We start from the raw sequence: 138,176 nt of genomic DNA on the forward strand, positions 1-138,176 counted from the left end.
CTAACCCGTAATGTCCCCCTCTATGGCTTTATTTGGGTATCCTTTTGAACATAAAGGATCTGCCATTTATTTTTGTTTTTACCCTGCTCATCCTTTTTTTTTTTTTTTTTTTGTGTGATGCATTGGAAGAGGTCATAAATCATTAAATATCAAGAAAAACGATGAAAGGGCTAATCTTAGCATGTCAACTCCTAACAGTTCTCTTAGCTCTCATTAACAATTTGCAACCCTCTCGTACCATGAATACTTTGTTTGGCAGTGGAGGAGTTTGGATGCAAACGAGTCGAGTTTACTCAAGTAAACTTGATCAGTCAAAGTTTGAATTCAAATTCGCATTGTTAGAATTCGACTTCGAGTTCAAACAGTTCACACAATTCGAACTCGAATTTAATATATAAAACTTAAAAGTGTGTTGAATTTAATTGCACGTGTGCGCACGCACACACACATCTATCAATTTTTTTTATTTATTAGTGTGAAATATCTATTTTATCCCTTGTTTAAAATTATATAAAATATAAATTTATATTTCTTAAACTTGATTAGGTTCGAATAATATTTTCTTAAATAATATTTTGCTTGTTTCATAAACATGTCTTTCAATCAACTTTTTCATTTTTATACTAAAATCACTTTTTTTCTCGTATGTATCGTCATATCACAAAAATTACTATAATAACTATTTTAAATAATATATCGAATAATCACCTATCCAAACACACTAAACATGCTCCCTCATCATGTTCCAAGTTCTAAAATAGGTCAATTAGAAACAGGACGAATTCAATTACGGAAAATATGCATGGCTTCATGTATGATAAATACATATGACAAATTTTTAGTACTTAGGAAGTGCACATAATCCGAAATTAATAATTGACAGTTCAATAGCTAGGCGACATATAATTGAATATAATTTATGCGTTAGCTACTACCACATTGCAAATATTTGTAGTTGGGAACAAAAACCGACCTGAATCTAGTTTTATATGTACTTCCTGACATTTTCTTACGAAAGTAAGAATTACGGCAAATAAACCTAGATCCCCGAGCAATTTTCAAAAGCCGACAACTTTTGAAGACTACCCTCACAAACCTGAGCTAGACGACCCCAGTGGTATGTTTCTTCCTGACATTTTCTTACGAAAGTAAGAATTATGGCAAATAAACCTAGATCCCCGAGTAATCTTCAAAAGCCGGCAACTTTTGAAGACGCCCAGGGGACTTATCTACCCATACCCTTTCCCTCTCAAGACCGATGTGGGATTGAAACCCCGACAAGGGCCATAGTTTTATATGTACTTCCCTTCGAGTTCTATGTATAGCTTAGGTGACCACACAATCAATTGGTTCCATTGATCATACTTCCGAGTTCTGTTCGATCGGGACCATCATCCATGTTCGAATAATTTGCTTTTACATTTTTTATTTATTATTTGGGCGGTTTGCATTGAGCCTCACTGCCCCGGCAACAGTTTGTTCTGTTCAAATTTATTTTCACAAATAATTTGTAGGATATTTGTTTTTATATATTTATTTTAATTCTACCGTAAATAAAACCTACCAGAGGCAATTTTATATGTTTATTTTTTTATATTGACAATTTTCCTTTTTTTAAGGGTGAATGTGAAATACATGAACCTTGTCATTGAAGTCGTGATATTTGCCATCTCATTTCTAGTATCATTTTTGCTCCCATTCTCAAAATCCCAAAATGAAATTTGGATTGTGATTTTTTTTATAAACAAATTTTAATATTTTTAGTGAACATATTTTTCAATTATTTTTTTATCTCGCATACATCATATTATTATCATATATATATAATATTTTTTATAAAAACTCCTAAAAATAGTAATCCTGTTATCAATCCAAACTGGATAAAAAGGAGAATAACAATTCATAAGCAGTCCCCATAAGATCTCGTCCTCTCACAAGGACATGATGCTGAAGATAAAATAGAACGCAGAATTTGAATTTCCCACACCAACGACGTCGTGCCTTGTTCCTATAGGAACTATGCCCCACAAGTGAGAGAAAGAAAGAAAGTAAACGTCAAAAAGGTAAACAGTAGTATAATGGAGGGGACAGTGGGACACGACACCGACCTGACTCCCCAGTCTCTTTCCTCTGCAGTCTCCACTCCTCCTGATGCCTTTCGAAGACAAAGTACAACCCAGAAAAAATCAAATGCTAGTAGTAGTAGCGTGTTAAACCACTGGGCCAACGGCTCAGTGGCCACAGGGAGGGCTTAAGTAACTTTTTGGTCTGGGTAAGGGTTCAAATCTTATTTGGAGCGTAAAAAATTTAAGGGTTGTGCCAGAGCACTTCTTTGATCTAGTTGGGTCTGTATATTCACTAGTCCCTACCACAGCTTCCTTAGATTTCCCCTCCCCCTAGATTAGAATATAGTAGGTTATACAAATGTATTTTTGCTGACAAAAAAAAAAGTAGTAACGTGTTAACTCCAAAAAGAAAAAAGAAAAAAAAAGAAAGAAAGAAGCAATTTCTTTGTGGTGTAGTATTTTCTTTTCCAAAATAAAAAAAAACTCGCAAACCAATTTTATTAGCATCTCACTGACGTCATCACTCAGCAGTCTCTCACTTGAACTAAAAGACCTCCATTTGGACCCTGCCTGAGTAGAACCCCAAAAAATATCTATAAACAAATAAATCAAGAATTCAAACCCACAGGAGAAATTTCCAAACTTTAAAAAGAAGACCCATAAAAAGACTGATCTATCTGCAGACTACTGTTGGTCGGAGCTCAAGAGAAGCAGGGAAAGAAGGGGGGATACATTTATCCTTCTGTAATTACTACTTTCTAACTGGAAAAAAAAAAAAGAAAAGAACTTGGCGCTGGCAGAAATGGAGGCAGCAGTACTGGATAAGATAATAGAGAGATTAATAGAAGTCCGATCCTCAAAGCCAGGGAAGTTGGTGCAGCTCTCCGAGTCGGAAATCAAGCAGCTTTGTACTGTCTCCCGTGATATTTTCAAGGAACAGCCTAATCTTCTTGAACTTGAAGCCCCCATCAAGATTTGCGGTAATGAATAAATTTCATCTTTCTCTCTCTTCTTTGCCATACATCTGTTGCTGTATTGATTTGATCTTATGTGATAAATGCATTCCTCACGAATGTGCATGTTAATGTGGGATTATACAACACTGAACTTCGCCCCACCGCGCCCCCCCCCCCCCCCCCAAAAAAAAGAAAAAAAAAGAGGTTCGTGTCTTTGGTGGTTTCCATTTCTAATCTGTTTTATGGTGTCTTTCTTTGGCCTATTATTTATCAGTTTTACTCTTTTCTCGTGGAATATAAGTGATTCTTTTCATTTTTGGTTATTCATTTTAAATTCTAGTTTTTGCTCTCTATCTTGTTTTAAATGTTGGTTTGTGCTTTTATGAGGGTTAATCGTCTGATTGGCTCTCAGGGGTGAGCTATTCGCCTACTTTTTAATCCTTCTTTTTATTTCTTAGAAATTGTAGTTTCCTCAAATTTTTGGCATTATTCATTTTTCTGAAACTGCTTGCAAGTATTTGTCTTCCTGGGGTTCTGGAATCTTTGCATTTGATGTCTTGCTTGTCATAGATAAATGAAAGCTGCTGTGAAAGGCTACTATAAGCTTACAATCATGGAATTTGAAGATAAGTTTTAGCTTTTAAAAAGCATGTGCAAATGTATGTGTATCCGGGATGGAGCAAATAATCAACCAATAGGCTAAAAGATTAGTACTTTTTTTTTTGCAGTAAAAAAAATTAACATGTAAGAATAATGAGAGATGATCTCCTTATGAAAAAAGTTACGACCAAAGTAATACAGATAGTGTTCTTTATCTAGCAAGAGTGGGACAACCCCTCAACTTTTGGTAGAGAAATCTTTTGCAATCAATTACTTTACACATACATTGAACAGCATATCATATATACCTCAGATATCTGTTGTCCCCTTCTTGTTGAGAAAACTTATGGGATGTGAGAAATGCCAGAATCATCATATCCGAGTACATGCCTCACAAAAAAAACAGCTATTATGTCTTCTATCTGTAGACAGCTTAAAGACTCTAGAATGTGTAAATGTGGTAGTAAGCGTCTGACAGTAACATGCTTTGTTTTGGTTGGGTTCATTTCAATCTTGTCATCTGGTTGGCGTCCTACATGTTCCTAACAATGTGTAAAAATACATATGCGCACTGGTGAGGCATGACTGAATGGCAAATCTTCCACGTATAATGAGGATCAGATAGTTAACTTGCTGCTGGATATACTTTGTCCTTGTTTATTTGCTGTTGGCTGGCTGGAATTATTATGGTGAAGTTATCGCCTTTATCCTTTGAGATTTGAGGTCTCCATGTTTTGATTAATGGGGTACACATGCTTAAGAATGGTTTGCTTGCATTGGCTCATTAGCTATTGGTTGTATAAGATTCTTTGAAATTCAGTGTATTGCGTGAGTCAATGTAGAACCATTTTGACCATGCTTGTTCCAGTGGATGTTGCAATATGAAATGCATCTCTATTTGTTTTTAGTATATTAACTCCATTGCATGTCAGCATATCAAATTGACTCATAAACAATTAAAAAAAACTATTATTTTTACCAATTCTGACACTATTAGAGATTAAGTTGGATACCACTTTTGGTATTTCTGAAACTACTCACTGGGAATCTTCCTTCCACTGCGACATGATGGTCTATTGCCTAATCTGTACATTTTTCCTTTCTGGTTTCAGGTGACATTCATGGACAGTACAGCGATCTGTTAAGGCTATTTGAATATGGGGGCTTTCCTCCTAAGGCTAATTATCTATTTTTAGGCGACTATGTAGATCGTGGCAAGCAAAGCTTGGAAACAATATGCCTTTTGTTGGCCTACAAAATCAAATATCCAGAAAATTTTTTCCTTCTAAGAGGAAATCATGAATGTGCTTCTATTAATAGGATATATGGGTTTTATGATGAATGTAAGCGTCGGTTCAATGTAAGACTGTGGAAAGCCTTTACAGAGTGTTTTAATTGGCTGCCTGTTGCCGCACTAATTGATGACAAAATATTGTGCATGCATGGGGGACTCTCTCCTGATCTTACGAATCTGGACCAGATTAGGAACTTACCACGGCCAACTCCAATCCCAGATACTGGTTTGCTTTGTGATTTACTTTGGTCGGATCCTGGTAAAGATGTCAAGGGATGGGGAATGAATGATAGAGGAGTCTCATACACCTTTGGGCCGGATAAGGTGTCAGAGTTTTTGACAAAGCATGATTTGGATCTTGTTTGTCGTGCCCATCAGGTAAAAGATTTCTTCTGCGTTTTTTTCATAATCAACTTGGTTGATAGTTACCGGAGCCCGTTTACTGTTGCAGGTTGTGGAGGATGGTTATGAATTTTTTGCTGACAGGCAGCTCGTTACCATTTTTTCAGCCCCCAACTATTGTGGGGAATTTGATAATGCTGGTGCGATGATGAGCGTTGATGAGAACTTGATGTGCTCATTCCAAATCCTTAAGCCAGCAGAGAAAAAGAATAAATTTATGACGTCTACAAAAATGTGATTGGTTGACTACTTCTCCTAAAATCCAAGGTGACATGAAGCTATTTCTGTTTTTCTTGGAAATCATATTGCATTAGCTTCCATTTTGGTTGAATTGGTGACTTGAATATTTTGCCTCAGTTTTATTTAGTCCCCTTGCCTCTGCATTTGGTGTTGTGATGGTTTTGGGGTGTTTTAGGATCAGTGTTTGGTTATTTTGTCCACAAAGTTTGTCCTTTGATGCCTTAAAATGTATCATGAAATTAGGTTTTACAATTTCAGCCAAGCTATGCTGTAAAATTTTGTTAGGAAGTAATGATCTAATATCAGCAGGTTTACTGCCCTTTTCTTGAGTAATATTTTTGTGGTAAACAATTAAGTTAACTGATTTTGTCAGACTCTGTGTTACTCCGTTTTACTATAAATCCCAAGATTAATGCAATTATCTTGGGTTCGATCTCTTTTCCACACACACAATCTGCTCGAGTAAAGGGTCACTGGTTAGTTAAAATTATGATGAGCGACAGTCAGCCGCTGAACAAGGCTACTTTGGGGAAAAAATAGTTCATCTTCCTGTATATTAGCATCTTATTTTAGGACTGATTTCATTGCCTTCCCCCCCCCCCCCCACCCCACCAAAACCCAAAGGGCACTTTCACCTGACGTCAATTCCCACGCCTCATCCACAACCCAAAAATGGAAAAGAGAAATTTTCCTTAGTGGCCTTATAATGTGTGATACTGTAATCTGTTGCAATATGCTGAAAAGAACACTCCCTGGGCCTGTCACAGAATGCAATTAGTTTTTTTTTCCCCCAGACAGTAAAATACTGATCTCCCAAAGAAACAGTTTAAAAGAAGGGCAATATTGGTATTACAACTATTTTAACATTGTTATTTTACTTTCACTTTTTAATTTTCTGGCTAAATTAACTCATACTGGCTGGTGTAGAGGCTGATTACAACCAATTGATAGTATCATGATTACACAATATAACATAGATAGAATCTCTTAATATTTTTAAAAAGCCCACGTGATGGCCTATCTCAAAATGGGTGAAAACTGAAAACTGTCAAGTTCATAAGCTTGTAATTGGACTTCCCAGAAAAGGAAACTTTTCATATTGTCTCAACAATTTCCTGGTACTCTGGTTTACATAAAGTTACCTGTCAAGTAGAGCTGTTTGTGTATGATTGACAAACTATTCTCCTATTAAACCATACAAACTAGAAGTTGAATGGTGGAACCAATAGTCATACAAAGTCCTAAAAGCGATCCCTATAGAGGTCTTAAATGCCGATACATTTCCATGAAATCTTCATTTCGTTGAACTTCTGCAGCTCAACCTTGGGAGCAAGGATATCATTTTATGCTATGAGAATGCCTCAATAACCCTTTATGTCTGTATTTCATGAAAGTTTACTTCTTCAAAATGGATAACTGGTGGGATAATACATATATATCGAGCAGGATGAAGTGGAATGAAGAATGATTACTGGTCATCGTGAAACGATTTACGGATAATGAAGAGGTTTAGGCATGATGAATGATGGAAATCAGTAGTGTTTTTATGTTGAACCTGTAATAGATGAAAGGTTGATCTGCTGCTATTCTTCGCTGGCGAGTTATGCCCATAAATAGATTTATATTTTGGTTGATTACCTCAGAGGATATGAAGATATGCTTTGCTTTAGAGGAGAACTGATCCCATATGAAGCTCTTCAACTTCTTGGTTTAGAACTACTCTAGGATACGGTAGAAGTTCATATTGAGCTCAAATATGGACTAGATGTGTTGCCACTTAATGCAACCAACAAGGTGTCAAATGGCCACTAGAGGTTGATAAACATGCCACACTTAATGAGCATCAACCGAGTTTTAACACATTATCTGCACTTTCAGTTACAGGTATTCATTTTAGTTCTCTTCCAAGCTGTACATGCATCACAACTGTAGATGTGACGCCAAGATTGTCGGTTGAAGAAATGATGCTGGTCTAGCATCTAAAGTTATGGTCTTGCCTCGGCGGTTACGCAGTAGGGTAATTCTGGGTTATCTCTGAATAATACTAATAAGAGATTGCCAAGTTTGCGCTGAGGATATGTTTGTTGGCATCCTTGTGAAATATGTAGAATATATCATGTGGATACCTGAAAAAAAAAAAACCAGGCTGATAATAAGATGACAAATTTGGGCTTTCTGTCTAGTCTCTTATATATAATATATGCGTGTGCACGTGCGCGTGCGCGCGCGTGTGTGGTTTTTCTACTGATTTGCTTAACTTTGGAGCCTAGAACATGGTGATACATGGTCTGAAAATGTGATGGTAGCCGATGAATGTCGTTAAATCTCATGATGAAATAGCTGTCTCTACTCATTTAACCTATCATCCTTTCTGAATCTTTGTCTGGCTTTTCTTCTGAATCAATCTCAGAACCTAATTTATTCAAAACTGCAAGCATCAAATGGTTCATCACCAAAACTGCCGAATTTGTGCAATTGACAACTTTCTATCTTGAAGGTATTCAACGTTTAGAGTCGAAGAGTTCTAGGCATGGCTTTGGAGACCTCTTACCAAGAGCCAGAAACTGTACGCCATGGCCTCTTTCCTCCAAGTTGTTTAGCGTGTGCTTAAATTAAATGTTGGCTGAAGATTCACAACTTCGGTTGCGGGGAGGAATGCGGTTTGAAGTGGCATAGTTGCATAGCTTCTCTCATAGTAGCTTTCACCTTTTCACCTGAGAGTATGGTTCATGTATATATAGTTCACTTCTGAATTACTATGTTCTTGAATTCAAATCATTGGAATTGAATGTGAAAGCTGGCATCTTGTGCCAGAATCCAACCAGGCTGGGATTTTCTGACAGTTGATTCGTGTGTAATCTATCAAGTGGTACCTTGTTCTGGTTTGTAACCGGGCAAACTTTAATATTCGAAGTTGTTGGCCTCTGAGATGCCAAGATTCTTGTGGGGGCGGTCCGGTTGCCTGTTAATTGGGTCAACTTCTGATAATGGGCAGCTGACATTTAAGAGGTTAAGTGTAGTTTTGCAAAGAGAAAATACTAGGCAGTCGGAAGTCGGAACAAAGTTTCAAAATTCATTTTAGTCTGGGAAACACAGAGTTTAACCACCAATGCTGGTGATTGATGTTTTAATTCTTACGAACCCGTAGGTTACTCTCCTATAATGTTAAAGTATTTAGTTGGACTTGGAAGAAAGCATGCTAGGTCTAAATATCTATTTGTCTAAGGTAACAAGACTTTGACCCTATGACGTGAATTATGTAAAGGGATAATTTTAGAAACCTCAGGACAGGTTTCTAATGATTTCACTGGCCTTCCTCTAATTTTGAAAATTATACTAATTGAGATTTATTACCTTATAACATTTAGGTCCAATAAATAATTAAAAAATGATATTAGGAGAAAGAAAATAATATGATTCCATCAGTATCTGTCATCTACCATATTATTTAAGTAATCTAATACTAGGATAAACATTGAAGAAATTACTAAAATGTGTTATTTATTATTAAGGATCAAATCACATATAGTATCAAAAAATAATATATCATTTTATATATTTTACTTAATATAAGATTCAAATTACTCTTTTCAATTACGAATTCATTATCAAACATGATCAACAGCAGATAATTAAAAAAATCTATAACCCAAACATTACAAAAAGCTAACTTTAATACCATAAAAATTTTAGTAACTAATTTTAATATGTTGACAAGAATATTTATGATGTTAAAGTTTGTTTTCTGTAATATTTTTGTTGCAAAATTTTCATTATTTATTGTTGATCATGTTTGATATTTGATATGTAACTGAAAATAATAATTTGGATCTTGCATTGAGTGAAAAATATAAAATGATATACTATGTTTTAATGTTATATGTGATTTGATCCCTAGTGATAAACAACAAGTTTTATTATTTTTCTTTAATGTGTAGATTGGTATTAAAATAACTAAATAATGTAAGCAGATGAAGGGCAATGATGAAATCATATTATTTTTTCTCTTCTAATATCACTTTTTAATTACTGATTGGAGCTAAATGTTATAAGATAATTAATCTCAAAAAATGCTAGTGTAATTTTTGAATCTTAAAGAGAGACTAGCGAAATAGTCAGAAATCTCAGGGGAAGTTTCTAAAATTATCCCTTATGTAAAAGGTTAAAAAAAAAAATCTTCTAATCTTGATTGAATTTACATCAATGCCTTTTTTAATGGAGTTGTCACTAAGGCGAATGAGTAAAAAAGTTATAAGGAGTGACACATGTGTCCTTGTTTGAATTGTTATTTTTTAGAGTTGTTATAAAAAAAAATTTTGTATTATATCAATTTAATATATGTGAAATGAAAAAATGACTAAAAAATGTATTTACAAAAAATGTATAAATCTTTTGAAAAAAAAAAAGTATTCCAACTAGCATAATGATTGGATTAGCATTTAAAGCGTAAGGCTTAGTTTGGGAGTTTAGGATAGAAAAAAAGAGAAGGAAAAACTTAAGTTATGAGAGAAGAAAAGAAAATAAAAGGAATAGTTATGTTATTTGAGAGTTTGAGAATTAGTGGAATGATTTTAGATGTGAAAGTCATTAAATATTTGTTCAAAATCATTTTAAGGACAAAATAGGCATTTTGAAAAAATTTTAACAAGTTTCCTCAAAATTTCTTTCCATTTCCGTCCAATTTGGGAGGAAAAGTTTTAACTATTATTCATTCTGTTAAAGCCTTCCATTTTTTTTTCTTTTCTTTCTTACTAAAATCTAGCAAACAAAGGAAAACTAAAACTTTCTCTTCTTTCCCTTTCTTTTCTGTCCAAATCCTCAACTCCCAGACGAAGCCTAAAGCTGCCAGCTGCCACTTTTCTATGCATTTGTTTTTCCAATTCTTCTTCTCTTTCTTGAGTGAGTAGAGACCCCGCCCCTTTCCTTTAATGCACGAGCAATACTGAAGAAATGCAAAAGTAAAAAGTGGCAATAAGAAACTCACATCAACTATGCGATTTGAGTGACCAACTCCCATTTTGGCTGCTGGTCATCACTAAAAATTTTAAGTCTTGATGGAATGGGAGGCGAAAGAGATTCAAACCTTTCCTCCCATTATATGTCACAATATATTCTTTAAATTCATATCCTTGTCTTCTATTATTTGTCACAATAGATTTTTTAAATCTACATAAGTGCATAATGTTAATTGCCGTCGAGAGTAAAGTAAATAAGTAACAAATGATGAAGAAAAAACTATGCCGTATGAGCTCTTAAAATAGGAGTACCCCATAAATATATATAAATATAAATGTCTAAGGCATGGATAGAGTAGATATGTTTAAAGTACTAGTACTATTAAAATTTTGGGATGTCAAATGCTTAAAAGGGTAAGAGTTGAATATGACCGACGCTCAGATAACGAAGGTGGGACTTAATTCCTTCGTTGGGCCGTAGCAAATAGGTAGGGGTTCAAATTTTATCTACAGTAAAAAAAATTTAAGTGTGGTGTCAAAATACCCTTTTAATTTAGTATGATCTGTGTGTCTGCTAGCCCCTAACACAAATCGTTTTAGACTCCCCATCTTTTATAGTCTAGAATGGAATAGGTTATATAACAATTATTGTCTAAAAAAAAAAAGACTGACACCTTTCCTTCTTGTTCAGGATAGAATAGGTTATCGTCTCGAAAGAATAAAATAAAAAAGGACCGACGCTCAGATATCTAGGAAGAGACAAGAAGATGGCTATGTTTGGATAGCAAATTTTTTCAAATAAATTTTTCGTTTACATCATAAACACATTTTTCAATACAATTTTTTATCTCAGATACATCACATCATAAAAAGTGTTACAGTAATTATTTCAAAAAATTATTTAGAATAATGCTCTCACATACCGATTTCTTCTTCGTCTGTTAATTTTCTTTACCATTTGGCATTTAAATTTTAAACGACTTTACTTACGAGAGCGCCCACTTTGTTGCCCCAAACTTTTTTGAATTTCCATCTCTCTCTCTCTCTCTTCTCAGTAGGGTTTCAAAATCAAATTGCCAAAAGCAGCAAACTGAAATGATCATCCCCACCCACCCTCCACCCTTCCCACCACCACTTCCTCCTCTTTTTTCCCTTCTCAAATAAATTTTCTAAATTTCCATTTTTCGAATTATCCGCCCCATGAAGTAAGTAAGAAATTTGCTTTTATCTGTCTGAACCACCAGAAGAGGACAAGCGCTAAACGCCTCATGAATCCGACGGATTCAATAAAAATTCTCTTGGCCGCCAGCGGCGGAGACACCGTCAAGCTCTTTGACGTCTCGGTGGAGCCTCGAGATCCCTGCATTCTCAGCTATGCTCCTTCTCCAGGCTTCCAGGTCAACTCTATCAAGTGGAACCACACCAGTGAGTAGTACTAGTACTGGACTCGTTACTTTTCGCACATTTTTCCTGGGATTTCATTATTGTGAGCTTTTTTTCACCATTTAAAATGACGGGACTGTTTGAAATTGGATATCTCTTGGTAGATTTGGTGGTGGCCAGTGCTGGAGATGATAAGAAAATTTCTTTGTATAGAAAAAATGGGCAGAACTTGGGGACTATTCCACTGGCAGGTACCGATAGTGGCGACAATATTGAGGTACATTTTAATTCTCTCTGCTCCTTTTTTTTTTCCAGTTTCCCTTGGGGTTAGATTTAGCGGTTAAGGGAAAAGCTTTCTGGGTTTAGTAGCTCTTTGGTGGTAAATTTCAATGGAATTTCCCCTTCAATGATTCTGCCCCTTTTTCGTTCTATCTGGAGAGGGGCAGCCATCTGTAATTGGATATCACTTTCATTTCTAAAATCTGAGATTCAGTTTGTTGAATTTATTAAATTATCATTCTGAGGATCTTGTTCTAGAAACCTGTGCCGTGCCCTTTTGAAGATTAAAGTTACGTTTCCAATCAAAATATATGAGACTGATGAATGTAATGGTAAAGAGTTCTACTGTAGTTCACTAAAAGCTAACTATTGTTCCCTGTAACTCTAAGCTCTGGCAAGATATTCGTAGCAATGGAAGCTCCCTGGTGTTTCGAAATTTTGTGGTAGTGCAGGATTGGCAGTACTGTGTTGTATGAGAAATTTTCCCTTTCTGTTGATCATAGTAGTGATGGATGAATTATACTATATACTGGACAAGTGATGCTGCCTCTCTTAGTTAACAAAAATGCAGAGGATACTCTGGCTTGAGATTATTTCTATTTGTTATTCCAATGGTTTTTGAAAATTTTCAATTTGTCATTCTATGTCGCAGGAGAGCATATCCACCATAAATTTTAGCAATAAAGCTTCTAGATATATTTGTTCTGGAGGCAGTGGTCAAGTTGTTAGAATATGGGATTTGCAGTGCAAACGTTGCATCAAATGGTTGAAAGGTCATTCTGATACCATAACTGGTGTAATCTACAACTGTAAAGATGAGCACTTAGCTTCTATAAGTCTTAATGGTGATCTTATGCTTCACAATCTTGCTTCTGGTGCAAAGGCTGCTGAACTAAAGGATCCAAATGAACAGGTTATTCTCTGATTCAAGTCGTAATTTACTATGAAGCTGGTGAAAGTTAAATATACACTTTGGATCCTTGCATGCATGTACTTTTATTTTCTAATTTTGTAGATTCTCTTTGATAATTTCAAAACCAGGTTCTGAGAGTGCTTGATTATTCTAGGATAAGCAGGCACCTTTTGGTTACAGCTGGTGATGATGGGTCTATCCACCTCTGGGATACCACTGGTCGCAGTCCCAAGGTGTGTTGTATAAACAATTAAATGATGAACTTTTATGGTTGCTTTTATGCTAATGTTCTGGTTCTGTTTTATATTGTATTCAAAGAAAATGAATAATCTGCTTTTGTTCTTGGCTGGTTTGATACTTTCATTGTCACTAGCCAATGTCTAATAGCATGAAAGAATTCTGCAAATTGCAATGCTCATATTTTAGCCTTTTCCCAGATATTACTCTCTCTCCCCCCCCCCCCCCCCCCCCCGCCCCCAATCCCCCAAAAAAAAAAAACCGATGTGGACTTCTCGACACACACACACATATAAAATATTTACCTTTATCTGACACGAGCTCTTTGTTGGTTATCACAGGTCTCCTGGTTAAAGCAACATTCTGCACCTACTTCTGGTGTCAGTTTCTCACCATCAAATGATAAGGTACCTTCTCATGATGCTTGTTTGTATATGTCATAGCTAGATATAGCTCTAATCTTTTCTGTGCTTAAGATATTCTGATTTATCTTGACAGATAATTGCTACTGTTGGTTTGGATAAGAAGCTGTATTTATTTGACTCGGGTTCTAGGAGACCTTCATTTTGCATTCCCTACGAGGCACCTTATTCTTCCCTGTCATTCACTGATGATGGATTAACACTGGCAGCTGGAACAAGCAATGGCAGGGTAGTCTTTTATGACGTTCGTGGAAAACCACAACCTTTGACAGTTCTTCGTGCTTATGGCAATTCAGAGGTAATTTCTTTTTGAACTTTTTCTTTTGGATGTCCAATCTACTAGTTCAGAGAGTCTGTTTAATGTGTGGTTTAATTTGCATTCGGTCACCAAAGATACTTTGCATCTTTCTTGTTTTGCTTGAGGTGGTCTTTTTCCACAATACAAGGTCTGGCTTACGCAATCATTATTCCTCTTTGGGCTCATTGCCCCACCAATGCAGCCTTATCCTACGCCTCAAAAGAGAAATTTTGAAGAAAAAGAGAATTGGGTTTTGCTTCTTACCGCTGAATGACAACTGAATGTTGGATAATCAAATCTGTGTAGACATGTATCACTAGCAATATATTCTACCAAATTGGAGGCATTTTAGTTTATCAACATTGAGGTTTGTTTGTAGGTCTGTAGTTCTTCTCAAGATGGTTCTGCTGATCCTGCTTTAGTTATCAAATGCCCCCTAAGAATGAATGCCAGACCAACTTTTAAGATCCTGATGATATTGCAGATAGGGATATTGCTAAAAGTAGTTAAAATAGGAATTGAATAAAGAATTAGAATGCAATGGAACTATGGGACTGTATGAGGATCAGCCTGTGCCTCATCTTTGCAAGTAGTATTGGCAGAGAGAATCTTGACCAAAGCATTTATTAGTTTTGTTATCCAAAGAAAATCCAATGATCCATCTTAGACTAATGTTTTAACACTACTTCACTTCATTTGGGATGTTAATGACGTGGTGAAACATTATAACCATAGCTAATCAGTGATTATTGTCTGGAAATACTAAGCTTAACTGGCACATGCAATTCACTAATGCATAATGGCAAGCTTATGTAGTGAACAAACATTAACTGGCACATTTACAGAAGTGTTGGGTGATTAGATCCGGGCATGTGGTTCAACTATATTATCATCATATACATGCATGCTGCTATAACTTTCCTATATGGTGTTTATCTAAGTTTTCATTGACAAGAGGTGATTTTTTCCCAGCAGGCTGTCACAAGTCTATGTTGGCAAAGATCAAAACCTGTAATTGTAAATGAAAGCAACTGCACTACTGAATCTGCACTTCTGGGGGGTGCTGTTGAGGACTCAATTCTTATGCCCGATCCACTTCCTTCTGCATCTACAGGAACTTCAGTCTCAACCACAGCTTCAGTGCCTCGAAATTCTGGTCGTTTGGGTACTTTAACAGACTCATTTTCCTTTCTGTCGGGCAGTGGTGCATCTACATCAAGTACACCTGATATATCCACAGCAGACGAAACACCGCTCAGAAGCAGCTTATGGACAGGGGGAAATTTGGCAAGATTACATGCACCTCGTAGTTATAATATCAAGGATGATATGGAGGTCTTTTCTCCGCTTGTGGAAGTACAGCCTATTACTCCTTCACTTGATAAATTCTGGGACGAAAATGAGGGTATGAAAAAGGATCGTGATAAGAAACCATCTTTGGTCTTTCCATCTTCGAAGAGATTCCCTTTTTGTGAGGATGGAGGTAGTGATATGCATCCAATATCTGACTGGAAATCTTCTTCAATTTCCAAGCAGGTTTGCCTTTGATACTAGAGACAATTTTTTTTCCCGCTTGATTTCAGTTCTGTGATCAGGAATTTTCAATAAACTGTGCTTTATGTTTGAGTTGTTATGTAAGACATCTGTTTCTCATAAGTTGTTCCAATGTAGTTGAAACTTGGAAGGATACTAAGATCCACAATCTAGTTCTCTCTCTCTCCCTCCCCCTCCCTCCTTGGTTCATCGGTTTAGGGTAAACTAAAAGTAAATCTCTGTACAAAAAATGCTGTTCGGCTACTGGTTGATAGTTGATGACCATCTATTACAGGTTTTTGTCATTATCTAAGCTGAGGTTAGAAACTTGGCATTACTATGAAGGTACCAATTGTATAAGCATCAGTTATCGTTGATTTACACTTTGTTGATGCACATTTACTCTTTAGGGTATAAAACAATTACATTCTGAAATAAAAGTTTTTTTAATGGGATGATTTACTACCTGACATTAAAGGAATCTAGTTTCCAACCTTGTTGATTGATTTGATTTATTTAGACATTGGAAACTTAAAGTCATAAATGATATTGGTCTTGATGCTGCTGAATTTGTTTTCTCTTGTACAGCATTGTTTTCAAAGTTCGAACCTATGAATTACCATATACACGAGCTCTGGGCATTTTTTATGTTTCTGAAAGCAAAATAGCAGTTTTTGTCATTCTCTCTTTGGGGCAGGGGGCTTGGGCTGTGTTGAAGTGGAGGATAAACTCCTCCTAAATCATGTTGCTTCATATGACTGCTAAAATCAGTAAATAGTTGTTCCAACATGTTTGACTAACAATTGGAATAAAATGCATCCCAATGCCTCCCAGATTTATGTATTTTGACTATCTGTTTTAAGCACATTTGATAACTGGGGAATTGAGCATGGCGATTTGATGTTCTTGCCATCTTGTAGGATGATGCCTATTCCACCTTCGCTCAGTTTGCGTCTACCCCTACTGCATCTTCCAGGAGTACTGATGCTTCATCAATTACTCCTCCAGAAGCTTGGGGTGGTGAGAAGATTTCAGATAAACTCAGTCAACTCCGTCAATCAGTTAATATGCCTTCACGTTTTGCAACACTGAATTCTAGCAATGTGACATCAGGATCAATGTTTTCTGGATTACAAGATGTTACTTTAACCACAAGCCAGACTATGGGCTCTTTAATAAGCTCGAGTCTAGGCTTGGCAAACTTGCGTGTTAGAGAAACCTCCACTCAAGAGGCTTCATTTGGATCTTCTGAACATGTTTCCTATACTTCATCGTCTCTTACTCAAGCTATGAGAAGCAGTATAAGTCAGGCTAGCCTTGATTCTCTTGGTCCTTCATTGTCCCTTCCACGAAGGTTTTCTAGTTATGCAGAAAGGATAAGCACTGCTCCATCATTTACAGATGGAACATCTCTTTCTGTGGGTTCTCCAAAAACCAAGAAAACAGGAGCTGAAACAAGGGAAGAGCTTGTGAATAGCTGGTTGGCCAGGTCTGACAAATTATCGACGTCAGAAGCTGGGGTTCTTCCGGCCATGAATGTATGAATGATTAGACTGATTTATGCTTTCTGATTTTAGTTTTGCTCCATGAATTGTGGGTTAAAGAATCATTATGTCATTCTCCCCAAATTGCTTTTCCAGAGAGTGACTGCTCCCTTCATTGCCCTTTAAATGGGTTACATCAGTAAAGTAGTTCCCAGTTTGAAATTTAAGCTGCTTGACTAGTTTTTAATTGACAAAACTTAGTACATCTTTCTATTCTATATTTCCTCTTCATATTTTCACAGTTAACCTTTAATCTTGCGGCAGGGTGGGGTTTTGCAATCATTGAGGCCGACAGTGCAGCCGGACTCACAGCAGGGAAGTTCATTTACGCTGCAGCTGTTTCAACGTACCCTTGAAGAGACTCTTTCTTCGTTTCAGAAATCCATTCATGAAGATATGAGAAATCTTCATATAGAAATTTTAAGACAATTTCATATGCAGGAGGTGGGTTTTAGTGCGAGTCTTGTTTATTGCGTTTTCTTGGCTGGCTGTTAACTAATTGTTGGGAATTTCCGGCAGGTGGAAACATCAAGTGTGATGAGGTTGATCCTGGAAAACCAGGCAGAGCTTATGAAAGAAGTTCAATCACTTAGGAAGGAAACACAGCAACTTCGGCAATTATTATGATCACCAGAAAACTTCTTTTTGGTCATTTCTGGTGAAAATATCTTGACTCGCTGCCGTTGTAAGTGACTTTATTCGGTTTTCACATGTGGCAATGTTGTCTTAATAGTAGGAATAGGATTTTTACGTAGACGGTCAGGTATTATTGTGGGTTTTTTCGTTGGGCCAAGGCCTTGTGAATTGTAATGGGGTTACGGGTTGTACGGTGGGATTTGTTGGGGAAAAGATTTACTTGGGAAGAGCTCCCAAGAGTAAATGGCAATTTACTCGCTTTCGACGTGTACAGTTGTGCTTCAACGATTTCACTTTTAACTTCCATCCGAAAAACGTTTGTACAGACAATGTGATCAATTAGCGTCGGATTTCATAGACGGTTGAGGTCTGCAAGGGGATGGATCGGTTTCCAGCATGATTTATTATGTAATGTATGATAATAGTTTCAGTTTGAACCTACATCTTCAGTCTCTGTCGTGCTTCTTTTAATACCAAACAAAGCGTAGTTCCGTATCACGAGTTTCTTTACATTGCACAGGGCCAAAATTCCATGTGTAGAACGCATGGTAGTTGAATTTTTGTATGCAAGGGTATTTTCTTGAAGGCAAGAAATTTGTAGCACTCCAAATCGTTACTCGAAATTATACATGCTACGGCAGGAAGTTATAGCCCTATTAATACCAGGGGTCTTAGTTGGGTTCTCGTTAGCTTGAGGCAAAATAGATTGTGGAAAATTATAAGTATTGAATTAGTTGTTGGGAAAGTTTTTACGAGTTGTACTAAAAAAATATGGGTGTTAAAAAGGGCTGGGTACCTAAACTCGTAGCTAACTTTGTGATCCGAACTGGTTCTATCAATTCGACACATTTGAATCGTAATCAGTCCACGATCAAAGGGAACTCCAATGTCTGGTTACCTTGCGAAGCAGTGTGAAGAGTACGCCGAGATCACAATCCGAACAAAGCACCTGCTGAGGTTTCGAACTGACCTGCAGTGAGCCAAATAGCGGGACTAGCTTTCCATTGTGATTCCAACGCTCTAGTCAGTTCAGGGATAAAAGAGAATAGATAAAGTAATAGTATTGTGAAGCGTGCCTTTTCTGATCCTTTCATTCATTATTTATAGAGTCATTTGGAATAGTTATGTGAGAGTCCGAAGTTATCCCTCTACCCTTAGTAGTTATCCCATTCTTAAATATGAGTCCTACTAGGTCACGAGAGGTGGAATTCCTCTTGAACTCTACCTTGGGCCTTATCCCGACGGATCAGGAGTCCTTAGTCAGTTCGGCCTCCAGAAGATTCGTGGTTGAAGGCCAAACAGACTCATCAGCAAGGCCGAACTGACATGTGTCCGTAGAGAATTGGCCCTCCTACACAGTGGGTACTCGATATGGTACCCAAGTTTTAAAAAAAAAATCACATTTTTCATCATTGAGAATTAAAAAAACACTTAAAAGTCTAAAAAAATTTATTTAAATTTAATTCATTAGTTGTTAAAAGGGATCACATAACCATCAATGCTCACATATTCATAGTAAATAAGTTTTTAACTAACACTTATCCTCAACAACAAAAAAATAAATATATTACATAATTAACAAATTAACAGTTGTCGAGGAAATCTTGATCTAGTAACTAAGGTCGAGCCTTTAGGACTTAGAGTTTTCATGTACTGATTCTTGAATATCCGCTATGGCCAAATATTCATGTGTGACTTTCTCAAATTTTACACATGTGATGCATGTTTCCTCTATTTCTCGAAACAAAACTTGTAGCATTGTAACGCTTGTTGTATTAGATTAATCTTTCATCAGTGGAGACAGAATAAATCACCCATAATAAATACATTTATAGTCTATTTTTAATTCAACACACTTTTACTCCGGGGAAGCGTGTTGGATTGGATGATAATATGAAAAGGATTGTAAGTAGGAGATTCTAAGTTAAAATTTTTTACTTACGAAAAAAAAATCTCTTGCTTATTAAAAAAAAAAAACACATCCACTCTAATGTTCCAATAGATACTATTGTTTTTTTCTCGGACCACAGTAATAATAGTTGATTGGAAAAAAAAAAAAAGCTAACAGCTCTTATATTGTTGAAATAGTAAATACATCATCTCAGATATAAAATTTGATGAAAGATAATTACATGTTCACCAATTAATTTTAGTTTTAATGGACAAAATTACAAGTATACCATTACATGTGAACCAAGCCGAGTACCTAGAGTTTTGGAAGTCTGCGAATCGCGACTCGATCCGCTAGCGTATTCTAAAACCGGTTCGGGTACCCTATTTTGCGATTGACATGAGATGGACTTTTGCGATTTTTCAATTTTTTGGGTCAAAATCAACAATCCTACTAAAAAAAATTTTAGTGCAGCTTCATAAAAACTTCATGGTTTAAAAAAGGCTAAAAGTCAAGAGAGAATTAAAACATTTGAGAAAATTTTTAGAATAATGTTAATGGTACTACATTTTCTTTAATTTGCTTTTGTAAAAAAATACAAAGAATAATAATTTGAAGTGTTGCTACCGATGCTCCTAGCTTTTCAATAAACAAAATCACCACATTTTAAACAGCCAAGAATAGGGCGAATTGTTTCTTCTAGCGGTTCCTAAGTTCTAAATGATCTAACTTAACTATTAGGGGCATTTGTTAGGTAATTTGAGATTCCCACTACTACACTTTAAGATCTCTCCTTTCTCATTGTCCCTTAAACATTTTTTTTTTTTTTAAAAAGGGAATTCGTTCTAATGCCATCACCGCCTAACAATCAATCTGCAGACCCCATCGTATAAAACTAGAAATGTCAGCGTCGTAAAGAACACATAAATAGATGGATGATGCTCAGTTTTATTTCATTGATTATCTTGATTTACAATATTTCAATATCTATTGGGTAATGTGTGCCCACCATTTCTTGTTTCTAAATTACAATTGAACCATCAATATTATGAATACGTAAAGCATGTAAGGAAAAAACTCCTAACAGCAGTTATTTTGTTTTTTTTTACAGACAAAAAAAAAAAATTAGAGGGCAAAATTAGAGAATTTTGGTGTTAAGAAGAGGGCTTTGACAGACCATCTGCGTAATTGCATACTCGGGAAGACTCATCGACCGACCATCTGCGTAGTTGCATACTCGGGAAGACTCATCAAATCTTATTGGCATTAACTTTGGTCGTTGGAGAGTAAATATGGTAAAACCCTTCACAAAATGCTTCCTGCCATAAATGCTTTCAACTGTATGTGCATCATATGGAAAGTAATAATTATATATTAATTGGATTTTCCAAATCCCATGAACAAAATAGTTATTGAACATTAATGGCAGCTACTTTTTCCTAGTATAAATAAGGGTTTGGGCTATGCGATCAGATGTCAAGCATTACTAAGAGAGAAACAAAATGGAGGCCAAGAAGCTGGGTGTTGCTCTGATGATGCTGTTATTTTTCACCGTGGCAATGGCGGCCTCAAACAATGGCGAAGATCCAATTACTGGGGTCTTTACCAACAACCTTTGTCGTCGCTTATGTGCCCTTTCTTGTGTGGATGAAGTTGGAATCACGAATTTTGACTGCGCCGGGAAATGTGATCAGGTTTGCGATTCAAGCCCCGCCCCTGCTGATGCACCGTCAATCGCAGAACCATCCGAGACGGAAATGATGTAGAGAATTGATCTCGATCTTTATTTCATGTATCAACTCCTCTAGTCTTATACTACTAAGAGAAAAGATAAATGGAGCAATACTATTTATAATTTATTTGATACATTCTTGATCTATTGCTTCAAAGTTTTTTTTTTTTTTTAAAAAAAAAAGCCCCAAAAAAAAGTGTCGATTATCGTAAAACATAAATTATTGTTCGTTGGGTCATTTGGTATCCTTCCCGATCTCCTGTCTCTGATACTTTTATGATGCTAGATATAAAGTGGGATGTCTTGAATCTAGTTTGGAGTTGCTAGCCGCTAGAACAATGAGAATGGGATGAACCAAATTGAAATTCGGAAACCGGGTGAATGTGAAAACAGCGGTGAGTAAACGATTTGCTGATTGATATAAGAATTCGGGGAAATCAACTTTTGGTTACACAACCAAATGGGCGTCTGACCGCAAAGCTAGTCCGAGAGTTAGATTAGAAGGTCAAATAGGAACCAACCATTTTGCATGACTTACACAAACATCCTCCCAATGTTTTGAGGCCTAATATCCTGGTACGGCTGGCCCCAAAACCCGTCAAATAAAAAGCAAGCCTTGACACCCTTTTTTTTTAGGTTTGAAATGCAAAATTTTTCACTTACACTTCTTCTCCATAGGCCTGTTAACAGTCTGGTTTTAGACTCGAACCCGACTCAAATCCGCTATTTTTTCTCAAGTACGAATATAAATATAATTTCATTTGTCTGACCCAAACTTGAATTCATTTTTCCTAATAAAAAAGCGGATTGTATTTGAATTTCAACTCCTATGCTACCCGTTTTTCCCCATAGGCCTATCAACGACTTGGGTTTAGACCCAAACCCTAATTGAATCCGCTATTTGTTTCCCTAGTACGGTTATAGATATAATTACATTTGTCCAATCCGGAATCAAATCCAAACCTGTTTTTTCTAATTAAAAAAAGCAGGTCGAATACGGAATATTAAATTTTGGGTATGGGAATACTCAGCCCGTATCTGAACCCAACCGGATTGGGATTTGGAAGATCAAATATAAGATCCGTCGAATATACGAGTCAAATCCGAAACAAGTATAAATAAATGGGTCCAAGTCCTGAATATTCAATTCTGAACCGAACCTGACATGTTGACAATGTTGACAGGTATACTCGGCCAACCCTGCCCCCGGGCGCCTTAACCTTCTTAACCTTATATACCAAAGGCACATTAAAGACTCGAGTGAAGGAAGAATTTTGACTAACAAAGGTAGCTAAAATATGAGAGCGGTTAGCAAAGCTGGAGAAGAGAATCACAACACAGCTTGGCTTTTTGCTTATATGCTCTGGAGGGATTTTACTTAATTCATACCTCTAAATTTAGTCAGTTTTTAGAGGGGGCATTGGTATTCTAAAATTTGAAAAGCTTTATTAGTCCTGCAATAATGACAAAGGCCGTACAAATTGTTGCTATGCAACTGAAACTGTTCCATCACCCCCCTGACAATCTGCAACAGTCACATTTCCTTTTATGATTTTGTAGGAATGCCTCCTAGCAAAGAAGAAATAGAGACATAGATTTAGACCAGCCATGGCTGTTAATAGCCAGTAAAACTTATCCAAACGACTGCCATTCAAGTCCTTGCTGAGCCAACTAACCCCAGACTTCTGTGTCACGTGCGCTACAATAGTTATCAGGAAGCTGCTGATGAATTGTGATACTCCCATCGCACTCAAAAAGAATGCCAGACCTAAACTCCTCATTGAGTCTGGAACTTGTTCATAAAAGTACTCCTGCAAACCAACAAGAGAGAAGGCGTCTCCACTGGCCAAAATCATGATCTGAGGAGCCAGCCAAAATACACTCATGGGGGCTGACTCCCCTGCTTTTCCTTGGAGTACAGCTTCTGTTTCGGCCATTCTTAGCCTCCTCCTTTCTACTAATGCTGCAATTGCCATTCCTAAGACTGGAAAGACCATCCCTACGCCTATTCTCTGAAGGATTTTTATGCCACGCTCGTTGCCTCTGGCTCTTCTTACAACCGGAACTAGGATCTTCTCGTAGGATGTAATTGTGAGTAACATGGTCAGTGCACCAAGAAATCCCACAGTAGCAGGTGGAATTTCAAATTTGCTGCCTATTTTTCTGTCCATTGCGCTGCTTTGCTTAACGAATAGTGTTACAGCCGGAGAATTACAAACGCCGAATATTAAGGAAGTGAACCATATTGGAAACATATTCATTATAAGCTTGGTCTCCTCAACCATAGTAACTGTAACTAATCTCCATGGATTATGCTTCCTCTGTTGCAACTGCATGTCATTATCTTCAAATATTGCAGCTTTGTCAAGAAATCTGAGGACCAGAGTACAGCAGAACGAAATTAAGGCTTGTCATTCGGCAAGCACTGGAATGCAAATAATCACTTTTAACTTCTCCTTACCTGAGACTACTCGTGTGACATAGTAACCTTCCTTTAATGTGTTCAGATCTCGGAACTTCATATAATAAATCAGGGTTTGAAGGATGCGGTAGATTTCTCTTGATTATTGCTGCGACCAGAACCTGATACATTGGCATCAACGGGCTGCCCTCTGGCACCCGATATCGATAAAATGGCTTGCCGAGATAGAAAACTATGAAGCCTATGGCCATACCAAGAGTCAAAACTAGACTTGCGACACCCCAGCCAACATGATCTTGCACATAAACAATGACTGTCAAACTTAGCAAGACCCCAGAACAAAGTACAAAATTCCACCAGTTAAAAAATGACATTTTCTGCTTTCTTTCCTCTAAGTGATTATCATCAAACTGATCCGCTCCAAAGCTTTCTAAACTAGGCTTGAATCCTCCGGTTCCTAAGGAGAGAGAGTATAGTGCGATGAAGAAGGCCATTTCATGAACTTTTCTGGGATGGCCACAGTTGTCAATATTGCATGGCTTTATGCTGGGGATGAGTTCAGACATTGTTAGGAGGCTCAAACCCTGTAATCCAAGTCAATTAACTTTGCAGCTAAGTTGGCAATCTGGATTCCATGTATGACTATATATGGCTTTATCAAACCAAAGTTGACCCAAATGAAAAAAAAAAAAATTTTACCAAGAGATAAATGATGGAAGAAAGCAGGATCATAAAGAATCGGCCAAGATATGCATCTGCCAGAAACGCTCCGAATAAAGGCATCAATGTTGTGGCTCCCGTCCAATAGTTGACATTTTTTACTGCAGTTTTGAGATCCTGATGTAGCACCTCTGTTAGGTAGATGACAAGGTTCATTGCTATTGCGAAGTATGCCAGTCTTTCACTGAACTCAATCGCTTTGCGATGCCAATGCGTGAGCAAGATTTTTTTTTGGCCAACGAGACAACCAAAATTAGTGATTTAACTAATAAAAGTAACAAGATAAAAAAGAGAGGTTACATTCAGTTGAAGAACCATTTTTGAATCATGGAATGAGTAATTTTTAATGTCGAAGCTTTACATCCTAATTCGAGTTACCAATTATTGCTACCGTACATCTTGTACCGTAGAGTTTCCAATTAGCCCAAATCACACCAACCACAGACTAGCGAAGACTATTTGATGCATATCAAGCCCCACTTTCATCTTAGGAGTAGCAAGTACATCAGTCCTTAGAATTCAAGAAAATGCATGCATGCACCTTTTATATTGTTGTCTACTTCTATTGAAATGTGAAAGGACATACTTAATATTTTAACCTGCAAAACGTCCAAAAATAAAAATTAGGGGCACGAATCAATTATATGTAAACATTGGGGGGTCAAAGTGGGATTAGTCCAAATGGAAGAGGAAAAGTAGGAGCTTCTGGGGAGAATTTATGGTTTTAAGCCAGGAAAAATGATTTTCAAAAACGACTAAATAACTGTTGTGCGGAGAATTCTTTATCTTTTGTTACTCAACAACCGAGAAAAAGGACCAATTTGAGGCCACGTAGAAGCAAGCAGCGACGAATTAAAACACTAAAAAAGCATACATTAGTGTCGTATATTTTATAAAAGAAGAAAAAGAAATGCCAATGAAGGCCTTACAAATGATGAAGATGGAAGCTTTCCATGCACCCGTTGAACTTCGTAATGGGACGTTTCCTTTATGATCTATGGATGAATCATGTACCCACTTGTAGTCTTGATCATCAGCTGGTTTTGTTTCACCGTTGCTCGCCTTCTGGATTTCTTGCTCCATATCCGCTTTGACTGAACTCATCACAATGGTCAAAGGCCACCAAACTTTAGAGTAGGAATTCTTGAATTAGGAATCCCGCTATTGGGCGTGGACATCTCAGCTTGTAGGAGTTTTTATATGTAGATGTGGTGCTCCATGAACTCTCTACGTTTCTACTTCACATGTTAGGGGGCTAGCTGTTTGGTTTTTTATTACTTGTCTAGGCAAAAGTTTGGAAACAGAAAAACAAAAAATTGAATATTTCAAGTCTACAACATCATAGTGGTTAGTAAATTAATGTGTTCAATTAGCTGCATATATTGCCATTTTTACGCAAAGTGATCAGCACTTGTATTAAACGAGCACCAACCTTACATATGGAATCAGCTTTGGCACGTATTGAATTGTTCAAATCGTTTCTAAGTATTTTTATCCTGAAAGCCATATATTCCTCTAAAGTATCACAAGATAAAATCCTACCAGGATTGTCTTGAAGAAGAAAGATACAAATACGACACCGCACAAAGGTATGCTACGGAAAAGCGCACACAACGTCGCAGCTCAACTTTGGATCTGATACTCCTTCAAAAGTCCAATGTCACTTACAGGCGTAGATGATAATTCCTGTTTATAATAACCAAAAGTTTTAGAGGAACAGATTCTTCAAAGTTTCAAACATGAGGGATTTCATAATCTATTGAACGAAACACTTTTAGAACCACTTGATTACCTAATGTGTTATCTGCAACTCACCAGTAGATTTAAACTTTTCAAGATGATACCTTTAGTCTACAAATAATTTGAGATTGAATATTTGTTACAGGCTAACGACGGTACGCAGGAAGCATTGAGCAATTAATTCTATGCTGGGTTCTGAATGGAAACAACAGATTGACGATACAATATACCAAAAGGTGAAAGAAAGGTCCGTGGTTTTCTAATACGGACGGGCCTCCATTGCCAAAAGATGAAAGGTCATGCATGCGCCATATGACTATTCAATCTCGGGAATTCAAAATATATACATAACAACGTAAATATATAAAGTGTCGTATTAAAGAGATTGAGTCTTGGAGGCCTGACTGATCACTTGCGTAATCTAAAACACTGGTGCAAATTTCGCAAGTTCTGCTCTGCTGACTATTCTACAAATAAATTCCTGTTTATATGCTTGTGGGGATGTCTCCGCGCATAAAACACATAGAAACATAGATTAAGGCCACTTACGATGGTCATCAACTAATCTAATTTATTCGACCGACTGCTGTTCAACTCTTCGCCGATCCAACTTGTCCCAAACATCTCGCTGATTAGCACTACCAGAGATGCGAGGAAGCAACTAATATGGCGTCCAACTTCAATCACACTCAGATAAAATGCCATCCCTAAACTTTGCATTGAATCAGGCATCTGCTCATACAAGTACTCTTGGAAACCCACGAGAGAAAATGTCTCTGCAATTCCCAGGATTATAGTCTGAGGAGCTAGCCCGAGCACACTCAGAGTCATTGATGGAGATAGCGCTGATTCAACCATTCTTAACCTCTTCTTTCTACTAATGCAGCAATTGCAAATGCCAGGACTGAAAATGCCAGACCTATACCTATCCTTTGAAGGATATTCAGGCCACGATTGTTGCCTGTAGCTCGTCTTAGACATGGGATGAGGTTATTCTCAAGAAACATATTCGCAAGAAACGGTGCTATTTGGATGCAAAAGTCCAGTTGCATGTATTTGGTGAAATTTATACATATCCAAAGAAGGCAGAACTGGTTTTAACATGTTCTGTAATTTCCACGAGGTGTTACTAACAAATTTATGTGAAAAGAACTGGAGTAACGATACGAGATTCCCAGATTCAATTGACGAAAAAAAAAGAAAAGACTGAATGTAATGCGACAAAAGCGAAGGGCCGGAAAAACCCACGGTGTCAACTTTTGTCTCATCTACTCTTCAGAAGATACAAAATGAAACAAGCGACATAACCAACTACAAAATGCAATCTGGCGCCAGTCTCTATTCCAACAACCAAAGCCATCTTGAAACCACAACTGTAGTGTATGCCGCCAAATAAATGTGATTTCATTGCTTGAATATTCAGCAAGGTCAAAAAACACTACTTGACCAACCTCAATACATCACCCACAAGATGTAAGGAGCCTGTTACCAAGACCTAATGAAGAAACAAAGGGAAAATTAATATGATGGGTGGCGAATGCAAAGCATAGCGTTAATTTCATAATACAAGTCTTAAGATCAATTATATATAGACTAAATTGCTCATAAATGTGTCTGCGCGCATGCACTCGTGTGAAGACATATGGCAGAATATGGAGCACTAGCCACACAGAAGATCAGTCATGGCTGTCCGAGTTTGTAATATCTACAACTAGAAAGAATGTCTTGTCCAACTAATGACTGGCTCAATGGTACTTCAAGCTGGGACCTTTTACGCCAAGACTTCAGCCTTCATCCTCATTTGTCAGTTTGATATCTATAGTAGACTATTAAAACCCATCCCACTTTAGAATTACCCGTGTTTCTAGATATTCTAAAGCTTAGTTGTGCTAGAAGTACTAAAAGAGTCCAATTTTAGATGTTGTTTATGTGATTCTGGAAGCCCTAATAGATGTATCATTATGAGCACCTGATGCAGTTCATAAATTGCAATTAAATGGGGCTTCCATCTGCCATCTTCATGACTGGAAATTGTTAACTTTGTCAGATTTATTTAGAGAGAGAGAGAGAGAGAGAGAGAGAGAGAGAGAGAGCAGGCTCAACTGGATTGACTGTAATCATGAAAAAAAAAGAAGCAGTATTTAATCCCTGACCCACCAAGGATGGAAGCTTGCTCACAGCTTAAAGCTGAATAGAAATTATTCATGATTAGTTTTTCATTTGTTTTCTGTGTGATAGCAACAAATTTCCTAGCCATGTAACGCCATGTAATGGCACTCCAAAATGGTTGCACACGGTACAAAATATTCTGTAACCAATATTGAATCTTATTTTCAAAAATCCCCATCACAAAAAGTTTTCTGTTGCAAAAATGGAATCTCAAAATCGTACCTAGCAATCTATGGGATAAGTATTCAGTCTACAATAACAGAGAATAAAATCCTATCATACAAACTAATACAAGATCATGTTAGGTCTTGATTTTGTTGTTGTTTAGTATATTTTAAGTCATGCTTAGTTGCTATGGATGCCAGTAAATTTAGAAATTACTTTCTAGATGGGGCAAATGTGCTAAGCATGTCCTTTATTAGGGGTGTTTTGTTCTTTTGACATTTTAGGGCAACAATGTGTTCGGAGACATATATGTATTCATCTGATATACTGCACCCAGCAGTTTTTCACATCAGTCACTATCTAACAGGTTTCCTGCTAGCTTTCTTCACCACAAACATATTATGGTCTCCTCAGATGCCATCATTCAGCAATATCAGCATGTGCTAGGCAGAGGGTCACATTACCTGAAATCGTACAGACTTTTTCCTTCTAATACATTCCCTCAGCCAATTAACTGCCAATGGAATTGAGGGAAACACAGAGCTGTGCTCACAAATTAGAGAATTGTCGCCATCTATTCCTTCTTCCAAACTCAAGTCCACATTCTTCATGTCTCTGCCTGTAAGAAATCATGCATCAGGTTAAAGTACGATGGAAAGTAATATTCCATGCAAGTGAATCCATGAAAAACAAGTGACATCAATACATCATTCACAAGAGGGAGAAATAGAAGCAGTATGCTCAAATACAATCTGTCTCCTGCACCATCACATAGAAATCTCTGCAACAGGTTCAGGTAAACTAATCCTGATATTTATGTTCTTCAAGAAAGAAAGTCTAGGATTAACCAATTTGGTAACCACTCCCTGGATTAACCAATTTGGTAACCACTCCCTGTTAGAAACTCTTCAGATGCAAAACATAGGGAGTCACGTAGTACATCTATAACACGTCAGACCAATACCTTTTAAATCACACATGAGGTTTTCCCATATTCTTTGAAGAGACAACTGCCATGAAAGGTTAACTTGAGTATCAGCTGGTGGTACAGAACTGGTGCCCACCTTGTAATACACTGATGTGTTTGGTACAAAAAGTGCCTTCTGAAAGTAAACTCCTGAGATGCAATAAGCAGTAAAGAGTCATAGATAACCAAAACTCCTGAAATATGATTGTATGGGTCATAAATATACCAAAACAACTCTTTTAGAGCAATGAATTCATTTTTGCCATGAATCAGCTATCTTAGAACTATAAAACTGCTCAAGCGCACTCATTTCCAGCAGTTCTGAAATCCACGCATAACAACTAAGAGCTAAATACTCCAATGCAAATTGGCAAACATCATCCAATTTCATATGTTCACTATGCTGAAGTACTTACCCTGATTAGCACACGCATTCATCAGGCGAGAAAGCAGTAATTGAGGATCCCTGACGGACATACAATTGAACAATAAAATCTGCATAGATTTACAACAACTCCAACTCAGTAGCATAAATCAGATATTATTTATCAGCCAAGTGTCAAAATAATTCCATGTGTGATTTAATGAAAGATATCAAATCCCATCAAAATAAAGCTATTAAAAGGCACCTATGAGCAAAATAAAATATAAAATGCAGATATCTGGAAAAAACTGAGACAGTCATCCAGATGAGAGATTATTTACAGGAAGGATTAAGCAAGCCACTAGGATATTATTTGTAGCATCAATTTGTCTTCAAAGATTCTCTCCAGGCAAAATACAGCTCCACAGGATGAGTATTAGGTACTGTAACAATCCAGAATACTTACCAGGTTGCATGTTATGCTATCAATTTCGCATTTTCAAAATCTACATAAATAAACTTTTTTAGAACTTTTATTACATCCGGGAGAAAGAACCATTGTTATTTGGATCATCCATATCTAGTTTAAACAAGCACTAAAGGGATTCTGAAAGAAATAACATTGGATATTACAAGGGGAAGTGGTCGAAGGAAGAAGTGAGAAGAAGAATGAGACCAGCAAGAAATGATCTCATCCTAAGACAACGAACAAAGACTGTTAACCACTGGCTATGCAAAATTCCCAAGAAAATCAATAAAGTTGAAGATATTTGAGGTATCCCTGAATTCCCCTTCCTCCCAAAACTCCCTTCAGATAATGCAGCAAAAAGCAAACCCAAACGTAGAAAAATATTTATCTCTATAAAAGAGAACTCCATAATATACAAATACTAGAAGTTTTGGTCTGAAGACAGAACTTTAACATAATTCAACAATTGCTCTGAAACTCCAGTAAATAATTCCATCTTGGCCCCCAAAACATTTCTAATCACCGTATAAGTCCATAGCCTAGCAATCTATACAACTTCTGCAGGTCACAAGAAGATAGAGTCTGCAGATCTTTAACAACTTTAAATGAATTCTTTTGAAACTACAGTAAAACTTTCCATCGTTGCCTTCATAACATTTCTAATCACTAGATTGCAACAGCAGCAGAACTCTGAGAATTAAATCTAATTAAATGGACTATAAGGTCTTCACACTTGTTGAGATTATCTAACACTCACCTGCATTGAATTCTTTCTGGAAATTATATGAAAGTCACTCTGGGCTGGTTGATGTGATTCATCATGTAAGGGCTTTTGCTGTCCATGACCTTGCCTGATTGCAAGAGAGAACCATTTTGCACATACATCCATGCTTTCAGGACTGTGTGCGCCATCAAAATAAAACACAAGATCCCCTGGGCTTTCACTCTCAACTAATCGATCGGGGACAATTTGAGCGCGCCCTTGCAATGCCGCTGTTGTCAGCCCTTTAATAAATTGTTCGGGCAAATTAGTCTATCTCCAGGAAAAGAAAAAAAATTGATATCAGTCCAGACAAACACAACCCCACTATGCATAAGCTAAAGTTTCCATTTGCTTAAGCATACAGTATCTTTTAGGTAATTGATTCCAACATTGCCAGTCCTATGGAGCCACGTAGAGCATAATGCAATTGCAAGACCAGCATTTACAAATTGATGCTCTCCCTCAAGCCCAAGAGAAAGGCCACTTAGCAAGTCGGGATCCAATGGAGATACTACTTGAAGAGGTACCTGTCAACAGAATGATTTTGTAAAATCCAAAAATATAGTCCCAACTGCTTTCAGCTTGTTTATCATAAAAACAGCAAAATGCACCTAACACAACTCACTTGCACGCAATACCTCCAGTACTAACTATTCACGGGTAAGGCTTGAACAACATAAGAAACTGTGCAATCATAAGCTTAAGGATATACAAAGAAAAAGCTTTTGTATCAACAACTGAGGAATAGCACTTTAACTTTTAGATACACTTTTTCCTGCAGCCTCAGAACCAGACAGCTACCGAAATTCAAGATAATGCTTTCCCTTCATGTTATGCTATAATACACTTTCTACAAGGCAACAATGTATAATTTCTTTATACCTACCAACACCTACTACATTTAAGTCACTCCTGCTTCTTTAGGCCAAGTACAACCACAAGTGATCAATCTAGCAAAGCCACCACCCTCTTCAAATCAAAAAAGGTATGCATTATAACTAGTTAAAGTAACTCATAAAAGAATTTTCAACTCACATCCAACTCAGAAGCCCTATCTTCAAGTACACACATGGCTTCATCAGGCTGTGGGACTGTGAAAGCTGGCACTCCACGCTGTGTGAGGGAAAGAGATAGATTCATCATGGGTGTAGGCAAAGTGGAGGAGCACAATAAAAGAAACAAGAACTAAACTTTGTATAGAAAAACAAGCGAACAACTATAAATGCCACCTTGAAGATCCCAGCCTTCTCGCCAGCAATTTGTCCAAGAGTATTTCCTGCAATACAGAAAAGGAAACAATGAGGCTTATGTATTGTGCTGCCTTAAACTCTCCCTAATAGAGGAAAACTGAATTGCTTGAATTAGATGTTAAAACTTTTAATATAAAAATTTTCTAAAAGTAGAGTTTCCAACAAGCATGCTTTCAAACATAAACCCTTTCACGCAGGTCAAGAATTGCTCAAAATACAAACTAACCAAAATAGTCTTCACATGTTCAAAAATGATTGTGAATGTGCCAAAAGCAAATGCAAAGCAAGAGAAATGCTCATGCTGGAAAACCATACTCCAAAGTAAAACATTAGGCATCTTCCAGTGATTTAACAAAATGCATGTGTTCAACTATTACTCCCCACTGGTGGACGTATATTTTTAGGATGTGCTCAATAATTGATTTCATATTTCTAAGCAATTTAGCCACATTCAAGTGGATGTCCTGATGAAGTTATCAGGCCCTTGCAGTTGGAAACATTTTTTGATACATCTCTAAACTAGATAGTCTTAGTGACCAAGCATTGATATGGCGTGGAGAGACACAGGAACAAGAACGTTTCAAGACCAATCAAGGCACATATCTGCAGGAAACAACCATAAGTTGATCATATACATCAACTTAAAACACCTAGACTACAGAAAAGTTGCATTTCTGATGTTCTGGATGCTGGGATCTGCACGAGAGAAACAGTAAATAAGTACTTCAACCTCCCCCCCCCCCCCAAAAATAAAAAACAAAGGCCTACTTCTCTTTCTGGTGGTTTTTTCTTTTTTGTTGTATACTGCTCAAAACAACACTGTGGAAAATGGGGTTTCGAAAAAAACACAACAAATATCAGACAGAAAGGAAAATGGGATTTAATGAAGCATATTGATGTTTTAAATGAATGTTAAAGTACATATTAACAATAACATGTGCTCCAAAAAAAACAGACACATGATAACTAACTCTGAGCAAGTTTAAGGAGTAAAACTTCACGAATCGAGCAATTATGCAGTTCCAGAATCTAAAAATCACGAAAACTTATGCAAATTACTATCTCCTAAGAACATTGTAAAAATATTGGAAACAAATGAGCTCAGAAATATCAGACTAGGACCAAAGAACAGAGATATGGACAAAAATACAAATAGGATTGAGATTGCAAAAGGCAAGCTAACACCTTTGTAAAATTGAAGCAAAATTCCTAAAACTCTGTTTCTTGAAACTAATTCTTTCTTTGCATCCTTATGCCAAATCATATTATGTAAGTTCACAAGTTGGAATCAGCACTCCACAACAGTTAAATGTACACAATAAACCCAGAAGAATCTCTAGGATTAACAACAGCCAACTGAGAGAAAGTTAGGCCATGATTTTAATTTCTCTCATTCATGGCATGCGTTTGATTTCCTCAATCAATCTCAAACCTTGTATGAGAAAGCTGAATTCCGTTCCTGCTACTTATAATTTATTTATGTGGTTGTACCCAAGCCAAGCTGAACCATAAACAACAGGTTTCTCAGCATGAATACTTGCCAGGGCAATGAAGAGATCCCAAAACACTAAAAGTAATATACACTACAAGTAATATATATTTCTGAGGCAGCAAGTAATAGCATGCTGCATGACAGAAGTAAGTCCCATTAGAGATCATTTAAGATGGAAAAACAACATTGGACAGTTACCCAGAGATCATGTAGAAAAAACTAACCAAGAATTTCCATGTGATCATATCCAAGGGAAGCTATACCACAAACAACGGGTGTTTCAACCTGTAATATAGTAGCACTTAAATATGTCAGAAACAAAGAACCTGAGTAGTTCAACCTACACTTATGACAGCTAAAATTCAGGCATATCACTAAATAGTCAGCTATCACCATGGACATTAATCCATGCTGAGACATCAAATGCATACCACATTTGTTGCATCAAACTTCCCACCTAAACCAACCTCCAAGATAGCAACATCTACCTGCATCAGTATATGATGATCATATTTCTACGAAGAACTAATAATACTAATTTATTTCAAAAAGTAATTAATCTACGGCACTGAGTGTTATCACCAACTCATGTTCTTTCAAATCAAAATTCCATAACAAAAACTTAATCAAACTAACCTGCTCTGCTGCAAATATCTTGAATGCAAGTAAGGCAAGGAACCGGAAATAGGTAGGCATTGGAACCTCCTCACTTGTATTTTCCTGTTTATATACCAGAGGAAGTTAAGGATTGTAAGAAATGAAGCATGTCTGGCAGTCCAATCACATAAGAATTTCTGTGAAGTCCTTCAATTAGAAGAGCATCCAGTCAGTATGGCTGGATGATTCTTACCGTCTAACAATCATAAGAACGATTATAATTTCCCACTCAGCTCAATTAAAAATTAGATCAAGCAGTAGCAGGTATACAACAATTTTAATCATTTTTTCCACAACTACAATGAGTTACAGTTTATTGCAATTAAAATCCAACTCAAATGTCCAACTTACTTCTTCCAAACAGGTAACAAAAGAACAGGAAAACAGAACAAAATATAAGAAGCCTTCACTACACAAAAAAAACACAAAGATTCAGGGGGACCCTTCGCATGCCTTCTGCAACTCATCGATCTTCTTGGGGTTAGGGGAAGGATTGGAGATGCTTTTCCAAGACCAAATCAAAGATCCTAGGTGATCCACTTGGCAGAAATGGGCGATTACTGGTAAGCCATATGCACACATTGCTCATGCGTGCACACAGAGTGCATGTGTGCATGCATCTGAACATATATGTATGTTCTTATATATATATATATATATATATATATGCAATTCTTAAAAAGAATCCTTATTCAAATTAGGAAAAATTCTGGAGATTATTTGTGTATCTAGTACTAACATCCCAAGCATAAGCCTGTAGATTGGTAGAAAATGACCGACTTTGATTGCATAGACATTCATATTGTTCCTTTTCTATTTTGCAAAAATATCATTTTTTTTTTTTTGCATAAATAGTTTGCTTAGGCATGCATTTGATGTGAATTTAACTCCAAACCGTTGAGTATATCAACCAAACATAATTAGAATAAGCACTTCCATTCGTATAATTACACCTAAGGAGCTACCGAACTTGATAACATCATACTTGCAACAGGCTTCAGTGAAAAGACAACTGAATGAAAGAAATGGCCAACTGGCAAGAAGAAGATATGCTTACATGCCTTCAATCTATCCCAACACCACCAGAAATAAGCCAAGAACCTCTCTTCACATATGTCCACACTGTTTAGAAAGCATGAGAGAGGGTTAATGTATTAAGCATATTTTGCAAGAAAGGCCTCAAGAGAATTATCAGACAGTGCTCCAGTGTTGCCTAAGGTTGTACATTTCTTGGAGGTTTTAGCATGAGTCTGCATGACACAATCATTTATTTATGGATTCGGCATCGATCTGAATCGCATGCAGGACTGATGAATGAAGCAGCAGCAGTGCCCAATTAGTTTTCAGTTAAGATAAGAAATGCTAGGAAAAGGTTTTTTTTTCAATTGGCAATCATGATAGTACAGGAACACATCTAACTTTTTCCCCTTGGACTCGAACTTTGCATAAGATGAGCACAGACCCATCCAGGCGAAAGAAAGAAATGATGGAAGAAGTTTTTCAAATTGGCAATCATTTTAAATAGAACGACCTCTAACTTCTTTTACATTGACATGTGCTTTGCATATGATACTTGTTCAAAAGATGAGTACTGACCCATCCAGACGAAATCTTTCTCGAATATCAATGAGATGGGGTGATGTGAAAAGGCCTGTATGGAAGCCACAGTTGCGCAGTATAGCCTCAGCGAAAGTGCAAGTGGATCCCTACAGAAAGTCAAGACAAAAGACAGAAAATTACAACCACGACCCAAAAGCAAAAAGTCTGTCTTGGCACATTTATCCAATACAATAATACATAAGGATAGTGTGGTTTAATCCAGTAAAGAAGAGATAAGGTTACACGTTTGATCGCACAGGGCATCTATTCCAGGTACAGAAGCAATGAAGGATGCTAGCTGCCACCCCAGAAGGTCAGAGGCAGGCTAGCCCAAGGATACATATGCCAAGGAAAAAGACCAGATTCTTAGATGGCAGTTTAGATGTTCTAAAAAACACTGAACCTGTGAAACAAAATGCAGGAACCACAACAAATTGATTTCCTGATTTGAAAATTTTTGATGGGGAAAGCAGACCGGATGCCTATTTTGTCCAGTCAGTTGGACCACGCAAAATGAATGGTCAGCAAGAAGACCAAAATTTTAACTGTATAATGCGAGTACATAGATGTTATAGAAACACAAAGGCATACATACTAGAGCACACATTTCGCATAGCTTTAAGAAATATTCAGCTAACCTTTCCTTTGGTTCCCGCTACATGTATAATCTTCATCTGCTTTACTGGCTCCTCTAATTCCAAAACCTAAAACACCCGGATATATGAATACAGGGTCAAATAAGTGCACATCAATTGTTTTAACCATACACCAAAACCAAAAAGTACGAGTAAAATTATAATTAAAGAACCTTAAGATATTCAAAGAGTAAATCAAACCGGTCTCCCTTGTTGCTCTTACAGGCACGACTGCGCTTAGTAATTAAAGATGATAATGCCGCCATCGCCTCATCGTATGGAGATACATCTGGTTTCCCCGATCCATTATCACCTTTTTCAACATCAAAAAATCAACAATCACTTCAACTATAATCCATTCCGCTTATGCGTAATTCTGAATTGATAGTCATATACTACGAGACTAATAAATCAAGCTAATTTGATTCGAGATATGAACACTGAAAAAAAAAATTATAGAAGACATTTCCTAATTGTAAAGTAACTTCAGGCTAAAGTAAGTGTCGCGGAATGCATTGAAGTGAGGTAATAAAGTACCTTGTGACATTTTGGCCGCGGGAAGAAGAACGAAACCTGTCAATTTAGAATATAAATCAACCAACCACGTATAGGAGCTACAGATGATATACGAACTGAACGCATAGGCAGAAAAAAATAATGCGACCATACCGATTGGGGTGCGGCGGCGACGGAGGATAACTGGAGCTTTGGTGCCCGAAGCAACGGTAGAAAGAGAGCGAGAAGAGAAAGGTAGGAGGATGACGGATTGGCTAGGAACTTGAGAGGCTGCTAATGAGAAAGAGTTTCGATTGTATTTTCCGGCAAATTGCATCCTCGCCACTCAACTTCTACATAATGTTGTCTTCGTCCTAAAAGTAAAACCTCGAATTACTTCCGTGACTACCTACTGTATAGTTGGAGATGTTTTTAGCGCCAAATGTAACTCCAGATTGACAACCCCCAAAAAAAAAAGGAAAGGAAAGGAAAGGGTAGAGTGCTAATATCTCAGGATTAACCGGTTGACGTACTGAAACTTCGGTACCAACAATTATTTTCTTGTTGTTCTTGGAACAAATCGTCAAATCCTAGTGTCTCTTATTTTTGCTTTTTCTTATTACTTCAATGAGGATTTTGGGATATCATGGACAGAATTGTTTTGAGTAAAGTTCAATTTATACATGTAGATTAGGGAGATTTTTTATTATTATTACTATTAGGGATCATCTACCATGTGGCGTACCACATTTGTGGTATCTCGTGATTTTTTTCTTTTTTTTTTTATCACGTTCTTATTTTTATAATATATAGTTTACCACGATGTAAAATATCACATAGTAGAATTTTTCTCACTATTATCTAGAGGTGGCAATTTGTCCAAAGTCCCAATGGGTTACCCATGCCCAAGGGGACTTTGGGCGGGATGGGTATTGGATTTTGATATTGGGTTTAAAATGGGACAAATCCCAATTGTACCCATTAATTGATGGGAATACTTGGGAAATACTTGGGTACCCATTGGGCTCAAATAACAAGGGCTCTGTTTGGTTTAGCTATTTTTAGGGGGTATTTTTGAAATATTTTATTATAGCAGTGTATATGAAAATTTTTTACTATAAAATTTTTTTGAAATATTTGATATACTAATATGGATGGGATGTTTTTTGAGTTATTGTATATTACTGTAACATTGTATTTGAAAAACTTATTTTTTGAAAAAATAGCCAATCCAAACGGAGTCTTAGATTAAAAAATTATCTTTAACAATTTTTATAGTCATACTAGAGAATATAATCTAGTAGTTTTTCTAGTCATTATCCACAAGAATTTTCAACATTTCAGTCAATTTAGACCTGTCATCTTTGGACAATGATGAGGATAAATATTCAACACCTTAAGTACCTTGGTCATCTTGATATATGTTGGAATATGACTGTATATCTATTTTTTCCTTTATTTGTTAATCCAATTTTTTATGGGAATCCTGAGTATAAAGCACTTGCATGTTTATTTAATAAAACTAAAAAAAATTTAATAAATCAAAAATATTAAAATTATATAAAAAATAAAAATGAATTAAAGGAAAAAAAATATGTAGAAAATAGATTTGGGTATTGGGCGGGATCAATCTAAACCCATCCCAAAGTGATCCCGCCCAAGTTAGTCCCAAAACACATATGGGTAAGGTTGGGCCAAAACCCATATGACTCGGTTCCATCACAAACCCAAGCAAATCCCGCCCATTTTGCCACCTCTACTATTATCTAAATTTGCTCGAATGCTTGCTTTTTGTTCGGTGGAAGGGCAAAGTAGGCATATTCGCATTCAAAAAAAATTCTAAATTCAGTGGAATTGAAAACAAAATATACAAAATGAGTTTATATTCGAGCTTATATTGTCAGACAAGATATTAAATAGTACAAGTAAATGGGTGACTTTACTTTCTCAAACTATTTAGTGACAGTTATAAAGTTCCAAGCTTGGATTTAGGACTAGGGTTTCATTACACCCCTATTTAGTTTCTTAGAATTATTTTCACTATACTCAATTGAAAGATGAAAGATGAAAGTTTATCTTCAGAAAATGGTGTAGAATGGAAAAATGTTGTTGTTAATTAACTCGTTGATATGATAATTCAAAGCTAATGGAGTATAATATTAGTTATATTCAAGCCCACATGTGTTTTAAAAAATTATAAGTTCAGTGGAATTAGAAATAAAATATGCAATGAGTTTATGATCGAGCTTAATATGTTAGAACAAGATATTTAATCATGTAAGTTAATGGGTGACTATACTTTCTCGAATTCTCTATAGTTATAAAGTTCAAAATATGCTTCTGGGACTTGTGGTTTCGTTACATCAATATTCTTTTTTTTTTTTGTCAAAAAAAAAAGGCTATTCAGTTTCTAATCGAATTATTTTCGCTGCCCTCAATTGAAGGACTTGTGCAGCTAAACTTACCAGGCAAATCAGCAGAAGGGACATGGTCCTTCATGTCAGTTGACATATATGAGATCTATATAATACAGAATAAAAGACTAAACTCGCTCTCTCTCTCTGTTTTTTTTTTTCAATAGAAAATGATGAATTCACTACCCTTCAACAAATTCAACCATTAATAATGGATAACAAAATTTGGAACAAAAGACTAAATGATGGGATTCAAAAAATTTAGAAAATAGATTGGTAGATTCTTGTTACAACTTACAACGCATCATAATAAGGGAATCGAACCTAATAACATCCATCGATAATATACATGGTGAAATTATTTTCTCTGATTCTCAGGTCTAGCCATATTTTTTAATTTTTTTCACTTATTTATATCTATATAAATTTGAAAAATGTTCTTAGTATGATTAAATCAGAATGGTTCCAACTCTTCGTTCTTTTTTATTTTTATTTTATTCAGTTACTCTATTGAAGGTATGAACATGCATGAATGAATCATTTCCATCATATACGCCAATAGCTTACGGATTATAGTGTAGCAACCTTCGCCTAGCCCTAGTCACCAACAAGGCACAATGTAAATATAAAGTATAATGCAAAACTCTAAAATAATTTATTAATTAATATTAATCTTTTTATTTTTAATGGTATGTAAACACAAATTAATTTATCAAATTTAAAATTTGCATATATTAACATCCATCTAACTATAACATAATACACATCGTCAATATATAAAAGATTAATCTTATTAATTACATGTCATTCTAAAAAGTTTAGGCTTTGTTTGAAAAGCAGTTACGTTTTCCGTAAACATATTTTCCAATCACTCTTTTACCTCACATATATCAAATCGCTACATTATTTTTTTTTTACAAAAAATCCAGAAAAATGCAATCCAAACAAAGTTAGTTACCATTTACCGGTACATGGCAAGTTTCAAATCCACCAAAAGTATTTTATCATTCAAAATGGACTCTTATTTTTTTTTTAATAACAAACGGACTCAAAGATGACAACGAAATTCAAATTTTTTTTTTCATTGAAAAGAAAATTCAAGTGGGTTCGCAAGGTAAAAGTTTAATTTTGTAGCAACTTGGGAAATGGTGCAGAACTGCACAGGGCAACTTGGGAAAGTGTTTGGATAGCAAATTTTTTAAAATAATATTTTACTTACATTGTAAACATATTTTTTAATTTATTTTTTTATATTTTTAATTTTATACATATCTTATGATAAAAAATATTATAATAATTATTTCAAATAATACTACTAATTTACTTTTTACTCTATCCAAACAATAATTATTACAATGCGGAACATTTGTGGCGTGCGAGGAACGAGGATTTGGCCCAAGTGTTTAGCCAAACAAAATTATGAGTGTAAGACCAGAACTTTATTTATTTATTTTTTTAAATTTCGTCTCTTGTGGAAGTGGAAATTGAAATGTATAGCCGGTATAATATTCCTCTGCGGTCTCCATCACCAAGTAAATGGCCCAACCACCCAGAGCTCCGGTGATGTGATGGTCTGCTACACTTCTGATACGACTATATGATCTCATCAGCTTAAAAAACTAGTACTACTATTAAGTACTGACAAACTTCCGCGCTCTCAACCGAGCTACCTTCCTTCTCCAATCGCCCATCAAGAACAAAAATGGCCGTTTCTTCCTCCTCCGTCCTCTTCCTCTGTCTCCTCAGCCTTGCCCAACCCCTCCACAGCCTTTCCGCCTCGCCATACCTCTTCCCCAGTACCCTTTTCGACAACTACGAAAAGATGCTCACCACTTTCAGAATTTACATGTACACCCCGCAGAAGCCCTTCACCTTTACAACATCGCCGCTGTCTCTCTTCCACACCTCTCTCCTCAACAGTCCATTTCTCACTCAAAACGCAGACGAAGCTCACCTCTTCTACATTCCCTTTCCTCCAGACCTCTCCACGCGCTCGCGTGCGCGTCTTGTTAGACACCTCAGAATCAGTTATCCTTACTGGAACCGTACTCTGGGTGCTGACCACTTTTTCATGGCGCCTAGCGGCGTTGACTCTTCGTCGGACAGAAACGCCGTCGAACTGAAGAAAAATTCTGTTCAGATTTCCATTTTCCCGACGGCCTCCGGTAACGTTATACCTCACAAGGACATTACTCTGCCGCCTGTCAATCCGTCGCCGCTCGCTCTAGTCCAGGGGCCAGGTAACGACACGGCGTCACACCTTGGCTTTATGGTCTGCGATGGGAAACTGCTAGAGTATAATTATTTGGTCAACGAGATGAAGAGAGATCCTGAGTTTAGGATTGAATCCGAGCCATCGGATCACGTTGACTTGGTCAAAGAAAGTAAGTTTTGTTTGTTTTTGTATGGAGGGGAGATGACGTGGATGGTGGAGGCAATGGCATTGGGTTGTGTGCCTGTGGTGCTTGTGGACCGGCCGGTTCAGGATTTCCCGTTGACGGACGTTTTGAGATGGTCTGATATGGGTTTGTTGGTGAGGACACGTGGAGGTCTTAAGAGGCTGAAGGCAGTCCTGAATGGCGTGGGCGGAGACAGGTACCAGCAAATGAGGGAATTGGGTGTGGCGGCGAGTCGGCATCTAGTGTGGAACTTGGAACCGCAGCCGTACGATGCGTTTCATATGGTGATGTATCAGCTGTGGCTTAGACGGCATACTATCAGATACGCCCGGAGGGAATGGGTTTAGCGTTTCTAGTTTATACTTTTACTTAACTAATAATCACTTTGGATTTCATCGATATTAGAAATTAATTTCCGACTGGGGAAAAGTTTATCTGTTTGGAGTTTTGTATGCTCTGTTGCTTGTATAAAATCTTCCATTCAGTATTGCATTGACCAATTATTCCAGAGAGAACAATTAACGCTGGACGCAATAATTCAAGTTTGTTTTACTAATTATATATATATATATATATGGGAGCGATTCCAGACATAATCAACTCACTTCAAAAGATATGACTGAGGTATATATTTTTCTCAAGAACCAAATATAACTTTTGAAATCAGGTGGGCTTGCTAGCGAAAAATTATAGAACATGTGCTAGAAATGAAACAACTGAAGGCCTAATTCTAAGAAAGAAAAAATAAAGTTAAGGGAAAAATTACTGAAGATCATGTTCAACGAAAAATGAATGCAGTCAGCAACGAAACTAACATGAAACCTAATAACATAAAAGCGACTGTTCAAATGAAAAAGATTTTTTTGGACAACAAAAATGAAAATTTCTTTTGGAGGATCAGTGAAACACTTCTCCTGCTTTCCTAAGGTGCTAAGAGTAGGACACTTGACAAATGGTCTGGGTGGTGTAGTTGGTTATCACGCTAGTCTCACACACTAGAGGTCCCCGGTTCGAACCCGGGCTCAGACATCTACTTTCATTTTCGACTGTGATCGAATCAAATGTTGAACTGAACGCCGAAGGCATTTCTTTTTTGGCTACGTTGAAGTTGTGGGGAAAAAAAAAAGAGAGAGTAGAATTTCGATACAACTTTCTTATGGCAAATTTCCCTGAACTTTGCTCTTTCAAATCGCCCGTTTAATCCTTGACAATGCTATGATCCAACCAAGGCTTCTCGCGTAACGTGTCGCTGGCCAAGCCAAACCACGTCGCATGCAAATCCTAGTCTGGCATTGTAATTACGCTATTAAGCGTTTCTGCAAATCAAATGGCAGAAAACCAACCTGGTATATCGCACTCATTAATTAAATCGGTGTACAAACTGACAAGGTGAATTCTGGATGACTGGACCGAGGCGAAGGGATTCATCTATCAAATCTGCACAAAGAGCACGGGCTTTGTCCCCTAATCCCATTCCAACGATCAAGTCAATTTGGGTAATCAATTGCAAAATTAAAATGCAAGGGTCTTAGTATCTTTAGTACTTGTATGATTGAGAGTGAGTGTGTCACTCCCTTTTCTACGGATGGAATGGTATTTATAGGAGATAATATGGTGAGAAAAATGATAGGCTTCAGTTCTCATGGGCCTTAGGCTGATAGTGTCAGGCTTAGGCCCAATGGAAGGGACATAGCACTGGTCATGTCACTGTCATGTCATTCCGTCATGCACAATTCAACTTTCCTAATAATACGTCAAATATCAGATAGAAGATCAAGTCGCGATGAAGTCATTTTGAAAGAGATTGAGGCCGGCCTCGGGGGGCGGGGCAATGAGCCGAGGTGGCACGGGACTCGCGGAGCTCACCTCGTCGAATCGCGAAACTGAGGAGGGGCCGGACGCCCTCACCGACCAAAATGGAAATCAAAAGCTTTCCTCGCCAAATTGTCAGATCATTCTGCAGCTGAAAATGGTTTTCCATTTTTCGCCGTCTTGTAACATCAATATTCTTTGGTTCATAACTTCGCATTTACATATTCTATACATAATCCTAGACTAGATTAGCAATTAATGCTACAAAAAATATAGGCAAACGCTTCATGTCTCACGGTATTCTACCTTCTGAATAACCAAACATACAAAAATTTGTTGCATTTTAGATGTATGTCAAACTAGTTACAAAAGTCATTTATTTTTTTTCGCAACATTGTACAGGGACTAGTAGATAATCAAATCTGACTAAATTAATGGGTGCTCTAACACCTCTTATTCGAATCAGAAGTTCTGATTTATAATCGAAAGAGAGATTTAATTCTTTTTTGGTGGTATTCACAGAAGTCACTTACCATTCAAGCCTTTTTGGACTCTTTCTTCATCCTTTGACCCCTTTTCTTTTGGAGAGAGAGAGAAAGAGAGTGGGGTGTGGAGGGCCTTACGGGAAAAAAGAAAAAAGAGAATAAAAAATGAGTTTGGGCTTCATACATTTTACATGTGGGCCTTGAGTCTGAAGGGAGCGGTGGACTAAGACCATCAGGCAACGCCAGTGCCAAATCACACCCAAACCCAAGAGGGAGGAGAGTAAAATAAAGCCGTGTTTGCATTATAATTTTTTAAAAACTTTTATAGAAAATAAATGTAATAATTGATGTATGTAAATTTTAAAAAGTGATTAAAAAATATGTTTATAAAAATATAAAAAATTTTTTAGTGGAAAATCTCTTTCCAAACAAAGCTTTGGACTGCCAATTGCGCGGTAAAGCTTAGACTAATACGCGTGGCCTCAACGTTGTACTGGCGAGAGGGAGTCCTGCTTTCATCACCCGAGAAAGCTTTCCAGCAAAGCAATTAGGATTCTAAAAGCTTAATTAGGGCTGCAGTTTACAATCTCTCCTTTTCTCGTACCCAGGAATCTTTTTTACTCAATCTATAAAATTAAGATAATAATGGTCGTCTCTTAGCTAGTCAATCCCCATAAAGCGAAGCTAGATCCTTCCCCTCCTTTTGTAGTATCCGGAAATGGCAACGGACGATTCTCTGACCAATCTCCCCACCAGCCACCTACTTGGCTCGGTCCCGGTAATGAGCTGTTCAATCTTTACATTTCCTCATATTGGTGTTTCAATTTTTTTCTTTTTTAATTAATGTTTGGGAAGTTTTAACTGTTGGAAGCTCGTCAGACATTTCGGTCGGTATTCTGCTGAAAACTTTTAGAAATTGAGAGTTGAAATTACTATGTGAAGGTACACATGTCGCGGTAATCTGGCAAAAGTATGCTAATTAGTTGTTTCGTAATCAAAGATCTAGTCTAACTAATCTGGGCATGTAGAGTAGTGATTATCTGCGCTTTCGGTCGCAAATTTAGGGTTTTGATTATTAGGAGAAATGGATAAGTATCTGGACTAAGGCGATTTTGTGCCTTTTCCCTGGAAAAAAAAGTAAGTTTTCTTTGTAAACCTTGCTTATTTGTTAGTTTATGTGATTATTTAAATTCCACGTGATTTCGTGTGGTGTTTACTTTAGTTTTTTTGTTATGATCGCGATTTACACTTGATAGTCGAGTTCGTAATTTCTTACACTTCCACATTAAGTATGAATTTAGTAGCTGTGGTCCCTGTATTTCCTTTTATTTCTATACCAATTAATGTTGTTTTAGAGAATTTATGGCACTATCGAAAATTATGTTTGGCTCTCTAACTGATGTTATACCAACAGGCTGTGGTAACTGAAGCAAAGAGCCCCAGTTCCCAGGGAGGTATGAAGCTCATATTTGGAAATGGTCTTCTATGCGTGTGAGTGTTTTCTATTGAGTAATAAAATTTTGTGCAGCTCCTGGAGCAAATTTGCAAATATTTCCTCCAAATAATGGTGGAAACAGCTGGCGTGGTTATCAAACTCTTGGAGGTCAAAGTGGTATGTGTTTAACTTGGAAATAGAAAAGTCTTATATTCTTTCACTTCGGAGAAATAACTTTCATTGTTAGAAAAGATTTATGCCTCCAGTCAGGCATATTTCTTGTGTTTGTTAGCATTGGATACTAATTGGATACTGCATGAGCATCGATTCTATGCTGTAGTAGAAGACCTCTGAGCAAGTTTCACATCCTTAAGAAATGTGATGCCAACTATGAAGTACATTCACATACATCTGTCCTGTAGTTGGAAGCTATTTAATATTTGACTAATAAATGCAGAAGCTGATGGAGAACAATCAGTAAACGAATCAGCAAACAACTGGAAAGGATTCTTTAGCATCTCCTCATATACACAGTATTTCAATGTAGATACAGACATTGTCTTGAACAGAATCCTGAGCTCATTTTATCCAAGCAGCGGGGATTTTTTTAGCAAGATCGATGCCAATCCAGATTTGTAAGTTGCATTGTCAGTTGAATTGTTTGGTTTTACTGGTTGCCATGTTGATCATATTCATCATTCTGGATCAAGTAATAGACATGCTAAGGATTTAGAAAGTTGACTCGTGTAAGAGTAGAGAACTACGAGTGTGGTAATTGTGCATAGTTTCAAATGAAGGATGAGGTTGTAAAGTTAAATGCATATCTATTTACTCTTTAGTCCCGGCTAATACCCTGTTACCTAGAGAATTTTCAATGTGCTTGGTGATGATTGCTTCACCTTTGTATACATGACTCTCTGTGCTGCTGTGTTTGATGGATCTTTACAAGAAAGTAAATAGATAAAGCAATTGGATTTCACCATAAGAGTGAAGCTATGAACTGAACCTTGTTCCAGATGGATGAATTTCAGAATATTTAATGGGAGAACAGACAACAAAAAGGAGAATACTGATGCAAGTCATCTGAATATTCTTCTATGAGAATTATCAATAACTTTCAGAATCAACATATAAACGTTACTGGCATCTCCTCTTATGAGTTTTCGAATTATGTAATACATTCTTTTTCACACGTAGTATAATAAGTCCTGTACGTGTTGCAACTCTCTTCACATGTTCCTTAGCTTATTCTGCCCTGATTTTGTCTAATAAGCCCTGATTTTGTCTATCTCCTAAACCTTTTCCTGAATACTCAGGTATGGCCTCATCTGGATCTCCACCACGTTGATTTTTGTCATTGCCTCCCTTGGTAATTGTGCCACTTATCTGATGCACAAGAGAACTGATAGCACTACAGCTTGGAGTTTTGATGTCAGCTATGTCAATGTGGCTACATTTGCCATCTATGGTTATGCACTCCTTGTGCCTCTGGGATTTTATTTTTTGCTTCAGTACATGGGTTCAAATGCCAGCCTAGTACGCTTTTGGTGCTTGTGGGGATATTCCCTTTTCATTTTCATTCTCAGCTCTGTAAGTATTCATTTATCTGTTGTTTCTTTAATTTTCTTTATGATACTGATATAAAAGATTCCTTAATTCTGGTGATGGAATGAGAAAAAGAGAAGTGTTCTGCAGCTCTGAGGATAAAATGATGTTTGGGAGGCTTACTTAAGTTCAGTTGTCTCTTTATGTCCACAAAAATGTCCATGCTTTAATAACCAATGAACTTGCTAGTCGTGAAACTAGGGGAATACCATATTATTTATGCTTATATTTTAGAATTTTGACAGTCAATTTGACTATCTCATGACCCGATGGATTCATCTATTAACAAGTGAACATCTATAAGTCAATTTGACCGAAAGTAGGCTTTATGGACCCATTTAGAGTGAGATCCAAGTTTTTACAGTTTAATGTTTCCAATAGATGCTCTATCTTGCCCATGCACTTGCCTTAGTTGTGTATATAAACTATAGGGTCAGTTCGGAAGCGCAGTTTTTTGTTAGTTTTTAGTAGACAAGTTTTTCTCCAACTTGTCTACACTGACCTCTAGAAACACTACAAAGCTTTTAAAATACACACACCAAAACACCAAAAAACACACACCCTTCTCTCTTCTGCCACCACCCTCCCACCTCAGCCCACCGCCACTGCTGCTGGCGCTGCCACCTAGGCTGATGCTGCCTCCCCCCCCCCTCTTTTTTTTCCTTCTTTCTCTCTCTCCCTCTTTCCCCTCCTCCTCCTTTCCCCGCCACCCCTTCTCCCTCAATTCTAAATGGAGTACCATATATCGATCTCTCAAATTGATTGGACACTTTTGAGTACCTATAGACCAGAACTACTTGATTTTCTACATACAATTTAGCAATATAACTCCTCCTAGAATTGAAGTGCATGCATTGATGTTTTGCTTGTTAGAATGAATACATGATAAGTACTTGAGATTCTCCGAATTGCACATCTTCTGACGCAAACTTTTCTTTGATTTTCCAGTTTTTGTTGATTATTCCAAATGAATTTCTTCGCTGGATTGTGATACTACTGAGTGGTGCGGCATCAGCTGGCTTTGTTGCCCTGAATCTCAAATCTTACATACCAACAAATGATATGACTTTTGTGTCAGTAGCTGCATTTGTTCTGCAAATAGGTCTTGCAATCTTCCTCAAGATGTGGTTCTTCCCTTGAGTAAACTTTGACGTGGGCAGTCTCCGCTCAGTTTGCTGCTCACGGTTGTTTTAGTTGCTGTACTTGGGCAAGTATTCCTCAGGGCGATGATTTTGTCGTTTAGAGATGTTGTATCTTCAGTTTGGCTGTAGTTTGGCCTGGAGAGGTGTTCGTTCAGATTGTTTAACTGGGGTGGATGTGCCGTTGTGAGCGAGATTAACAAGCACCATTAGAGTTGGGCATTTTGCTCCGTGGTCAGTACATTGAACATGTAGGAGAGTTGTAGGTGGTGGATGTATTAGAAGAACCGGACTTTTACTTACCTTTGTGTTTCTCCAACTTTTCTTGATTTGCCGCTAATATCTGTATATGTTCCTGTAAATGGACAATTCAAGTCACCTTGATCTACAAACTATTCGTGCTTTGGTCAAACTTCCTTGAGGTGCACTTCAAGGAATATTTTGGTTGGGCGAAATAATTAAATTCCAATTAGAAAGGACGAGGCAATTCCCAGTTAGGTGTGCGGTTGGCTCAGATATCAAAGCATAGGCTGGAGAGACATATGAGGTGAGTTGGAGGAACGGAAGATGCCAAAAAAAAAAAAAACCACATATGTGGTACATGTATTTCTTGTAGGTTGGCTCACTGGAGATGATCTGGAGTGTAAATGAGGTCATGATTTTGGACATATTAAAGTTGCGGTGGACAGAAGATGCAATCTTGTTATGTGGTGAAAATGAGCTTAAATGAGTTTTATAAGCTTCAAAAATGTGAAGACAAGTACGTGTACAGTGTATGGATAATGCTGATCACCTTGATCTACAAACCGTTCGTTGGTCCAACTTCCTTGAACCGCAAGATTGATTATAGTTGGGCCACCCGGAAAGGACGAGGCAATTACCAATTGGTCAAGATGCTATTTTGTGATGCGGTGAAAAAGAGGATGTTCCAAATCTTGGAAAGATCGTTTTCGTAAATTCGATGATTCAGACTGTGTCACATCATCTTAACATCATTTTCATAAATTCAATGATTCAGATTGTGTCACATCATTTGTTGAGATGATGTGATACAATTTGAATAATTGAATATTTGAAAATCGAGTTTATCTGAAAAAATGGGAAGACAAGTATGTCTATAGTGGACATATTTTATTAGTTGGTACCATTTACCTCCTCAAGAATTAGTTTGTTTAGATGGGTGATTATTTGGAAAATTGTTTTATTTTTGTAATAAAACCTCTTTGTATTTTATCATTACCTTTCTATCTTACATATATTACTTTACAAAAATTGCTAGATTGATAGTTATACGATTTTTTCCAAATAATATTTTTTTATTTACACACGGCCAGCTTTTTTGCTTCAGAATACCAAATAGGTAAACAAATGTCAATTATTAAAACAAATCAGAAAGGGCAAAAATGCGGTCCCAATCACCAATACAACTCGAAAAGCAAATGAAGAAAGAAATCTAAACCCGTTCATTCTTTCATCCTAATCGCTTCATGTACGTTACGAATTATTCCTTCATTACGTATACTAGCCGAAGGTATGAGAGAGAATGACCCCACTCCCATAGAAACCTCGCCAGTTTAGGACACGAAGAAGAAGAACGATGAGACGCGTCCTACAAGTACGGGGGGTGTCTACTTCTTGTTTGAGGCATCGCATGTGGAAGAGCTCAGTGCACCAAACTTGGCGGAGCGGGAGGTGAGGGGACTAAATCCTACCTCACATCATTGGCTATAAAATGTGACAAGCCACTTCAAATGACTTTCAGATAAGTGTATAGTGCATTTGTTTGAATCGATAGATAGATAGTTCAGTCCTTCCGATTTCTTTTCAATCTTTCATGTCTTCACCTCCTCGTAACATAGAAAAATTTAAATTTATCGGATTGAAAAAAAAAAAAAAGACATCGCATGTGGGGTGTTTTCCACCTTTTCCCTGGCCGCTGAGGGCTGGAAACCCTCCACCGATGAAACAAAGACACGTCGCCAACGACGACATGCGAACTGCGGAAGAGCAATTCAGCCCCGGCATTTTGTAGTTGTCCTGACTCATGATATAAAGCTTCCTTCAACCACCACCACTCGCTGGTCGCTCCACAGTCCTCTGTACTAGTGCCTAGTGCATGAGTGCCCAGCCCGCCTCGTGTTTAAATGAGCAGTAATTTCACCACCACAATCATCTGCATTCGGATTTTCTGCACCAACATGCCATGTCACTTACTTATCTCCACGTGGCATTATAGGGTTGCTCCGGCTTTAAGAAAATTCCAGTCACACAACATCACGAAAACCTCATGAATATTTCTCCTACTCCTATATCTGTCACCCCTCACATCCACCAAAAATCCCCGCCGTACTTGTTGACACTTGAATCTGCTAACAAGCTGCCAAACACAGCCGACCCAAACCCCCACCACACCACGGCCCCACTCCACGAGCTTCCCCTATTTATGCGCTAACCCAAACCCGAAAACCCTACACGCATCAGACCTCCTCATTTTCATTCAGTGGCCCCAGAAAAAAGAACAAAAGAACAAAGAACAAAAGAATTGTTGCAGAAACTTGAAACCGCCCTTTTCTTTACTGCTTGCGAGAAAAATGGGCAGTAATGCGGATTTAACTCGAGCTTTTATTAAAGACGTCAAACGTGTAATCGTTAAGGTACCATCCTTGTTCCATTTTTCATTTGCTGTTTTTCTTCAGTTTGCTCGCTGCACCCTCCATTGTTCAGCCCCGATTTCGTTTTTCAAAATTTTTATTCTTGATTTTGTGGATTTAAGCTGAAAATTGTGGCTCCTCAGGCGAATTGCAACTCTATTGAATTATAAATAGTTTCGTTCGATATGTTGATTCAAGTCAAGAATACGGTACTCTGGGATGAATAAATAATCACCTTTTGGGTGCCGTAGTTCAATAGCATCCACATTATCCTCATTCCAGATGCTTTTTACCGGTGACTCGTGCACCTTTCACGATGCTACCAGGTTCAGTAAAATTGTTGATATTAAAGTTAAATACTGCAACTTGACCACTGAGAACAAATTTACGTCATGCTGACTTTATCTTCTTCAATTCCTTGTGCTCCTACTCCCTGTAGAAGCTTTAAGTTTTTTTTTTTTTTTAAAAAAAAGACTAACTGGAATATGAAAAAATGATGTAAACTTTCCTTGATTGAAGTATAAATTTTGGTCATGGATAATTGTTAATAACCAGGCATGTACATCAAACTGGATTCCTAACTCTTTCTCTTGACTTTTTTGTAGACTCAATTGGCAAAGCCTAATCAATGTCAATTTTGTTCCACTTTCAGAACATACTACGTGAACACTACTACTTCATAAATCACAATGGCTAGCACAAACTTATTGGATACTACGATTTAATGCTATTGGCCATACATAATTGCTTGATGCAAGAATAGAACGTGAATGTTAATCCTGTTATCTGACTTTTAGCTACGCTTCTTGATCTGCAAAATGTAACTTTTGTGTTTTACTTATTCTCTAATTTCTTACTTCATTTGGTTCTTTTATCTTTAAGAAAAGTTAAATTTGGAATCTACAATCATCACTTTGTTTGAAGTAGAGGGTTTTGATTATGTTTGCTGCTAATTGCTGATTATTGAAAGGTTGGAACTGCTATTGTCACTCAAGCAGATGGCAGGTTGGCACTAGGAAGATTGGGAGCTCTGTGTGAGCAGGTGACTTTCACCATTAGGAATTTTGTCAAAGTGTTCTTTGATAGTGGTTCTCTCTCAATGTTTTTTTGAATAATCATTCTGAATTCTTTACATTGCAATGGCAAAATGCAGATCCAAGAACTGAATTCTGAAGGATATGAGGTTATTCTGGTCACTTCAGGTGCAGTTGGTGCTGGTCGACAACGGTTAAGATATAGAAGATTAGTTAATAGCAGGTTTCGCCCCATTTGCTTCTGTTTTCTATCACCTTCTTCTTATATTTCTTTTTAGGCTGAAAAGAATATTCTTGGATAAACTTAGTTAGTAGCAGATATTTGGTATGTGTAGACAGTTTTTCTAGATTTCATTATCTGAAGGGAAATAATTGGTAATGTTGCTGAAAGACACATGTCGGAGGGGATATTTAATCAATCTAGCAGTTGCAGTCTTCTTTAGCTGGAATTTGCAACACATAATGCCGAGATGTTCTTGAAATCCTAGTCTTCATGCTGTATTGTTTTCTGTCAAAGGCAGATCCGACCGATTTGAATTTGTGCAGCTTTGCTGATCTTCAAAAGCCACAACATGAGCTTGATGGGAAAGCTTGTGCAGCTGTTGGACAAAATGGTCTCATGGCTCTGTATGATTCATTGTTCAGTCAGGTGACTACCAAAACTTTCTCAACTTAAATGTCTAACAGAATAACAATGCAAAACTCGTCGTTTATTAGCTAATTCATCTGTCAATGCATTTCTATGTTATCCTGCTGTACAGTTGGATGTGACATCAGCTCAGCTTCTAGTGACGGATAATGATTTTAGGGATCCAGATTTCAGAAAACAACTCAGTGAGACAGTAAAATCATTGTTGTCCCTGAAGGTTATACCTATACTCAATGAAAATGATGCTGTCAGTACCAGGAAGGCTCCTTATGAGGTAATCTTCTACATTTTGTGTATATAACGTTATGCATAATGGATCTGGCTATAGTATTTTAAGCTACTGATAAGGCAGATGTAGCAGATGTTTCACAATGTTACTATCTTTCATATATGCTGATGGGTACATAAGAAGGAAAGGGATTTTTAGATGCATTTTTCTAAATGCATGTATAATTGCAATATTCACTATCCATGGACGTCTCTTGCATTCTATACACATGAATTTGCACCTGCTTTTGATTTGTGCTAATCAATCATCCTTTCACTGTTGTTTCCACATGCACACACACACACACACACACAGAGTCTTTACAAGACGATCTATTTTTATGTGTATTGTCCTAACTCATGAGCAATTTTGCACAGGACTCTTCTGGCATATTTTGGGATAATGACAGTTTAGCAGCTTTACTAGCTTTAGAGCTTAAAGCGGACCTTCTAGTTTTGTTGAGTGATGTTGAAGGTCTTTACAGTGGCCCTCCTAGCGATCCAAAGTCGAAGCTAATTCATACTTATGTAAAAGAGAGGCATGAGGGAGCTATTACCTTCGGAAACAAATCTAGGGTAGGACGAGGAGGCATGACTGCTAAAGTTAAAGCAGCTGTTTATGCAGCTTATGCTGGCATCCCTGTTGTGATTACCAGGTAAGATCCGATTAGAAGATATTCAAACAAATTTTGGATTCCGTGTCACTTTGCACTGACCCTAAGAATTTGATAATTTTGTACAGCAACACAAACATGTATGTACATTGGTTTCACAGAACTAGATTGATCTACTGTTGGCATTTAGTTTTGAGTCATTGAATGGATTAGTCTTCCTAGCATTAGTTTAAAAATTAAGTCATCGTCAGTAAAAGCTGCATCCTGGATTAAATGTTCTTATTTTTCTCGTAGTTGTGGAACATGTTAAAAGTTTTGCTCAAATATAGGCCATTAAGAGATTAATGCAAGAAAAGATAATAGAACTAATGACCATTCTACTTTTATAGCTTGTGGTACTGGGTAGAATTATCCTGTAGCTTTTTTTTTTTTTCGGTGCCATGGATTCACTGAGTTGTTCATATAGATGGTGTTTGCTGGAGTAGTTTCCTGCTCTGAGTCAGAGACTGGTATGCTATTAGGTAGTTAAGAATGTCAATGGTCAAGATAGTCCAAGCTCTCTAAGGCACCTACAAGTTGCTATGGCTTACACATGAAATAGTCACACTCGTCTTTGTTCCTAAATTAATAAACCTTTTTTTTTTTTTTTTTGAGAATGCCTGGGAACAACTTGACTTTGTTCCTCAAAAGTCATTGAACACAAATGTCTCTTACTTATACAAATATGTTTTGCCTTGAAAGATCATACTTTCAGTAGTATTATGCATAATTCTACCTACTTATGCTAGGCATTGGCATGCTAGTGAACTTCATTTACCTGATGACTCTCAATTTTCATGCTTTAATATTACCATTTCCATTTCTACTGTGATCACATTTTGGGGGGGAAATGAAACTATATGAGTACTTTATCGCACAATCTGAAGCTTAAGATGACCAGAAGAGTATGTCTCTGGACTTTTGATTGAACCATTAAGAACTTGTTGATCATTTGACATTCCTTAAGAATTCAGAGGTAGTAATTACTTTCAGCATTGTAAAATTGAGATCATTTGACATTTTCGTCTAATTTGAGCTGAAAATTAGGAATCTCACTTGGTATGATTAAGTGTTCCACTAAAGTCATGGAGAATTGATTGACAAGCAAATGCTACATGGATTTACTTTCCTTGATGATACTTAAAAGGAAGAAAAAGGTCCCTGGAGGAATTGTTTCAGGGGCATAGAAATAATATCCTTTCTTATATCATCTGGCTAGAGTTTTTCATGGAAGTTTATTACATCTAAAGCTTCTATTTGCCCAAAGAAATGTGCCTTTGATAGTTGAATGTCTATTCACAAGAGTGCTCAGCTGCTTCGACTTTTTGAAGAAACTTTAAACTTTCAAACAAGTAAGAGTCTTTTTTTAGACATCTTAGGGCTGCAAACAACTCCCATCAGACTGCGAAGCTCACAAGGCAGCTCGAGCATTGGCTTGACTTGATTTGATGTTGACCGAGCTTGAGTGGTTCTAATAAGCCCTTGAGCCAAGGTCGAGCACAAAAATGCTCAACTTGAATTCTTATCACCTTAATCTAACTGAAGAATAAGTACATTTAGTTATATTTTGCTATAAAATATTATTATGGTGAAATGTCTATTTTTATCCATTTCAACGTGTATTATACTTACTATTGACTTTTATTCGATCTCAATTAGGCTTGAACTTGAGCTTGAATCAAGCCTGATAAAATTAAGTTTTGAGGCTGGCTAAATTAAGCAAGAACTCAACTGAACTTAGCTTGTTTGAGCGCTAGTTTTATTAAAGCTAATATTGTTCTGGCTTTGACTTAGTTCCAAAGCTATACTGGTTCAAAATCTAATGTGAGACTCAAGAGGAAAATGAGAATGCATCTTGCATTCCTACAGAATAGTTTTGCTATTAATTCATTGTAGTACTCAGATGGCCATGTTAGAAAAGCACAATTGCATGTTCTGAGCTGACTTGTATGCTTAAATAAGGATTTGGTTTTTTTTTTTATTGCTTTCTCTTTTGCCTGATGCTCTCTCTCTCTCTCTCGTGTGAAGTGGCTTTGCTGGTGATAATATCATTAGAGTTCTAAATGGAGAATCTATTGGCACACTCTTTCATCGAGATGCTAATCAGTGGGCTCCAGCTGGAGAAATTGGAGCTCATGAGATGGCAGTTGCAGCAAGGGAGTGTTCTAGACGGCTTCAGGTATTATCACTTACTGGCTACTTGGAAAGAATTTTTCTCAGAGAGCAGTAGAGCTTTCACTAATTGCAGTATACTTCTTTTTGCAGGCTGTGTCTTCGAAAGACAGGAGTAAAATTTTGCTAGATATAGCTGATGCTTTGAAAGAAAATGAAAATCTGATCTTAGCTGAAAATGCTGCTGATGTAGCAGCTGCACAACAAGCTGGATATGAAAAATCTTTGATATCTCGATTGGCTTTAAAGCCTGGAAAGGTAAGAAACCACTCTATATGTGGCATCACTTCAGTTAATTATCTTTGTGAAGGATTGTCTTTTTTTCTAAAGCCCTAGCCTATGTTATATTATAGGTTTCTGGTCTTGCAAATTCTCTTCGCATGCTTGCAAATATGGAAGAACCTATTGGTCAGGTTCTAAAAAGAACAGAGGTATGTGGAGTGGGCATGAGGACTTAGTATGGAAATTTGCTTTCTATTAAATTAGATATATGATGATATTAGATTCAATTATAATTCAACTGGTTCTCTTCCCAAACACTTGAGCAAATTAAAGTAGTTTTTGAAATATTTTCAAAAGTTTGCCCCGTTTGGATTGCAATTTTTCTCAGAAAAATTGTTACGTTTTCCGTGAACACATTTCCCTATCACCTTTTTACCTCACATATATCAGATTGCTACAGTAATTTTTCTACAAAAAATTCAGAAAAATGCAATTCAAATGTTGCATTAATTTTTAGCATTTTGAACATATCAGAGTAGTATGTTACCTGGGGAAGAGCAATTTGTAGTATACATTATGCAATCTTTGATATCCCAAGGGCTATGTCTTTTCCAGCTTGCAGAGGGATTGATCTTGGAAAAGACAACATCTCCTTTAGGTGTTCTTTTGATTATTTTTGAGTCACGGCCAGAGGCACTTGTTCAGGTAAATGCAATTGGGAATTCATCAGTTTTTTCAAAAAGCTATAGTGGGCAATTTTTTCTCATTTAATTGTATATATGAGTATGATTTTGTTTGATAGCTATAAAATGAATCTACTATTATTTGCACTGTGGCAAGGCAACATTTTACTTTATCATGAAGGCAGAACTTTTAATGGAAGGATGGTGGTTAATGAAATAGCACAAATATGAGGTGCTCTGGGATTTGTGAAACTGTTTAGGGATAAATTTGGTTTTCTGATTTAGCCTTTTATGTTACTTGTGTTGTAATTGGAGTTGGCATGAAAGCAGTTAAATCTAATTGGAGTACCGATAGTGGTAGAAGAAAAGTGGTCAAATGCATCGAAAATCAACTTGAAGAGGTTGTGGATACATTAAGAACGGAAGGATGGTACTGGGAAAATATTTTCCTTATGATTCACTAGAATTTTGAAATATGGGGAAGAGGAAATTGAGCATAAAGCATTATTATGTAATCTAACCTCTTTTCACTGCTCTGCTATTGGCGAACTTAACTTTGTGGAGGGATAAAATAGCAATTAAGATATCAAAATTTTCTCTCCGCTATTTCCTTGTCTATCCTGCCAAAAGAATGTAAGGCAAAGCTGAATTCCTTCTAAAATGATTAGAAATTTCTGAATGGGCTTTGTTGGTCAAATAGTTTATTTTTAGCCACAATTGTATGTGAAGCTTTTTAAAATTTTATTTAAACTGCTTCCTTTCTCTTAATCAGTAATTCTACAATTTATATTCTTACCTTTGGTTGAATTTATTGAGTTTAAATATCGTTCTCTCCTTGGTCCCTTTTTCAAGTTTCCTTACCACATGTAAGATTTTTAGTATGAAAGTGCAATTTCATGAATGGTTGCAGAACTTAAATGCTTCATCTTTTCCGATATGCTGGTGATGCTATATGTTTGAGTTGTTACATTAAGTGTGCTGTATAAACTGATAAACTAGTGTCAACGAGCGTCACTGCAGAGTGAACGTGTATTACCAAGGTTTTCCAAATTTGGTTGTGAAATTTCTTTTAATTTGAGTTGTGGGATTTTAAAGGCACAACATTAAATTTGTCATTACTGATTCTTTAACATGAATCTTCTTTTAACTGAATTGTGGGGGTTCTAAACACATACTTCAAAGCAAAATTTGTGATTATTTGATATTAGTTTCATATGTTGTGCATTATTTCAAAATTGTCACTATTGTTCTATACAGAACACTTTATGTATGATTTGTTCTTTATATCTTTGACTATGACATTGGCTGGTGTCATGAACTACTTATACATCTGTACCTATTTGAGTATAGATAGCTTCATTGGCAATTAGAAGTGGAAATGGGCTCCTGTTGAAAGGAGGAAAGGAGGCCAAACGATCAAATGCAATCTTACACAAGGTCTGCTACTCTGCTCAGAAATATTTCGTTATTTATGCCATATGTTGCTATTAACACTCTTTTCAGAGCTTGTTACATTTCTCACTCTTTCAAATTTGTCTTTAGATTATTACTTCATCAATCCCAGAAAGCATTGGCAAGAAACTTATTGGACTAGTGACTTCGAGAGAAGACATCCCTGAATTGCTCAAGGTGGCTTGATCAGAAAATTTGTAGTTTTAACTTCAAAATTTTTTGGGGTTTAGAGTTTGGTTTTTTAAGCATCTAAGGGTAATAACACTGTCTTCGTCCTGAAACATTTCTTGTCCAGCTTGATGATGTGATTGATCTTGTGATACCAAGAGGCAGCAATAAACTCGTTTCTCAAATCAAGGCTTCAACAAAAATTCCTGTTCTTGGTCATGCTGGTACATCTTACTTTTCGTTTCAAAATTGCAATGTACCATCCCCAGGTTTTCTGTCAATTACTTTGTAATCCTGGAGAGCTGCTTTATGTCAGATGGTATCTGCCATGTTTATGTTGACAAGTCAGCTGATAAGGATATGGCAAAGCAAATTGTTTTGGATGCTAAAACAGATTATCCTGCTGCCTGCAATGCAATGGTACTTTGTTTCTCAATTCTTTTGCCTGATAAGCTCATGTATGATAAGACACATTCAAAACCTCAGTATGGTCATGTGATTGTCTTATTTCTTCTTGCTCTGTTTAACTATTTGCAGGAAACGCTACTTGTTCACAAGGACTTGGTGCAGACTGGTTTAGTTAATGAGCTAATTGTGGAACTTCAAATCAAAGGTGACTTTTCATTGCAGAGCACTTTTTTTTTGTATCTCTTGGAATCTCATTCCCCAAAGCAAAAGCAGAATTTTATCTTATCTTGTTTGATCTCTTTGGATTGGATAGGAATATGGTGGAGTTTGACGCCTTCCGAGAGTGATGTGGATTGCTTTTCAATAAATTATCATCTGAATTAAGCAATCTAAACATTTTACAACAATTTTTCTTTATCACTCTACCAAGATTGAAACTAGCCACTCTGTGGGCCTCTCTATGTAATTGATGTACTTTTTTTCAAGTTGATACTATTTCACACCATTCAATGGCACAACTGCATGTGCCTTGTTAATTGTGCTGTCTCAGTCCTGCTGTGTAATTTTGACATTTTATCTTCTCTCCTTGTATTCATCACTTTTATCTTGGTTTTTTTTGGTTATCAAATTCACTAATATCCTGGACACGCTCTCAGTTCCAGTGAAAGATATTGCCTATCTTACTCAGATGCTGATATCATTCTTCTTTATCTTTAGTATCCTGCCTGTTATAATCAGTCCTGAATATGAGTCGTTTGTCATTTAGTAATTTTTGTTATGATGTCAATGATTTTAGAAAATTAGTTAACATTCAAAGGACCAGATTGCTGAATGATACTATTCACATAATGCTAAAGCACTTTAAGATATTGATATGAACTCTAAACTGATCTTGTGTCTACATTTTTTATGGCATGGAGCTGAATGATAGCATCTGTTTCAGGTGTTACTCTGTATGGTGGACCAAGGGCAAGCTCCTTGTTAAATATTCCAGAGGCACGTTCATTTCATCATGAATATTGTTCACTTGCTTGCACTGTTGAAATTGTGGATGATGTGCATGCTGCAATTGATCATATACATCAACATGGAAGGCATGTGAGCTTAATTGTCTCAGTATTGTCTATGCTTTTGCCTAGTGTGTTAGACAAGAGAAAGCACTAGAGTCTCACTTTCATGTAATGATCCTCCTTTTGATTTTCTGTCCCTTATCATTTGCAGTGCACATACAGATAGCATCGTAACTGATGATCACGATGTTGCAGAACTGTTTTTACATCAACTTGACAGGTACCTGTTACTGTTCATTGCCCTTCTGTCTTGTACCATTCTATACTTCATTGTCTATACTTTGCATCTACCACATTTTGTGTTGTGGAAGCCCCAGAAGTTTACCCGGTCTTCCATATGCTTGATTAAATGTAAATAGCAGATTCTCATAGATTGGCTCAAATTCAATGGACTTTACTAACTGGTAACTTGCCTCCCAGTGCTGCTGTATTCCACAATGCAAGCACAAGATTCAGTGATGGCTACCGATTTGGGCTAGGTGCTGAGGTATATAATTAACCATACTCTCAGTGTGTCAGTTGGCATAAAGCAGTCTCTGATTTTTGTACTCGGTGGCTGAACAGGTTGGGATCAGTACCAGTAGAATCCATGCTCGTGGTCCTGTAGGAGTTGAAGGCTTATTAACGACAAGATGGTACGTCCTTTACTGATTTTTGCTTGTGCTAGCATTCCAATTCATCACAACATGTGTGCACTGCATTTATCTGTTTCCTGCAAATTCATGTTAAGGAAGAATGTTATCTGTTTAGAAAGTTTTCATATTTCGCAGCACATGATCATGATACGGTAAGAAGTTGCTTTTAAGTTGGATTTTCTGGCTTTTTCATCAGTTGCTTTTAAGTTAGATACTCGCATTTACATCAAAACAGAGAATCAGCAAAAGAATAAGGTCCTTTAGCATCCATGACTGAGGTAGCTGTATAGTTTTCTAAATACTTGCAATCTTAAAGAGTTTCCTCTGATGGATATTGAAATAATTGGTCGGCCCCAACCAACAGAAATATTTAGAAAGCTGGTCCACTTATGGCTACTTCTAATCATGGTTGGAATATAAAACAACGTAGGGATCCATGTTTAAAGATACTATTATTTGAATGTGGTCAAACAAGAAATGAATTTGGTAATAATTACATGTGCGATGGTCAATTCAGCTCCATAAGAATAATGCATCATTCCTTTAATCCTCAAGGCAAGAAGTTGACCACTTCCAGTAAATTTCTCAAGTCAGTGCAATGGAAGAGATGATATGCCTACTGCTACTATACATTTTCCATTCTTACTATTTGTACTTGGCCAAGAAAAATAAATATTTGTTTAATGCTACTCGATGTTATGGCTGTATAAAATCTAGAAGCTCTTTGATGAGACTCACTTGCAGCAGAGCTATGCATTGAGCTTGTCCATTTGATGTTATAGTCATCTAGATTCTAGTTCTTTTCTCAATTCATCAAAATGTTTTATGCAAATGTCTGCAGATTTTATGATAGTGGAGTTTGCAAATTGCAAAAAGTTGGATACAGCTTCTGGCAGTCGTGTGTTAAGTATTAGGAGGAGTCAAAGCAGATTATTATATTCCTGTGAATTCTGTGACACGTAAATGCAAATGTATTTCCCCTTGGTTTCATGTTGCAGGGGTAAACCATGTTTTATGTCATGATATTTTTCATGCAGGATTGCAAGAGGAAATGGCCAAGTAGTGAATGGCGACGCAGGAATTGTTTACACGCACAAGGATCTTACAGTTTGACCTTTCGAAGGAGAGACTAGATTTCCCCGAGCAAGCACGAATATGATGGTTCCTTTCGGAGACGAATGACAATGACACGATAAAGAGAGGCACAAATAAGCAGTAACCGGGGGTTTATGATTTAGTTCCTGATTATTAAGTGTTGTAGTATGTTGTACTGTAACCTATTGAATGAATAAACTGTCAAATGATCTGTTGTTTTTTAGTGGTAATAAAATCAATGCCTTCTCCACTAAAAATTTTTAGGAGATACTTGTTTGGAAGCCTAATTTTTTTGCCAAGTTTGTCTGTTACAAGTTTTTTAAAAACTTTAGATACAATAACTTCAAAAAAAATTTTAAAATTTTAAAATTATATATTTCAAAATATTCAAAAAAAAAACACATTTCAAAAATTTTTTAAAAAACTTCTACGATAAGTTACAGTAAAATTTTAAACAAAACACCCAAAAAAACTTACATTTCAAACGGATTGTATTCCAGGTTTTGGCTTTTATGTGTGGCACCATGGATATTATAAGCATGCCTAAAGCTTGTAAATCGGACTCAACATAATCCTGCTCAAGATCCCTCATTGACCAAAACTCGTGCGACTGGAAAATCGTTTCCCGAGGAATACGAGCAGGTAATCCGACCGAATTCCGTCATAATGCAATTTCTTAACTCAACCTGTGAATGTTCATCTGACAAGTGGGCATGCTGACTGTGTATTTACATACTAGCAAAATAAAGTTGCAACGTCAATTACTCTGATGGAACTTCCTCCTATCAACTCCTAAAGAAAAGGCGTATCTGAGTATTTTCAAGAACAAAATACTTCATCTAACTGACCCTGAGTTTGAGAGTAGAGGACACACACAGCACATATTAAACTCCACCACCATACAAAATCCAATTAATAGAAAAGCTCCATATTTTCTGACAGAAAAGAATTCCAACCAGTATTCAGAGATCTAATTCAATGCTCTACTGTGACCCGGGTACAAAAGAAATTCTTCCAGACGTTTAACAATTCCAAAATCCTCCCAGACGATTTCAATACCAGGACGTATGCTTTTAACGCCAATGAGAAGTCGCATTTAAATATGTGTATGGAAATAACTAACATAGCCACCTAGTTGCTCTAAGTTTTCGCCTAGTTCATGCTTCAACAAACTTCTTGAGATTCTTGAGCCACACCACGTATTCCTTGCTATCTTTGTTGATCATGTACTCATGCAAGAAGTTTGTTGTGCTGGGTTTGACTCCCCTAATCTCCAGATACTTGTGGAAAGCCTTCTGCAGATTCTCATCCAACTCCCTGAACGGTAAGAACAGTAAGAGCCGGTGAAGATAAAGCATGGCCAAATAAAAAAAAAGGAAAATATTTTAGCTGGTAGGTTAACCATCTGTGGCAATACTCACGTGAATTCAGGTCCTTCATATGCAATTTCATCCTCTGAAGCATCTGGATCCTTTACTGACAAGCTATCAATTACAATATCATCTGGATAAGCAGTGCAACCAAACTCCAAACATGGTCCATGGCTCTTGGAAACTCTGACTACCAAAGGAAGCTGAGACTGTGCTGCCTTCTCATCATCAGCATCACCATCATCATCATCATTTTCCTCGTAATTCCCAGTGACAGTGCTAGGCATCTCGACTTCTACAACGATGGTTTCACCTTGATACTCCCTTGTTAGAGTTACAGTCTGCAGTCCAGGATTATCTTCAAGTTTGAACGGAAAGTTAGATGGAAGCTCCTCAACCTACAAAGATAATGACAGCAATAGAGTTAAATTTACAAATCAACTATTACTACTAAACTGCGACAAATAACCAACACAATGTCCATAGGCTCCTTGATCCAAAATCCCCAAATATTCGAAAAGTTTGATGTCATAGTAAGATATCAATGACTAGCTACCACATTACGCTAAAGCGAGACATACTAGCCATTTACAAGACACAACTAAATCCTTAGGTGCTTTTTGTATATATTTGCAGGTGCTTTTTGCCTGCATTTCCAGGTGCATAAAATTACCAAGCCCAGCTGCAGAGGCTCACTACCCTGAATATTTTGCCCATATTTCTTCAAAAGAAACCACCGTTTTTCACTTTAATTCATTACCCTGTGGAAAAATCTTACAATCACAAACTCAAGTTAAACTCTCTTATTCCACTAATTTCCAACTCGCGGAGGCTTATGAATAAGTCCAATTAAATTTGATTTAGTAAAAAGTGGCCTTCGTGAATTACCCCAAAAAAATTAAAGAGACAAGTAGGATTCCAAAATTTAATTTCATTCCCCACCTATAGCCGTAACTTGTACACAATTTCCCATAAAGCAAAAAAAAATTAACAAACGGGAGGCAGAGACGGAGAAAAACCGAAAGACCTTGTCGATATTTTCATCAGCATCCACGGCACACTGAATCTCGTCCTGAATAACTTTGAGGAGTGACTCATCTGAAGCCGGCCGAGTTGAGAAATGATGGAAGGCCGACGGCAATGAGCTTTTCAAGACGGAGTGTGACAGATCGAAGCGGCGGTTGACGGCGGAGAAGAGAGCAGAGCCGCGGTGGCCGTACCGTGGGCTGGTTGCTTGGAAGACTCGGGAGGCGAAAGGTACAGCTCGCGAAGCAACCCTTCTAAGAGTGTTAGTCAGAGCCATTTGAGCTTAAGAAGAAGAGGTGGTGGGAACTTGGAAGGAGAGGGGGAAACTGGGAAGAAGTGAAAATGAGGGAAGGGGTACTGATTCTTCTTGTTTAGGGTTTTAGGAGGGTTTCTGTGGTTTTTGCATCTATTTATATATGAAGGTTCAGGCCCTCTTCTTGGGTTCCAATATTGCAGTCCTTAAAGGACCTTAACCATAAAAACTTGTACAACTTTCTATTCCCCCTTCTCTGCTTTTTCTTTTTCTTTTTCTTTTTCACTTTGAAAGATAGAACTGGCTTTTTTTTTAACCCCTTTTTTTGGGCTAGGGTATACTAGCAGAAGTTTTGTTCAATTGAAATTTTGAGTCACATTTTATTAATTTAGAAGCTTATATGTGATATAAATATAAACACATGATTGTGATTGAGATTTGTTGAAACAGCTAGTTCACAATTGATTTCGCAATTATCACATACATTGTATGTGTTGGTTGCATTAGGGTGTCAAAGTTTCAGTAAATTTCAAATAGTTTCCCTGGCCGTAGATATAATTAGAGTAAATCTTAGATACACTGACAGTGTATACATTATAAGGATTAGATGTACAACATATATGCAAAATTTTGTTTTTAAATTCAAATTCAGATTATGTGTCATACATTCAATGATAAAAGTGTATACATTGTCAGTGTATAGAAGATTAATACATTTAAAGTAAATATTATATACACTGACAATGTGTATATTGTCACGGTTAGATGTATAATACATATGCAATATTTGATTTTCAAATTCAAATTCAGATTATGTGTCATAGATCCAATAGTGAAAGCGTATACACTGTCAGTGTATAGAAGATTAATTCATCTAATTAACTTTTCTCTTTTTTATGGGTCTTGCAGTTAAATTAGCCTCTATGGCGGATGCAGGATCGGTCTAGTGAGCTTTGCGCGAAGTTTATGAATATAGATTTTCGAGATAAACTTCAAAAACTCGGTTTAAAAAAAATAAGAAAAAGCATACAAATGTCATTTGAGTTTCTAAAATATTAATTTTATGTCTCTAATAAATTCAAATTAGCAATATCTGATCTCTATTTAAGTTTTCAACCGTTTTTTAGTTCGAAATCATTATATGATTAAGATGTAGGTCTTTTTTATATACAAAAAAGTCAAGTTTTACTTTTTAAGTGATAAGTCAAATCCTACTTTTTCAAGGACAAAAATGAATATGAATTAGGTCATTTGTTTAACTGTAAATGGGATCTAATCTTTTCTTACCTTAAAAATGACTATGCGTAGGTCACGTGATAGATTTAAGATAAAAAAATAGTTGAAAACCTAAGTTGAGATTAAATTTTATTTACTTGATTTTGTAATGGACAAAATTTACTATTTTAAAAATGAAAGATAAAAAAATTTATTTGACCAAATGTGAGAAATAATTTGAAATTTTTTTTAAAAAAAAATAAGAAGAGTATTCCTTAGGGGAAGCTGCTCCTGCTGTGGAAAATGAAAATCTCCCAAAATCACCACGGTAACGAAAAAAAGATTACTTGGAAATGGAGTACACTCTTAAGGCAAACAAAATGACAGCTTCATTCTTCCCAAAGATCCCATCCGAAAATGAACCTTATTTTTGCGTGGTTAGAAAAGAACCAGCATCATGGTTTACACTTGTTGAAGCTCAATTGAGAATTACTGCTAATAAGCAACAAAGCTTTGACCTTTTCATTGGATGCATCATTCCTTTTCCATATCCGTAGACCATGAACATTCATTCGGATCTCTTTCTCATGGGACAGAATTTGAACAGCCTCTAATTCTATGGCTCTCTCACTCGAGTTGATTAATCCGAGCAGATAGCAAAACCCCTATTAACGCATTACTCCTAATTTATGCTAATTTCCAACGCTCCAAGTAACTGACCAAGTTACTAATAAAAAATACAATACTTGTTTCATAATAAAAAATAAAAAAAAAAAGATGACATCCAGTTTGCATTTGGCTCGATTTCGGCTGAATCGGAAGTTGTTTAGATTGGCTTCTTAAGTATACATACCAGAGTGCAAAAATTTACTTTTCTTTCTAACTTGCAAAACCTATTGTTAATTAATATTTTATTGTTTCTTAACTTTCAAAATTTATTGTATTGATTGAGCTCGACTTAGAAATGGAACAAGCCAAACCCAAGTTTTAATCTCCCCTCGAATCAAAGTAGGATAGTTGAACTTTTGCACATAATATTTCGCTTGTATTATAAGTACAATTTTTAATTCACATTTTTATTTGACATACATCATATCACAAAAAAAAATGCTACAGTCATTATTTCAACAACAAAAAAAATGCTACAATATTTGAGTTCGATCGGGCCAGTTTTCACCTATACCCAAAGGTTACAACCTACAAGCAAGTAAATGAGGTTGATGAAAAGATTGTGCGAAATACAAGCCATCTTTTATTGGTACTTCTTTTGATCCTTAATACTAGTAACTAGTGTGAATACCCGTGCTACGCATGTTGCTGACATTATTGAAAAAATGAAAATAAAAGGGTGAATTAAAAAAGGTTAAAAAATTGTACCAACACAATTAAAATATAATATCTGTCTAACAATATTTTGAAATATGATAGAATGTATATATTATTCAAAAATTACCTTTTTTCGGAAGATAGATCTTGAAAAAATAATAGAAATTTATATTAGAAAATGAATGATATATGAATAAAAATGAATGTAATTAAATGTTGTTAAAATAAAATACTTACAAATATTATGTATTCGATTTGATAATCTTGTATGAAAGTGCGAGCACTCTTCACACTGATCAACTTTTAGTACGAAAGCCAAAATTAGTGATTTAATTAATTCTGTTAAATTTTGTGAAATGCGTACTACAAATGAAAATGCATGATCTTTGCATGAATTGATTCCTTGGTTGAACAACCTATCACCATTGTCCTGAGAATTAAGTACATGCGAAATTTAAAATTAGTGTATTGTTTTTACATAGTTTATAAATAACATTATAAAAAATAAACATATATCAAGAAATTCTACCTTCCTTTGTAATTTTCAAAATAAGAAACATCACATCCAAATACAAATCGTGCATGTTTATCATGTAAATTAAGATGCATGTTACCACTGAAATCTTTGATTTGTATGTTAATATTGTATGTGTTTGACAAATAAAATATAATATACAATACAAAAAAATTTGTTGAAAGTAAAGGTACATGAAATTAATTACCTAACAACAGTGTCGACCACGTCATTACATTGTATACACACTGTTTTTGAAAAATAACCTTTGCATAGTTGTCCACAATTTTTGCATAACTCATAAAACATATTTTCTATGTTAATGCTCTAAATGTAAGCAAGTATTCGATAATATTTAATCTAGTAAAAATGAAAGAAGGTATATGTTATGATTATAAATTTAAAAAATTTGTGCAGTAATTAAATTAAATAAAGTAAGTTTACCATATGCATGATTGTATGTTCGGATATCCATATTCTCATTAAATTTGCTATCAACAATGCTTGTGATGTTGTAAAATTGCTTGACCTTAACCACGTAACTAATTTTCGAGCATATGTATTATTTTCAAACCTACAATTTTTTGAAATACATGTTGATAAAAGTATAAAACAACATTAAAAGTTTGATGTAGTGTTACTGATGGAACTCACCAACTGCACAGGTATCGAGCAAAATCTAAATTGTGATTGATATACAATTTGCTAGTTTCAATTGTACAGAGTGATAATCCTGCACAGTATGGTTATATTCGTTAAAAAACTATTCAAATTACATAGAGTATAAGTAAAAACATTTGATTTACCTCTGAAATTTCGTGCGCAAATACCACATGTTAGTAAAATATTATTTTTTGTAGCAGACTGATATTATAGGATTTGTAGTATATTCAATAACTTGATACTTAAATCATCGATGAGACAAAGTTTGCCTAAATAAGTTTTATAGTGTCTTAACTCCTTGCAAAAAAAAAAAATGCTAAATAGTCCTAATTGGCATTGCAAGTTACGGCAACGTGCTAGTGGCATCTAGGCTTAATTTATTTATTTTTTGTCAAAATCTAGTTCTAATTGGTTCTGCTATTTCTTGATCATGTTGTATGTTTCCGAATTAAAATTGTATTAAAATAGCATGTGAATGAGCATTTGTCTTTAATTAAAAAATAAAAAGGATTTAAAATATAAATAACAAACTATAAACGGTTTATGAAATAGATTATGGGAAAGTTTTAAATTTTAAAATTGTCCGATGATAGAGTTGATTATAATCCACTACTTTTTATGTATTAAAATAAATACAAAAATCTAGACAAAAATCTATAATCCACTACTTGTTCCGTTCTTGGGATTTTTTTTAGGGTTAAATATAGTAAACCCCTTAACTTTATATTTAACTGCACTTTATCCCCTCAACTTTACATTTAGTTGCACATTTGTGATTTTTTTGAAACGTGATTGTAATTTGCAAAGCTCATTTGTAGGGGTGGTTATAGGGTTAGTATGGTGATAAATATTTCTTAATTATAAAAATGTAACATTGTATTAAAATAGCATACAAATAAGCATTTGTCTTTAATTAAGAAATAAAAAGGATTTAAAGTATAAATAACAAACTATAAAAGGTTTATGAAGTAGATTATGGGAAAGTTTTAAATTTTAAAATTGACTGGTGATAGGATTGGTTATAATCCACTACTTTTTATGTATTAAAATAAATACAAAAATCTAGACAAAAATCTATAACTCACTGCTTGTTCCGTTCTTGGGATTTTTTTTAGGGTTAAATATAGTAAACTTCTTAACTTTATATTTAACTGCACTTTACCCCTTCAACTTTACATTTAGTTGCACATTTGTGATTTTTTTGAAACGTGATTGTAATTTGCAAAGCTCATTTGTAGGGGTAGTTATAGGGTTAGTGTGGTGATAAATATTTCTTAATTATAAAGATGTAACATTGTATTAAAATAGTATACGAATGAGCATTTGTCTTTAATTAAAGAGTAAAAAGGATTTAAAATATGAATAACAAACTATAAACGGTTTATGAAGTAGATAGTGGGAATGTTTAAAATTTTAAATTTGATTGGTGATAGGGTTGATTATAACCCACTACTTTTTATGTATTAAAATAAATACAAAAATTTAGAAAAAAGAATGAGAAGTTTGGAAGTCATTGAGAGGGTCTCTGCTAAAAACCCCTTCTGCAATACATATAGATACTAGTGGGAATACCCGTGCTATGCACGGTGCTGACATTATTAGAAAAAAAATAAAACGGTGAACAAATAAAGGTGAAAAAATTTTACCAATAAAATTAAAATATAATATCTGTTTAACAATAGTTTGAAATATAATAGAATGTATATATCATTCAAGAACCGTCTTTTTTCGGTTGTATGTGAATTTTTTTTATCATTGTATGAGAATTGTTAATAAAAAAATACAATAGTTAATATAGAATAGCATCAATAGAATTTAATACAATTGTGTTGTAATCAAATGAAAAATACGCACCAATTGAATTGTTATTAGCACCCATAGTTAATGAAGTAATCCCTATATAAATATATTTTGGTACATGTAGTAATTGGTAATCTATAAAATAAAATAAATTGCTAATCTATAAAATTGCTAAGTTGTCTATAAATAGCATCAATAGAATGTAATATAATTGTATTGTAATCGAACAATTGTAATACAATTGTATTGTATTGTATCTATAGTTGATTTAGCAAGATAGTGCAGCAAAAAAGTGTGTATGTAAGATGAGTATAACGATATAAGAAACTGTATATTTACCATGATCACGCAAAATCATTGGTGATGTGGATGCCTGGCGATCTTGAGGACAGTTAGATTTTTCATTTCTTTGATCTAGAAATAAAATATATATTAAATTAAAAATCAATAGTTTATGTATTTATTTTATGTGTAAATAGTGATACATTGTATGAGAACTGTTAACCAAAAAAATACAATAATTAATATAAAAATAGCATCAATAGAATTTAATAGAATTGCATTGTAATCAAATGAAAACAATTACAGAGAAGTGGTTACCTGAACTAAGGAATGCAGTTTTAAATGCTCAAAAGTGCCTTGACGATTGCACATATGTCAGGGGCTTGGTGAGTTTTTTGCTCCTCTTGAATCATTTTCTTTTTTCTAATTGTAATATATTATTTGCAGGTGTTAAGTAGGATTTGGCTCTAACCTTTCGTTTAAGTACTTTAAGCAATGAACTATTTATTCCATGAGTTGAATTGTGCTGTTGCTAGATAGATGAATCACGTAGTTGTAATTGTCATTGTTGATAAAGAAAAGAAAGGCTATAATGCAATTTTGCCAAAAGGATTTCTGACGAAATTAAAAATTAATCCAATTTTAATAATGGGCGTATAGTGCCTTAGTTATTAGTACTATCTGAATTGTTTTTATCCAATTATAAACCATTTTTAATTATTTTTTTTAATTATCAAAAAATCTTTTTTTATTTCATGCACGATCATTTTTGGAATAAAATTATGAAAATAACTATCATAACACCTATTTTATGTGATAAATGTGCAATAAGAAATAATTAAAAAATTTCAATAATATAAACAAATAAATTTTTATAATATACAATTTATGTTAGAAATAGTAGAAACCTCAATCATGAACATATACCATCCGCAATTATATAAGCAAGCAATACCTTTTTATCTTTGCTTTACAGTGTAACAATAAGCAAACAACCATTCATAGGATTTTGTAAAAAATTTTCAGAAATAATGGATGATCAGAAAATCAATGCAATATCATTCATGACAAAAAGCAAAGCAAAAGCAAAACATACTTAAAAGGTAGAGGGGACTGACCTGAAAAATTAAGTCGGCCGCAAGAAGGTTGATTTCTACTGGAATCTCTGCACATAATATCTTCCACTACTGCTCACAAAAGAAACAAAATCAATACATTTACAAAATCAATAGAGAACCCAAAACAAATAATAAACTGAGAGAGAGGGTGAGAGAATTAATTCGATAAGTTAATTAAGTTGATCAGTAAAAGAGTTGGAAAAAAATTATAGACATATTATATTATTGGAAATAATCGAAAATAAAAAAAATTACAATTTGGGGAATAATATTTAAAGAAAACACGGTATCGGAATTTTTAATTTGATGCGAACGACGTTTTAATCAGTGTAGCCTGGATTTTGTCCTTCGGATTTGATTTGAGATTTTTCTTTCGTCAACGCAAACTTGTTGAAACTTTTCCAACTGGTGTGTGAAATCGTTGCGGTATATGTTTCGTTTTCTAAGCAAATATTTCCTCCTTTGCAATCTTGCGAGTTTGAAATCTAGTTGTTGTTGAAATGCTTGTAGGCAGGCATATTCCATGGTGAGGAAACTTTAGATGGGTTCCCTACAAATTTTGAGTGAAAAATTTTAATATATTAAATAATAGGACAACTTGAATTTGGGATAGCAGATAAGTGGGGCAAAGGTGAAAAAACACAATAATACTAATCAATAGCTAAATGAGCAGGGTCACTTACTAAAAGGTAGTCACCGCCGGCTTCGTGACGTCTGCCGAAGGTTCTAGAAAAGAAGTATGATGCGTACTAAGAAGAGCACCGGAGTTCTGGTACCAGGATGGGATAGCTTTCCGGTATTTTCCTGTGTTATGTGAAGACGCAATTTTGAATTAAAAAAAAAAGGTCATTAAGAGATAGTTGGAGTGGACTCTTAATTGGAATGGGAAACGTGGGAGAATTTGTAAGAGTGATTGTATGATGAGTTAAGATAGTGGAATAGTAGGAGTGAGATAGTGGGAATATTGATTGGTGATAAGGTGATAGTGGGATAGTGGGAGTGAGATAGTGGGAATATTGATTGGTGATAAGGTGGGTTATAACCCACTACTTTTTTATGTATTAAAATAAATACAAAAATCTAGAAAAAAGCATGACAAGTTTAGAAGGTATTGAAAGGGTTTCTGCTAAAAATCCCTTCCTGAATACATATAGATATAGATTTTGCTTATACAAGTTCGGCAACTGATTCTAAAACAGTATGGCCACAAAAGATGGAAAAGAAAAACACATAGAAAGAGAACCTAACAAAAAGTGTTCTTGCATCTCTCATTTTGAGCTTAAGATAATTCAAAAGTGAATTATATTGGAGTTTTGAACTAACTCGATTCGGTTTACAAATTGGGCTTTTTTTATGAAAAAATTTGCCGAATAAAAATTTGTCTTAGACCCTATTTGATAATCCAATTTAACACTTAAATTTAATGGATTCAGATCTTAACATATTTAGACGGTTTGATAACAAAAAATTGAGCATTTAAATTAATTAAGTCGTACTAAATTTTCTAAGTAAAACTTGGTTCCAAGATTAAGTGATAAGTGATTCACTTATCACTGAATGTGATATACACTCAAATATATTAGATTTCATACTTAATAATTTAATAATTTAATGAATTCAAACTCATGTTTCAGAAGTCATTTAGTTTCAGATTTCAGTTTTATTAAACGCAACCTTAATTGAGTACATGTGTAGTTAATTGCTACTAGTAATACACTAGTATTCAGTCAGACCATCAGATCCTTGATATATCCGAAAAAATCCAAATAGAGCACAGTTAATGATTTATCATCAGCTAATTTCGTCAAAAAAGTTAAAAGATGAAACAAAAAAGAGCTGCTCCTTTGCATCTACGTAGTTACTGGTAGTTACTGATAGATGATTTGGAAAGTAAAAGAGGCAACCGCTCCATCAAAATGCTGAGGCCCCCAGCTCCCGACCTTTAGTAGTTTACTCTTTTCAACCTTTTAATACTAATTTATTCTTCATCATCAATAGATAAAGCACAATTAAATAAAACCCATTCTACTAAATCCATGTCCCATTTCTTCAGCAGTTTGACAGATCATTAGGGTTCTTTTTTTCTATTTTTCATTTTTCCTTCTGAGCAACATTTCATGTCTCAGCCCATGGGAATGTTCTGCAAATTTTAAAGCAATTTCCTTTTGTTATCTGCCTTGGGAATCCAACCATTTTGTTTTAAAGATCCAATCTTTCAGATAATAGACTGTTCGTCCTCTGCATATTATTGGAGAAGGATTGAGAAAGAAGGGTAGAGGAGGGATGAAGGATTTGTTTGGGAGCCCAGGAAAGGTGAGTGGGCTGGTGTTGAGGATGGGACAGTGTTTTTTTGCTGCTGCTTCTCTTGGGGTTATGGCCTCTGCTTCTGGTTTTTCAACTGCAACTGCCTTCTGGTATATATAACCAATTCAATATTGTCTGTTAGGAAGGGTTCATTACTTTTTTGGTGGGAAGAGTTCCTTCGTTTGGCTTCAAAGCATGTAAAGGCGTTCTGTTTTGATCCGTATTTAGGCAAAATAGACTGACTAGATATCGCGTTTTGTTTTATGCAAGTATGCTTTAATTGTTGCTCAGAAAAGGATGGGTTTGGTTTGTCAAGGGATTCCATCTATACTTTGAGGGCGTTTGCAGTGTTGAAATTGAGATTGAAGCTAAGTCCTATAATTGCTTGAATAGATGGTGAATCTTTCAATACTTAAAAACAAGTTGTTTACAGGAAATGAGGAGAAGCTTAGCCACATTTTGAGTATGGTAAATGGTCAAAATGGAGCCAACAATCTTCAGATATATATTTTCTTGCTTTCTGGATTTGCCTAAAACTTCTGGGACCGACGAGGTGGTTGTGGAGGAATTATGAGGATGTGGATGGATTGGCATTGTAAATTTTTTGCACGTGCCTGTGCTGATAGATCAATTTGTTTTCCTACAGTCCCATATAAAACCACTTTTGGTTATTCTATTTAACTAGTATATGTTTCTTTGATGCTAGAAATGAGTAAACTTTATGATGCTGAGCATTTAATTGATAGCATAGCAATTGTATTGACTATGTTGAGGTATTTGTGTGCATTTCAATTGCCGAGAAAAAGCTTTTACCAAGGCTGGAGTACTATGTTGAGTCATGCACAGTGAACTAGAGTTGCATTATATGGACTGGAGATCATTATGTTGGGTTTTTACTCAAATTCTTTGATTAGGTCAAAATTTTTGTCATAACAATTGAGTATACACAGGCATGGATATATCTGCTACGTCAAGTTTCAAGTGCTTAGCTGCAATTCTCATTCCATATCCAGAGTTTGAATGCAACTTGTAGTTATTTTTGATCAACAACATTGATTCTACAGAAGGAACATAGATTAAAATGCATGTTAAAATTCTTACGGATACTGGATTTAGAGTCAAGTAGGCTGTTGCTTGGAAGGTTTTGCAAAATGGCTCAAGCCTTTTTCTTTCTCTTGGACATCGTTTTTGAATAATATGTTTTTCCAGCTTTAGCTTATTCTTCTTCAGAATGCCTTTAAATGTCCGTTGCAGTTACTCAGTGACAATGCATTTGTTCTTGAATTGAATATGTGTGGACATAGACTAATTGTGGGCATAAACAAATCATTTTGCCATTCTGCAGCATGCTCTAATAGTGATATTCTAAATGGCACCAAACTTTTAATCGCAAGGTTTTGTTCATGCTCTAATTGCTCACCCTTGAATCAGCTACTTGATAGCATCTATGGGGCTTCAGCTTTTGTGGAGTTTTGGACTTGCCTGCTTTGATGTTCATGCCTTGAGGTTAAAGAGAGACTTGCATAATCACATATTCGTCAGCTTGTTTGTTGTTGGTGATTGGGTAATTATCTAATTTCTCCTCCTAATAACGATCATCTTGATTCAATACCAAGCTTTCAAAGCAGTTTCTGAAATATGCTCCAATAACGAATATTAACTCATTGTTATACTCTGGCTGCTACTTGCATCTGACAATCAATGAAAGCAGCAACTTTAGTTGACTCAATTCCTTTGGAAGATTAGAAAAAATCATGTTTTGGTTGTTTTAAAACTGTTCAGCATTTTGAAATTCGTATACATATTTTTTAACTGTATTATACAGCATCAACTGTTAAATGGACTGTCACAATGAGAGATTGAAACTTTTCAGTTTGAGAGACCAGAAATACAGTTTTACAAGAGTAAAAAGAACTCATGAGATCAGCAGGCACTTGGTCCAGCATTTGTATATAAAATTTATTCAGGATTCAGTAGAATGCAATACTCTTGTTTACTTAATTATTACTGCACACATTCTTTTGCTTGGTATACATAATACTTCTGGCGGTACCTGTAACAAATTTCAACCTGTAGGCACTAGGTTGGAGCTTTTAGTATCAGAATCTGAGAGCTCCGTTTGGTCATACAGGGACATCTGAGATTAAAGACTTTATATATAAGCTCTAAGGCAGTTGTAAGTTGGATTTTTATGTCAAACTAGTATTATGTCATCACTGGAGTGCACAACGGTACTACTGCAAATAATAAATTCTTCACTAGCTTGATGGATATGAGTACCAATCTTGAGCTAAGGCTTCTGTCTTTTACATAAAAGAAATTGCTGCCTACAGTTCACTGATGATTCTAGAGTACTTACAATGTGGGATTCTCATGAACATAGCTAGTTGCTAGATTTCTTAGTTCAGAATGTTTCTTGTAATCAATTCCATCACCAATTCTTCCTTGAACCAATTGTGACAAAAGCTTGGTTAAATGAAAATATTGTGATATTTTAGCCAATATGCTGCTTTGTAGTTTCTCTTGAAATGTCACAGATCTTTCATGTTTGTATAAGAAACTGTACACAAACCTCTTAAAACAAGCAGTCATCAATGCTATCTTGAATCGATCTATGTTGCCCCCAAAAATAACGGCTGTTTTTTCTTTGTAATTGTGATGAGTTTATTGTTTTTAGGACGCAGATGTTCTGTACTTTCTTTCACTTCTGAGGTTTCGTCAAACTTGTAGTGTAACATCTGATTCGTAATGCAGGTCACTGCAACTCTGTCACTTGCAGCTTCATGCTCATCAGCAGGCGTAATTGTTCTTCTTATCAAAGACACAACTATTTGCAGAACCGAGACCAAACTATCCTGTGATATGTTTCAGATATCTGTAGGATTGGCTTTTGTTTCATGGTTTCTCCTTGCAATATCCTCCTACGTCATGTTTTTGCTTGCTGCTTCAGCTTGACTCCTTTGTCACTCTTTGCCACAGCCACATGCCAGCGCAATTTTTCCGCTTGTAAATATAATTTTGACACAGCTTATAGAAAATAGCTCATCTCTTTTTCTCTGTCAATGGCTTGCTTCTTGATTCTTGTTTGGAGCTTGATGGTCCTTCGCTTTGGAATCTGGGTCCCTCCATTTCTCCATCGAGTGGGTGGAAACAGGGGGTTTGACTTGTTGAATAAATCTGGATGAGCTAGTAATATGATCAAGTTGATCGGGTTCTTTCCCACAGCAGCGCTGTTTCTCCCCGAATTTTAAGTGGATTCAGCATGTACTTGTTTTTGCAGCTCACACAGAGGCAATGCATATTTGTAGACGACGATAATGCTTCTTCGTTAGTTTAGTACATGTATGAAGGGCCGTGCCGGACCCAGAATTGTTAAATAGCTGTAAATCTTTGAATCCTGGCAACGAGGACCAAATTCCTGTTTCCTGAACTGTGCCCATCTCCTGAACTAGATACCCCGAGATCTTAATTCCAATTCGGAGGTCATCTGTGTAGTGTGCGGAATTGGCAGTTGCTTTTTGAAGCTTAGCTTCACTAATGTGGCAGTCATCGTTAACCTTCAATCATCAATTAAGGGCTAAACGCCAACTAATTAATCACATAAATGTGCTGGTTTTTTTGATCAAGCAATGTATTTTGTGCTGATTTTATAGAAGAGATGTAAACTGCTGCGTGACTTGAGGCGAAAATGATGCCTAGCATTAACATTTCAATGATTCTCTACACGAACAAACAAACATGCCCCTCTTAAGATGTCTGCTATAATAGTTGATGGAGTGAAGACATGGTAAGAATAGCAGTCTTAGCACAAGTGACTTCCATTCTTCAGGCACACCCTCGCTGTCAAACAAACATTCCAGTTGCTCTTCCACCCCACATACTTACTACTGAATTCAACGGCAATTGTGGAGGTAGGGAGTGAAATCAGACCAGAAATCATGAATATCAAGCTCTATTTCAATTTTAGGATTCAATTTGCCTAATCACAGTTAGTGTCAAAGTAGGAAGCATGAGAAGAGAGAGTAAAAGAAGCAATAAGCCCATTTACAGGTCATGATGTAGATGGTATCAAAGAAATCAGAGCTCCATCAGCAGATGTTGGTACTATTTTTTTTTTATCACAATGATAGGATTCCTATAACCTAATCTAGGAGGAGGGGGGAGGGGGATTCGATGGAGTCTATGTGAGTGGAGACTCCATCGAAGATAGCAAATTAAAATCGCCACATATAGTGACAATTGCCATATAGTGGCAGATGTTGGTACTAAAAGGTGTAGAATTGAGAGTAATACGGTCCCCACACTACAAAAGCCACTAACATTATTCTTGTGTTATTCAGTGCTTTATATTTTTAAACAAGAATTAACTAATGCATACCCACCCCAACGATTCAGAAAATACCCCATTTCTCATCCCCCTCTTTATTGGCCGGAAGAGGGGCAGGAACGGTTCACGGCTAAGATTTGGTCCAAAAAAATGGTACGGTCCAGATCTTATTTTATACCTCATTTTTAACATGTGTGAGATTCACAAAATTTTGTTCTAAAATTATACATTATTGAAAGAAAGTTACACCATGTGTTGGCCGGAAGAGGGGCAGGAACGGTTCACGGCTAAGATTTGGTCCAAAAAAATGGTACGGTCCAGATCTTATTTTATACCTCATTTTTAACATGTGTGAGATTCACAAAATTTTGTTCTAAAATTATACATTATTGAAAGAAAGTTACACCATGTGCAAACAGAGTTACGCCTTCAGGAACTGTTGCCGTCCTGCCCCTGGTCCTTATGGGCCTGGCCATCCTTGAAAGGGATGGGGACATAAAGTTGAGGAGTCAATATCAAGTTCAGATAAGAATCCTAAAGTGTCCTTGCTGAATCCGCTTTATCCATATCCCATGTCAAGACCACCGACAAAATCGGAAGTGAATGAAATCATGAAAACAGAAGGGTACATGCATTGCCCTTCTTATTATCAACACGCAGATGGACATTATTTAGTCCAGCAGGCTAAATATTGATAGTAATACTCGGAAATGCAGCTCCTGCGGATTACTACATGCATTGCCCTTTTACAAAGTGCATATACCTGTTAGAGCAGGAAACAAAAAATATTCCCTGCCTTAACTCCTGGATGACAAACTACGGTACACACAATGCTAGCATCTTATTGAAAGTTTAACGGGAAGCTAAAATTACATTTCGTTCTTCAACAACCAATAATTTATTTCTATATACAGAAAATATTACATATTTCACACCAGTGACCTATACTTGTATCCTTTCACAACAGACATCAACCTTGCACCAAATTGCTCAAGTCACTCAAACTTGCTCAGGCTAAATTTTACATTTGAAGAGGAGCCAAAAAAAAGGGGGGAAAGAACACACATAAATATGAGAAATATGAAGTCTCTATCACCTAGAGCTAGCAACAAAGTTTCACATAACAATCTCTGGCTTCAAGATGCTTGATTTAATCTCTTTGTGGGGCAAAACTACACCCCCGTTGCTGTAGATTTCATCACAAACATGAACATCTTCTCCCAAAATGGTCATGTTCTCCACACGAGCCCACTGCCCAACTGTCGAGTGCCAACCAATGATACTGCTTGAGATGCAGGCATGTTTCTTGATGCGAACTCCACGCATTACCGTGCAGCGTGAGAGTCTAACACCTGCCTCAACCACACATCCAGGGCCAATTGCAACATCGGGTCCAATCAAGCAACCCTCTCCTATTTTGGCACTCTCATGCACAAGAACATTTCCAACAATATGAGTTCCAGAAGCCAATTTTGAGGCATCTTTCTTCCTCAAGGAATCCAGATACAACCGCAAGCCAGTGATGTAATCCCTCGGCTGTCCAATGTCCATCCAGAACCCAGGCAAAACCATAGCATAAAGCATTTTCTCTGCTGCAATTTTTGGGAAAACCTCTTTCTCAATTGAAGTGGGCCTTAATTCAATTCGATCAAGAACAGAAGGGTTCAGAAGGTAAATGCCAGCATTAATTTTGTTGCCAACAAATAGTTTTGGCTTCTCCACAAACCTCTCCACCTGTCCAGTGGCTTCTTCCAAGACAACAACCCCATATTTTGAAGGTTCATCCACCTGTGTGGTTCATTGAACTCAGAAATCAGAAAATCCAATAGTGATCCAGACATGCAAAGCCAGGAAAAGTTTAAGTAGCAGAACTTTACCTTAGTTACCATAATGGAAGCCTCACCCCCATGCGATTTGTGGAATTCAATCATCTCTTTGAGTGGATATTCACTGATAACATCACTGTTCAGAACAAAAAATGGCTCGCCAGAACCATCTGCCAGCTTGTCCCTAGCCAAAGCAAGGGGGCCTGCAGTTCCAAGTGGCTCAGTCTCTTGTGAGCATGTGATCCTGATCCCAAGCTTTTCCTCGAAGTCTTTCAGGAAATTCAGCATCACCTATGACAAGAAGTCTCGTTCAGTTTAGTGCTTCCTTAGTAAATGTATCGTAAAATTCAAAAATGACAGAGGCCTTCTAGTATTTTACTTCTGGCTGGTAATTGATTGCAAGAACCACTTCAGTTACTCCAATAGCCTTAAGAGCCTCAATCTGAAATCACCAAGACTGACATGATTAACATGCAGGCCTACACTAACTTAAAAATCTGCATTGTGAACATGCAGCACGTGCATGCATAGATAGCAGTTGTGTTTGATATCTGAACAAAGAGTTTGAAATCACATGTTCTACATCTGATCACAGAAACCAGGATATGATGTAGCATGCTTAGGCTTCAAAACAGCCAAATCAGAGTGAAACTTGAACTATACTTGACGGCTTTGAAGCGGAACTGATGCTGGAAGTTTATATGCATCAACATAATCCACAACAATACAAATGCAAAAATGAATTTTCAAGTGACATACCTGATGCAAGATCATTGGTTTATTAGCAAAATCCACTAGTGGCTTAGGGACACTTAGTGTCAGTGGCCTCAAACGAGTCCCAAAGCCTCCAACAAGAATAAGTGCCTTCATCCTGAAATGATATGCTCCTGGTTATCGTATTATGTGAACAGAGAACTATGCAAGGAAGAGAAGAAAAACTCATTCAAAAGTGAATCCACTCCCATCAATATATATCAATGCCAAAGGAGAGAAGCATGCACGAGCAAAGAACTGCATATTGACATGTGTATACAAAAAGCAATATCAAATTTCTCATTCTGACCTCCAAGAGTAAAGTTGTCGGTGCTTCACAACAGTTTATATGTCAAGATTGACACGAAGCATAAATTGGAAGAGTAAGGAACATGGACCTGATGGGGCAGGCTAGGAAGTAGCATCAAGATTTTAACTCACAGTTTGAGATAGAGACAAATATTTTTACACGCGTCGCATAACGAATTAAAGTGCTTTCGAGAGCAAGGAAAATCAATCCAAAGGGTTCGGCTGGAAAAGGAAACAAAACTCCAGCTATATCACAGGCTGGAGCCTTAAATTGTGATGACAAACAGCTGAACTTTAGCTGATATAAGATTGACAGACTGCATCAAGGTCCAGTTGTATGTCAAATGAGAGGGTCACAATAAGTCACATATCAGCAGAAAATACTCAGTGTCTATAAAAAAATATACTTTGGTGCTCGGTAAGCAATTAACTCCTAATATAGAAAGCCAGTAACTTTTTGATTTAGAAGTTACTTGAAATGCATGCTGCAAGGGAAAAGGTTGTGCAGTGTGTATCTAATCCTCCTTTTTCACCAGCTTTAACCGAATAAGAAAAGAAAAATCATCACTAACCTGGAAGCAATGACCAGAGTTGATTAAGTTACATTGAAGGATGGATTAACTGCTCTTGAACTTAATTTCTTTCTAGATAATGAGTGATCTACTTCTGTAACAGGATATTGGACTCAATATAACCTTCCTAATTCATTACTAGGGAATTAACACACATGTATTCTGCAATGTTTTCGACTAAAGTGGACAGCTTAGATGGGTTTAAAAAAAAAAAGAGAAATACACTTAGGTGATTCACTAACGTTATGTTCTACATCCATACAGTCCAAGATAACAAATCAAAAGCAAAATAATTCCGTAAGCAAATGAATAAGTGCGACTAGAAAAATACACCAGAAAATTCAACACCACAACTAAACACAATGTCATGATATCAGATCCAAAGCCCCTATGGATAATTAGCACTGAACAAATACATTAATTAGTTCTTTACAAAAACATTTGATCAAGGAACAATGAACATGCCAAGGATAATTATTAAAAAAAAAAAAACCAGCTTGTATTGCTCAAATGAACCAAATATTGGAACAATTCACACCGACATTGTCAGCGTGGTCAAGAGGATCAAAGCAAAATAAGAAAAGCAAAAGGACAGGTGCTAACATAAGGAACGACAAAACAAGTATGCATCCAACAACAATTCTAAGAGAAAGCTCGCATTGGATTGATTTGGAACGACAGCCGGGGAAAATTTACCTGAGACTATACGAATTGGAAATGGAGAGAAGCGAGTAGAAAGCGAACTGACTCGGTGGGGGCGAACTCAGAAATCTTGATAATTCGAAGTCGTTCGTGCCGTCAGGTACTCATGGGGGCTTTGTAGGCCTCTGGAAGGAAGTTTCTTCCGCTTCTGGGTTGAGCAATAATAAAATCAAGGGTTAATTACATCTACCTCCCTTGTCCTTTGGCCAAAGTACAAATAGACCCCCTTAGGTATGAAAAATAACAGTCAGCCCCTTTGACGTGACACTTGCTAAATGTCGTTAAAATTCTACATGTATGGACAAACATACCCCTTAAATGAGAAGAAAGATGAAAAAAAAGAAGAAGCTATAAACCATCAAATACTAGTCATCATATTCAGGACAGCCAATCAAACCAACCCACAAATCTCTCATCTTTTATCGCTAAACACAATTTTATACCTACCTATCTTCAGACAAGTCTAGTAAAACTTATAAATCATAACAGCCAAATCATTAAAGAAGGCTCATTCGGCTTACAGCTAATACTAAGATTATAGTTTTTATTTTTTAAGGAAACAAAGTTAAGTCTAATTGTAATTTGTAAAGAGTAGCTTACTAACTGATAAACCAGAACAAAGTATTTTGATTCTGCCTACTTAATTCAACCATGTGCCCTTTGTAGAACGTATGTAACCACAACAATTATTCATAAAGCCTTCAGTGGCTGAATCCAATGATGATTTAACTATTATCGACTCCCCCTCCCCTTATATTAGGTTATAAAAATATTATCGTTGTGATAAAAAGAAAATTACTCACAAAGCCAAGTTTTCTTCATGAATTGACATCATTCATATTTAGCCAAAAAAAGTTGCTCCTCAATAGCAGTGATGTTAATTTCTACACTTTTTCTCCGGACGCAATTTTTACATACTCAAACTCCTCCCTCGCTTCTCCTTCATGTTTTCTCCTACGGCAAGGTTTCAACATCAAACTTAGCCACCACGGATGTCTCAATTGATTTTTGGCTGATATGAGCCTTTTCAGATTCCAAAATCCCCTGCACCGCTCATATGAGCCTTTTCAATTGATTTTCGGTTGAAAAGTTGGTAATTTGATCTGCTTTTAGTGCCACCAAAGCTTTAGATCTATGTATGAAGCAAGGATAATCATGGGAATCTGGAGTAGGACTTGAAAGATGTTGTTGCTCTTTTCTTTGGGTTGGTATATTAAGAAAAAGGAATGGTGAATACACATGCAAAGGTAGCGATGGTTTTTAGAATAACAAACGATGGAGGCAGACCAACGACTTAGGGTTTTTCATTGTTTTCCTCTTCTCTGTTGCCCTTTTCTTTCATCTATTTATAATGTTTTTTCTTTTTGTCCTTTCCTTTTATTTTGGGAAGACGTAGGGGGTAATCTTGGACTTCTGAATATTCTTTGGCTAGCTTGGGACAAACAGACGTTAATAAACTAATGGGCAGGGCTCATTTGTTAGATCCATGTTTAGTCAATGAAGGGTGACTGTTATTTTCCAAATCTAAGGGGGTCTACTTGTATTTTGACTATAGCACAAGGGAGGTAAATGTAATTAACCCTAAAATCAAATCCCTTCCTCTCAACTCTCAAGTAATACATCTCCTAATTCATCAACAATATATAAGATAGTACTGTAGCGGGATAATTAATTAATTACACATGTGGCGTGGAAACTATAGATACAGCTTTTTTGTATGTACAGATAACTAACCACCCACGGATTTCAATTTCCTATTTCTCTTTTTACTGCTCCAAGAAACCGGTTCGTGTCCATACGGGTATGCTATGGTTACCTTTTCTTTTTTATTTCTTTCGTGGGAAGTTCAATTGTACTACTAGTATTTGTTTAGTAGTTGTACTTTGTTGAGGATTATTTATTTACTATTTAGTTTTAGTAGTGCAAGTAGGTTTTTTGTACTTGCCTATGTCGTAGTATAATACGAAGCGCCATGATTCATTGTTTTAAAACATAGGTAAGGGAAGAAAATAATGGAGGGTATGGGTTGCACCCTGTAATTTGCCTTGTTGGCAAAATGGCCTACTCTAGATTTAATGCGGTTTATAATATGCTTTCCTGGACTAACTGAAACAATGGCCGGTCTGGCCCGTCCTACTCTAGATGATGCTTTCAAAACATGGCTTGAATTTTCTTCCAAAAAACTAAATTGAGATCTTCACTTAACGAATAGTAGTGGTAGTTGACTTTTTAGCACTTAATTGTTTTGCATATATTGGATATTAGGTGGATTTTTTTTTACTTACATCACCGATTGTTACCAAGACATACTTTCTTCTGAGGGAGGTCTCAGTAATTTTTCAAACCTCAGGAAAAGTAGTTGCAATTGTTAGAAACCTTAAGGGAGATTTTTGAGATTATCCCGAATTATATGTTGGAAGATATTCGAAAATGACATCAGCTGAATTTATCTAATTTAAGTAAACCCTTTATCTAATGTTAAACAAAATGAAGTAGTTGTATGAGAAGCATTACATTTGAATCACAGAACTCATTAGCCAAATAGTCAGCAAGGTAATTTCATTCTTTAAGAAAAACATTGCCAAAATTAAGTTCTCGTTCTTGATCAGTATTTTGTTTCGCTGAACGGTTGAATCTAGTGGCGAAGGAATCTTGAAAGCGCCCTAGGAACGTCTGTAGAAGATCAAACACTGAAAGGGCAGTTTAAGTAATGTAGAAAACAGGTATTCCTAACGGTAGAAAATTCCCGAGAAGGACATGGTAGTCTGGGTAATAATTATATATTTTAAGTCATGCAATACCATTTTTTTTTTTGTTGCGTACATAATTGCAACGGATCAAATCTACGTATTTATTGATTTATTTATTTTTAGATATTTCATATGGGTTTGCAATTACTCCCTCCCTTTTTTTATAACTGTCGTTTAAGGAATTTGCTCTTAAGTACTTTTATCTGTCGTTTTACTATCCCCATGCAGCATTTATTATTTTTTTACAATTTTACCCTTTTATCTCTCTTACAGGATTCTTAATTACTACTCCTAGTAATTATTGCTTCTCTCTCTGCCCTTCCATATTCTTTCTTCTTTTCTCACAGTCTGTTGAACCCCTTTGGTGAGAGTTAGTTTGCATTGCAAACAGCACCATTTAATACTAGTGAGAGAAAACATGGGCGAATTGAATAATTAATGAGGGTATAAAAGGAAAGTGGTGTATAGATTTAAGCAATGAAAACTTTTCTTAATTGGTGTGCAATTCCTTAAACGACAGTTATAAAAGAAAGGAGGGAGTATTTCTTAGTGGGGGAGGAGGGAGGATTGAAGGGAGGGCCGTGTCGTCATCGACCCCATGTTTCAAATCTGACATGGACATTAATTTGCTTTGGATTCTCTGGAAATGAGTAAATCTATGTATGGCCCAGCCGCCCTCATGCTAATCCGGAATTCCCAGCTTTCCTTCCCACAAGAACACCTCCATTTTTCGAGAGCTAAAATACAGCGTAGAAAACTCGGAAGGATCGACATTCACAATCATAGACGGACGCCTGAGTCCACGGTTTCATTTCATGTTAAAAAAACAGACTAACAAAATGCTTGACAGCGTTGACATTTCATTTCACGCCTCCTTTGAATGAAGAACAATTCAATTACCCTCCTCCATATTCCTAGAGCAAAGCGGGTTTTTTTTACTTTTTTTATGCCCACCAGACGCAATTTTTGAAGCCGCTGGTTGGTTTTGGTTTGCACCACCAATTCAATATGTTAGGTTGCGGCGTCCACCATGGCAGACGCGTAGGAAACGGCGGCCACTGCTCATGCAGATTGCAGATTGCAGGTGCTCTTAACGTTTCTCTTGCTGACAAAACTTTAGGTGGATTAAGTACTTCTACTGACCTCAGCATCCTCGTAAATATAAATTAAAAGGTTTTCATAGAAAAGAAAGCAATGAATGTTTGTCTATTATGGGTCGATTCAGAACCAAAAATTTTCTTTAAAAGACAAAAGAAATGAAGAACGCCTCTGTACCGAAATTTCTTATCTTTTATTTCAAAACTTATTAAAAGCAAGTACCTGAATAAATAAAGAAATGACACCAAAAAAAAAAAAAGAGTTCATGGAGAAAATGAATCACATGGCAAGCACGTCATCTGGGCCGAAAGTTCCTTGGAAAGAAACTTTAGAGTGGGAGATATATATATATATATATATATATATGATAAAGAGGGAGAAAAAGAACAACAGCCAACAATCTTAGGGAACACGTTAGTGGCAAGAAGTGGTCTTCGTCTGGAAAAAATTGTAAATCATCGCATCTACCAAACTACTCAGCCGTTTTCCTGACGGAAATATGTACAAAATACGAAGCTTCTGAGAAATGGTCCACCCTTGTAATTACCAATTTCCTGATGAGATTGTTTGTGAATTTTGTTATACAGTGAGTGTTGCGCTGTCACAGTCTTAAATCAGTTTGATGAATGAAACTACTGTTTAAGGTTTGAGGTTTGTTGGTAGTCAAAATAGAAGAATTTTGCTTGTTTAGATTGTGGTTTTCGTACAAAAATTTTGAAATATTTTTTCGAGACATTATTATTTTTTGATTACGTTCTCATCGTATATACAATCATATCATTACAGTATTATATATATATATATATATATATATATATAAATTCCAAGAGTTTACGATCCAAACGAGTGCTCTTAGCCATTCCTATTGTGCTTTCAAATGTCATATTGATTTTGTCTCTGTCTCAAATGTTTATTCTCCACGAGAGGATGGTGTACTGATTGAAAATTCATACTCGTACGAGATTTGTGGCTTGCGAGGCCAGCTCATTAAGTGAATTAATAATTATCCACGAGAAACTGCTTATGTCTACTTCTAATTAAGTTTGTCTGTAAAAGCCCTTGCTTGGCATTTCCTTCCAACAACATTATGTGCAAACCTGCCACCAAATTCGTTAGATGCTTGAAGCTTCAGCCACAAGAACACAGGCTGTACTCACTGCTCAGTCAGTCGGTGCTTCTTCGTTTGCTTCTCCAACAGCTCCCTTTTTCGGTTTCATGAACTTGGTTTCCTTCAATGATGAAGCAGTACAGATTCGGGACATCACTTTGGAGGTTGGAGCTGGAGTAGCAGGCAAGTCATATATCAATCAAAACGGAGATGCAGTTCAGTTTGGTTTGGTGGGGCTTTGGTCAAACTGCACCTTGTTCAATCAAGGGCTTTATTCTACACTAGAGAATATTCCACAAAAAAAAAAAAAAAAAGAGGTTGAGCTTGAGCGTCCTTCCAATTGTTCAAATGCTTTTTTTTTTTTAAGTCTTTGTTTATCGACTAATCAACTAGTTAGTGATTGCTGCCTTTCACCTTCATTCTAGAACACTACTATTTGGTAATGAAAACAAACTTGTAAATTGTAAAGCAGCTTTTCACCTTCTTGACTCAATGAACTAACATGCTTCACAAGTCCCATGTTCTCAAACTTTTTACGATGCACATTTTGTCATCATTATCATCTCCTTATAGTTATTATATTTTTTAAAATATATTTATATTTAAATTATAAGCTTTTGATTTTTAATGCAATAGTATTTACCATTTCAGTCCATTCTTCGTGCTGAAAGTTTTGTAAATGAAAAAAAGTACTTAACGACTAAATGAGGGAAAGACAAATTGAGATAAAATTCATCGGTCCATTAATCACCAACTCTTTGTAAGAAATTGACATTGCCCCTCAAAGGCGATTGATACGACATTGAATCACATGCAACGATATCCATAACTGATGCAATCCAAATTTCCCCCAGCCACTCTGATCAATGGAATGCAATTATCCTGGGCCACTCGTGTCTTCTCGAATGGTGGCCTTTCGCAGGCCGGCCCAGGCTCTCCAACAACAAGCTCACCCGTTTAACAAGTTGGGCTTTTCGACCGTCTTGTCCTCGAGTCCCCGCATCCTGCAGAAGGCAGGTCAACAACGCTTAAGAGGAAACAAGCTCCCAATTCCTATAGGTATCTTTACCACAACCTTCAAATTGTCTTCTTTAGAATGGGAGTACTCTGGAACGGAAAAGTGAAAAAAACCATTAACCAAGCAACAAAAATGGTTTTACAGGGAGTGACAGATACATGTACAACGGGAAGAAAGTTAACAACCACGACCAATAACACTATAAAACAAACAAACAAAATTTTCACTCTGCTATTCTGCCACTACGATAAAACACACATCATTTTATCAAATTTAGCAGCTGGGATAGACTTTTGGGATAGACATTCCATCATTTTATTCTGCCACTACTCCTACTCTTCTGGGATAGACTTTGATTTTGCAATGCTGATAATATATTCAATCTCCTCAGCCACCTCTTTCATGGAAGGCCTGTCTTGTCTGCGTTGCTCCAAGCACCCCATAGCAAGAAACCCCAGTGCCTTCATGGTATCAAGCTCCAAAGTGCTTGCCCCCTGCTTCAATATTGGATCAACTGCATCCATTATTTTCTCCTCCTCCACCAACCTCTGCACATAGACTGCCAAGTTTACATCATCTTCCGGTCTATTAAAATCTATTGCTTTCTGAGATGTCAAGAGCTCCAACAGCACGACGCCAAAGCTGTAGACATCACTCTTATCCGTCAACTGATAGTTCCTGTAGTACTCAGGGTCGAGATATCCAAGAGTTCCCTGTGCACAAGTTGATATGTGGCTTAGATCTGTGTGAGCTAGACGAGATAGCCCAAAATCTGAAACCTTTGCATTTAGCTTGTCGTCGAGCAAAATGTTACTAGACTTCACGTCACGATGATAAATTGAAGGAACTGCAGAGAAATGGAGGTAAGCAAGCCCCTCAGCAGTCGCACGAGCAATGATGAGACGAGCAGTCCACGCTAAAGGTTTCCTGTTCAAACCTTGTAAATGATCGAGAAGGGTTCCATTTGGGACATATTCATAAACCATCAACGGTTGCTCGAGCTCAACACAGCATCCAAGGAGGCCTACAAGGCTCTTGTGATTTACCTGACAAAGTATTCTGACCTCATTAAGAACTTGGTCAGTCCCTTTAGTGTTCCCTAGTTTGGCACATTTGATAGCAACAACCGTTCCATCTGCAAGGATGCCTCTATACACCTCACCGTAGCCTCCTACACCAAGAAGACGGTCCCTTGAGAAGTTGTTTGTTGCCTTCTTTATTTCTTTCCCACTAAATATTTTTGCATATTTGCCACCACCAGAATTGAGAATCTCTTCACGCTCCCGAGCAAGCCGATCCTTTGCCTCCTTGACGCGCTGATGTCGTTTGTAAAGTAAAAATCCAATTACTGCCAATATTAGTCCTGCACCCAGACCCGTAGAGAGACCTGTATTGTTCCTAACATACATTAGTGTCATTGAACAATAATCCCCACCTCTTCATATTCTTGTTATGTTGAAAATTTCAGACAACGAATGCAAGTGGACTCCAAGTGCTACCTGGGAATTCTTTCCGTCCTAAATAAAACCTCTTGTAGCAAAGATACAATAATCTTCTCCTAGCAACATGCATCTCAAAGCTAAATAATATGGCTATGAAGATAAGATTTTAAACTGAGCGAGTTCTAACCCATTGAAAGGCAAATGCGCAATTAAATCTAGACCACCTTTTGAAACATCAAACAGTCACAAGCTTAAGATGAAGAAATATCATGTAGTTGGATTTCATGGAGAATATAAATTGTTCATACCATTTGAATCTGGTTGAATAAGGTAAGAGGATGTCATACTTGATTAATTAGGTATAAATGATATTGCTTTCAAGTAACAAAAATTAACTTGTGCTTTACAAACCTGTAAAGTATGTTAAGCAAGAGAAGAATGCTGCTTGTTAGTTCTTGTTAGAACAGAACACGTTCAAATTATTTTAGTGTGAAATTTTTACAAGCCAAAAAATTATGATATGGCGTCAGTCAGCACAAAAGAAATTAGTGATAACTTCTCTTGCAGAAATCATAAAGGTAAAGTATCACCAGTACTGACCAACCACAGCCCTTTTTGTTACTAGTACATTTTTCTCGTCTACGGCTGCATATCGCCAAGTTTAGAAGCTAAGCTAAAACTAGTGCAAAGGGCATATTGACTCTCCAGTCCGTAGTCATTTTCATTGACTAGCAAACAGGATGATGGAAAGAAGGTCAACAGTTGGATAATAGATTGGCCATACGAGACCAACTAGTTGTCAACAGCTATGGATTAAGAAGCAACCTTGAATGTGTACGCCTTCATCTTCCAGAAGCCAACTCACAATTTGACAATTATTCTCGGATGGTTATGCATTTCTAGAATGTTTTCATAATCAACCTATTATTCATGTCAAGTTGAAAAACAAACATGTTCCTCGGAATTTGCTGTCATATAATTTTAGATTATTCTGTTTTGTACTAGTAAGAGCTTTGAGAATCTTACGTAGTAGGCCCTATGTTTCTATTTTATTTTTTTTCGGATTACGTAGAAACTTTTTTTTTTTTGGGGGGCAGGTGAGCGTATTTGGTAAAAAATCAAAACGCATTCTTTCAGCTCAATTAGAGCTAATAGTTTAAGCAGAAACAACTATCAAGAAGTTGAGTCTACTACGAAATGTCAGTGTTTTTTTTTTAAAAAAAAAAAAAGAAGAAGAAAGAAAAACACAAATCATGGAGTCAAAGTCAACTACAAAAAATGCAATTCTAACAGATGAGCAACCATGTTTGAAAATCTTGCAAGCGTAGAACATGATGCAGGGGTCCACACATTACACGTACCAGCTATGAGGCCAGTTCGGCTACTGCCACATCCATCTGGATCCTGGCACGTTACATCTGCCCATAGAAATCAAGCATCAAAACTAGTCTTAATACGAATTTAATCCCAAAAACATAAAATGTCAAAAAAATAAAAAAATAGCTCAGTAGGATTGGCAAGTAAGGAGAACGCAAGTGAAAATCTGCTTGAAAGGTATACATGAAATTATGCAAATTAGCAATCAATACAATTTAGCCTTTACGACATTCACTGGACACAACTCATAGGTTGACTATTCCACCAAAATGAACCCGCAATATCCTACTCTGTTCTGACATAAAGAGGAGGCTCAACTGCCCTGTAAGGAACCGAATCACCGTCAAATCAGACGAATGCACCGTGTACTCGTATGAATTTTTTTTAAAAATTATATATATATTATGACCATTGATAAAAAAAGTAATGTTTGAGTTTTGACCGTCCACCCCACAAAAGATGACCCGTAATTGGCATACTGGGATTATGTTAAACGTTGAATTACGTATTTCTACAACAACAATAATACGTTAATTTTTCCACAAAAGAATGTTTGATATTATTATGACTCGAATTTAAGATATTTCATCTTTGGCCTAAATATCAACTTATAAAATTTTAGTACTAGTAAACTAATACTCAAACAAGAAGTCGACTTTCTTTCTTACCCTTGGAACATAATCCAGCGATCCCATCCCAGTGCAAGCCGGAGTTACAGAAGCACCTCCGGACCCCACTGTTCGAATTTGGGTCGGGTCCACAGGTGGATTCCGAGTCACAATCCGTTTGGTTCCGGCAAATGGGTTCACTAGGCGAAACCCACTGCAACTCCAGGCCAGGCTGCGGCCACCTACTCACGGGCAACGAGTAATCCAAGTTGACAAAAGCCCGGTACGCCCGGCAACCCGCATCCCTCACCCGAATGGAATAAGAAGTCGACGACCCGCCCGCCCTGAACGTGCAGCATATCTCCGAATTCTCACAAGCGCCGCCGTCGCTGACATTCCTGGTCCCGTTGATAAACGTATGACAGAGACTGCTTGAGGTACAATTCAAAGGAGAGCTCAACAGAGTCTGGGTACAATTGAGGTACAAGATGGTGTTGCTGCTGGTGATGTTGAAAGGCAAGGAAGAGTTGAGCTGGACGCCTTGGGTGGAAATATCAGCGGTGATGCAGGTGCTGGGGAGGAAGGGGGAGGGTTGAATGGTGAGACGCTGGAGTTGAGGGGAAACGGAGGTGACTGGGTAGGTGTTGTTTAAGGTGTCGAATAAAAGTGAGCCGGCGCTGCAGCGGAGCTTGTAGAGCTGGTCGCCGCAGGTGGGCCGGGTGCTTAGTGGGTAGGGAACCGGCGTGGCGCCGCAGTCCGGGCAACGCTGAGCGGAGAGTGCAGGCTTGGAGAATGTTACCAGAAGCAAGGTGCAGGTGGCCAGGAGGAGAAAATGGTGGCGAGGGGCTGAAGAGATCGCCATTTAAAAGATAGGCAAGGGAAGGCGAGATGAAGGGGTTTGGGCAGGGAGGCGACGGTTGGGTAATTTAAAGGCATTTCCGGTGGTTTAAGAAGTATTAATAAATAAAGGCTTTAGACAAAAGAGTTGAAATCGAAATGGCTGCTGATTATTTCTGAGAGGCGATAATAGGACGAATCAGGTCAGGGCTGGCAGAAGCTTAGAAGATATGTATCTGACGATTATCTATAACTAGTATTAATGAGGGAGACAGGTAGTGGACTACAAGGACAGCATCACTAATTTTCGCACGTATTTTGACATTTTTGTTCATCCTGACATTTGACTTTTTGTAGCTCGGCTTGGTGGATCACAATATGAATAAGTTGGTTGAAAATGCGACACATCCTAACCTTGATAATGACGACTGCAAAATTGACTAGTTTGAAAGAAGAAGAGCATAATAATCGGCTCTAAATTAATCGGCAAACATCCGGCAGTTTTACAACCCCCCCTAACAATTTGTACGCTCCTAAATAACATGTATCTTGAAATATATGGGGTTTAGATTTTACTTCATTCGTTGGCGTAATATATCACAATGTGGTAAAAGAATCGAATAAAAACAAAAAAAAATCTCCAATTGTGAATTTTTTTTTCATTTTCTCATTTATTAACTCATAATAAGATCTTGATAATTAACTATTTGAAACTTAACAATTTAAATGAGACCTTTCAAGTAATTAAATATTATTAAATGGATGAAAATGGGAAAATATATAATCTTGATAGTGTGTTTGGATACCAAAATTATTCCAAATAATATTTCGCTTGCATCACAAACACATTTCCCAACTTACCTTTTTATATTCCTAATCACTTTTTTATCTCACATACATCACATCACAAAAAGTACTACATTAATTATTCCAAATAATATTTCAAATAATACACTATCCAAACAAATATTTTGAATCCATTGAATTTGATTTCATATTTTTCCCATCACAATTATTGCAAAGAGACATCTACAATAATAAGTTTTGGACAGTTTATTTGTAAAAAAATATGTATAGCTAAAATTAGATCACATCTAAAATCAAAATCAGGGCAAGTTATATTTGCTCAAGTTGATTCTGTCGTAATGTGATCAGCTAAGTCTTATCTGGCCACCACCCGCGCGTTACAATCAATTTGCAACTGGTAAGCAGAAAAGTACAATTTCAAGATCAAATTCGGCCATTAAACCTTTCCAAAGCTCCTTTTTAAGGTGTAGAGGGCATTATTCGCTGTGATCCAAAGCTTATCACATATGCAACCTTTCTTCAGAGTTGAAAATTTTACCTCTTTATGTTATTGTACCTAAATTTTGCTGCGACCTGGTGTCATTTAAACCTCCAAATTACTGTTTAGATACAGTTGGTTTTGTACCCATCGCGTGCTTTCCATCCAAGAAAAGATGATTGATCATTATGGATTACTTATGTTGCTCTAGGACTGAAAAAAATAGCAGGAATTATTCATTTTAAGATAATAAGTATTATGGGTAGCAATAAAAATTTTCCTCCAACAACGGAACTAGGCATGAAAATATTTTAGAACGCAAATGAAAGCGCACAAATCAATCCGTTGCTAAACTAATTTTGTAGAAGTAGAGCTTCGAGCAGCTATTACTCCGAGGTTTTGAATTCAAGAGTTCTCACTTATAATCCCTTCCACCTTACCATTTTCAAATGCAGTATACACGAAAGAAAATACACTAGAAGAACTAAATTTGATGATCCGAAAGCATAAGAGGCAAGAGCCTGAAAAGCTTGTAAAGGTCAGTCACGCCTTAGAAATGGGCCATCTTTTGCTAGGTAGAAAATCACTCCAGCATAGGCTAATAAATAATAAACGGCAAGGACTAAAGAGTGAGAAGAGGAAGAGGAAGAGGAGGGACATGAGCAGAGGGGAAAAGGAAGACGAGAGACATTAGTCATCCAACAACACACTTCAATGAATCCAAGTCTTTGGAGTAACAGATGCCTATTCTCTAATAACTAATCTACAAATAACAAGTAATCAGAAGTATCCAACCGTTGCTAATAAGTGATTACAAGCATCAATCAGGATACAGATTAACTTCAGTGGGACCAGCTCATCTAACAACACATGCATGATTCCTTGTAGCATCGTCCCTTGACCATGAAAGAATGATTACAAGCATACATGCCTTTGTGTACAAGCTACTGTCTGTATTTACACATACGCATTGCCTCAAGTTTCTATCTGTACTTAACGAAAGAGTAAACAGCTAAGCTAACAAAATTGTGGCACAACCTATACCAAGCAATCAAGTAGGTGATTCGGATTCAGCCAGTAAAAGTGTGTGCCACCAGCCACATGCCACATTCTTCGGAACACACCCGTCAATTGCAACTTGAGAAGGAATGTTGCGATCAATCACATCACCTAAGCCAAGCTACACAGAGAAAAGATTGACACCTTCTATTACACAATTTTAAAAAAAAAATATTACCATCAAATTTTTATGAGGTAGAGGTATCTATGCCAACAACAAGCCAAAAGGTGATCCACCATGATAATGCTCTAGACAGAGTGCAACAGATATGTGCAAGACCAATAGGCTAAAGGTGTTTACTACAAAATGGTTATGTTGGATAATCCTAACACAAACACGTACATAACGTACAACAAATCACCAATTTGCTAAGAGCCACAGAAGTTAGAATTTTCATTTTTGGAGCCACTTGAAACTAAATGTTGAACAAGGTGAAGGGTCATGATACAAGTTAAATCTTGCAATATATTTCTGCATAGGCAATGCCTGACTGGCAGAAGATAGTTAAATTGGCAAGTGACCTATGCCGAAACAATCAACTAAAAGAGGACCGCGTGTAGTAACATTACGGAATAGGAATCAAGAAAATTAAAACATCATACCTGGCCATACTTGTTCCATCCCCAACAGAACACATTGCCTTCCTCTTCATCAGACCAAAGCGAAATGTTAGTCATGTCAAATTGAATTCACAGTATTGACAACATTCCATAATGTAATCAAGAGCTGAACCACACCATCTGCTATTCAGATTCCACCAATAACTAAATTTCACCAACTATTGGGAAGTACTTTGAGCTACTCCAGCCTTTGTGCCTCTTTCTAAAGCACAATCTGCTGTAATTTATACATAAAGGTCTTATGTTTTTACTTTCTTGTCTATTGTATCCGAGTGGAAGCTGTGCATTATGGCAATTCATAAAATCCTCAAAGTTGTTCTACTTACTTATTCTGTCTATTAAAGGTGAATTTGAGTGTAAATAATATCCAGATGGACCTGATATTTAATAAACTAAACACCAGAACTTCCAGAAGCAAAAGAAAAGACATACCTGTAAGTAAAGCAGTATGACGTGCACCACAAGAAACTACTTTTGCATGCACATTCTCCAGACTTGAAGCCTCTAGCAATCGAGGAAGTGTCTGGAACAGGAAACAGTACCATAATTAAGTGGCATGCGTCAAAAATTTCAAATTTAGAGAAGTCTACACAAAGTACCGTGCAGGAGAGAGAACACTTTTGAGGATTGTGCAGATTTTCAGTACGTTCACAATAGATTTTTGTATTTACCACCGGCGCGGTAGATCCATGTGGCAACTGGATGCAGTGAGGCATAAAATATAAGAGAAATAAAGAACAGGGTACCTCAGCTTGATCAGAACCAGTACCCAACTGGCCAAATTGATTCCCTCCGAAGGCATAAACATCACCATCAGCAGAATTACAGATAGTGTGCCAGAGTCCTGCAGCCACTCCCTCTATCCTGACTCCAAGTAATGAAGATACACAAGTTGGATTTAGCTCATCATCTGTACTTCCTTGGCCACACTACACAATAAAACAACATATCAAAGTTAACATATCTTGTATTCAAAGATCAATAACCAACTACATGAGAAAAAATAAATCAACAAAACCGGTATGTTTCTTATGACATCAGATATAAGCAGGAGTAGTTTCCGAATGGTCATAGAGTAGTAGTTTCCGAATGGTCGTAGAATCGGAAAACTGAATACTTCAATAATGCAATAATATAGTAAAAGAATATCTTGAGGAGCACAGAACAAGTTAAGGAACTAAGCTTTGTATCATGTTTGGCATTGAACCCAACTATGTTATACAGCCATCTTGTAAGCTCCTAATAACAGAGGCAAGCACCAATTTGCAAAAAGTCAGTTCAATTTGAAAGAGTTCCAACCAAAAAGCTATCAAACCAGATAAATAACTTGATGCCTAGTCCTGAATTTGTCAATGAAGAAGAATTGATTTACAACTTAACGAAGGGATTGCTCATACCATTCACACCTCTTCAATTTCCCACCCAATATCATACTTCTAAGGTCTAAACTCCATACGTACAAACCAAAGACATGGACCCTTGTATTGTCATGCTAGTAGTTGTGAGATGAGCAAAAGCTTGCAGAAGTTTTAATTCAACAGCAAAAACTCACTTGTCCATATAGTCCCCAGCCAAAAGTGAGTAGTGCTCCTGCATCTGTTTTCAAATGAAAAATCAAAGAAAATCTAAATATGCTAACGGTGCAATCAGTGAGATTTAGTATGTCAAAACGCAGGCAAAAGATGCAATTCAAATAGTGAAGTGCCAAAATTTTCCATACAAGGAACCTACGGAATCAAATGACTACAAGAAAGTTTCCACAAAAGGGAGGAGAAATGTAAATATGATTCAGAAAACATGGACCTATGTCTGAAACAAGCAGCATGACTAAAGAACTCTAGTTACTTTTGGATCTTGACAAATGGTGCTCATAGTTGAAACAAAGCCAATCATGAGTACTCACCTGTAATTACTGCACTGTGTCGGCCTCCACATGCAATTCCCTTTACATAATTTCCCGGAACTCTAAAGTTATGTCCCTCTGATGCCATGCTTCCTCTTGAGGTTGCCATGGTTCTATCCTTTCCAAAGGCAGATGGCTCAATGCAAGGTACGGGATGCGGAGATGATACCATGCGTATGCGGGAACCCAAACCTAGCTGACCCTCACCACCATAGCCCCATCCCCACACCTGTCCGATATCTGAAACTTCGGGAAAAGTAGGGTATATCAAGTGACAACTCTATCTTCAACATTGGAATCTGCTAGAGACTTGTAAGTCTAAAATGCAAACATATTGTGTATTAGGGCCAAAGGTAAGAGACCCAGTAACCGACAATAGGTTGAATTACCTGACAGTACTAATGTATGGCGGCCACCTGCAGCAACAGCAGCAATCCTTACTCCTGGATTTAGTGTGACCAGACAAGGCAGTGCTGAAAGGGTTTCATCACCAGATGATGAGCTCTCAGCTGTCTGTTTTGTCGATGATATCCTTCTTCGCTTTGCTGTCTCCTCACCTCCTCCTTTATCAACATTAGGAATTGCTCCACTCGTGGACCTTGATCCTTGGGACCGAGGGCTCACTGAAATATGGTTGCTTGAAACGTATTAGTGAATAAAATCAAACAGCATGTAGTAGCACATTATCTCCTGTGAGGCCATTACCTTGCTCCAATGAAAATGAACTTTGTCTCTCAGTGACATCCTTCTCTATGCCTAGCCCCAGGGATGGGTCCCCCAAGACCTTCCCAGAAGGAACGCATTCTTTCCATCCCCAAGTGTACACATCCCCACTCTCTGCGGTTGATATTGATACTTATTTAGCAAAATAAAGCTATATAGGCATCTGACTACCAAAAAATTAAAAAGCCAAAGCATTGAATTGGGAACTAGCAACCCCAAGTGGATCAGATTATCTAATTTATACAACATTATAAGTACTACTAGAAAGCCAAGAGAGACAGAATGATATTTGAAATTGATAACTCCATCATGAATGTGACCTGCAATGACAAAAGATATATTGAAAGACGGCAGCAACTAGATATGATACACTAACTGTAATAGGAGCATAATCATAACAAAAAGTTACAAAAGTTGAATGGTACAATCCCAAGGATAGGTTGAAAAATGAAATGAACTTTGATAGTTAAGAAAAGCAAGAGATGGATATTGAAGGAAACAGTAAGGAGCAGCAAAGGATGAGCTTATCAGAGAACTAATCATAGAACATCACTGAAAAGGGAGCAATTGTCATTGATAGAATATGATGTTAAAGAGGATGGATGTAGCAAAAGCCCACATCAATTTCGAATGGAGTTTCTGATTTGAAAGGTCAACTTTTCTCCAATTGACCGCGCGTTAGTGCAACCAGAACCATAGCAGGAGAAAGGATTATGTTCTCCTGCCAGATGTCTTTAGTATCATACAAGCAAGGTGTTTTGAGTTGTGATTCATTTCTGTGTTTGATTTTGTCTTCAACCCATTACAGCTACAGATAATCAGCTCTACTTTATCTTCTGAAGAAATACACAAGTCAAAGTCTACCTGTAACTGCAACACAGTGTGCCCAACCGGCAGCAGCTCTGACAATTGAACCATCAGTAGGAAGAGGGAAAGGCTCTGGCATTTCCTTACCATATCAATCAAAGCAAGCTAGTTCATTAATTCAGAAAACAAATTAAAGAGAAACCAGAAAATCAAAGAATCATGTTTCCAATAGTCCATACCCCATGCTTTCCAGAAGTCACATAGCTTTGACCTAAATCATCTGCCGAACCCCAAGTAATGAGCTTCCCAGATTCTGATAAAGTAATATACCAATACATAAGCACTGGTACAAGAAAGTTCCCAGAACGACAGAAACAAACATAAGATGCATAATTAACAGACAAATCTTTCTAACATTTATCAGTTAAACTAGGTGACCTTCAACCAAATGCTATACAAATTTAAGCACTTAACCATATAACGTTCAGAGTGAGAAAAGCTTTAAAACTGAAAGAAAAGAACCCGTTAGTTGCTTTTTATGAATACAAAATATAATCCAAAATTGAGTGACTCTGAATGGTAGATTAGTAAATCAAACAAGATAAATGTGAAAAGGTTACAAGTCGAAGTGCCAATAAATAAATTTTGAGAATAGCAACAGAAATAAACCTCAAATTCCCAAGCAATTATAATTGGAACTGTCAGGCCCCAATCTAAAGCCTTAGATATAATTCCTGGAAAAAAGGCCCAACTTCCTCACAGCTGATACAGTAGAATTGCAAAATCCACCAACACAATGAATTAAGGATAAAAAAGATGATTCTACCCTTGTATAGCATCCTCACTTCTACCCCTGCTGACTTTCTCTTCCTATGGAACTTGGAATTTAGTCAATGAAATCATAAGAAAGCATTTTCTTATACTTGTTTTTCAAGAAATTACTAAGATTGAACACTAATCAAAGAGGAGAAGATTTCGAGAGTACATTTGGTTCTGATCAGAGGTTTTCTCTTCCGATTCACAAGTTTTCGAAAGTGTCAAATACTTCAGAAATCAAATTATGCTCTAGCACAGGAGAACTGTTAGAAGAACAGATTATTTTTGCAAATTTCCTTACTTTTTATTTTAGTCTGAGAACATAATGATCAAAATGGGACCTTAAACTCTTAATTGAAACCAGAGCAGAAAACTTCAAAAGTTTAACAAAAAAAATAATCAAATCAATGCATTCAACCATTGCATACGAATCTCGCTCCATAAAAGACTCTGATTATAGCTAATTCAAGAAACTGACCACCTCAAACTTAATTCAACAGCAAATGTGACTTCTTTACCACAATGCTACAGTCCCTTCAACTCAAACAGTCATAGGAAAGTCCCCATCAAATGCTAACTACAAAACAGAAAATAGGAAACAAAAATTTTTTTTAAAAGAAAGTAAAAGTTACCTGAAATGGCCATAGCAAAACCACAGCCGCCGCCACAAACATCTTTCCAAGAAGTTCCCGCCCCAATCGACTGCGGGAGCCTCACCACCACCGGCGATAAAAGCGGCGACCTCTGCGGCAAAGCCCCAGGCAAATAGCCCCACATATACACTAATCTCTCTTTCCCACCCTCCACCTCCATTTTCACCCTCAAACTTTCTTCACCTCCTTCTCCATTTCCGTTCATCTCCCAATAATTTATTCCCAATAAATACAACAAAATACCCACCCAAAAAGAAAAAGAAGTTAAACAAATCTTTTTTTGCTGTTTTTTTTTATTTTTGAGTGTGTTTTTTTTATAATCTTGGTGGGTTTTTCCGGTGGGAATGGCTTTTTAGAGTAAGAGGAGAAGTAATTTTGGTTGTTTTGTGGCAAATGGAAAGTGCCGTTAAAGCAGAGAAAAGGGGGCGTATCATTTTCCAGAAAATGGGGGTGCCACCTCGGATGCTTGCGTGGACTTCCATCCACGTGTCGAAATATCAACCGACGGATCTGTCCGGGATTAATAGCCAGGAGTTTGGTGGAAGTTTCTGGAAGGCCGGTTTTCTCCCAAAGACACTGTCCATGGACCATGCGTGATGGCTGGCGTGGTTGTTTCCTAACATTGCCACGTGTTCCATAGGAGGTTAAAGTCTAATCATAATTGTGTCTCCATGTGGTCCATTGCCCTCAGCCTTTTTCTTTTATTGATTTACTATTTTTTTTCCCCCTTCATTTTGGTGTCTCAACTCTCAAGCTTTCTTGTGGGGCCCATGTGGGAGGTAGTGGTTGGCTTAATTGCTTGGAAGTCGTTCAGGAATTAACACGCGTCCAAAGAAAAAGGTTTGGTGAGTGCTTCTCTGGGTCAAGGGGTCCTCGGAATGCCTAGGTGGCGTGCTGCTATTGGGGGATACTGAAGATCCAGTAAAAGTGTCCAATGAGTGTTTTTGTGTGCGTGCTTTCTTCTTACAAGCTGCAAACGAGTGAAGGTGATCGATTTGCATTCAATTTTGCCGAGTTCAGTGTCAAATTCAAATCTAATCGAATTTCAAGTTCAAATCTACTTGAACTTAAAAAATAATTGAAATTATTTTATTTTTAAAAACAAATAAAATAGTCATTTTTTTAATAAATAATAAAAATATTAAAGAAATATATACGTGTAATTTTGTTATTAAAATAAAAAATATATTATTCTAATTGACTCGTGAGTTAACGGGTTAAGTTTTTTTTATGCTGGACTTAAATTCGATAATTCAATTTAATCGATTCGAACTCAACTCAATCGACTCGAACTCAATATCGATCAAGATCAAGTTGAGTTTTAACCGATCTGTGCTGTTTAATCGTTTGTAACTCTACTTGCTACGGAATACACTATGTAAGTTCATTGGTTTAACACGTCAACTGAAAAATTGATCAATTATTTTGACGTTAAGACACTCTACGGGCTAACAACATACTAGTTGGACTAATCGGGATTCTCTATTGGTTTTAAAGATGAATGATTGCCCCAAAATAAAAAATGAATGACTGCCTTCTCCGATCTACTTGACCGGATGAATTATTGTCTTTGTACATCCATTGCCCAGCTTAAAAAGTTGTATGGTGGTGGATGAGTGAAAGTTTTTTCACTTCTTTTGGGCAAGAAAATTTTGAATTATTTCGATTCCAGTCATCACCTACGCGATCGACACCGTATATTATTGCTTAGGCCGAAGCCTAATTTAACAGAACGGAGTAAAGACATGAGAGATATTTGAGGCCTATCAAATTCATCTGCTGAATTTGATCAAGGTGTTGGACTTTGTAACGGCTTCGTTTAGTAGCACTGACCCATTGGCCCACTTTAGAACACACGAATCTCACGGCTTGAAATGAAGCCATGAAACAAAACCCAAATTAGTTCCCAATCATACACCCAGAACCATTTCCAAGGCCACTTGTTTCAAGTGGTGTTCCGGGTACGGATCCGTAAAGCCACTCGTTTGATAAATGTACGGCTAATGATACATCTCTTGAGCCTCATATTCACATTCGTATTTTGCCAATCTTCTAATGCCTCCATATTTTGGTATCAATTCAATCCTCTACCAGATTTTTTTGTTAACATGTCCTTCTCCTTAATAATCATTCTCCTTAATAATCATTGATATGGGGTCAGGCATTTTGCAATAAGTGACCGACAATTACCATTATGTTCTCATCGGAAGCAGCCCATTCCAATCATTGGTTCAGCTCCTCCCGATGTCAACCTGGCTAAATTGTTTCCTTAGGCTGAGGAAAAAAAGGCTAAAAATCGTTGGCTTTTTACAACTTTGTCTACAATAACCCTTTAAAACATTCCGTAGTCTTTAAAATATATACTCTAAAAATACATAAAATTTTTCCTTTTTACCTTTTTTTTCTCCTCCTCACCTTAACTTAACATGGCTGCTAGCACTCTATCTGCATCGTCTATCGACAACCCCTTCCCTTTCTCCCCCCCCCCCCCCCTTTTCCCCTCTCTTTCCTATCCTCATCCCTCCCTCCCTTTATTCGCTTCTCCCCCTTTTTCATTCTTTCTTTTGTCCTTTCTCTCTCCCTCTACCTCTCTCTTACCCCATCCCCTCCCTGGTGACCTTTGGTCGAGTGACTAGCTCCGGTCATGCAACCAGAGGTCGTTGAGGAGAGGATAGGGTGAGAGAGAGGGGGAGGAAGAGGGAAAAAAGAGAAGAAGAGAGAAAAAAGGAGGAGGGGGAGGGAGGGAGAGAGAAAGAGAGAGAAGGAAAGGGCGAGATCCCTTTTGTGGTCGATGGTGCGAATGGAGGAAAGAAGATGAGTAATGGTGATGTGGGAAAGAATAAGAAGAGAGAAAATAAATGGAACAAAAAGAAAGAAAATGAAAATGAAAAAGGAAATAAAAATTTTTTTCTCCACATTCTCAAATACATAAAAGTTTTTTTTAAACAAAATTTACAATAAAATATAGTAAATTTTGAAAATATTTTCCAAAAAACACGCCATTCAAACAAAACCGTCATTTTAGGATAGAACAATGTAGCGCGCCAGAACTTCTGATGGGCCTTTTGTGGACTTTGTACTGAAATATTTTCTCCATCCTTTTGTGTTCTTTTACTACACAAGAGCTTATTTGTGTAGTGCGTACGATAATCATAATATACATTAATCCACTAGGATTAGTTCAATAGTTAGAAAAATAATTTTTATAACTCTCTTTGCTATTAAGTTCAGGTTCAAATTCTAAGTTTGGCAATTGAAAATGGGGAGGTGTGTGGAGATACGGGGGGCAACACACATATATATGTATGTATGTATGTATATGTGTCATATGTGTTGATGGCAACAAATACCCTTGCTATTACTGAACAAAAGTAAAGTACTTACAACATGGCATACGAAATATATATATATAAATATATATATATATATATATATATATATATAAATATATATATATATATATATATATATATAAACAAAATGAACAACTTCCCGCAAATAAAACTTGCTCAAAAGTACTGCAAGAAAACTTGGCACCCTAACGTAGCAGTAAATCTGAAATCCTCCAAGTTAAAAGTTCCGTATTTACATTTCCCAAAGACAAAAAGTATTTATGTGAATATCCGCATACAGAGATATTTCTAGATTCTCAATTGAAAAACAGAAAAGAGAAAATACCAATTATAAATATTGTGTTGTAAATAGTACAGCAGATCAACTAGGTTTGGTTCCAACTGTACCTTGCTAAAAGCATGGTGCTTTGTATATTATCGAAAAGAGAATAAAAAAAATAATATGTGATTCTTTTTACTACATAACTTGAAATGACTTTTTGCATCATGTTTGGCTAGCAAAAATTTTTTTGCATTATAAACACATCTCTCAATCCACCTTTTTTTAAATTTCCAACAATATTTTTATCTCACATATATCGCATCACAAAAAAATACTACATTAATTATTCCAAATAATTATTTGGAATAATACTCTATCCAAACAAAGCACACTGTACTTGTTTGGATTGTGATTTTTTGATGAAAAATTTTTACGTTTTTCGTGAACACATTTTTCAATGATTTTTTTACCTTACACACATCAAATCGCTGAAGTATATATATTTTTTACAAAAACTCCTAAAAATAGCAATCCAAATAAGACGAGTTTCATTACTCAACAAAAACTTAGATCCTTTTAACTTGTTTAAAAGTATAGTTATCTTGATAATTATACTTTTTTATTGTTTCATTTGGTTAGCAAGATTTGCTTTGATAGTTAAGACAATATTTGGTTTTGATTATGTTCGCAACATGTTATTTGGTAGTTAGAGTAAAATTTATTTTTTGTAAGCATAAAAAAAAGGTTAAAAAATGGAAAAAAAATGCTTTACCCCTAATAAGTATCATATTATATCTAATATATTGATAAAACTTTTTAAAATATAAATTTAGCATTCGAGGGTAGATTCAGCCACACCCACTACTACAATCACTTTTTTTTTTTTTGGAGTTTTTCTCCCACCACCTTACCCCTTACTGGCACGGTAGGAAAACACCTTTTTTTATTTTGTCCTAATTTTAAGTAAAAGATAATCTCCAATTGAGCCCCTCATATGAGTATTACCTCCCCAAACAGTATCCAAAACATCGTCCATCTCCCGTCCTCGCTTCTGCTAAAGCCCCCGGCTCCCCCGTTTCACCTTGGCCAGTTCCCCGCCCAATCCTCGTCCCTAACTTCGCCCCTTTAAATTTCCCCAAAATTACCGTCCATTTTGTAAATATTTCCAGTTCCTATAATCCCTAATCCACGCAATTAACTATTCAGCCTTCTGCGATTCCATTCAATTCGATTCAACCTCTTCTAGGGTTTCGAAACCTAATTTCCCACCACCTGGATTAATTTCAAACTCCAATGAAATGATTGTCAATTGGGACAACAATACTAACGACTCGAGCTCGAAATCAATCAACGAGACCGTCAATGGCTCCCACCATTTCACCATCAGGGGGTACTCGTTGGCCAAGGGTATGGGCCCTGGTAAATACATCTCCAGCGACACATTTAGCGTTGGGGGTTACGATTGGGCTGTTTACTTTTACCCCGACGGTAAAAACATAGAGGATTCGTCCATGTATGTGTCGGTGTTCATCGCCCTGGCAAGCGAGGGTACGGATGTGAGGGCTTTGTTCGAGCTAACCCTTTTGGACCAGAGCGGCAAAGGCAAGCACAAAGTCCATAGTCATTTCGACCGCGCGTTGGAGAGTGGACCTTATACCTTGAAATACAGAGGAAGCATGTGGTATGATTTTTTTTTTCATATTACTTAAGTGCTTTAACCTTTTTAATTTTTCTAGGTTATTCATGTCAGACGGGAGCTGTTCGTTGCATTGAGTTGGGTACATTGTAGGCTTAAATTGCGCTGAAATTAGGGTTTTCAAAAGGGCTGAGGTGTAATTGTTGTTTTTCTTCTTTGTTGATTGTCTGTGATGAGGGATAGTGTTTTTTTCCCCCTGAATCATGTGTGCTATAACGGAATAATTTGGGAATGAAAATAATTTTGGAATTAGCAATGCTCAAAGTCTCAAGTTCTAATGTACTTGTTATTTTTGAATTTAGAAGCAAAACACCTACACATGCCTACACATGTTATCTGGACTCTCTCAAAAACTGCATTCAGATGCTATGCGTTGGCATGTACTATATATACTTTTGTAGTAGCATGTTTGTGAAAATTGGCTTAGTTGGTACGTCTTAATGGAGTGTAGTCTAGCTCAGTTGTACTTCAGACCCCCTTCTTAATTCTTTGCATAGGAGTGGAGATGGAATAACTCCAAATCCAACGGAATTTCCTTATTGCTTGTATAGGGGCTACAAACGTTTCTTCAGAAGAACCAGTTTAGAAACATCTGATTATCTCAAGGATGATTGCCTTTCAATGCATTGTACTGTTGGAGTTGTTAGAACCCGTGTTGAAGGACCCAAACAGTATACTATTTCTGTACCACCATCAGACATGGGCCAGAATCTCAAGTACTTGCTGGAGTCTGAAATTGGCAGTGATATAACTTTTCAAGTTGGTGACGAGGCATTCAAAGCCCATAAGTTGATCCTAGCTGCTCGCTCTCCTGTATTTAGAGCCCAATTTTTTGGACTTATTGGAGATCCCAATAAAGAGATAGTAGAACTTGCCGATATTGAACCCTCTATCTTCAAGGTAATTATCAATTTTTTTGAATCTGTTCCTTACAGTTTATCTTTGGTTTTAGAATTAGTAGAAATTGTACAGCGTTACTGGCATATGCTTTATCTAATTGGAAGTGCATTATTATTATTATTATTTTTAAAAGCTTGCATCCCTTTCTATGGGATGCATGGGCTTGTAGATGAGGCTTCTTGACATTTTTATGATAATCTTGGCTCATCCATGAAAGTATGTTAGGTCCACCACAATTACTGGTGCAGAGCGTTGTATATAATTACTGAGCAGTTCTTTAGTTCCCTATACTCTAATGGCAGATAACTCCGGTAGAGAATAATCTCATAGAGTTTCTTGTTTGGTTTTTGAGGGAAATGCAGGTCTAATGGCTTAATGGGCTTGTCGCTGCTGCACTTCTAATCACACATTACTGATCATTAGAGGTCACAAACATAGTACTATAGAAGTTTCACATAATGAATTGGTTGAAGCTCAAACAAGTTAAAAGGTTGATACAATCTGAGGATACCAGTGAATCATTTTGTAGTTTTAGAGTCTCCTGAAGATTGAAAATGCTGCTTTATTTTGCTGATCTACATGTAAAATCAAAGGCTTGTGCTTGACCAGTTGGTCAACACAGTCATAGAGGCTTGCTTTAGATGGCCTTCTGAGGTTTCTGTCTGTGACAATTGATTGATTGTAAATACTGGTGTAATTCCTTGGATTCTTGTGATTGATGTCCTTATTGGTCTAAATTAACTGTGTTGGATGTCATACGTTTTGTAGGTAATGCTCCATTTTATTTACTCGGATGACCTTCCTGATCTACATGAGATTACTGGATCAACTTCCATGTGCACATCAACTATCATGTTGCAGCACCTCTTGGCAGCTGCTGACCGGTATGGTTTAGATAGGCTGAAACAGTTATGTGAAGCAAGATTATGTGAAGAAGTCAGTGCTGATACAGTGGCAACTACTCTTTCCCTAGCTGAACAACACCATTGTTTACAGCTGAAAGCCATCTGTTTGAAATTTGCAGCAACAAACTTGGGAGGTGCGTGTAGTCCGTAGATCTGAGCGGTGCACTGTTTCAGGTTATTTGATTATGGTATTTTTGTCTGTTTATCTGCGGATGTATCATTCATACAGTTTGTATGCTTGCTCACTCATCATGGACATTTAATACTCATCAAGTGTGCGAGAAATGATTTATCTTTGGAGAAATTGAGATCTTTTGGTTTTTGGACATGACAGTACCAGCTCCATTTCAGTCGTTGTAGAAAGCTAGCATCCTATGAGTTATAATAATGAATAGTCATTAGAGATGTCTGAAAGTCCAGATAAGTTAATTCTCTCGTTTTTGTCAGATGACCAATAGGTGCGGAAGACTTCTGCTTTTAGTTAACAATGAGCTTTAGGGATATTAATTTGCTATTCTGGAAATACTAAATGTGGTTAAATTCAAAGTTGAAGATTATCAGGACACAAGCTTCAATTCAGTCTGAAACTGTTGATCAGTTTTTGGTTTGAAATACCTCGGCTAGTGTTTTCGTTTTGTGCTTACATAGTTTTGTCATGACACTTACGAGTTTTGATTGATTTCTTCTTCTAGCTCAGGTAAATCGGACTTGGTTTTTGGGGGAGACTGTCTGAAAACTGAAATCATACTTGCCATCATGGTTTCTTACTCTGTTGCTTTTTAATGATAAAATGTACGACAGTTGAAAGTTTTTGTGCATGAGCAGTGATGAACTTGTTAAAAGTTTTGTTTTCTTCATAAACATGTAGTTCTTTTTTCCTTTTAATTCCTTAATTTGGATTGCATTCACTTGCACTGCACTGGGGCCTTGAGTGATGAAATAGTGCTTTCTTCAGTGCATCTGTTTAAATAGGCTTTGTTTCGAGATTGACATCTGCAATATAACTTGACAGTTTTTTTAAGCATGTGCAATTTGTTTGTATAATTGCTGAACTTTTTTGATCCTTCTGCCTCAGTGGTTATGCAGTCAGAGGGCTTCAGACATTTAGAATTGAGCTGCCCCTCACTGTTGTCGGAGTTGCTGGAAACAATTGCTTCAGTGGATGAGAAACCAAACCTAATGTCAAGTAAGAAAAGAAGTGGCAGCAGTATATTTGGGATTGACTTGGTGGCTGATGGTGCTGCAGCAGAATCAGTGAATCCTAATGTCAGGCGCATTCGGAGGCGGCTGTAGTATTATCGTCGTGTATACAAGAGTGAAAAATAACTTGTTTAAGCAGGTGCATCTAAAAGTCGTAGTTATGTCTAGCATGTCTATAGTATATTGTTTAGTTTTGATTCTTCTTGGTTGCTGGAGGAGTTCTCTTTTCTAACCATTCTGCCCTGGTGGTTGGGGAAAAAAAGAAGAAGGGGGGGGGGGGGGGCTTTCACTGTATATCAGCATGAGGTGAAGGGCTAGAGGGTGTTGCAATGTTAAGACTTCTCAAGTATGAATGATCAACTGCCAGAAAATCTGAATAAGATTTATTTTGGCTTGAATGTTGAATGACTGCTTTATTATAGAATGCATAATTCGGATTACTTGTTGATCTCAAAATTTTCAGGGAGATCGATAGCAAGCTTTACGGCTTTTGAAGGTAAACGTACAGGGGAATATGAAATCTGGTTTGATGATCTTTATAGTTTATACCTCCGCTGCAAGACCCCGTCAGGTCTCCATTCCCTTGATATAGAATCTTGCCTTTGGATAGTCTCAATCATATAAACTCTGGAGGATCGTAGGATGAGAAAGATTCTTACCTGTTTTTCTCTGGCAATTCTTTCGTTGCTTTACCTTTTTTTGGATGTTTTTTCTGATCCAAACCTGATAATAGAATCCTTGTCTGAGGAACTAGATTTCATCTCTACTGGTACATAATTTGTATGCTGATCCCCTCTCTTTCCAAGTGGAACGTTGTTACCTTCTCTATAAATAAGGCGAAGTGCCTTTGGCTGAACGCATGGAATCATTCATTCCTTATAGTAGTAGTAGATATCCGGGGGAAGTGGAGATGTTACAAGTTGCCAGATGCTTTGAAACAAAACAAACCAAGTAAAAGAAGAAAAAACGCTTTCTTACCAAAAAAAAAAGCGAGAAATATGCAATAACAAAAGTTATAACTACTTTGCTTGCAGTTGGGCATACAGGAATCAAATGACAGAAAAAACAGAAAGAAGTTTGGGTTATTGTCAATAAAAGATTGATATAATAGTGCAGTAACAAAGAGGTGTGGGTCTGGAGATTGGCTACAGCATAAAAGGTACTACTATCTCTCGCGAGTTTCAACTGGACTGAAAATATCCTCTCAATTTCATGACCATCCTGGCTGGGACAAGAAGAATGCGATGGATGAAGACAGCTGGGGTTATGGGGGCTTAAATGGCAAAAAAGGAAAGTGACGGGAAAAGTGGCCCGCTTTTTGACACCTCACATGCATCGCAGGTGCAATGTCACACCGACACCGCGACCGACGTCTGCTCTCCTTCCTCAGTGACTCAGTAGAGTACTTCCGTACTTTCTTTTCCTGCCGACTTTTTTTTTTTTTTTTTTTTTTGGGTTGGAGGGTTTTGTTCCCTCCATAGTCCATACTCAACAAATTGAAATTGAAGATCACAGATCTGGAGAGACGGATTACTGAATCGATTGAATGCATTATTTTCTGTTAGAAGAAGAACAATGGGGTTGATGAGCAATGTAGATCTCTTCAAATCCTCAACTCTCATCAAACTCTCTGCTTTCGTCTTCGTCTCCGTAGTTTTCTTCTACTTAGGCAAGCAATGGTCCCAATCCGACGCCTATCAACAAATCCTCTTCTTTTCTTCCAACCAAAGCCCTAAACCTGTTTCCTCCTCCTCCGTTTCCTTGTCCCCTAATTTCAATAAAACCTTCAATCTCTCTTCCCTCTTCAATCACCCCGCTTCAACTCTATCCCCACCCCAACAACAACAGCAGCAGATTGTTGTCGCTTCTACTCCGCCACCCCCGCCTCCGGCGGTGAAGAGGATGGGGGTGGTGGATGAAAACGGCGTGATGACGGATGATTTTGAGGTGGGTGATTTTGATCCGGAGGCGGTGGAGAATTCGGGGCAGCAGGAGGAGGAGGCTACTTCAAATGGGGGAGGCCAAACCGAAACGTTTAAGATTAACAAGTTTCAAGTGTGTCCAGAGAGTATGAGAGAGTATATTCCCTGTATGGACAATTTGGAGGCTATCAAGAAGCTGAATTCTACTACAAAGGGCGAAAGATTCGAGCGCCATTGTCCTGAAAAGGACCAGGGATTGAGCTGCTTGGTTCCTGCCCCTAAAGGCTACAGAACTCCTATTCCTTGGCCTAAAAGTCGCGACGAGGTACTAAAAAGTTTCAGCTTCTAAAAATTCAGCTAAGCTTGCTCTATTTTCCGTTTCTTGAGAATGGATTTAGAGATTGTGGAAACTTTTGGAGATTTGCATCAAGGTGGTTAACAGTCGTCTAGACCATTTTGGATGAGTAGTTGATATTTAGTGTGAAGGATTTTTAGCTGTCCTACAATGGCAACTTACTTTCTACCCCAAATCCCATATTTTGGACTTAATTGCGGTGTGCATTTTAAAAATGTTAAGTTCAATTCTCACGTTTTTAATCTTTATCTTATGATGTAGGTCTGGTTCAGCAATGTTCCTCATGCCCGGCTGGTTGAGGATAAAGGGGGTCAGAACTGGATTACAGTAGACAAGGATAAGTTCAAGTTTCCAGGAGGTGGCACACAATTTATCCATGGGGCAGATAAATACATAGATCAGATGGAGAAGGTTCGACGGATCTTCCTAATTTGGTAAAAGAAAATCGAACTGCAGGGAATTATGTTGTCTAATTGTTTGTCCTCTGTTTGTCTTGTAGATGGTTCCTGAGATTGCTTTTGGTCAAAATACCCGGGTTGTTTTGGATGTCGGTTGTGGTGTGGCAAGTTTTGGTGCATATTTATTTTCAAAGAATGTTCTTACCTTGTCTGTAGCCCCAAAAGATGTTCACGAAAACCAGATTCAGTTTGCACTTGAGAGGGGTGTGCCTGCAATGGTGTCTGCATTTGCAACACGGCGTTTATTATATCCAAGTCAGGCCTTTGATTTGATACACTGTTCAAGGTGCAGAGTCAACTGGACACGAGATGGTGTGTGTAGTTTTCACGACATTACCCCTCTCTCTCTCTCTCTCCTTATAATATGATGATGATTATGATAGTAATAAGAATAATAATATGCCGTTATCTGTTAAAACCATTGTTCTCTTTTAACAAACCCATATCAATTATTACAAGGTATGTCCTTTGACTTTCGCTTGTAAATATCCTGCACTGTCAATTCAGTTTATTGTTTATGTAAATTTTGATCGTGTAAGCTCTTATTCAGGATATCAGTAGCATACATCACGTGTTTCTATGATACCATGCCTTTTAAGTCATACTATTATACCAGACACTTGTTTGCTTATCTGGTAAAAGTTATAGTTTTTCTGCTCATGTAAAATGCGAATAGAACCTGTAGTTTATGCTACCCTTTGTTGAGACAATTAATGGATATTTTATATTCTAATCTGTGCTTTTCTTATTGTTTGAAGATGGCATTTTACTACTTGAGGTCAATAGATTGCTTCGGGCAGGAGGATATTTTGCTTGGGCAGCACAGCCTGTTTACAAGCACGAAGTAGTCCTAGAAGAACAATGGGAAGGTAAAGTAATTGTCATGTCATGTCAAGTATGGTAATGCCATGGAATGTGCAGTTTCTTTTTTATCATATGCCCCCTTCAACTGTGTTAATCTGTTATATTTCATCATTTTGTTGTCCGTAACATTCCATGGTCACATGCAAGTTTGAATGTCTGATTTCAGTGGAATAAGATTTACGTGCTGCAACTGACTGACTGACTTGGAGCAATGTCAAGATCTTGTCATTAAAATATGTGATTATGTGTTTTCCAGAGATGGAGAACCTAACTACAAATCTTTGCTGGAACCTTGTGAAGAAGGAGGGATATATTGCTGTATGGCAGAAGCCCTTGAATAACAGTTGCTATTTAAACCGCAAGGATGGCACCCAACCACCACTATGTGACCAGGATGATGACCCAGACAAAGTTTGGTATGTAATTGTTTAATTACTTCCACACTCCAATGTTCTTTTACTTCTTGTAATGGTTTCAAAGGGCATTGCGATGCTTGTGTTTATGGTGGGAGCTCAACAAAAGGGCGGGTTATAGATGGTGCTAGAGCTATTACTTTTTATACAGTATTTGTTCATGTGCACATCTTGTGTTATGAGCTTTTCCAAGCACAGTATTGAAAGGGATTACAAATCAAATTGCGAGGCTGATCTTTTAGAGCACTGATAGAACAAGACACAACTAGTGGCTTAGTGGTTGAGAATTCTTAATGAAGACCTTTTTCAGTATGCATCATTATTATATCCAATCATGTCATTTACTAAATACAGCTTGAAGGGCGGATAATAAGGTCAACATTCAAGCCGATTAAGCAAGAAAACATGCATAGTTTGGACTAAACGTGGTTGCTTACTCATCATATTTGGCCCTAGAACATTTGGGGCACAAAGGGTGACTTCTTTGTCAAGATTTATTTTCTTTGTCGAGATTTATTTATTTTGTTTTAGATTGAGCATATTTGATGGTTTACTTCTCTAATTGACATAAAAAGTTTGACTTGAGGATTTGAAGACAATATATTTGGGGAAAAAGATGTGGGCTAAAAGTAAGATAAAGTTTGCTTTTGCGGCTAGGGTGAGGGGAGGAGCGAATTTTCAGAATGGGAATATCTAGATTATATGGCAACTTCTTAATTTTTGCCTTTAGTACAGTGGTATCAATTGATAGCTTGGTCTCTTCCCTGGCTTTCAATGCTATATTTCAATTTAGTCACTGAATTCTGAACCATTTCAACTTTCTGCTAAGGTCCATATATGAAGAGCCTTTGCAGAGCAGATATGGAGATTTTGACAACTTAATTGTGCAGGGATATCGAACTAGTAAAGTTGTGAATTGGTTAATGAGCTCTCCATGCGTTCTGATTCTTGTTTATTGCTGACTGTTGAGAGCGGTTTCTGTCCATGTTCTTGCAGCAATAACTCCACTTTGTGATAAACTTAGGTATGTTGATATGAAGCCATGTATTACTCGACTACCTGAGGATGGATATGGTGCAAATGTTAGCAAGTGGCCTGCACGTCTGCAGAACCCTCCTGATAGGCTTCAGAGCATTCAATTCGATGCTTATATTTCTAGGAAAGAGCTATTCAAGGCTGAGTCGAAATACTGGAATGAGATTATAGAAAGTTATGTCCGTGCTCTGAAATGGAAGAATTTCAAACTTAGAAATGTGTTGGACATGAGAGCTGGTTTTGGAGGGTATGTATTTCTACTTGTTTTGTTTTATTGTATTCTATGGTTCCATTTAGTTCATATGTTGAACATAGCACTTAAAATTTGATTTTCTGATGTTCATGTTCCTTTCAATTTGCACTTTTCTGTTTTGCATCTGACAGATTTGCAGCAGCATTAATCCAGAACCGATTGGACTGCTGGGTTCTTAATGTGGTACCTGTTAATGGGCCCAACACACTGCCTGTTATATATGACCGTGGACTTATTGGAGTTATGCATGACTGGTATGGGACTGAATCCTTTTTTTTATTATTTATTTATGGGACTGAATCTTATTTATAATATTAACATGCTGTTGTTTATTCCTTGTCCTACATGTAATTTGTACACAATTGAAACCTGGTAAGATGTAATTGTGTACATTACCTAACATACGTGTATTTCGCTTGAAGCAAATTAGATTAATCTGTATAGAATGTAGGTTGCTTGTGGCTTGGTCTCATTTGAAAGTATGTCATGGACCTTGACTGTTATATTGGCTTTAGCTTTTCAAGAACTCTTCACAAAAAGCCAGTCCTGAAAAGATGCTTGAAGCTAAGTAAAGCATGTCAGGGATGCTTTTCTTGAATAAAGGTTTTCGGCTTAAGATATTCTAAAAGCACAAATTAAATCAAACTAGTTATAAGAGTAAATTAGAAGCAAACTAATTATACCTGTAGAGTTAAATGTTTTATGATTATAAGTCCTGAAATTTATAATTAGCACAGTTGTTCTAAACCAGTGAGGTTGGCAGTAATGACCTAAGATTGTTCTTCTTATTCAGTTATAGTTTCTCATTAAAAGGGATGTCAGGCTTGCTAATGTAGGGTGAGCAAATTTGGTACGTACCGAATTCATAACCGAATTCAAATTCAATTTGGTAATTTGAAATCAGGTATTTGGTAATTTGGTACAAATTCGGTACGTACCAAATTCACCGAATTCTAATATGGTATGAAATAGGTAATGAGATTATGAATTTGGTAATAATCGATTTCGCATTCAAATTCGGTAAAATGAAATAGGGTACCGCATTACCGCATTCGAATACTAAATTTGTTTATAAAATTATATAATATATAGATAAATGCTATTTAGTATTAGTATATAATACTAATATATTATTATATTATATAGGTACATGCTATTAATAATAGTTAGTACATGGTATTATCATGTACTTATAATAATAATAATAATATATAATAATGTATAATATATTATTTTAGTATTTGTTAATTGTTATATGACTATAATAATACAAATATATAGTAATACATGACAATATAACATAAGTATAATACTTATTATTTTATACATGAGTAACATGACTAGAATTAGATAATAATTAACACATATATGTATAATACTAAATATTAAACAATAAACATGACTAGAATTAGATAATAATTAACACATATATGTATAATACTAAATATTAAACAATAAACATAACTAGTAATTAGAATTTAGATATTGGTAATTTGATACATCATTCATGTTTGAATTATTGAATATTTGAATGCGTAACCTGTAACTTACAAGTATTAGTGTGCTCTAAATTTACATTACATATTTAACATAAAAATTCATATTCTCTATTCACTAATCTTAAGATTTTAAGTATAGACAAGACAACTAAGCACTGTAAATGAATGCATATAAATTGCAAATCAACGTATTAGTGTATTGACTTTTCACAATAACATATGTAAGTAAATAAGTTTTATTTTGATTTGAAATAAATTATAAGTTTGTAACTAATATAACTTATCATTAATTATTGTAATTTGTAAGTTTGTAACTAATATTACTTATTATTAATCATTGTAAATTATAAATTCATAAATTATCACTAATCATTGTACAGTTTAAGGTTCATTCTAGTTTAAATTAATCACTTTTTATGTGTTCTTTAAATCATAGACTAAGGATTCTAGGTATAAGTGATTAAATAAATGCCAATTAAATCACAAAATGATTAGAACATAAGTAATGTGTTAAATTATGAATAAATTTGGGGATCAAATCAGTAATAATTTTTAAATCATTGAGGAGCATAATGAATGTATTATAATTTAGGAGACCTAATTTGTAAATTAAAAATTACACAATCACTTCCTTCAGTTGAGGTGAATTTGGGAAAAGTTGGGTTATGAGGTTATCACTTATCATTTAGGAGCCCCAATATTTTTTTTTTATAAATGAATTCGGTTAAACCGAATTCATTACCATTTCCGAATTTGAAATTGGTTGCGAAATGAATTCGGTTATAGTCAATTCGAAATTTAAACCGCTTTCAATTTCTATAAGTTGGTTAGCAATTGGTTAGCTAAGTAGCTAACTAACGAACCATCGAAATTGAAAGCGGTTTAAATTTCTATAAGTCAAATAACCGAATTCACCGAATTCAGCTAACCGAATTACCGAATTTGTACCATTTGCTCACCCCTAATGTAAGAGAAAATGTGTCGGAGGATGGAGGATTTTATTCCGGGTAAAAAGCAAGATGCAAACCTTTAAAATGGGGTGAGTGATTGGAATTATGTGAAGAGAACTTTTAGAAGTGGCAAATGTTTTATTTTTTGCCTATAGCATCTCAGAATGCATGCATCATTTTCCCTTTTCTACTTGTGTTGGTTCTGTTACTCTTCAATATGTTGTGATAATTTAATACTAGCTAGTTATTGCTACTGAGCCAATTTAGTTATTGTAAATCATGTCTAACAAGATGCATATGATAGGTGTGAGCCATTTGACACATATCCAAGAACCTATGATTTGTTGCATGCTGCTGGGCTCTTCTCCACTGAGCAAAAAAGGTATCCTATGATGTCATATTTTAGTCATGATAAGATCTGAATTGATGTTCTGCATTAAGTTTCAAAATTTGACCATGCCGCAGTGTAAAAAAAAAGGTGGGTTGGGTTTCTTTTTCTTTTTTTTTTTTTTGGGGGGGGGGGGGGAGGATACCAGAAAAATGGGGATTAGTTTTGGTGGTGGATGTCATTTTAAAGTCATGTTTAACCAACAGCAGCTTTTATATTTTAAAATGGATCATCTCGACATGTTCATGGTCTAGTAATTACTGTGCATTTATTTGATATATTTATATTCTTTCAGATGCAATATCACTACTATCATGCTTGAAATGGATCGAATTCTAAGGCCTGGTGGACATGTATATTTTCGTGATTCGCTTGCTGTAATGGATGAACTCCAAGCTATAGGCAAAGCCTTGGGTTGGCGAGTATCTATTCGAGACACATCTGAGGGCCCTCATGCAAGCTATAGGATCTTTATAGGTGATAAAAACCTCTTGCGGACTTGAAGCAGTGACATATGGATCGAATTTTTTCAGTCTGCTCGTGGCGAGAATATCTGAAGGCCAGGAAATTGACTATCATCTGGGCATATGGTCATAATGACACAAGTCCCCTATTGAGCCAAGAGGGCAATAGCATGACTCTGTTATGCTCTACTGTGTCAGGGAATATCTTATGGGCCTTGTAATTATTTTGTCGAGTGTACAGCATATAATACAACAGTCTCACAGAACACGGTTGCAGGGCTGGGATGAGGATATCTGCACATCTAAAACTTGATATAGCACAATTGTCGTGTTGGCTAGGAAATGCTTAAGAAATTCTTGTATTCTTTAATTTAATGCCGTTTGAGCAATTCAAGAATGCACATTGTACAATTAAATACGCTGGAGGAAGTTTCTGCTGATTTGGGACAACTAGTAAGCTTTGTTTTGCTAAAATTCTAAACGTAGGTGGGGTCTTACAAAGCAATGTTAAAATTTCCCTTTGCTAACACCGAGGCATGTAAATATGGGTTATTTTAGAACTATTGTAGCAGCTTTTTGGATGGATGTGTATGTAAGACAGAAGTCATATGGAAGTTAAATGTGCTCCATGTGCTGACGATCTTGAGATCGCATTTTTAAATATTGGTTTTTATATGTCCTTGCTAGGGTTGCATATGAGTCGTTTGCAAGCAGCTTAAATCAAAGCTTGACGTGAATTAGGTTAACATCGATCACAAGTTGAGTTCGAATTGATCAAATCAAGCTTGATTTCGAGTTAACTTATTAGCTCACGAGTTTAGTGAATTATATATATATATATAATTTTTATTTCAATAGTAAAATTATATATATATTTTTAATTTTTTATTATTTGTTAAAAACTTACTATTTTATTGATTTCAAAAATATAATCATTTTTATTTTTTTAAGCTTGAACTCAATTTCGAATTCGATTCAACTTGAATTTGAGGCCAAACTTGTGTTCAAATTTAACATTGAGAACTCGTCAATCAAACTTAATTTGGTAAAATTAAGTCAAAATTTGACTCGAATAAGCTAAAGCTCCCCTCCATACCTCCCTCTCTCAGGTCTTTCCTTTCTAGATGACAATAAGCCGACATCAATAAAAACAGTCAGGAGAAAATGGATACTGGGCTTTGAGCATTTTATCTATTCTTGCATCCTCACACGTTACATTTTTCCAAGCAAAATTCAGAAAATGCCTCCTTATAACCAGTCTTTCAGCCAATGCTCGTCCAAATCAAGCCACTCCAAAATGTCTTTACAATGAGGTGCGAACTTTTGTGGGCACGTTTGATGATAGTAACTAATGCATATTGCACCACACCACGAAATATTCTAGAAGACCTTTTGTGTGTGACTTGTGCCAAAAGAGAGTAATTGCTTATGAGCATCCCATTAACAAAAATCAATATCTTGCAGACCACCAACAAGGGGGTGAAATTAATATAGTGAAAAACACTCCAGATCATTGAGCACCCTATTGCCTTCAGGGTAGTAGTTCGTGAGCTTTTGCTTTACCTTTTCAAGAACCAAACCAAAACTCAATCTTTGACCATCATCTTCTAAACAAGGATGAGTGGTTGTTGGCAAAAGAGTCCGAAACATTTTAACTTTCAGATCTTGGCCTCCACACTTGCTGCACCTGACTATGGACTTTAGGAATATGGACCACTTGGGCTGGTCTTTGATTTGTCTCATTCTGACGCTTCTGACTTCTCCTGTTTTGAAACTGATGCTGAACACCGCCAGCTGGCTGTATGGCTCTTGGAATTTGCGGCCGAGTCCCATTGCTATGGCTACTTTGGCATCTAAAAGGGGGTTTTACCAAAAATTGCGATATTTGTGGTCTTACAAGAGCAGAAACAAGCATACTCTGATCTTGATTGGCCGCATTAACCATATTCAGTGTTGTCTGAAATGAATTTGATATCCTAGCTAGCTGTTTATTACTGACAGTCCTTGCTGTATTAACTGGCTGCTCAAAGGGATCCTCAATCTAACAACCATGAAAATGATGTTAACTTTCAAAGAATCAAAGGTAGTAGCACATAGGCCATGAGGCCTCCAATGCACTAAAAAGAACGTGAAGGTAGATTGCAGTTGCAAGAAAAAGAAAAGAAAGCATTAGCGCCGAACAATCTCCTGCTGTTATGTGGAATGAATGCATGTGAACGTGCACAAAGAATGTTTTTGTGGATGTTTTCCAAGCTTGTTTGTGTGTGTAGGTATTTCTGTGTAAGTGCAGAGAGAGAGAGAGAGGGAGAGAGAGGGAGAGAGATTACAAATACAGCATAAGTTTTGGGTAGCCATCTCATGTTGGTATCAATATCTTCCCACTGTCCAGTATATGGGCTAATTCCTTGTGTTGCTGCCTTTGCACTAATGTCAGAAAACTGAAGATGCAAAACATCAAAGCATGGAATTTCCCCGTCAATGCTACTGCAGTAAAAATAGTTCATAACTCAAACTTCTCATATCGTGCAACAAGGAATAATGAACTCCCATTAGCAACAAGTGAAGAAATATTCTACATCACCAACTATTACCTTCTCAAGGAATGACATGAAAAGCTGAGACAAAGAACTTTGATTGGTAAGTCTGGAGCTATCTGATCTATATCTGTTTATGTTGACAGCACAAGTTTCTTCAACATGTTTTTCTGCAAGAGCCCTCACACCTGCACATAAAAGATCCACAGATTTGCTAGATGACTAAAGCAATCTAATATCACTTATAGTTACAGATGATATCTTTTTTCTCCATTCCCATCTTAACCAAAGGATTTCTGGAGAATGAGTACCAGAACAAGAGAAGGAAGGCTCAAACTCAGAGAAGAAGCAATGATCGGAAAGTTTTTAACTCACTCCAACTCAAGTACCATGATTGTTCCCAACTGATTACAGAGATTCTCTTGGATATCTAATAATTAATAGTTTCAAAACACAAAATCAATTAGGCTAGCTAACTCTATGATTACTGATTATGTTAACAAACATATTTGAAAAACTTGCAAATTCATATGTTCTAGATGAGGAGTAATATAGAAAACACTTGAACATATTTTTCTACGATGAGCAAATAAGCAAATAAACAAATGACCCAAAAAAAAAAAAAACAATGACACGTACCTATAAGGTCATCAACCATATTGCCTGGATATATTTCTTTGAGAGGAGGAAAAATTGCAGGTACGCATGTCTGCAAAATATTATAAAGTTTTACTCACCAATCCTAAAAGAAAAACCTACATAAAGAAAATATCACTAATTAAAACAGATACAACATGACACATTAAATTGCTGAACATTGCAAGAAGATTCACACAGCACATGATGCCTAGCTTAAAAAAATGACATGTACAAAGAATTCCAAGCATCAAGGGCCTCACCCAACCATATTTTGTAATATCAAGTGAGTGCTGCTTTAGTATGGTAACAGAAAACAAGCTAAACCTTCACTGACACGTTATGTTACTTTCAAATAACTATCACCCCTTGGAAGAATATGCCGTCCCAAAACCACTATAAAAAGACACTTGATGACTACTCTTAAATGAAAAGAAAATGGAGGGAAGGGGGTGGTTACAGGACATATTAAATTACCTGGAAGTGGAAGACAACAAGCAAGCTCAGAGAATACGAGTTAAGACTTCCAAACTTTGGATCATTAATATTGTGTGCCTTTGCCCATTCCTTAATCTGCAGAGATGGATGGATTTATCAAATTTTAGCTTCTCATTTTTTCCCTTTGTCTTATTTGGAACATCTATAGTTATGTTAGAAAACATGCCAGCAAAACCATGTCACGGAAACGCCCATCAATTTCATTCATCCAAAACAATAGCTTAGACTTCATTTGGCCACTCAAATTGTTAATTGAGATATCGCAGGAGATGCTATGACTTGTCTCAAGCTTCAGAATGGGAATCCTAGCATTCGCAAAAAAATGCAATTTATGCCATCCACCTGCAAATCAATCAAGCGCTCAAGTCAGCATAAAAGGATATAAGATATTTGTTTGCAAATACAAAATCCTTCTTCAAAAAGCAATGAGTTTGCTTCTCTTAAAGCAAAGCATTTGAAGTGAAGCCCAAAAGGAATCCCAACTACAACTTCTCCAATGATGATATGCCACAAGGAAATGGTCATTCATGCTTCTTTGAATAGTTGAACCAACCATGCTTAGACATTAGTATATCACAAACTAAAGAAAGTGTAAATTAGTTGAAGCCATTCTTCAGACTAGAACATGAAGCAGTTTACCTTTCGTTCTCAAAACTCTCAGCACATCGTCAAGCAACATTTGCTTGTGCTTTTTCCCAGCAGATAAAATATGGGAGCCATTGGATAATTCAATGGATATATCTAAGTCTCCCCATCTTGTAAAGAGATTGGACACAAACGATCCAAAAGGCTCAACAGTGGCACCTGAACACCAAGTAAGAAGTAAAATGGTAAATTTATCTGTTGAACAAATCTCATTCTTAATCCGTATCTATTGTCCTGCATAAAATATGCATCCACAGAAATTCACTAGAAAGACAGATTTAAAAGAACTAAATCAGTGATACATCATCACAACGCAATGTCTAGCATCATAAACAACTGAAAAAAAAAGCTGTTTGCTGAAAATACTGTTCTGTTGGATGAGGCAACAAAAAGTAAGCCAGTCTTAATTTTAGCACAACAGACACAAAAATACAGTGTCGTTGCTTGACCAAAGCATACATTTACTCCAGGCCATATTCCTTCTTCTCTTGATTTTGCATGTGTAGGGCCTAAGAGCTAGTTTTGAAGAAGGCAAGGCATTTTCAAATTTTTGGCATGATGGTTTCTGGTTAGACACAGACCAAGACACAAACTTTTTTATGTTTTGAAAGGAGCATAAAGGATTTAGAATTCAAAGAATTACAACGAGAAGCGGCATACCAAAGATTTGCACAACTTAATCACATACTACAAAGGAAGAACAGTACAAACAAAGCCCCATTACCTCTGAGACTTTCTATGGATTGAACAACAGCTTGAAGCTCATTGATGATATAAAACCTTATTGACCAGTCCTCCCTCAAGGGATTGATTACTTGAAGAATATCCCTGAGAGTAAGCTCTAACAACTGACCACCACTCATTTTAACAACAAGGTAGTATAGGTATTAGCAGGATGAAGGAGACATGTCAAAGCTCTCTGATGAATGAATTCTCTTTCTGCATCGAGAAACAGCGGAGACTAATGCATCATGCAATTCAACTCTATTCCAAATTGACCAACAAAAAATAAAATAAAATAATTAGTGGGACAAACTGGCAAATTTTAAATGTCAAGAACATTATCAGCTAAAGGTTTCCAGTTAAAATCACTGCCAGTGTTGAGAAAAAATAGTAAATTATCCTCCATAAACTTGATCTTCATGCAAGGTGTGCAACCAAAACTCCACTGCATCTAAAGAACCTAAAGTGAGCTCAATTCTATGTCTTCAGCAGGCATAATAACACTTGTTCTACTTTGAGGAGAAAAACTTTAACCTACTTTTTATTCACATAACTCTCTTTTGCTCTTCTTCTACAAAAAAATCTGCTTCATAGTCACATACAGATTCTCGTGTTTGAAGATCAAAACATATTAGATTACCGCAGGCTAAACAACAGAGAAATGTCCCCAGTAAAATCAAGTTCATTAAATACACAAATGCATATATCTACAACTCATATGCTTCTAACCCACTCAGAATTACCATGAATGTGTGTGTGTGTGTGTGTGTGTTCATGGTATTGTAAGTTATGCATATGGTTACTGAAGCAGCAAAAGCTAAAAGCTTCAGAGCAAACACCACAATTACAACAAAATGGACAGCCACAATTTCAGCTAACGAGTACATTTAGAATTATAATCCATTGAATAAAATAGCAAAATACAATCGATTTTCATATACACCGATCCCAAATTTACCCCATCCAGAACAAACCGATTGAAAGAGAACGGGCTGAAATTGAAAATCAGCGCAGCAAATAACAATAGTAATAAATAATCAGAGTTTACTGCTGCAAAATAATAATGAGAAAATATGTGACCTGATTGTTTAGGATTGGAATGATTTTCGAAAGCGAATTTGGTTGAATGGAGGAATGTGAGATTGAATTCATATAAAAGTACTTGGAATGAGGGAAAGGGAGGGTGGCTTTACTGAGCAACAAGGGTTTCTAATTTCTATATAATATAACTCCAATGCTGCGCTAATAATATTAATGATACTAGTACTAGTACTATAATCCGCGGTGGTAGTTGTAATTGTAGTAGCAGAAGTAGTAGTAGTACTGCTGTGTATTACGAGGCGGGAGAAAGAAAGCGCGGTGGCCCAATCAAGTTTACGGCCGCCCCCACACCACACACCTTTGCCTTCCGATCTTTGACTGGAGAGTACCGGGACGACTTCAGCAGGGCTCAGGCTGAACTGAACGCTGTACAGCGGCGTGGGTGCCGCTATTTGTACACTGCCCTCTTTTTCTCTCTCTCTCTCTCCTCTCTCCCCGTGTGTTTGTGTTGGGACAAGGGGCCGGAACGGTTTGTCAAAAAATCATTACGACCGATTTTGTGTAAAATACACAAAATGTAATTTTATATGTATACGATGTAATTTAATTTTAATAACATGTAATTATATAATAAAATTTTATGAATCCCACATATAATGTAAAAAATGATATATAAGTTGTAATTGAAATTTTACATTTTTTTTTTGTAGCTACCTTTCATGCCTCTCCTCCATTTTTGTGTATCTCAGGATATTTGTTCGGGCTCATGTACGTAAATTATCATTCTTCCTCGTTTGGATTCCCATTTTCTTAAAAAAAATTACATTTTCATGAATACATTATTTAATTATCCTTCTATCTTGTAGATATATATCAAATTATTATAATACATTTTTCTAAAAAAAATAATTCTAAAAAATAGCAATCCAAACAACTCTAAGTATTTTAAATATACTAAATAATTGTTCGACTATTATATGTTTTAAGAGTAAATATTTTATATAAACTATCATAATTAGATGAATGCTATATAAATAAAATTTAGATTTGAAATTTAAATTCAACATATATGGCATTTATCCAAACACAACAGTGTATATATTATCGGTGTATAAAAAATCAATTCATGTTTTAAATATTTCATTCAACTTCTAAAATTACAATATATATATATATATATATATATATATATATATTAGTGGTTGCTCTATCCGTTATCACCCTTAGGTTGGTTTTGACCTCATAATTCTTGTAAATTGAAATACAGAAGGAAAGAAAGCTATTTATTTACCGCATTAAAATTAAGGGAATAATAATTGATTTTAGAAAAAAATTAAAAGTTGAGCAAACCGTTTGAAACTTTTGACGTACATATTCTAATGAACGGAGGGTCAATGCCCAATTAGTACTATAATAATGAGTTGAGAATTGAAGAGAAGTCGTTTAGATGATATGGACGATTATTGCGACTATCTATATCTATATAAATTTGAGAAGAGATTTTTAGCAACAAGCATTCACAATCATGGGTACGTTACACCTCCACGTTTCCCTCAAACAAGAAATTAACTCTAACTAACACTCCCACGTTTCCCTCAAACAAGAAGTTAACTCCCACTAACACTCCTTACACACCTTACTCCAACTAACGCTCCTCACCTACCTTCCTACTACAATAAATATTTTCGCAGATCATCTCCATGAAGGCAAGGTATACTGGTTTCAAAATATATATGTAATTCCGGCAGATCTTAAATATCGGCTTGCACCACATCAGTACCAATTATCATTTGGAAACGATACGAATATAGTAAATATTTTAGATGATTGTGGAACCATACCCCGTTTCAAGTTTAATCTGGTCAACTAAGAGATACAGAACAACACATGGACAATGATTTGCAATTGATAGGTATTTCATTCTTAATTAACCATACTTCTATTTAAGTTGTATATTTGAACTGGTATTACTTATACTATTTGATCTTTTGCAGATGTAATTGGTTTAGTTGTATCTGTTGGTTCACACTATCAAACATCTATCAATGATAAAACTAAGTGTGACATACTTTTACTTAACAAAAGGTTAGTTAATAGATTCAATATCTTTAAAATATTTTATATTCTACAAATTTTGATTTATACTTACCAAAATTCTCTAAATGAAGTTTGACAGTAGTTCGGTTGACTTTATGTGATAAATTTGCAACTGATGATGGTGAACACTTGCCTCAAACTGTTACAAAACACAATGTTTTGCTAGCCTATGATATTTGTGTGAGAAATTATAAAGGTAATTCAATTTATTTTTCACTTTATTTTATTTAATTTTTATAGTTTATCAATAATATAGCACATTGTGCAGGACCGTCACTTTATACTATTCAAGCAAGCAAATTGTATGTCAATTACTACTTGGATTTTGCTCAATACCTACACAGTTGGTAAGTTTTACAAATATCAAAATATTAAATTATTAATAATATTTCATACCCTTACGAATATGTATTTGAAAATTTTGTAGGTTTGAGAATGATAAATGTGCTCAGAAATTAGTGACGTGGTTGCGGTCATGCAATTTTACAATGTCCCAAGCATTGTTGATATTAAATGGCAAGAGAATATCGATATCCGAATATGCAGTTCTACCTACGGTACAATCCCTCTCAATTAATTAAGTAATGAATAAGTATCTACATGTAGTTTCGAATTAATAATTGTAATCTATACATTCTTTGGATCGTTTTAGGTTAAATATTTTCGGATACTTGCTTACATTCAAAGTATTAACATAGATAATATGTTCCATGAGTTATGCAAAAATTGTGGACAACCATGTCAATCTCATTTTGTAAAAATGGTGTGTATACATTGTAATGATGTAGTCGACATTATTGTCAGATAATTATTTTCATATATTTTGAATTTTAATATAATTTTTTGCATGATACATCACAATTTTTTTTTTAACAGATACAATGTTAACATAGAAGTTAGAGATTCCAGTGATAACCTATACTTCACTCTTCAAGACAAGCATGCACGATTCATGTTTCGTTGTGATGTTTATTATCTTAGAGATTTGAAAACAAAGGTATACATTATTTATATGTATATATTTTTATATAATATTATTTACAAACTGTCTAAAACAAAATATAATTTTGAATTATGTATGCTTTTAATTGTCAGGAAAATAGAGGTGCATTGTTCGACCAACACATTAATTCATGCAAAAATCGTGCATTCTCATTTATAGTACGAACTTCACAAAAATCAACAGAATTAATTAAACCCCCAATACTGGCGTTCGTACTCAGAGGTGATTGGTATGAATAATGTTCACACCTTCGTAGAAGATTATCAAATCAAAGGCAAAATGTTTGTAAGTATTTCATTTACTTATCAAATTAAGTATTCAATTATATTTAATTGGACCCTTATGTCGCTCAATTTACGATATAGACTTCTATTTTTTTTCAGGATCCAACATTCTTCAAAGTGATAGTTTATAAATAATGGAGATGTTTTATCATATATTGAACTATTGTTACAAAGTTTCATTTTTTTAAATATACTTTCATGTGCCCGTGATTATAATATTTTACTTTTTTTAAATTCCTCCATAGATTGTAATTTTTTTCAAAAATATAATCTACTGTGCGTAGCACGGGCATTTATACTAGTTACAGCAAGTTTCAATGATCGACCATCAGGATGGACACATTTCTCAGAAATTGAAAATAAAAATTGAATGAGTTGTCAAGCTCCACTGAAGTAAACCTTTGCTACTTAGAATTTGTGAAAACCTAATGCTAGCTTTGAAATGTAAAAAATTACAAGGAAAAGTTATTCAATTCTAGTTTTTTTTGTCAAATATTCAATTCTAGTTTTCATTTGACGTTATTTTGCGTAAAATTGAATCCCTATTGTCCAAGCATCTATAACAAGTTCTGTAATTGTTAGACTCTACATCTCTCTACCTATCCTTTTTTTTCCAACTTCTATCTACTTATTCTTCTTGCTTTATTTTGTTACTAATTTTGCACCCGTTCGTTGAGCGGGAATCTTCAAAAAATAATAAACTATTTAGTCAATTTTATAAAAATATCGATATGAAATATAAACTTAATGTATATTTTATTATAACCTTTCTTAAGTATATTACTATATGCGCATTGTAATAAAAAGTATTCTTATAATATAAATTTGAACATCTAATTCAGTAAATAATAATTCAAAAATGAAAAAAATAACATTCGACAATACCATAACATTCAAAAACTTGAAAATAAATAAAAAGTACAGTAAATAGTATCAAATAATATTCTACTCTTCAGAAACTTGTTTTTGTTTTTCTTCTGTTTGAACATTCTTCTCGATTTGTCCGTACAAATCAGCATTTATTGATTTTCCATTATCACTGCATGATAGCAAAGCAGGATAACTATGTATAAAAAAATAAATAATTTACAGCATTCAATATTGTGTATAACAATACGTAAAGATTATAATTTAAGAAAGTAAAATAGTATATTAAATCTACCTTCTTATGGAAATCTTTTTATGAGGATTCCTTTCCTCTGTGATTTTTGTTGAACCTTCTGATGAATGATTCATATAAAGTGTATTGAAATGTTGTTGATTAGAATCATGTGTTATACTAATTGGAATCTGGGAAGAAAATGTTTCAGGTTGGTATTGGTTATCGGTTTCACCAATCTGATAATGATTTATCAAAATTAAAGGCAAAAATATTATGTGAGATATAATATGTGAAATAAAAGAGAAATTTATTACTAAATATTATGCGAGATTGTTTACCTACCTTGAAAGACCACTTCAACTATATCGAGTCCTTTAAGTGCATGTACTCCTATTGTGTGGGTCCACACACTAAATACTCCCCACCATCTGAGTAGAGATGTATTGTGAATCCTATAACCTAACAATGAGTATAACCTGCATGTTTTGATTAACAACGAACAGGTTTATAGGAATTTACAAACCCGTACTTAAATAGAAATTTATATTTGACCGTACGGGTCAAATACATATAGTTAATTGGATTCAATTAACTTTTTCTTTTCCATAAATTTCGTACTATGCACTATGTCTTGATAATGCACTTAATAATAAAATTTATTAAGAATCCTATTTCCGACATCAGATATTGACTTCTGTTATTAATGATTCCTTTTGAAATTAATTACTTTTCTACTTCTTGTGGTGATAACAATTCTTATTTACTTCGATTCCCTATGCGGTACACAATTTATTGGCATGAATTTGGAGATATATCTAATAGAGATATTTATGTCTCTTTTATTTATATCGCATTACTTTCCGGTTCCTTTTTGGGGCAGAAAATAAGAATCATATAATATTAAGAATTCTTATAGGAAATCAGAATTGATATATATCTAAACAAAAAAGGAGCAAGCTACATAGGAAACTACTTGCCATCTCGTTAAGCCACGTAAGAAAGAGAAAACATGAAAGGATAAAAATGAGAATACGACTTTATTATATATATATATGATTTTAATAGTCTTACTTAATTTTTTTTTAGCGAGAATTCTGAGAATTTTATGTTTGATTAGGAATTTGAGATTTTTGTGTTAATGTTTTCTTATTCAAATCTAGAATTGTTTTGGATTTTGGAACTATCTTGACAAATTTCATCATCAAGCTTAAAACAGTTGATTGGTAGATCTCGGAGAGTTGCACTGATTTTTCTTATTAAAAGACAATTTTAAAATTTTTTACTTTTTTAAATGTGTTATAATTTTTCAGATTTATTATATCTGTTAAATTACAAATCAAATCTATTATTTTCATTGCATGTCTAACTTGTCATTAAGGCATATTTATATGATGCAAATCAAATCAATACTGGATAATTTTTAGCAATTAATTAATAAATTTTGCTTTTTTAGGGAAAAAAAAGTTCCACAACCAACAATCAAAATTTTAGAACTCGTTTGAATTGTTTTTTTTTTTTTTGAGTTTTTGTAGAAAAATGTACTATAACGATTTAATATGTATGAGATAAAAAGATATTTGAAAAATATAAATTTTTTTTGAAAAAAAATTTACAATCCAAAGTTAGATAAGCAAGCACAATCTCCTCATAAACGTGTCCCAAAACAAACTTGCTTTATAGGAAACAACCACCAATTCTATCAGTAAGCACATTCTCCCCGTAAACGCGTCCCAAAACAAACTTGCTTTGTAGGAAACAACCACCAAATTGTGTCAGCAGTATTCGCATTATGGCGATGATAATGATGTAAACTGGTAACATCAAAGTTACCTAAGCTTTAATAATTAGTCGAGACGGGATCTGCTCTGCATCTATCCATGGGCACTTTAGTCCCTCATTGGCTTAAAAAAGGAGAGTTATTACTAATGTATCGCGAATTGTTGCACTTCTTAGTGCTAAACCGGGGTCTAAAATGAAGTGATTGGGACAAGAGATTATACATTAATCTAGCAGAAAATTAAACAGACAAACCTAACAAATATTAGATCGAGTTATTCACGATTGGTGAATGGTGGGAATGGATGGGAGCATTGCTCTTTTGCCTAACCAGGTTTTAGTTTCCAAATAGTCACAAAGATATAAAATTGCAAAGTTAATGCGAAACATAAAGTGGAAGTTTTGGTGTAAACCAAATATTATTGTTGACTGAACGTGATTCCATAAAATAGCATTTTGACCTGTGATATGCACGGGATTGATTACATTTCAAATCAAAATAATATTGTATATATTTATATATTGTGGTACAAAATAATATATAAAAAATTCATGAGTGGTTAAATTTTAAACTTCTCCTCCTTGATTGTCCACGACATTCAACTTTCCACCAACAAATATGGAGTACATTATTCCAATAAGCACCCATGTAAAGTGCGCAAAAACACTGAGGAGATATTATGCTTGTGGCCAAACAAGTTTAGCTGTACACAATAAAATTTTAGCTTATAGCAAAGCAAATTACGCTGTAAAAACCTTCGACGCTTTAGCCAACTAGCAGTAAAATCAAAGAAGGAAAAGCTTTTCCTTTGCTTGAGGACCAGTGGCACCCGGTGATTAAAATGGGCCACCACGCGATAAACATAGCCCAATATTCATCCCCAGTCCCGAGAAATTCATGCGGGAGAATAAAAAATGGGCGAGGTGTCGCCGTGATGCTGGCCCATTACGTCTCAGCAACGAGTGGACTGAGATGATGCACAAAAGGAATTTCTCTGGGCTTGGAAAATCTTCCCAATAGAAGTAGAAGAGGATAAAGTGAACGACAAATCATGCTTTAGTTGACGAGACGTTTTACCTATAATCGATGAGCAAAAAAATACAACAGATAAATAAAAAAAAAAAAAAAAAACTCATGATAAGATGATCTGAGGCTGAGTAAATAAGTCCTTGTTAAAGACGAATGGACGGCCATCTTAGGAATTTCAACATGACGTACGATTGTGAGTTCGTAAAGGGGACTGCCACCTTTGTGGATTACTGAACGAGGTTATCAAATTCTGGGATGATCTCTAGTTAAATGGTATTCTTTTTAGTAGTCGTTTGCATCATATATCAATGAATTAGAACGTCCATCGGCAAAGACGAGAATGGAATGTCCCCTGCCTGTTTCTGCTTAAACCCACTCAAAAAATCGTGGCTGCAATAAAAAATAAACCGCACCAGTTCTTTTTAGCAGCACTCGTCTGATACATTCATTCATCGACAATAAGTAGAATCCCCCTTTCGATTCTGAAGCAGCCACCAAGATGACACATACAGTGGAATAATTAATGGCTCCTTGCAAGAGTCAGAACATGCTAGTTTCCCTCGAGAGAGAGAGGATCTGGTTCTTATTCGATTATTCTCTATGGACGCGTAAAACAGCAGAATATATGCATCCGCGTGATCTAGCCTGGTTAGGTTAGAGGTTGAAGCTAGCAAATTAGAGGGTATCTGTATAGACGAAAGGATCAAGAGTTGGAATACGTCTCAAACTTTATGGACGCGTAAAAGAATCATTACTTATTATTAAGATGGCCTACTAATTATGAACGTTCACAAGTGATTCTAGCCAATGAAGTTCACAAATCTTTCCGGTGGGTTGGCTGTTACGTTTAGTTTTCCCCTAAAAATAAACTCAACTGTGTTTTAACTGTTGCTAGGCCAAATGAATTACTGTTAAACTCGTGAAATGGGCTAACCCTTTATATAGTTTAGCTACAAAAAAGTTATTAAGATGATTATGCAATAGATTCAAAAGCGAAAACAACTGAAAAGAAACAGGAAATAAATCATCTTTTACTTTTGTTTCCAACGCGTCAAATCGTGTGTATATTCATACGGCATATTATGTTGCGTATGTTTAATGCTAGCTAGTGACTCCATCCTTGTACGAACCAACTCTGATTAGGGTTTTTTATGACTAGGCATAATGGGATGCTCCATTCTAGTAATTTTTACTGCCACTTTAAATTCCCTTTCTTTTAGTGGGGTTGACACACACGTGAATGGGTATGATTAATGACAAGTCAATCACTAGCTCTTAGGGAAATTTTTTTTTTTTTTTAAAAAAAAAAGTACTTGAAAGATAATAAAGTTGTTGCAATTTTAGGTAATGCGCACAAATCATATTTAGATGTGCATCCATAATTAATTGTTCATCTTCAAGAAAAGAATGATATGAGAGTCACTAACAGTGAAGTAATCATTGAATCATACTTTACCTGAAAATGGTACAAGACAGAAGAGATCAAAATCCTTTTTTTTTTTTTTTTATAATAATACTGAGACCAATAAAGAAGTTCTTCAGGCTCTGAAAAATTTGCATATGGGATGAGCTACGAGTACTTACGAAGTTAGACTGGTATTAGTACTACACATTAGTATTAGCAAATAGCAAAAAGCATGAATTGGAATCAATGATGGAGGCAAGGGGGCAGAAGGGGGCAATGGCCCCTCTAAATTTTATTTCATAGTATATAAATGTATGTATAAAACAAAGTTAGCCCCCCTCTCATTTTTTATGATTTTAGTTTATATTATAAAAGTTTATATATATATATGAATTAATCGCTCTTGAATTAATTTTTTCTTTTAAAAAAGTTATATATATATTTTTATATATCTTTATAATTAAAGTTAATATTTGATATTTTTAGATGCTATGTTATTTAAATAGATGAAAATTATTCTAAACACGACATATGAAGATAATTTTGTTAAGAAAAATTTTGGCCTCCCTAGAAAAAACTTCTGGTTCGGTCACTGATTGGAGTCTCGATTCTAAGCACTAAGTAACTGGTATTTTAAGCGACGGCCGTTCTTTAAGAAATACACTAGTAGTAGTAGACGGTAGAGAAGAGGATGATGAAAAGGACGGGGAAATGGAGGGTTGGCACCACCTTACCAATCCAACCGATGGTGGGCTGTGGGAAAGCAGAGGCAGGTGGTACACGTAATTCTTCCTGCCCACAAATTCTGGTCTAACCAAACTTAGCAATGTGACATCACTACCTTATTTGCAATTTGCCCAAATTACAGCCCATCTCAAACTTACGAAGTACACTACTTAAGAAAGATTACTTTAAAAAGGAAAAGAAAATGAAAAGAAGCCAGCTTCAATATAAAGTCAGCCAATGAGGACCACTGTTCGGTACCCTTGTTCGAATTATAATCGGAATTGCGTCATTGTCTGGTTAGGTCTTAAAATCCAGCACAGCCGAGAGAGGTGGGTGGTGGCCTAAGCGGCTTTGCCTAACCTGTTTGAAATTATGATGGTTACGTGGCCGCCGCCCCTTTGGTGCTGAAGCTGACTCATGACGGAACTGATCACGGCCCGGCTGATGCAAATTACACATGTTAGTACTGCCAGCGAAAGTTTTTCCGACCACCACAACCGCTTTTAATTTTTTCTCAATGTATGTTCTGGGCTTTCTGACAGGTACTTTTTTTGGAAATCTGGCTTTGTTTGGATTGCTTGTTTCCGTCGGAAAATATTGTCGTTTTCCGTGATCACATTTCCCTATCACCTTTTTCCCTCACATATATCAAATCGCTACAGTTTTTTTTTCATGAAAAATGACGGAAAATGCAATCCAAACACAACTAAAAGCTTGAATCCTCGTCATAGACCAAAGGATGCGTTCGAAACCAGAAATTAATTATACGAGTTTGTTACAGATCATTCGTCAACATAACTCTTGTATCATCAGTGATAAAATTTGAGCACGTAATCTTTCGTGAAAAAAAAAATCTCACTAATCAATATATATATATATATATATATATATATATATATATATATATTTATAAGATAAGATAGTCATATTGCATATGCTTATGTTATAATCTTTGATGAAGTAATTACAATGTCGTGTATAGAGAGAGCTATTATAAAGAATAATGTTTTTATTGAATTCACACGGAAATTTGAGGGCAAGCGGTGTCATATTGTCACGGGTGATTAAGGTCTGCATGCATCTCCCCTTCTATTTGGGTCAACCAAATTAATCTTTTTTGTTCGTCTTCCTTCATGCGCTAATTCAAAGGCGACGCACCAACATCATTGATCATACAAATTAAAAATCGACACAGGGCTGCGAATTCCTCGGATCTGTCCAAATATATGGGGAGATTAGTGTCTTCTTCGTTTTTTTTTTTTTTTGATTGACAATAGTTGCTCACTAGAAATCAACATCAACAATTTTTCTTTTTACAAGGAAGCAACGGGGACCCAAGGAATTAGAAGGAAAGGAAAAATGTATGGACCCTGGACAATTTGGTTAAAGATTTGTTTAACAACACAATCTAAAACGTCCGGTCATTACTATCTCACCTCATTCCCATTTCCCACCCGACAAGTGTAAAGTCTGAAGCCTAAAACTAGAAGCTGATTCTTTCCGGTTCTGAGGGTAATTGGAAAAGATGCCATATTCGGCATTGGCAACAATTAAAAAGATCAATAGATTAATACCACCACTTTTCCTCCCAAACTAATCCTCTAATCTGCCCAATATTCTCATTTTGACTGGTTTTTTATTCAACCATACCATAATCTCGGTTGTCTAAACCGCATCCAACTAAAATGACAATAGCCCTTCGTTATCTTAAAGAATTTGTCTGGCAGATGTCCATCGAATATTTATTAAAATATATTTTAAGTGTAATATTTTTTAAAATATAAAATTAATTAAAAAAGAAAATAAAAAAAAGAGATGATAAGTTAAATTAAATAAAAAATATATAAATGTGACGGAAAGTAATGGTTATAGCATGTATGGTAGATTAGATAAATTTTAATTGTGTTAATGAGTAACCATCTTAAAAGGTTTGATGCCAACTAAAATTGGAAGTCCGAAATATCTATTATATTATCAAACACAAAAATACATCTTCCCCTCCCCTGGCAATAACCCCAGATCTATACAAATTGCCCACATCAATCCTTCCTAAAATGATACTACTAAAACTAATTCATAGTCAAGATTTGTCCGAGTTGAAGACAAGAAGTTGGAAGACTCCACTAGCGAGCGAGTAATCTTGTCCCCCTCTTCTTCTCTCGGCAACCCCAGGCCGTCTTGGACGCAATCCGATCAATTTTAGTACTAAATACTAAATCAGCTAACCTTAAAACAAGGCAAAAATATTTAACGTTAATCCCCACTGGGACAAGAGTACAAGCCTATAGATCTCTTCTCAAATCAACCACGACTACACTGACATTATCAGTGCTGTGCCTGGCCAAGGCCAGTTTAGTCAACAGAATTGATGCATCGGAACAAGCCTTGTCGGAGCTTTCTCCGGCGGAATTGAGGGTCGCATCACTCCCTGGTGACCGTACCGGCGAAGGAGGCTTCCCAGACTGTAAGCACATTCTTGCAACCCCACAAGCTGTGTCATTGGATACCACATCCCATAATCCGTCAGTGGCTAGTATCAAGCACTCATCCTCGCCACTTCGATCGATTATCGTCACCTCCGGTTCAGAAATCACATAGGGTTTCAAGTAATTGTCGCCAATTGCTCGGGACATTGCTAAGACTCCAAGAACTCTTGCCCCGTCCCAGTATATAACCCGGCCGCCAGCTTCTTGGATCCGCTCCAATTCGTCAGGCCTATCGGGCTGCATGTTTTACGTGCGATAATTAGACAACATTCTACGGTTCATCAAACCTTGGAAACATGAAAAAGGCGGATGCTGAGAAAGATGGAAGTAACTGCGAATTTACCTTGTGATCGACGGAAAGAGGGATAGCAGAGCCGTTTCGGCAAAGGACGGCGCGCGAGTCACCGCAGTTGGAGACGATGATTTTGTCCGGGGTGACGACGGCGACAACAGCAGTGGATCCCACGGCGTCGCATTGAGGAGTCCGTAGCTCGCAGCGGCAAGGAGAGGTGGACACCCCAACTGCACTGCACCAGTCGGAGATCTCCTTGTCCATGCGAGAGAAGCTCCGGGTCAACATTTCCCTCCAGGAACAATCCCCGTTTTCCAATTCATCTTTCACAATCTCATGCATTCTTTCCTTGCACTTCGTGGCTACCTGAAATGATCATTTGACCAAAACAAAAAACGTTTAGTACCAGTACTACTAAAACGGATGACCGAAGAAACAAAATCATGTAGCAAAGTTGAGTCACACGAATAACTAACGATTTAACGTACATGGGAGCATCCGTGACCATCATAGACCCCGTAGAAATGCAAATTAGATGGAGTCGCAGAATTTCCTTGGGAAAAGCAAGGGTGAATTGCAACTGCATCTTCCATGTCCCTTCTCCTCCCGCAAACAGAGGTCATCCCAAATTTAGGCGCCTCCGCCGGCAGCCCAGCAGCCGCCTGTTCGACGGTAGATGTAGACGACGACGACGACACTGAATTAGCTGGCCCTGCAGATTGCAAACACTTCATCTCTTTGTTCCCAGCCACTTTGCTCTCGTCCAGATCATCCTCCTTGGAGTTCTGATCAACCGCGTTGTCGCACATCCGAGACGGAGAAGCCGGGCCAACTACCTCAACCTTTTGTCTCTTCCTTCCGTTCTCAACTTGGGAAGGAGCAACCGCTACATCCGAAGCTACAAATCTGAATTGATGAATTTCCATCCTCCTCCGCCTAGCCGACTGAGAACTAGGCTCGACTGGTTTAGCTGTTTCAGTCTCGCCTCCAATGTTAACTCCGCAACGCATCCCAGCCATCAATATTTATACTACAACAAGTACAACCAACCGAAACGGTACCACCTAGCGAAGCTAATCGAATTGTTCGATAAGTAACTAGCAGTACTCAGTAATTGTTGCCACTGACTGACTACAAAGAATGTGTGTGTGTGTGTGTGTGTGTGAGATCAAGCTTTTAAAAGCTGCCGGTGCCTCTGCTGCTGATCAAAAGAAGAGGAGAGATGAAAGAGAGAGGCCGAGATACGATGGATCTGATCTCTATATATCTCTCTAATGCAGAAATAAGTGAGGACCCATGAGCTGAGAAATTATGAAGGCTTTTTGTACAGAAGAGAAGAAGAGGAGAGAATAGGGAGACCACATTATACCAGATGGGAGGTGGGGGCGGGGAGGACTAGTTGCGGGCAGCTGCCCGTCACCGTCTTGGGCACTGTCCGACACGTACAGTTGGTGTGACGTACAACCATTTGGACTACAACGCACATCTTGACCGTCCCTTTCGTTGTCAAGTCTTCTGCATCGGCTGGGAGAGTACCACGTGTGACGGGAAACTTTTGGCTAGAGAACGTGGCCCAATGGGAACGTAACACGCTGCTGATTGAAGCGACATTTCTTTACTGCCACGCATGTGGTCCTGCGGACGACCTTGCCCCTCCTGTTTATTCGCTTTCTTTTTTTCTTTTTTTTTTTTCTGAAGTCCTCTGCTGCATTTTATTATGCCTTGCTCTGTGCCTATCACCACGTGGCAAGATCGTAGGTTACGAGATTCCCTCTTCTTCTTTCTCTCCACGCTCCTGCTCGAACTGTGTTCAACAACTGCTGTGGGATACAAATGTCAAATGAAAAACATGTTGCGGTAGTTACATTTTTATCTACCTTTTATCACTTTGATCACAGACGTCCGCGTCTGTTTTGATTTGCCATTAGATGGTTCATGAAATCACTGATAGTCTCGAGTAACATAATAATATGAGAAATAAATTCGTGGTATCGGTGTTGATTGGCACCTCCTAAAGTTTAGTATAATGATTGGTAATTTGATACATGCGAAATAAAATCAACCTAAAGTTTAGTATTTCCGAAAACATGAGAAGATTTCCAAATAGAACCGTGTCAATCGTCGAATGGCCTTCTAAAAACACTTGATTGTCAAAAATGATGCATTACTCGATTCCTAAAGAAGATACCATGCGGTTTCAATTTATCAACTAAATAAAATTACGAGCATCAATAGGTTAAAGGTTTGTTATTCTTTTACAGTAGTTGCAAAATACTTAATTACCTCTTTATTTTGTGAGAATTATTTAGTATATAAAATTTCATATTGTATGCTCTAGGAATTTAGAAAAAGTCAACTAATTTTTGTGTAGAAGAATTTTCAATAAGTAGCACCATAAAAATAGTACCAAATTTTGAAATAACTTACATTTGGGATTTTTTTCAGGCATCTAGCCATTGACTTGCAAATATATATATATATATATATATATATATATATATATATATATATATATATATATATATAGCAATCCACGTGTAGGAGCTAGGTCTTTCTTTCTTTAAAAGAGAGAAAGTTAGGCCTTTATTTATATATAAAAAAAGAACGGATATATTAGAACAGGGTAGTTTTGTTCAAAAAGTTATAATTGATAAAAAAAGGGGTATTTTTAGGAGTTCTATAATTTTTAACATTCATTTTGATTGATGAAAGAAGATAAAGTGCTAAAAATTAATTTGTTTGAATTGTGACTTTTACAAAAAAAAAATTATATTTTTTAT

At 36.3% G+C, this 138,176-nt stretch overlaps 17 protein-coding genes and 1 non-coding gene across 37 annotated transcripts; 9 read left to right on the forward strand and 9 right to left on the reverse strand.

Moving 5' to 3' along the window:
- Positions 1–2,728: 2,728 nt before the first annotated feature.
- Positions 2,729–8,465, forward strand: LOC140036585 (serine/threonine-protein phosphatase PP1 isozyme 4). Of its 2 annotated transcripts, none has more exons than XR_011840127.1 (4): positions 2,729–3,046; positions 4,735–5,294; positions 5,426–5,585; positions 8,056–8,465. XR_011840127.1 is itself a non-coding variant. In XM_072078474.1 (4 exons), the coding sequence occupies exons 1-3, from the start codon at positions 2,869–2,871 to the stop codon at positions 5,554–5,556; spliced, it is 927 nt and encodes a 308-aa protein (XP_071934575.1). In that variant the 5' UTR covers positions 2,729–2,868; the 3' UTR covers positions 5,557–5,585; positions 8,056–8,465. The 2 variants fall into 2 exon arrangements, 1 of the variants encoding a protein (XP_071934575.1); XM_072078474.1 differs by having other exon boundaries at positions 5,368–5,585.
- Positions 8,466–11,518: 3,053 nt separating this feature from the next.
- On the forward strand, positions 11,519–18,031 carry LOC113730436 (protein NEDD1). 2 transcript variants are annotated; one of them, XM_027255110.2, is made up of 10 exons: positions 11,519–11,938; positions 12,061–12,173; positions 12,828–13,088; positions 13,217–13,321; positions 13,667–13,732; positions 13,824–14,045; positions 15,018–15,581; positions 16,499–17,116; positions 17,387–17,566; positions 17,642–18,031. In XM_027255110.2, the coding sequence occupies exons 1-10, from the start codon at positions 11,782–11,784 to the stop codon at positions 17,747–17,749; spliced, it is 2,394 nt and encodes a 797-aa protein (XP_027110911.2). In that variant the 5' UTR covers positions 11,519–11,781; the 3' UTR covers positions 17,750–18,031. The 2 variants fall into 2 exon arrangements, with proteins under 2 accessions (XP_027110911.2, XP_071934576.1); XM_072078475.1 differs by having other exon boundaries at positions 11,646–11,938; positions 15,021–15,581; positions 17,642–17,971.
- Positions 18,032–22,843: 4,812 nt separating this feature from the next.
- On the reverse strand, positions 22,844–25,670 carry LOC140036586 (protein NRT1/ PTR FAMILY 5.6-like). The gene is made up of 4 exons (XM_072078476.1): positions 25,453–25,670; positions 24,503–24,720; positions 23,843–24,387; positions 22,844–23,754 (listed from the first exon to the last, which is right to left on the reverse strand). Exons 1-4 carry the CDS (start codon positions 25,625–25,627, stop codon positions 22,869–22,871), a joined length of 1,824 nt encoding a protein of 607 aa, XP_071934577.1. The 5' UTR covers positions 25,628–25,670; the 3' UTR covers positions 22,844–22,868.
- A 1,154-nt stretch (positions 25,671–26,824) lies between these two features.
- LOC140037403 (protein NRT1/ PTR FAMILY 5.7-like) lies at positions 26,825–27,244 on the reverse strand. The gene has a single exon (XM_072081539.1). The coding sequence runs from the start codon at positions 27,242–27,244 to the stop codon at positions 26,825–26,827; it is 420 nt and encodes a 139-aa protein (XP_071937640.1).
- Positions 27,245–27,290: 46 nt separating this feature from the next.
- Positions 27,291–37,640, reverse strand: LOC113730437 (folylpolyglutamate synthase). Of its 4 annotated transcripts, XM_027255112.2 has the most exons (17): positions 37,463–37,640; positions 37,331–37,366; positions 36,967–37,106; positions 36,797–36,862; positions 36,156–36,265; positions 35,621–35,681; positions 34,539–34,622; positions 34,334–34,390; positions 34,127–34,187; positions 32,390–32,436; positions 32,196–32,273; positions 31,523–31,687; positions 31,155–31,430; positions 29,981–30,059; positions 29,562–29,714; positions 29,062–29,216; positions 27,291–27,758 (listed from the first exon to the last, which is right to left on the reverse strand). In XM_027255112.2, exons 1-17 carry the CDS (start codon positions 37,623–37,625, stop codon positions 27,702–27,704), a joined length of 1,788 nt encoding a protein of 595 aa, XP_027110913.2. In that variant the 5' UTR covers positions 37,626–37,640; the 3' UTR covers positions 27,291–27,701. The 4 variants fall into 4 exon arrangements, with proteins under 4 accessions (XP_027110913.2, XP_071934578.1, XP_071934579.1 ...); XM_072078477.1 differs by lacking the exon at positions 34,334–34,390; XM_072078478.1 differs by lacking the exons at positions 37,331–37,366; positions 37,463–37,640 and having other exon boundaries at positions 36,995–37,106.
- A 3,498-nt stretch (positions 37,641–41,138) lies between these two features.
- Positions 41,139–42,588, forward strand: LOC113730438 (probable glycosyltransferase At5g03795). Its single transcript, XM_027255114.2, has one exon. It carries the CDS (start codon positions 41,405–41,407, stop codon positions 42,446–42,448), a length of 1,044 nt encoding a protein of 347 aa, XP_027110915.2. The 5' UTR covers positions 41,139–41,404; the 3' UTR covers positions 42,449–42,588.
- Positions 42,589–43,056: 468 nt separating this feature from the next.
- On the forward strand, positions 43,057–43,130 carry TRNAV-CAC (transfer RNA valine (anticodon CAC)). Its single transcript has one exon. It is a non-coding gene; the product is annotated as a tRNA-Val (tRNA).
- Positions 43,131–44,864: 1,734 nt separating this feature from the next.
- On the forward strand, positions 44,865–48,989 carry LOC140036587 (uncharacterized). The gene is made up of 6 exons (XM_072078479.1): positions 44,865–45,176; positions 45,813–45,852; positions 45,927–46,010; positions 46,291–46,468; positions 47,150–47,423; positions 48,387–48,989. Exons 1-6 carry the CDS (start codon positions 45,117–45,119, stop codon positions 48,576–48,578), a joined length of 828 nt encoding a protein of 275 aa, XP_071934580.1. The 5' UTR covers positions 44,865–45,116; the 3' UTR covers positions 48,579–48,989.
- A 1,872-nt stretch (positions 48,990–50,861) lies between these two features.
- Positions 50,862–62,017, forward strand: LOC113730441 (delta-1-pyrroline-5-carboxylate synthase). 4 transcript variants are annotated; one of them, XM_072078480.1, is made up of 20 exons: positions 50,862–51,231; positions 52,199–52,270; positions 52,382–52,485; positions 52,809–52,911; positions 53,024–53,185; positions 53,557–53,834; positions 55,860–56,010; positions 56,097–56,261; positions 56,357–56,434; positions 56,841–56,930; positions 58,259–58,345; positions 58,451–58,537; positions 58,656–58,752; positions 58,845–58,948; positions 59,066–59,141; positions 59,880–60,030; positions 60,158–60,226; positions 60,427–60,493; positions 60,571–60,641; positions 61,679–62,017. In XM_072078480.1, the coding sequence occupies exons 1-20, from the start codon at positions 51,169–51,171 to the stop codon at positions 61,752–61,754; spliced, it is 2,151 nt and encodes a 716-aa protein (XP_071934581.1). In that variant the 5' UTR covers positions 50,862–51,168; the 3' UTR covers positions 61,755–62,017. The 4 variants fall into 4 exon arrangements, with proteins under 4 accessions (XP_071934581.1, XP_071934584.1, XP_071934582.1 ...); XM_072078481.1 differs by lacking the exons at positions 50,862–51,231; positions 52,199–52,270 and having other exon boundaries at positions 52,780–52,911; XM_072078482.1 differs by lacking the exons at positions 50,862–51,231; positions 52,199–52,270 and having other exon boundaries at positions 52,784–52,911.
- A 631-nt stretch (positions 62,018–62,648) lies between these two features.
- On the reverse strand, positions 62,649–64,536 carry LOC113730442 (uncharacterized protein At2g39795, mitochondrial). Its single transcript, XM_027255117.2, has 3 exons — positions 64,134–64,536; positions 63,158–63,504; positions 62,649–63,053 (listed from the first exon to the last, which is right to left on the reverse strand). Exons 1-3 carry the CDS (start codon positions 64,407–64,409, stop codon positions 62,894–62,896), a joined length of 783 nt encoding a protein of 260 aa, XP_027110918.1. The 5' UTR covers positions 64,410–64,536; the 3' UTR covers positions 62,649–62,893.
- Positions 64,537–73,220: 8,684 nt separating this feature from the next.
- LOC113730443 (CASP-like protein 5B1) lies at positions 73,221–77,037 on the forward strand. Its single transcript, XM_027255118.2, has 3 exons — positions 73,221–73,717; positions 75,039–75,171; positions 76,362–77,037. The coding sequence occupies exons 1-3, from the start codon at positions 73,587–73,589 to the stop codon at positions 76,560–76,562; spliced, it is 465 nt and encodes a 154-aa protein (XP_027110919.1). The 5' UTR covers positions 73,221–73,586; the 3' UTR covers positions 76,563–77,037.
- Positions 77,038–78,756: 1,719 nt separating this feature from the next.
- LOC113730444 (mannose-1-phosphate guanylyltransferase 1) lies at positions 78,757–83,417 on the reverse strand. 2 transcript variants are annotated; one of them, XM_027255120.2, is made up of 6 exons: positions 82,900–83,417; positions 82,091–82,244; positions 80,520–80,631; positions 80,140–80,202; positions 79,812–80,051; positions 78,757–79,722 (listed from the first exon to the last, which is right to left on the reverse strand). In XM_027255120.2, exons 3-6 carry the CDS (start codon positions 80,628–80,630, stop codon positions 79,051–79,053), a joined length of 1,086 nt encoding a protein of 361 aa, XP_027110921.1. In that variant the 5' UTR covers position 80,631; positions 82,091–82,244; positions 82,900–83,417; the 3' UTR covers positions 78,757–79,050. The 2 variants fall into 2 exon arrangements, with proteins under 2 accessions (XP_027110921.1, XP_071934585.1); XM_072078484.1 differs by lacking the exons at positions 82,091–82,244; positions 82,900–83,417 and adding an exon at positions 80,824–81,134.
- Positions 83,418–88,160: 4,743 nt separating this feature from the next.
- LOC113730445 (wall-associated receptor kinase-like 20) lies at positions 88,161–92,479 on the reverse strand. Its single transcript, XM_027255121.2, has 3 exons — positions 91,558–92,479; positions 90,874–90,930; positions 88,161–89,457 (listed from the first exon to the last, which is right to left on the reverse strand). The coding sequence occupies exons 1-3, from the start codon at positions 92,357–92,359 to the stop codon at positions 88,403–88,405; spliced, it is 1,914 nt and encodes a 637-aa protein (XP_027110922.1). The 5' UTR covers positions 92,360–92,479; the 3' UTR covers positions 88,161–88,402.
- Positions 92,480–94,309: 1,830 nt separating this feature from the next.
- LOC113730446 (ultraviolet-B receptor UVR8) lies at positions 94,310–100,658 on the reverse strand. 2 transcript variants are annotated; one of them, XM_027255122.2, is made up of 11 exons: positions 100,181–100,658; positions 98,972–99,045; positions 98,790–98,874; positions 97,908–98,039; positions 97,592–97,825; positions 97,203–97,448; positions 96,852–96,895; positions 96,046–96,228; positions 95,732–95,822; positions 95,282–95,325; positions 94,310–94,799 (listed from the first exon to the last, which is right to left on the reverse strand). In XM_027255122.2, exons 1-11 carry the CDS (start codon positions 100,404–100,406, stop codon positions 94,671–94,673), a joined length of 1,488 nt encoding a protein of 495 aa, XP_027110923.1. In that variant the 5' UTR covers positions 100,407–100,658; the 3' UTR covers positions 94,310–94,670. The 2 variants fall into 2 exon arrangements, with proteins under 2 accessions (XP_027110923.1, XP_027110924.1); XM_027255123.2 differs by having other exon boundaries at positions 97,203–97,442; positions 100,181–100,651.
- Positions 100,659–104,808: 4,150 nt separating this feature from the next.
- On the forward strand, positions 104,809–108,922 carry LOC113730448 (BTB/POZ and MATH domain-containing protein 3). Of its 2 annotated transcripts, none has more exons than XM_027255127.2 (4): positions 104,809–105,497; positions 106,064–106,412; positions 107,181–107,491; positions 108,393–108,922. In XM_027255127.2, exons 1-3 carry the CDS (start codon positions 105,115–105,117, stop codon positions 107,466–107,468), a joined length of 1,020 nt encoding a protein of 339 aa, XP_027110928.1. In that variant the 5' UTR covers positions 104,809–105,114; the 3' UTR covers positions 107,469–107,491; positions 108,393–108,922. The 2 variants fall into 2 exon arrangements, with proteins under 2 accessions (XP_027110928.1, XP_027110927.1); XM_027255126.2 differs by having other exon boundaries at positions 107,181–107,451; positions 108,393–108,735.
- Positions 108,923–109,825: 903 nt separating this feature from the next.
- LOC113730447 (probable methyltransferase PMT11) lies at positions 109,826–117,797 on the forward strand. Its single transcript, XM_027255125.2, has 9 exons — positions 109,826–110,764; positions 111,056–111,205; positions 111,294–111,564; positions 112,011–112,121; positions 112,373–112,532; positions 113,554–113,811; positions 113,949–114,071; positions 116,571–116,648; positions 116,950–117,797. The coding sequence occupies exons 1-9, from the start codon at positions 110,093–110,095 to the stop codon at positions 117,155–117,157; spliced, it is 2,031 nt and encodes a 676-aa protein (XP_027110926.2). The 5' UTR covers positions 109,826–110,092; the 3' UTR covers positions 117,158–117,797.
- A 553-nt stretch (positions 117,798–118,350) lies between these two features.
- LOC113730450 (protein HESO1) lies at positions 118,351–123,764 on the reverse strand. 9 transcript variants are annotated; one of them, XM_027255136.2, is made up of 9 exons: positions 123,554–123,764; positions 122,156–122,370; positions 121,426–121,590; positions 120,953–121,128; positions 120,766–120,861; positions 120,292–120,361; positions 119,710–119,840; positions 119,446–119,556; positions 118,351–119,159 (listed from the first exon to the last, which is right to left on the reverse strand). In XM_027255136.2, exons 2-9 carry the CDS (start codon positions 122,292–122,294, stop codon positions 118,770–118,772), a joined length of 1,278 nt encoding a protein of 425 aa, XP_027110937.1. In that variant the 5' UTR covers positions 122,295–122,370; positions 123,554–123,764; the 3' UTR covers positions 118,351–118,769. The 9 variants fall into 9 exon arrangements, with proteins under 9 accessions (XP_027110937.1, XP_027110936.1, XP_071934587.1 ...); XM_027255135.2 differs by having other exon boundaries at positions 122,156–122,415; XM_072078486.1 differs by having other exon boundaries at positions 123,492–123,764.
- A 10,795-nt stretch (positions 123,765–134,559) lies between these two features.
- LOC113730451 (protein phosphatase 2C 37-like) lies at positions 134,560–136,709 on the reverse strand. Its single transcript, XM_027255138.2, has 3 exons — positions 135,885–136,709; positions 135,448–135,762; positions 134,560–135,341 (listed from the first exon to the last, which is right to left on the reverse strand). The coding sequence occupies exons 1-3, from the start codon at positions 136,413–136,415 to the stop codon at positions 134,901–134,903; spliced, it is 1,287 nt and encodes a 428-aa protein (XP_027110939.1). The 5' UTR covers positions 136,416–136,709; the 3' UTR covers positions 134,560–134,900.
- Between the last annotated feature and the right edge of the window lie 1,467 nt (positions 136,710–138,176).

Source organism: Coffea arabica, chromosome 2e (assembly GCF_036785885.1).
Source record: "Coffea arabica cultivar ET-39 chromosome 2e, Coffea Arabica ET-39 HiFi, whole genome shotgun sequence".
Classification (NCBI taxonomy): Eukaryota; Viridiplantae; Streptophyta; class Magnoliopsida; order Gentianales; family Rubiaceae; genus Coffea; species Coffea arabica.

Excerpts from the sequence above, each read along its gene's own strand:
- LOC140036585 (XM_072078474.1), top strand. The coding sequence starts at position 2,869 with ATGGAGGCAGCAGTACTGGATAAGATAATAGAGAGATTAATAGAAGTC. Across the intron at positions 3,047-4,734 it reads AGCCCCCATCAAGATTTGCG|GTGACATTCATGGACAGTAC; the intron begins GTAATGAATAAA and ends TTCTGGTTTCAG. Across the intron at positions 5,295-5,367 it reads TTGTTTGTCGTGCCCATCAG|GTTGTGGAGGATGGTTATGA; the intron begins GTAAAAGATTTC and ends TTACTGTTGCAG.
- LOC113730436 (XM_027255110.2), top strand. The coding sequence starts at position 11,782 with ATGAATCCGACGGATTCAATAAAAATTCTCTTGGCCGCCAGCGGCGGA. Across the intron at positions 12,174-12,827 it reads ATAGTGGCGACAATATTGAG|GAGAGCATATCCACCATAAA; the intron begins GTACATTTTAAT and ends TCTATGTCGCAG. Across the intron at positions 14,046-15,017 it reads GTGCTTATGGCAATTCAGAG|CAGGCTGTCACAAGTCTATG; the intron begins GTAATTTCTTTT and ends ATTTTTTCCCAG.
- LOC140036586 (XM_072078476.1), bottom strand. The coding sequence starts at position 25,627 with ATGAGTTCAGTCAAAGCGGATATGGAGCAAGAAATCCAGAAGGCGAGC. Across the intron at positions 24,721-25,452 it reads AGCTTCCATCTTCATCATTT|CGATTGAGTTCAGTGAAAGA; the intron begins GTAAGGCCTTCA and ends GGCATCGCAAAG. Across the intron at positions 23,755-23,842 it reads TGTCACACGAGTAGTCTCAG|ATTTCTTGACAAAGCTGCAA; the intron begins GTAAGGAGAAGT and ends TCTGGTCCTCAG.
- LOC140037403 (XM_072081539.1), bottom strand. The coding sequence starts at position 27,244 with ATGTCTAAGACGAGCTACAGGCAACAATCGTGGCCTGAATATCCTTCA.
- LOC113730437 (XM_027255112.2), bottom strand. The coding sequence starts at position 37,625 with ATGCAATTTGCCGGAAAATACAATCGAAACTCTTTCTCATTAGCAGCC. Across the intron at positions 34,623-35,620 it reads GGTGTTGGGATAGATTGAAG|GAAAATACAAGTGAGGAGGT; the intron begins GCATGTAAGCAT and ends GTATATAAACAG. Across the intron at positions 30,060-31,154 it reads CCAGAAAGAATTCAATGCAG|ATTTTATTGTTCAATTGTAT; the intron begins GTGAGTGTTAGA and ends AAATCTATGCAG.
- LOC113730438 (XM_027255114.2), top strand. The coding sequence starts at position 41,405 with ATGGCCGTTTCTTCCTCCTCCGTCCTCTTCCTCTGTCTCCTCAGCCTT.
- LOC140036587 (XM_072078479.1), top strand. The coding sequence starts at position 45,117 with ATGGCAACGGACGATTCTCTGACCAATCTCCCCACCAGCCACCTACTT. Across the intron at positions 45,853-45,926 it reads GAGCCCCAGTTCCCAGGGAG|CTCCTGGAGCAAATTTGCAA; the intron begins GTATGAAGCTCA and ends AATTTTGTGCAG. Across the intron at positions 46,011-46,290 it reads AACTCTTGGAGGTCAAAGTG|AAGCTGATGGAGAACAATCA; the intron begins GTATGTGTTTAA and ends TAATAAATGCAG.
- LOC113730441 (XM_072078480.1), top strand. The coding sequence starts at position 51,169 with ATGGGCAGTAATGCGGATTTAACTCGAGCTTTTATTAAAGACGTCAAA. Across the intron at positions 58,538-58,655 it reads ACATCCCTGAATTGCTCAAG|CTTGATGATGTGATTGATCT; the intron begins GTGGCTTGATCA and ends TTTCTTGTCCAG. Across the intron at positions 58,949-59,065 it reads CTGCTGCCTGCAATGCAATG|GAAACGCTACTTGTTCACAA; the intron begins GTACTTTGTTTC and ends AACTATTTGCAG.
- LOC113730442 (XM_027255117.2), bottom strand. The coding sequence starts at position 64,409 with ATGGCTCTGACTAACACTCTTAGAAGGGTTGCTTCGCGAGCTGTACCT. Across the intron at positions 63,505-64,133 it reads CTGATGAAAATATCGACAAG|GTTGAGGAGCTTCCATCTAA; the intron begins GTCTTTCGGTTT and ends TTATCTTTGTAG. Across the intron at positions 63,054-63,157 it reads TATGAAGGACCTGAATTCAC|GGAGTTGGATGAGAATCTGC; the intron begins GTGAGTATTGCC and ends CTTACCGTTCAG.
- LOC113730443 (XM_027255118.2), top strand. The coding sequence starts at position 73,587 with ATGAAGGATTTGTTTGGGAGCCCAGGAAAGGTGAGTGGGCTGGTGTTG. Across the intron at positions 73,718-75,038 it reads TCAACTGCAACTGCCTTCTG|CTACTTGATAGCATCTATGG; the intron begins GTATATATAACC and ends CCCTTGAATCAG. Across the intron at positions 75,172-76,361 it reads TGTTTGTTGTTGGTGATTGG|GTCACTGCAACTCTGTCACT; the intron begins GTAATTATCTAA and ends TTCGTAATGCAG.
- LOC113730444 (XM_027255120.2), bottom strand. The coding sequence starts at position 80,630 with ATGAAGGCACTTATTCTTGTTGGAGGCTTTGGGACTCGTTTGAGGCCA. Across the intron at positions 80,203-80,519 it reads AACCAATGATCTTGCATCAG|ATTGAGGCTCTTAAGGCTAT; the intron begins GTATGTCACTTG and ends TGGTGATTTCAG. Across the intron at positions 79,723-79,811 it reads CTTCCATTATGGTAACTAAG|GTGGATGAACCTTCAAAATA; the intron begins GTAAAGTTCTGC and ends TGAACCACACAG.
- LOC113730445 (XM_027255121.2), bottom strand. The coding sequence starts at position 92,359 with ATGGCGATCTCTTCAGCCCCTCGCCACCATTTTCTCCTCCTGGCCACC. Across the intron at positions 90,931-91,557 it reads CGCTGGATTATGTTCCAAGG|ATGTAACGTGCCAGGATCCA; the intron begins GTAAGAAAGAAA and ends TTCTATGGGCAG. Across the intron at positions 89,458-90,873 it reads CCGAACTGGCCTCATAGCTG|GTCTCTCTACGGGTCTGGGT; the intron begins GTACGTGTAATG and ends GGAACAATACAG.
- LOC113730446 (XM_027255122.2), bottom strand. The coding sequence starts at position 100,406 with ATGAACGGAAATGGAGAAGGAGGTGAAGAAAGTTTGAGGGTGAAAATG. Across the intron at positions 96,896-97,202 it reads ACACAGTGCAGTAATTACAG|ATGCAGGAGCACTACTCACT; the intron begins GTGAGTACTCAT and ends ATTTGAAAACAG. Across the intron at positions 94,800-95,281 it reads GATGGAACAAGTATGGCCAG|CTTGGCTTAGGTGATGTGAT; the intron begins GTATGATGTTTT and ends TTCTCTGTGTAG.
- LOC113730448 (XM_027255126.2), top strand. The coding sequence starts at position 105,115 with ATGATTGTCAATTGGGACAACAATACTAACGACTCGAGCTCGAAATCA. Across the intron at positions 105,498-106,063 it reads AAATACAGAGGAAGCATGTG|GGGCTACAAACGTTTCTTCA; the intron begins GTATGATTTTTT and ends TTGCTTGTATAG. Across the intron at positions 107,452-108,392 it reads TGCAGCAACAAACTTGGGAG|TGGTTATGCAGTCAGAGGGC; the intron begins GTGCGTGTAGTC and ends CTTCTGCCTCAG.
- LOC113730447 (XM_027255125.2), top strand. The coding sequence starts at position 110,093 with ATGGGGTTGATGAGCAATGTAGATCTCTTCAAATCCTCAACTCTCATC. Across the intron at positions 110,765-111,055 it reads GGCCTAAAAGTCGCGACGAG|GTCTGGTTCAGCAATGTTCC; the intron begins GTACTAAAAAGT and ends CTTATGATGTAG. Across the intron at positions 112,533-113,553 it reads GATGACCCAGACAAAGTTTG|GTATGTTGATATGAAGCCAT; the intron begins GTATGTAATTGT and ends TGATAAACTTAG.
- LOC113730450 (XM_027255136.2), bottom strand. The coding sequence starts at position 122,294 with ATGAGTGGTGGTCAGTTGTTAGAGCTTACTCTCAGGGATATTCTTCAA. Across the intron at positions 120,362-120,765 it reads TTGTTGTCTTCCACTTCCAG|ACATGCGTACCTGCAATTTT; the intron begins GTAATTTAATAT and ends AATATTTTGCAG. Across the intron at positions 119,557-119,709 it reads TCATGTCATTCCTTGAGAAG|TTTTCTGACATTAGTGCAAA; the intron begins GTAATAGTTGGT and ends TTGCATCTTCAG.
- LOC113730451 (XM_027255138.2), bottom strand. The coding sequence starts at position 136,415 with ATGGCTGGGATGCGTTGCGGAGTTAACATTGGAGGCGAGACTGAAACA. Across the intron at positions 135,763-135,884 it reads ATGGTCACGGATGCTCCCAT|GTAGCCACGAAGTGCAAGGA; the intron begins GTACGTTAAATC and ends TGATCATTTCAG. Across the intron at positions 135,342-135,447 it reads CTCTTTCCGTCGATCACAAG|CCCGATAGGCCTGACGAATT; the intron begins GTAAATTCGCAG and ends TAAAACATGCAG.